We start from the raw sequence: 103,452 nt of genomic DNA on the forward strand, positions 1-103,452 counted from the left end.
AAAACAAAACTGAAGCAAGTCTTTGACTGTAGCAGGATTCATGAAATTAAATTAGTCCAATGTTGCTAGTAACCCCCAGTAGATAATTTAACACAATTTCACCGTTGTTTCCTACACCATTCAGTTCCTGTGAAGAAACAGATACAGTTTGTTACATGTTACAGAAGGGAAAAAAAAGAAAAAGAAACACCACCCAGTATCTTTCTTACAACTGAGTTTAGAATAAGGAATACCTCAGCGTGAACTGCCAATAAGCCTTGTGTTTCCCCTTTAGATCAGTGAATGAACATGTGACATTGGTTCCAACACCTGATGAAATTGTTTCCTTTCTTACAAAACCGGGTGCAGAGGAGCTGGCACAACCTCCTGAGGGCGATGTCTGAGGTTGGGGCGGGAGAGGCTGGCAGGACAGGAGCACATTGCCAAGGAAAGCAGCAGCACATCAGTTATGGAAGTTTCTTGGAATACTCACAAACATCGCAGAAGTCAGCCTGGTTTTATTAACAAAACTCCTGACCACAAACAAAGCAATCTGACTGAAACAGACAGAAATGCACCTTGGGAAAACACCACCCGAGGTGACCAGCAGCAGTGGGACCACTGCAGGGCCAGTGCCACCAGCTGGGGGAGAGCTCTGCCCGCAGCCTGCAGGCCCTGCAGCATTTCAGCGCCAGCATGTCCTGCATCGTGGCAGCGCCAGCAGGCGTAGTGGCACGGCCATGCCAACACCACCTGACTGCAGCTTGTGACAGGGTGATACGAGGCATCAGGAGCTGTACCTTGGATTTTTTATTTTATTCCTGTTGAGTTGATACAACATATTGTTGAGTATTTTCCCTAAAAGCATTTCCACTTTAAACAAATGGAAAAATGCAAGGTCTTGCAGGAACCGCTGAGTTCACCACAAGCGTGGCACTGCCTAAGCGCTTCCACGCTGTGGCTGTGCCACTGCCAACACACTCTCCATTTTTAAAAGTGAGTACCTCAATCATCCTGGGTAACGCGGGTGCTTGTGAGGCCACCACAGCTGCAGACACCACGTCCAGACAGCAAAGCACATCCACGCTGCTGTGGGTCGAAGCCCAAGCCTGGGTCTAACACTGCCCATGGCAGATGGCCCATAGCAAACACGGCACAGAGCTGTGCCACCCACACAGCACCCCAGCGCAGCTGAGCACCCACCCCAGCGGCACCAAGTTCCGTGAGCCCTGATCCAGCTCCCCTCAGGCAGGCAGCCACAGCCCCACCATGCCCAGGCCCCCGTGGCCCCAGTCTGCTGTCACACCAGATGGCCACACCGCACCACAGCCCCAGGGCAGCAGCGGTGGCTTCAGGCACTGCTCCCTGCAGGGCTCGCCTCACACTGCTGGCACCGGCCCCAGGGCACAGGGCCTCAGGCAGGGCAGCCCAGCAGCGCCTGCGCCCGCCGCGTCGCCACGGAGACCGCACAGAGACCAGAGGCCGCCATGGCTGGGGCCGAGCGGCTCAGCACAGGGTCAGCCTCACCCCACGCTGCTGGCTGAGGGCCAGCCCCGCAGCCCTGCTCGTGTGAGGGGCACACAAAGGAAGCCAGTATCGTCATCCGTGGGGAGCACTGAGATGAGCGACACCGGTGCTGTGACACGAGCAGACACTGAGCTGGGCACTTGGTGACACCCAGGCGAGACGGGGCGGTGGTGGTGAGGCGGCTGGGGGACGCCAGGGCAGCGAGAGCCCAGGCAGGGCATCCCAGGCACTGCGGGAGAGCGGGGTCGCGGGCACCGTGAGGCCATGTGCCAGCCTTCCACAGCCTAACTTGGGGCACATCCGTGGCCTTTAGACCAGACACGAGGTGTCCTTGACCACAACAGAAAAGCCAGGGAGAAGCCCCACTTCCTATGTCTAAACCGTTCTAATTTCTGGTTACATACATTTGGAGAAGTTTTATTTATTAGTTTATTCTTCAAAGGCAACTGCTTTGAAGTCATTGCATAGGACTAATACACAGGTTTCTGTCTTAAATTAAGGGAGATGGAAACGTCAGGTATTGCCAACCCCACCACTGTGCAGAAGCCTCCAGGAATTTCAGTGTCCGTGCAAACAGAAGCTAGCTGGCTTTATGAACATGCCTACAAAAAATCACGTAAGAAACAGCTTTGCTCAAAAAGCAGGTTGTTCACCTGCATTCTTTCACACAGGCTGCCTGGTGCCCAAATGCCTGCTGTAGGCACCCTGCCATTTCCCCAAGATCTTCCTGCACACCAGCACTAGCCCAGGGGCAGCCCCAGCAGTCCCCTCACGATCCGCTGCAGAACTGCTTCCAGATGAACCTCTGGGCCCCCGCAGCATGTGCAGGAATGCTGCACCAGCCAGTGGGTGTGGAAGTGCTCAGCAGATGGCAGGAATAGCTTATTGTATTCTTTTGAGAGGTACTTCAAAGCCTCTAAGGACAGCTGAAAATACATCAACCTTTTTTCTCCTCTTGCTCAGCTGAGTCATCCATACATGTGACTCAGGAGCCAGCCCCTTCACTTACTGGGTGAAGCAGGTTGTACTTTAGCAGGCAATATGTTAAGATTAGGCAGAAACTAAAACTATCCCTTTTGGGCACCCCATCAAGCATCCTTTGTGCCTCATTTTCAATGCCAGGCAGTCACAGAATGGATGAGGTTGGGAGGGACCTCTGAAGATCATGTAGTCCAAACCCTGCTGAGCAGGATCAGCTAGAGAACATTGTGCAGGATGGCATCCAGTCCTCCTCTGCAGGGGGACATCTGTGCCTCCAGGAGCAGGAATAGCAACCTGGGTCGTAAAACACAGCATCCCACATAGACGTAGTGGGGAAAGCTGTGTTCAGATCCATCCCAATAGAAAGGGGGCGTGCAGAGCCTACAACAGACCAAGAATGCTCTCTGCTAACCCTTGGCGAATGTTTGGAAAGTCACTGCAAACATCTTTGCAGGGGAAAAGCCTTACAGACTTTTTACTTTAGGTGGAGGTTCACATCTTCGCAGGATGACTGTCACTGTCATGGTTAAAGTACAGAAGAAAACCAAACTTGTGCCAGCGGTAAATCATCTACCTGTGTAGGAATATAGCAGTAGCAGATAGAGGTGATATAGAAGGCAGGTCAAGGAGGGGGAACGTCCCCCAGCATTGTAGCCAGGTACTGGGCTTCGTGGCAAGCCCTCAGTACTGCAGCACGCGCAGGGCTATGCCCAGGCTGCACAGTGCTGCTGCTGCGTTTTGCCCTCCTGAAGTCACTTCTTGGGTGGGGGTTGTGAGTGGTTACACTCTGTGACACAGCATGATTGCAGAGGATGATAACTACATATATCTTTGAACTGCAATTTAAAAAAAAAAAAAAAAAAAAAAAAAAAAAAAAGTCAAGCAACCCATCAGCCACATCATTCAGTCTTCTAAAAGTATAAGCAACTCCTGTAACATTGCTTTCTAAACTAGTGCATTCATGTCCAGACACGCTGCCAAGCAGCAGCTTCCATTGCAGGCCTGAGAATTGACCTGAGACTGCTGTGATTCTTACCCTGTCCTTTCCAACTACACACTTGGATTTTGTCATATTTTCAGAAGAGAAGGACTTAGAAAGGCATTTGGTATTTCAGCCTACCCAGGACTTCTTTATCTGGCTGAACATTTTCTGGAAAGCAGAATGAGCTTACTTAAATGGACAAGACAAATTGTGTGGCAGCAAAGGGAACTGAAATTCTTGATTAAAAGAACAAGGAAACTGCTTAGTATGCCTGGACAGAAAGCAATGGCAGCTCACACACTGACCGCATCAGTATTAAAACAGCAGGTGATGCACATGGAGCAGCAGTAAGATGAACACCTGGGGCAGCTGGGTGTTGGTAACACCACCTGCCTGGAGTGAATGTGGGGCTGCTGAGGACAGTGACAGAGACACAGTCATAAGAGATTTTTCCTGTCACCTCAGAGGCCAAAACTCTCTTCCTTGCACTTACACAGCATGGGCTGTACTTGGAGATGAGAAAAAACAATTGCCTCTCTGACTCATGCTTCTCAGAACCAGAGAGACCGGAAATGTTTTAGAGTGCAATGCAATATTAGACGAGTGCTACAAGTCATTGACTGTAAGCAATAAGCCATCTCCACGACTTCAGTGGGACTGCTTTTAAGGTCAAGCCCATTTCAGGTCCTTGTGGCATTTAGGAAGGGTCACCCTCAGCTCCCGGGCAGCCTTTCTGAAGTTGTAGGAAGGTGTGCATTGAGGAGGTCTCAGGCCACTGATGTAGCTGGTGAGAAAAGGGTGACATGCCAGAAGAGAGGAGATATGGGAGAATCTAGGAGATCTTTTTCCTGGGAACACAGCAATGCTGTTCAATAATTCTCATTATTGCTATCACTTGCAGCCCTGCCAGACAAGTTCAGCAGTTTAGATATTTTGTGCAACTTGGAGGTAAGTACTCACCAAGTTCTGTATTTTTTATACATGTATTTTATGCTTTGTGGTTTTACCTTTGAACAAAGATATGACTCCATACTGCTATTTCTTTTTCTTCTTCAAGTTCAAAGAAGATTTTGTGAAGCTGTTCAAGCAGTCGCTACACACGCTCCCCTCTGTTGGCCTGCCAACTATTCTGGCCTACAGACCTGAATCATCATGGGACAGCGTGCAGATCGAGGTGGGTCAGTAGCAGTTCCAGAAACCATGCTCCAGAGAAGCCAAGTGTTTAAAAAGTATATGGTCAGAAAAATATTTGAATCAGAAGTGCTAAACACATGATATAGTAAAGAAAGTATGGTTGCCAAACAGCCATAGCAAGTACCCCTTCACCCCTTACTGCTGGGGACAACTGCTGTCTCTCTGAGGAGTGCTGAGCTCAGGTGTGCTGCCTCTGTGAGCAGAGGTGTTAAACAGTGGATTTAGCAGGTGCTCTTGGCAGCTCCATGCACTATACGTCAGTTTCAAAACATGTTTTCAAAAAACTGATTAGTCTTTCAAAATATCTAGCACCAACCTTAAAGTGCATCAGTGCAGCAGCTATGACTTGCATCTAGCCGATTAAAAAAGCTGAACATATTTGACAAGTCTGTTGGTGATTCCTAATGAAATGACACAGATTCTTCTAGGATTAACAGAGCTGCAGTCAGGAAGCTTTTTCTCTGCAAAACCACAAGCAGTGTATTTGAAAGGGTTAATGCAGCAGAGTACTCAAGTGCAGCATTCTGCATGCTCCAGAGCTTTCTCTCTCTTTGGGATGGATGTGTCTCAAACACTACATTAATTCCATTTCTTTGAGCAGTAGCAAGATTTTTAATTACTACAGATCAGCTTTTCTTTTCAGTAGTTTCCTGAACTTAATGGCCTGATTTGAATTGTTCCAAGATATCACAGACACAGATACGTTTTAACTGTTCTTACACACGTGCTTTAAAACGTTGCATTCCAAGCAAAGCCTTATTTCTCCAATATAAAACAAGGATTTGTGTGCTGATGCTATACTTCTGTCATCCATACCTCCACTTTAGGTAGAGGAGGACTGCACTCCAAAGTGTGAGTTCTGTGGTAGCGTGCTGAAGCCATTTCCTTCCTTTGAGGACACTTGCCCACGGTCACAGGATTATGAATCAGTAAGCTGGTGGGAAAGGATCAGCCGATGTTTACTGTGAAAAGGCCTGCTGTAGTGACACTGCTCTTCTGCCTTCCAGAAGTTCTGCTGCGAGCAGAATCGAGACCTCTATGAGTTCATTGTAAAGGAGACAAAGAATCGCGAAAGTGCTTGGAATGTTCCCATTGATATCGATCCCCATGAGTCCCATGGCACCGAAGCTGAAAGACGCCTGTCAAAGGAGAGAGCGTACCAGAGGTACCATAAAGCGACTGTGGAGAGTGCTGAGGATTGCTTTTGTATAACAAAAAATAGGCTACTCTGGAGGGAAAAGAAGTGGCAAGAAAATAAAACTACAACAAGTGGGAATGAAAAGAGAGAAAAAAAAAAAATCAGGCAACAAGCGCTTATACATGTGTTCTGTCTAGACCCTCTTGGCTTTTCTTTTACTAATTTTATGAGAGGGTGGCAAAGCATGTGCTTTCTGTTCATAATAGGTACAACATACCCAGACACAGGTAGGGCCCAAAATGTAACTGCAGCTATGGCAGGGACAATATTTGGTTCTCACTTTTGCCCCATGTGCCAAAACAATGGTTGAATTTTTATTTCCCTATTTTGCTGCATAAACTGTGACACGCATCTGGATTACAATTTGCAGAAGCCTTAAGAACTCTGAGTTTGACTTCTGCTGCATTCTTTAGATATCTGTATAAACTTATGGCCTCCTGCTAAGCATAAGGCATAGGCTTAAAGAAAAGTAATGCAGCACACCTGGAAGTAAACTGCTAGTTTCCTTAAAGATCCTCTGCAGCCTGATGGTGTGACTACCTCATATTATACACAGAACACAAACCAAAGCCATTGTTAGGCATAGTCAAGTTTATAAGAAGCTAAGCAAGAAAAAAATAGTGAAAATATTCTTGTACATCACTTGTCTTGTTCATCTAGCAGACAGAACTCCTTATACTTAAAAATCCTCATATAAAATTCATTAACACGTTAAGCTTTGCTATCAGTAGAGTTGATACCATTGCAATCACAGAGTTCATTCACCAAAATCTCTGTATGGGAGAAATTTATCTTTGCTGAGATAATGTTAGACTGATAATATGCCATTGTTTCCAATAGTTATTTGCATTTTTAGTAGTGGAGAGAAAAACAAATACAAAAACTTGCATTCCTACTGCAACAATATCTAGCACTGCTAGCATTTAAAACAGAGTATATGAAGTGTGTGCCATGAACGCTTTCATTTTCCAGGCAGCAGGAGAGACAAATGGCCAGACAGTTAGCTTTGCTGGCAGCTGAGACAACAACTGTAGCCGAATGTGAGTTTACATTTATCTACGCATTTATTTATCTATTTCTCACAACAACGAATTTAGTGGAATTGCTAATCTCTAATGGTCTCTAATTGAATAGGAAGATTTATGCAGTGACATGCTAGTTCATTGTCCAGTGTGCAATCCCATTATTTAATATAGCTTCATCTAATTTAATCTCTCACACGAAAAAAGCAAGAACAGTTACATGGCCGTTGCACAGAGAGGACCTACCTTACTATGACTTTCAGTGCTTCTACCTGGACATTTCCACAGAGATACACAGAAATTGACATTAGAGAGCTATAGGCTTGTAAAGCCAACCCCATGGAAGGTAGGAAGGTTTAAGCTAATGAAGTGAGCACTCTGAACTCCCGGCTCAGACTACAGGTGACTAAGCAGCTTTTGGGATCTAGTGAGTAACAACAAAGCCCTTTTGACTAAGAACAGGTAAATTGGGTTTCAAATATGGGTGTATTTTCCACAGAATATGTCAAGACAATAATGTATGCTCTATCATCTAGGGTTGCTTATTCTCAGTCCTTTAGAGCACAGAGCCACAAGTGCTTCCTGAAAAATGTCATTACTTACACACATATCTATGTAGAAAACTGGACTCTGAAGTAGCTGAACAGCAAGGACAATCCTTGTTAGATAAAAAGCACCCCAAGACACTCCCAGGATGGAGCGTTTCAGACAGAGATTTGCATTCCACCAAATTACTGTCTCCCTGCAGAGACATCAGGCAGCCCTGACATCAGAGGCACCAGCCCTACCTGACGCACACAAACCTTTCCCTTTCCCTTTAGGTTCAAGACAACCTAGCATGATTTCTTACCTGCTTTCTCAGGAGCCACCATCTCCAACAGGCTGGACACTGGTACCTGGTGAAAGAGCAGAAAAGCTCAAAGAGGAGCCCATCTCCTACAGCATCAACTGCTGTGACTTCACTGTTGTGGGCGGAAGGGCAAGTAGCTGCTGCTTGATGGGACGAGCTGCAGCGGGACTGCACCCACACTGCAGAGCAACTGGAGCCCTGCACTGGTGCCTTTAATGGGGCAGCTGTGTGCAGGTTGTCTGTCATGCATTTTATTGTTTCTTTTCCAATTTTAGGTAGTGAAGAATGAACTGTTGGAAAAATACTACAAACATGGAGGAAAATTTCTTACCATGCTTCCAGATGGAACAGGGCAGATATTGTATCCTTACAGGACTTACCTGCCAGCACTAGTCCAGGGCTGGAAATGTAATGTTACGTGTGTTCTAGACTGCTTCATCACAGAATAACCTGGCCCACCACTTCCACTGTCAAACAAACAAACAAACAAACAAAAAAACAAAACAGTAGTGAAACAGCTTAAATTGCCCTTGGTGTAAAATATTTTCAGATCAGCCAGTAACTCTGATGAAGGAATGGCACTTGTGTGTTTAATACCCAGCTTAAACACGCCAGCTTGGTGTTCACACCCGCTCCCAAGCTGTGGTCCCATGGGGGAAGGCCTTGCTGCCAGTCCCAATGAAACAAAAAACACCTGCTGTTCAGATGTTCAGGCCATTTTTTCCCCTGGTTGTTCCTTTTTTTTTTTTTCTTTAAGCTCTATGAGACCTGCCCCTGCTTCCTCTGTCTTCATTCATGTTAAGTTGGTCATTTCACGTTGCAAGGCTTGTACTTTCAAAAATACTTGTTACTGGCTCCACAAATGTGTCATTAAGGCTTCTAAGCAATTCTGCCCAGGTTATTGGTTAAAAAACAACAAAAAAGTGTACTCTGACCACTTATTTTGTCAGTGTACAGAAAACTAATGTAGAAAAACAAACTTTGGCCCTTTCCCAAGTAGCACTGGCTGCACACCACCATTCTGCCTTTAACACAATAATCCAGGTAATACAGCAACTTCTATACTTTAAAGTAGTGCTCTGAAATATTTAGTATGTAAAAGCAGATCAAACACAAACAAAGGCATTGTGAACACCTTATCTGACAATAGCTATCCATCTGGAAATCTGGCAGTCATTGTTATACGAGAAAGAAAATGGTTTATTTGCATAGTACAGGAAGACAAGCACAATAACGCCGAAATACAAGCACTATTTAAGTCCAATGGCAGAAGTACTTGTTATTACCCACACGGATCCGTATGGTATGTTTGTGTCAATCATAGCATCTTTTCTGTCCACTGCACATTTTATATTTCAAAGGTCATAAAATGTATTTTTAGCAGCACTCAGAAATTAAAAGGCAGATATAGCATAGAGGAGATATGATCTGTAGGGAGAGCAAGTGTGTTTTACAGACTTGTTAATGCCATTGGGAAAAAGCAGTCTTTCAGATACACAGCAGTGTGTGCCAAGTTGATGCAGCATCCCCTTGTTCCGTGGAAATTCTTCCTATGAAGGGAGGAAGCCTTGGCTCAGAGGTGTTCCAGACAAAATTAAGATTAAACCTACCCGTTTCCTCTCCCCACAACAGAGAAATATTTGCCCACAGTAGTGTAGAAGTGCAAAACTCTGAAACTGGTTGTGAATTTTTTTGTTGTTTGTTTGTTGTTTGTTTTGTTTTGTTTTTGCAAACAGGTAAGGAGGAGAAAGGACTCAGTGTGCTACTGGCCTCTCATTTTTATGCTTTTATTTTTGTATCCTGGCTGCAGCTGGGTAGTTTCCAAGGGCTGAGTACCCCAGAAGCAGCTGAGCACCACTCCCATTGCGGTGCCAAGCTTGTGGCCTTGTGCTGGGAACCTCCCTGAAAAGAAGGGCTGTTCCCCATTGTGTTTGTGGGGGTTTAAACCGTAAACTGGCTGTGCCTTGGCTTGCAGAGCACTGACTTGAGATCCTGTCCCTGTGGGTTTGTCAGGGATATGGGCAGTGGAAGAGCAGGATGCACCACCTTGTTGTGGATTTTCCTCTCTTTTAGGATAAACATGAATGTTCAGGGAGGGCAGTATTTGGACAAGGCAGGCAGCAGGGTGAGAAGGTGGACGTGGCCAAACAGCTTAACATCATCAGGACCCTGCGTCCCGCTCAGACCCATCTTCATCTCCCTGAACCAGCACGTGGGGGTCAGGATTGTGGGGCAGGACAAGATCACTGTTTCCTTCCTCGCCATGGGACAACAAGCAAAATTCAACGTGGGAACCAAAGTGCAGGTATTTCTCAAGTGTGCGGGCAGCTCTACACGCAGCTGCTCCCCGCAGCAGGAGTGGGGCAGCCGGGGAAGCTCCTGCCCACAGATCACACTCACCCCATGGTGGGTGCCCCCTGCCTTGCCCCGCAGCCCCAGGGTCACCCAGCTCTGCAGGTTTCTCTCCCGGCGAGAGGCCTCACCCCAAACCCCATTCCTCGGTGCCAGCACGTGGCCACGGCTCTGCTGACACCGCTCGCCTCCGCTCCTGACAGGTCAGCCCTGCCAGCCGGCCGTGTCCACCCACCCTGCTGAGTGAAGATGACCTCCTGCTGCTGGCCCTCAGGGTGAGGATCCTGCGGCTCTTTGATAAACTGCGCGGATGCTTAAGCTTTCCATCCAATGAGCAGTGGGACAAAATCAAGCCTCCAGCATACCTTATGACTCAGACTTTAAAGATCTTACACCTTTGCACAACTTCTGACCTAAGTGAAGAGCTGCGCAGCTCAGTTAGGGCAATACTAAATGCTCAGGTCTGACCAGCGTGTGTGATGTGAAGGCAAAATGAGCCAAGCCTGGGAAGAGACAGAGATGCCCCTGAAGCTGTGGCACCTGTGTGCTCAGCAAGGTTCCACCTGCAGCTTTTCCCCGCTGTGGTGTGGAGCCAAGGACAGCCTGCAGCCCTTCTGCACAGCCACTCGCCTGTGGCCCTCCCACCTGACAGGTGCTCAGCATGAGGCTGAGGTGCAAGAAGCACCAGTTCACATTTTGGTGTGAGCTCAGGGCGAAATACATCTTGTCTGTCAGGCTTGAAGAGGGGCTTTGCCCAGGGTACAATAAATCCATTCTTGATGTTGGTGCATCGCTCCTGAGTGTCTTTTTTCCATCTCCCCAAAGAAACCGGCCCAGGCTGAGCAGCCATTTCAGCCCATAAATTTGGCACAAAGAGGAAAACAATCAGAGCACAGCTAAGGCACAGCCTGTGACAGGAAGGCAGGGAAGAGGTTTTCACTCAGAGGTCACCTGCACTGAGGACGTGGCACCCCCGGCATGTCCGGACTTCCCTGGAGGGAGCTGAGCACCCTACAGCAGTGTGGCCTGCTGCAGCCGTGAGACAGCGATTCTCCCATGCAGAGGGAGACAAAAGGCCACAGTGCACCCAAAGCGACCCCGAGGCACTGCCTCAGCAGTGCTGGGATGTGGGGACAGTGCAGTTAATGCAGATACCAGACGGCACAGCCCCTGGCAGCAGCTCCTGAGCAGCTGACGGACCAGGAGGGACCCACTTCACACCCGCATGGACCACGTGTCACCCTCTGCTAGGGGCCCGACAACCACAGGAGGAGTGCAGGCAGAGGCAGCGGGACATGGGCGCCTCACGACCCGGGTGCCTCAGGCCAGCCCCCGTCCCAGCTCCCCACGGTTCGGACGTTGGAAGCCAGGGGCTTCACTCGGCGCCTTGCCCTGCATTTGAGCAGCTTCGCGAGGTGGCTTCTGATGTCTTTGCTGTGCAGGGCATAGATGAGGGGGTTGATGAGGGAGTTAGTCTCACCCAGCAGGAATAAGGCGTCCTTGAGTGTGTCAGACAGGTTGCAGGAGCTGCAGGCAGCCTGCACGGTGCCCCCCACCAGGTACGGCCCCCAGGAGAGGCCGAAGCCGATGATGAGGATGAGCACGGTCCGCAGCGCCTTGAAGTGGCGCAGGCGGGAGCGGAGGCTCCCAGCCTGGGCGCAGGCATGCTGCAGCCGCTTGTGCTGCAGGTAGGCGATGCTGCCCACCGAGACGTGCAGGCAGACCAGCACCAGCAGGGACGGAGCAAAGATGCCAAAGCAGATCGTGTAGAGATACTCGCTCTTGGCTGCATAGAGGAGCCCGCAGTAACCTGTGTAGTTGCTTTGCTGGAGAGAGGGAAAGATCAGAGGCAAGTGTCCAAAAAGGAAGGAGAGCATCCAGAGGACAATGAGGGAAAGGACCACGGGCATTTTCTTTGGGAGGGTGGGGTAGGAGAGTGGCAGCCTCACTGCCAGGTACCTGTCCAGAGAGATGAGGAGCAGGGTCAGGATGGAGCCGATGCACGGCGTCATGCTCATGGCAATGCGCAGGAGGCAGAAGGACTTGCTGCGGTCGAAGTCCCCATCAAGGATGTCGTCCAGCGCCTCAAAAATGCACATCACACCCACCAGCAGGTCAGCGGTGGCCAGGTTGAGGATGTAGATGTAGCTGGTGCCTGGCTGCTTCCTCATCAGCTGGTAGACAGCCACAATCACCAGCAGGTTGGCCGGGGGAATGAGGCAGCTCAGGAGGGAGTGCAGCACCGTGTACAGGATGTTGACCATTGTCCCTGATGAGGAGGGTCGTGACAGATGCCCAGAAAAAACAGACCCCAGCACAAAGTAATCCTGCTGTGAGGAGAAGTGTGGCCAAGCTGGTGGGATGGGACAGAAGTGCTTCAGATCCTCCAGCTGCAGATTGAGGCCAGGAGCATCTAAGTCAGTCCTTTAAGAGGTGCTTAGTCCATCCCAGGAGACCTCTGGGACCATCCCAGTTGCCGCCAGTCGCCAGTGTTTTTTCCAGCACTTTCAGCCTCTCTTCTTCCCATCTGACTCTGTTCCACACCCGCAAGGATGCTCCAAGCGATGCAGAAGAGCTGCTGCTCTCATCCATGCTCGGTGTGAGTGGCTGCAGGGGGAACTCTCCGGGGAGGAGTGTGCTGCAGGGGCAGGGGCAGGGCTGGCCGGCTCCTGAGCACGCCCGTGACGCACAGCGATAAGGAGCAGCTTTCCAAGCAAAGCCGAGGGGGTGGATGGCAGCTGCTCCTGGGCACCCGCGGTTGGTGGGGATACGAACTTGGTGTGAGGCCGCTCTGCCCGCAGCAGAGGTCTGAGGAGGCCCCCGAGAGCTCTGTGCCATGCAGCCTCCTTCTCCTGGTGCCCGCAGACCAGCCCTGGCACTTTGCATAGGAGTATTTTAGACCCTAAGGAAATGCTTTTGTTAAGGTGTTTGCAGTCCAGAGTGTGGCAGATGTGACTGCTGGGGCTGCCTGTGCTGCAGCAACCCCTCTGCCTGTGCTGCGGGGTCTGGGCAGCACCACAGGTTTTGGAGGGTCTGCCTGAGACCATGAGAAACAAGGGAGCACTGGAGATACCAGGGGAGCGTGGCAATACCTGGACAGTTCTTCACTGTCCCACAGCTTGTCGGGTTCTCCTGGCAATGGGTCAGAAAAGATTCTTGTCTAACATTAGCTTTTATCATACGCAGCTGTAAACGCAGCACTAACTGGAAGTGGCATGGTAAACGAGTTCAAAAATATTAAATCCAATTTATGTCAGATTAGGCTTAGGATAAACATACTATATTCATTAAATTCACATTTATGGCAGATTTGGAATTTACGTTCACCAGTTCAAGACAGATATTGCTTGCAAGCTCGTTAATGAGTGGCGTGATGGCCCTGCTAATGGCACTGCAAACACTGCTGGAGGAGTGCGTGCCCTGCCGCAGCCAGGCAGTCACGCACAGCACCGCGAGGCCCTGCCCGCCCTGGGAAGCTGCCTCATGCGGGCGGAAAGGGAAGCAGAGCTCTCGGTCATGCTCGGTAACCTGCCCTTGTTCTCGTCTCATCACCACGGTGTAAACGCGTGCAGGACCTTTGAGAAAGGGCAGGTACTGGATGTTCAACACGATAACTGAGGTTTAAACCCATGCCAAAGGCTGTAGCACAGTCTGCTGGGCAAAACTGCGTCCTCAGAGCACTGGAGGCAACGGGGCATCAGCATGTGCCCTCCGGCTGAATACATGGAAAATGCAGAGGGTCCAGAAAGCCCTGCACTGAATGTTTTTGGAGACAGAGAGCTTGGAGAGGGTGAATGGGAAACCGTGTGTGCTCAGCCTGAGGTACGTCCTCTTGGCTGCTGCTGGAGGTGGGTTCCCAGGCTCGGGGCACCCAAGGTCCGAACCCATCCAGCTGTGCTGAAGCTAAATTCTGGGAAGCATTGGCTTCAGGCTGAACAAGTCCTCCTGGAGTGCCGCAAGTATTGAGTTGTCATCTGGTGTTTGGTAGCTGGTTTGTGGGGAGGCTGTCAGATGTTGCTGACTTCAGTGACAAGCAAGGCTCTTTTTTCCATTTTGTCGTGCGGTTTTTCAATTGGAAATGATCCGTGACTAACGTTCATGAGGCCTGGTCCAGCCCATAAGAACAATCTGCTCTGTGCACCCTACAACCCTACAATTACAGACATGAGCACAGCCAGCCTGTGCTCCCCTAGCAGAGCAGAGGGCTATGCTTCTGCTGGATTTAAAGAACACCAGCCCAGGTTCTCGTGTACCTTAATACAACGTGTTGTTACGCAATCTTGCAGAGATGAAAGAAGAGGAATATTGTGGGCAGCGAGCAGATCATGGGCAAATATCACCAGGGTGATACCACAAACAGCTCACGGAAAATCATAGCCTAGCAACACATCTGTGCACTTATTTGTTCTGTCTGATCTGCCTGAAGTTCGTATCTAATGAGAAACTAAAGCTCTATGCACACTAGACATTTTGGTTAATATATTTCAGAAGAGATTGCGTGGATTACCTGAAAAGATGATTTCATCATAGAATCGAGAGGCCACTGTATGTTTAATGGCTGTGATTAGCAACGCCTTTATAGCAATCTGTGTCAATTTTTCTTTCCTCTAGGTGGACAGAGCTTTGAAATTATCTGAAACATTACTTAAAGCATTCCTTAAAGTCTTGAGGTGGGTCAAAGTCTGCTCTTACAAACCATGGCAACTGCCCTCATGACAGCTCCGCAGATTCCCTTCTTGTCTGACTTACTACCCCAACAGAGAAAATCTCCCAGCCTCAGCTCCCCACCCAAAGGTAATTTTTGATAAGGATCTGGGAAGTACTTCCACTAGCTTTACAAGGGGGGCAAAACCCAGTAGCTCAGGGCAGGAACAAAAAGCAGAGCGGGAGATGAGATGTCTCTAGCTCAGCAGGGGCAAGGAGCTGAGGATCCCAGCTGTGCTGTGCAGCCTCGCTGGAAGCAGGTTTCTGCCTGTTCTGATGGCAGAAGGGGCTCAATACGAGCCAAAAGAGCAGGGCCAGAGCAGGACCTGCAGCTACCACAGCTCAGCCCCAGCAGAAACCTGAGCACGTTTATTCTCAGGGAGAGGACTTGGCCCTGGGCACAACTCCCTCCCAGGCAGGGCGAGGTGGGGCGATAGCGATGCCACCGCCCGGAGGACAGCCCCAGGACAACACCCCAACAATCAGAGCGCTGCAGCTTCCACAGACGCCTAATCCCACCCAGCACCTGCCGCAGCCACCCAGTGCGGGCTGCACAGCTCCCCAGCAGGAGCAACTTTCAGGAGCTTCCTTGCCACGGTGTGAAACTGCAGCCCTGGCCTTCACAGCCTCCCCCTGGTCCTTAGCACAGGAGCTCCCTTGAGCCCCCCTCAGAGGCGCTACCGTAGGAGGCTGACCCAACTCGTGCAAACCCCCATCCCCACACAAGCGTTGCAGTTCGTCACCCAGCCATGCACGGCGCTCACAGAAGACAATGAACACACTGCTGACTTTGGGAAGTGGACTCTTTATGTATTTTTCGGTTACAATTCTAAGAATATCATCACCATCAGTGACTCAAACAAGGTACTTCACACAGTCAATGAGAACTCTTTATTTAAATTAATTTCCTTAGCTTCTATTGAGGATAGTGAAAGGCCCAGCTTTTCAACTCTTCAGAATGGTCACAGGAAAACCTCTTGAGCTGGCCAACACAATTTAAAAAGCAGTTGACCTTAATTTTTACTGAATTCACAAAATGATGCAATTACTCTGCATATAATTTTGTTCATATAATTTAGTATATACGCACTGTTCAACTCTGCCATATATTTTGAAAAATATACAACCCTGCTTTAACCACATTAGAGATATTTGATAAGACAGCTGTCAATTACTTAACAGATTAGGACAATATCAGACACTCCTATAACTTCATTTCAAACTACAAAAAGAACATAAACCCATATAAAATACAACAGATTAAACAAACTTTTTCCAAGGGATAATTAGGTATCAACTCAATCTGCCATTGTGTGAAACATGAATATAAAATAAGTTACAATTAGTAATGCCTGCATCGTTGAGCTGTGAACTGGTCGAATGAAATCTTAAAAAAACTATACAGTATTATTGCACTCCATGAATGTGCAGTATCTGGAGACACACCAGCACTGAAAGATGTCTTCCATTAAGGTTTTTTCAGGAGGCACGACGTGACTGCAAGAGAAGCATCCAGTCTGTACCAACAGCAAGCTGTCTTCAGTACAGGCCTTCATTGGTCTGAGACACGTGGCCCTTGGAAATCACCACTTAACTCCTGAAAACAAAGACACAAGTGTTACAGCAGGCAATACTCCTGAGTTAAACGAGCAAGCCATCGAAAAAAAGCCGTGAGTTAAATGAGCAAGTTAAACGTAGTCAGCACTGCCCAAACAGAATGCATTTGCTGTAAACTAGGAAGAAAGGCAGGCTACGTGTGCTTCAGGTAATAAAAACTGAATTATAAGCAGTGTCTCTTGTGAGGTTCTAACTCCTGACAAGAGGGGATTATTATTATTTTCTTCTGAACAGTTGTCTACGAGGATACGATCAGAGTGATACTACATCAGTATGAATTAAATAAGGAGACACTAGAACACAGGCAGGGAGCCTCACTACCAAAGTCATCTGGATGTGTTGCGTTAATTTCCATGTGGATAGAAATACCACCGAAGGCTTTCTGTTTTATATTTTAACTTACATCCTCTTAGAGGGAACTCTACAAAAGAACAGTCTTAGCATGTGCTGTAAGCTTAAAAACGTTGAAATCTACTTTGCAACACAAAGAATGGTGTCTTGAGATTCTCCAAATCTGTACATACAGGATGTCAGGCTTCAGCATGCAGATCTAAGTACTGGAAATACCCAACTTTTAAATAATTACGTTTCTACAACACAAAACGACTTCACAATTAAGGTGACTTCTGCTATATTACCACCAGACAAACTGAACTTAACTAAATAAGGTATGTCTGCAAAAATCAGAAGTCAATGGCTTCTCATATTCCCTGCACTGCTACTTTGACATAACATCTCTGAATTGCTCTCCCTGTTTCATGAAGCTGCGCAAGTGCTTGTGGATGGAGAGCTCAACAGGTCAGAAGAGCTGGGCAGCACAGGTCTGTCACTTGAGAGTGGGGTGTCTGCTGGCAAGGTAATGCCAAGCAATTGGTCTCCAAATCCGAAGCATTCTTTTGCAAAAAGCTGTGCCCCAGTTTTTTCAATCAAGAATTCACGAGTGGTCCCTTAAACGGAGATTCTCCACTTTTGCACCAAGATAGTTTTTTCCTGGCACATCTCTGTTCCTGTGAAGAACCGTAAGCTAAATGTACTGAAAAGTCACAACTGAGGCCAGAACACAGAACTGGCTCAGCATAAAGCACAGAAGCATGGATATGACCACTCAACCCCTGCTTCTAACAGTCAAGGAAAGGCTAAAACGGTACAGTACACACATAAAGGCAAGAAAGAATGTTCTACTTTCTAGGGTCATGCAATTCAATTCAGTTACAAACTGCAGACAAATCCTTCGCACACAGACTATCATAAGGCACATAACAAAGCATGTTTTCTGATGTCTAATACAGCTCATTAACGCAAGGTTTTTTCTGGCCAAAGGAAAACCAGCTCCCAGTTTTGAAACAAACCCCAAAACAAAACCTCCTACTAGAACAGTACCTGTGAAATCATTTAACTGAAAGTCACTACAACTGTTTGGGGTTTTTCTTCAGTAAAACACTTTTAAATGAACAAATATCAAATACAACGTTCAATCTGCAACACACAGCTCTTTATGTCCAAGTGAACAGGCAGCTGGTGACTGGAAGAATACTTACAAGAAGTTTCAGTGCTGTTAGATGGGGCTATGATCGATGATGAGGCATTGACTCCATGTGCACGTTGAGCTTCATTTCATTATCAAGAATTTGTACAAGCTGCTGCATGGAAGGAAGGTGGCCGGACTCTAACTTAGACCACACCGGAACATCTACCACAAAACACATGGAGAAAACAGAGTTAACTTGACAAAGGAACATGTAGGGCTAGTTTATGCAAACTTTAAAAGATCCAGGAACCTACGCAGGTTGGTACTAATTTTTTATTGAGAGAAATGTCTGGATCAACACTGCTTCAGCTACTCTGATACGATGCAGTCAGCCTTTACAAAGGCTCTGGAGGATAAAACCCAATTTAGGAACTACTACACTGAAACACACCCTGCACAATTATAAATAGAAAAGCAAAGCACAGAACCAGATTATAGACCTGTACCTACAGCCTGAAAAAATTTGTACTCCGTGAGGCTTACATAATCTTTAAAACCACAGAATTATTTGAAGGCAGAAGGTCCACAGACTCTTAACCTGACACATCGGCACTGCTGTCTACCAGTACTGGAAATTCTGGGAATATCAAGAGACTTAACATGACTGCAAGTCCAAACCATATTTAAAAACGAAAGCATCTAACTGGAAACTGTTCCTCTAGTTGATCGTTCCTTCCTTAACGCGCATCACACGCAACGAAAACACAATACAGCTATTCCAAGTGATCAAACATTCCCCTAAGGTTTTTTTACACTGCAACTGTTAAATACATGTAAGTGACCGTACTGCAAGACATGCACAATTTTCATCATGCACTGTGACACATGACATCTGCAGTTTGAGGATGGAGGGCATTACACACACCATCACGTTCTGGAACCCGCCCATTTCACAGCACCAGCCCTCACGCTCCCAACCTGACAGCTGACCAACAGCTCTCACACATCTCTGTACACACGCACCACGACTCCCAGAAGAGAAAGTTTGTGCCTCACCATTCAAAGTTATCTCAAATGCACCTGTTGACATACACTGGTTCTCAATCATGTTGCTCAGGAAGAAAACCATCATACACGCATAAACCTGGAAGAGAACAGAGAGACTTTGGCCACGTAAAGCACGGCTTATTTTATTCACTCGGAAATGCTGAAGTTTACAGGCATCTTTGTATTCCCCTTTACAATAATTACGTAGTCTTGAAGTGGCATAGCCATCTTCCTTTCATCCTCTCTGAAAAAAAGATTTTGCACACTGTCTTTCAAAGACAGGTATTACAATTGTTCTGAAACCACCCAGCTCACAGTTCTGACTCAAAGAAGCAAAGTCGCACCTTCTTTCCCCCTCCCTCCACAGATCTCTGCACATCTCAACAGCCCGTCTGCAGAAGTACGTGGTTAAGATGGCACTTGTAGGAGGACAAGGGAACGCGGATGTTCCTACGCACTGCCTGTCATTTTCAGAGTAACACTCAGATTTAACACAGAAACTGAACAACGGCAGGTCTAGACACACAGCAATGTCAAACTGCCTCGTTTGCAGCAATTGCCAACCCTGGAACATTTCTTCAAACTAATAATTTAGCATTTTCTTCGTGCACTGGTGCCTCACGAAGAACTGATGCAATCTCCAGCAATGCAGCACCTCACTCCATGGCCACCACAGCTTTAATTCCCTCTTCATGCAGAAGGGCAGTCACACCAGGTGCTGCAATGCCCGTGGATTTGCATGGGAGATGTCAGCTGTTGAGGACACCAGGGGCGTAGCACAGCCAGCCCAGCTCCGTCCTGCATTTGGCCCGTTCAACTCCACGTGGTGTGTTACAGCCTCTGTACGCCCACCCTGACTGAAGACACAGCCAGAGCTGCTGCACTGGGTAGCTCTTGGAGATCCGTGCACCAGTGAAATACATGCAGGTTAACAGACTTACACGTTGCTTTTGCTTAATAGAACGCATCTGGAATAAGGTTATTATAAATCAGAGTACAATGCCATCAACCTGTTAGTATCAGCAGCACTGACTCACGGGGATATTCATCCCACAAGTCAGAGGCTGTCATGCCCAAATAAGTTCTGCAAAAAAAAAAAACGATCAGAATTTCAATTTGATTTTTCTAGCCACGATCACGTTGGATGCCTACTCTATTAAAATTGGACAAAAGCAACCACTGCAAAATAGCCCTGAGACAACAGAAAAAGGAAGCTGTAGTTTTAATAAAAATACCAGCTTGGCACTCTACCTGAGCCCTTAAAGAAAAATAAAAAAAGAAAAAACCACACCACAGTGCCTTCTTAATAACCGCGGCGTTTCTTTAGCAAACAGCGTTACATCTCTATCAGTAATGTTGACCACATCTGTCCCTCTACAGCACCATTAGCTTGGAAAGAGAAATACCAGGAATTAAACCAAAAGTTACAGGAGCCTGGAGGCTCTGTTAAGACTACACTGTGCTTAAGTCAGCAGCAACGTTCAGTCCTCCCACAGCACCCTCATGAAGCCATGCTAAAACTGCTTTTCAAAAATAAAAGATGAAAGCAACCAGTTTACCTTATTTTCTTGGCCCCACTGCCAGATGCTTGGAGCTTGCATGCCAAAGAAAGCAAATGGATCCTTGCCAACAATTATTAAGCCTATTAATACTAGTTTGAAGACGGACAGGAAGGATGCTATATGCCTATCAAAAGACAACAGATAAGAGTGACTTAGAACGTTCCCATTACAACTTCACTGCATGTTAGCTAAGATTTACCTCATTAGAATAATTTTCATAATGTACAATCCAGTGTTTCAGAGGAAATATACATTTTTTCAAGTAAATTTATCTGTCTTTAAAAATATTTGTTACCTGTAAAAGCAACACACATGAACAAGAGCACACATTCTCAGGATACCAGTGTTGTATGCCACACACACACATTTGTTCCTTTTTTCCCAACCAGACCTTACACAGAAATTTCAACTTACGCACATCTAAACTAGACAATGCATTTAGTTTCTTGAGGAAGTTGTTCTGTATAATAGAGACGTGTTCAATTGGCGTGCACTACTTCCTCTTAAAGCAGCTTTCCAGCAGGTGCAGAGAACTCCACAGTGCTCTGCAGGAATTACATCTACACCCAGAGAGCACTGAGGAACTCGAACTCGTACCAATCTTACCGGTGTGCTTATTAGGGGTAAGTAGGTCACGAAGTGGCTCAGAAGCCACCAGAGTAACTACGGCATCACTCTCTAGCGCGTACGCGATGGTTTAAGTACCAGCAGGAAACGCCGTTTTCATTTCTCCAGATTTCTTTGGGCTTTCCTGCCTTCCCCTGCGCTGTGGTTAAGGTCCCCCAACATCCTCTCCCCCTAAATTACATGTTAAAAACAAGTTTTTCCCTACCCTACAACCCTGACCTATTGCAAGAAACAGACACTAAGTGCATAAGCCTGAGCAACAAACAAGAACTTGTGTCCAGACAGATCACGATGAAAAGCTGCAAAGCTTCACTGCGAGCAACACGGACCACACAGGTTACTTTGGGTTCCCTCTGAGCACACCAGGCCCCGTACCACAGACAACCATCAGTTTCCCATACACGCGTTACCACACAGATATCTGGAGGGGAGACAACACCGTGCTTGCAAGCAATCACAGCAGCAAAAAAACCTTTCCTAAGTTTTCATTTTCAATTTTATTTAACTGCAAAGGCACACGCCCACCGCTCCCCGTGAGCACACAGACTGGGAAAAAGAAAAAAAACAAAGGGCGCTGCCCGTGGTTTGCTCACCTATAGATGGGTTGCGGGAGGTAGTTCTCCCCTTCGATGCGGATGTCTGGGTACCGCTGGCTGATGACCCGCATGTACTCCTCAAACACCCGCCTGTAGCCTCAGGAGACGCTGCACACAGACGGGACCGGTCACCGGCCCTGCGGCGAGCCCGGCACCGCCACAGCCCCGCAGCCGCCGGTACCGAGCGGGAAGCTCCAAGGCCTCCTGCCGGGGGGGGGGGGAGGCTGCCCGCAGCCGGCAGCGCCCCGAGCCCCGCTGCTTCCTGCCGCCCGGCCGCCGCAGCGCCGCCCCCGGCTCCCGGTGCAGACAGGCCCCGAGGCGCCCCCCGAGCCGCAGCCGCGCTCCCCGGCCCCCCCACGGCCCCCCTAGCCCCGCTAACGGCCCCGGCGCCCCCCGCCCGCCCAGCCCCCGAGGCCCGGTCCCGCCGCCTCCACGGGGCCCTGACGGAGGAAGGGTGGGGGTGGGGGTGATTCCGGTCCCGCCCGGCGCCGCCATCTTGCGGCCGCGCTGCCTCACCAGATCTGGAACTTGAGCAGCGGCCCGGTGGCGTAGGCCATGCGCAGCCGCTTGGCGGGCAGCGCTCCTTGCTCCGCCGAGCCGCCGCCCGGCGCCGCCGCCAGCGCCAGCAGCAGCAGCAGCCACGGCCCCGGCCCCGGCCCCGGCCCCGCCGCCCGCATCTCGCCCCAGCGCCGCCGCCGCCGCGCCAAGGTCACGCGAGCGCCGCCCCGCTCCGCGCAGGCGCCGCCCGGCACCGGCCCCGCCCCCGGCACCCGGCCCCGCCCCCGGGACCCGCGCGAGGCGGGGCCGCCGCCGCCCCCCGGGCACCGCGAGGGGGGCGCAGGGCCGGGGGCAGCACAAAGCCGGGCGGGGCCGTCAGGGCCGCGGTGTGGCGGGGCAGGGGCCTCGCTGAGGGGGCACGGCCCCGGCACTGCAGGAACTGCAGCCTCGTACCGGAAGAACAGAAGCGCCGGTGTTAGTAAATGCTCTTTATTTTTTATCTACAGCCCGTAGTTGCATAAAGATCGCGTCTCTTTAAATACAATAAAGCTATCAAGGTAAACCCCATCGCCTTCCCTCCTCACACCCAACACAATGCTTCTGGTTTTTATTTGTCTTGGATATGCTTTACGAACGTCAGCACGTTTCTGGTCTGAACAGCAACAGACGTGGCTGTTGTGCTGTTACTTGTTTACAATTTCACCTGCACAAATCCTTAAGAAAGCTTTTAAAAAGGCAAGTGTGCAGAAAATCTGTAAACCTTTGCATCATCGGCCATTTTCTACAACTTTTTATTATGTCCAAGTAAATATATATTAGATTTTGGATGAAGTTTTTGTTAACACCATATTGGAGTTCCATGACGTTTCAGAGACCCAGTTCTAAGTCCTCCAGTTCCTGAAGGAGAGCAGTTTCTTTCTGAATCTTCTCCAACTAGAACAAAAAAGCACAAGGTAAGAGATGGAGCTTCTTATACAGGAAATCAAAAAAGCGTTATTTATGAAGGTAACTTCTGAGTTAGCCAGTAAAGCCAGAGGTATAGCGACAAATGCACACCTGGTGCCTTATCCCACAGTATCACCCCTCACCCCTACAGTATTTAGTTCAAAGAACGCCTGACTCCGTGCTTGAGCCAAGGGGTACTGCAGGCTGAAGCGACCCCGTGTGCAAGAAGCACACAGGGTTATCAGAGGGGGCAGCACAGGAGAGTTCTCACACTTGTTTGGCCACTGTACATCGGCGTTATTTGGTCGGTGTTAGTACTCATTTCCACATAATGCACAGGAGTAGTGGTAACAGCAAACATGGCCCTATGATGAATCAAATGGATCATTTGATGGGGGTGCAGCAACAGAGGCGGGGACACCAACTAAACAAACATCAGGTTTGCTCTCTGCATTTTGTTGAATGCTTGCTGCTAGGAACTGTCTCTGATTTTGAAATTGAATTGATGCATCACATCAAAATCTTACAAAATCTAAACATAATCATCACAAAGCAACACACACCAAACAAAATGTTGGTAAAAATCCAACTCAAGCAAGCTACCCAAATCTTCACAGTACCTGATTCTTCTCTAGCTGCTTGCCAGCAGCTGCTTGTTCCTTCAGCTGCTCAATTGCCTTTAGTTTCTGTGAAAATAAATGTGTATAGGTGAACCAAGAACGGAAAAAACAGTCTTAGAAGTTCCTGCACTTGCAATTGCTAGATTTACCAGCAGGCAGTTCTCAACGTGGAAGGGACATTTCCTTTAAGCATCTGCAGATGCTCAATCCAGAATTCCCCACCAATAAAAGAGAGATTTTTTTTTTTCCCCAAGAACAAGACAACCTAGAGAACAGGAATGCTTAGTTTCTGAAACCAGAACACCGTACATTATCTGACTGAAGGGCGAAATCCATTTCAGAAGTGACTCCTACAGCATCGCTATCCCTCTTCACCACGGCTGCCTTTCTAAGCATAAAGGCATTTAAGCTATACTCAGTTGTGAGGAATTTGTTGCACATCCAGCAGTATTCGTAATTGCAGGCTGGAATGCACTTCCATGCACCTTTCAGTGGTTTCTATGCTGTCTAGACTGAGATGATCTTCAAGAGTCTTGACAAGTGAAGACTTCTACTATTCTACAAAATGAAAAAGCCAAGGAAGTTGGTTTACAAATTCAGGACATTACCATCTAAGTAAATGCTATCCTGTTGAGCTCGGGTCACCTTACAATGAGACTAGACTTTAAAAAACATCTCTTAGAAAAGTCTGTTGTTCATTTAAGAAATCCCCTTGCCTTTTTTAAGTTCTTTATCTTCTTGTCAGTTTCAGGATCTCCTGATGTCACAGCAGGCACAGCACTCCGTGGTGTGCTCTGAGACGCTGAGGACTGTGTAGATTCCTGGTTGCTATCAGCTTTGGCTTCCTGTAAGCAGATTTAAAAAATAATAAATAAATCACATTATCTACAGAAAATACCTTAGATTACAGAAGGCCTGAAAAATCTTTTTCGTCATTTGAACTGCTCCATTTTATATTTCTTCCTCCTCTGATTTGCTCATATTCTCTAAGATTTGTATGTGCCTTGCTACACTATTTTGTATTACCTATTATATAGGTAATGGCTTTCTTTGGAATGCCACTCATGTTGTTTCTTCTTCAATTTCTACTTCGTGAAGACACCAACCATACAAAGCATGGGAAAACACCAGTAAGGATGACATGACAGACATATACACAAATATTTTGTAAAGGAGACTGGTGGGTCATCACCTCTTCGAGACAAAGAAAAGGCTCAAAGACAGTGTAACAAATTCAGAAACATAAGCTCTTATTTTAAGAAATTATTACTTCAGAAGTCTGTAAAATTTGGAGTGCTAATACCAAAAGCTGATTTTTATCTGCTTAGGTGAAGAACAGCAAAGAAATGAAACAGAACTAGTTCTCTTTGGTCTGCCCTGGTAACACACCTCAGCCCTGACCTGCAGAGCAAGCCCATTCTCACTTCTTACCCAAGTCTGGAAAGAACCTTGCAGATTCACCTTGCAGGTGAAAAGGCATAATTGCGTATTGACATTCATTTCATCTAACACCTGCAGCAACCAGCCTCAGCTGTTATTTTTAAGTATGACTAAGGCAGATGCAAAAGGACAACTAACACATCTACCGCCCTCCCCAGAAGTGAGCACATGCAAAATCAGTGAATGGGTTTCAGGAAAACTAATGTCACTGCTCTGAGACTGATCACTGGCATTGTGAAAATTAGTTTAACATTATCCTTAAAAGAATTACTTTTGCAGTACCTGTTTAGCAGCTTTCTTTGCTTCGTGTTTCTTTTGATTTTTGAGAGCTGTTTTAGAGAGTGGCTTTTCACTGCTTCCTGACTGTGGTTTCATGTTCTGAGGTGGCTCATCCTCATGCTGCAGGATAGGCAAAATTAAGTTTTGAAACCTCTATTCCACGTTGGTACAAAAAAAAAAAAAACAAACAAACAAAACCAAACAAAAACCTTCCAAATTTACTTAAGACAACACCATGCACAAAGCTGAACTGTGATGGAAGAAGTACGTGCCCTTTCTCCTTCAGCTAGTGGAAGGCTAGTGGTGAAAAGGAGTTCAAACTCCTCCATTCTCAAGTTTTCCCTTTTAGGTGGTACTGTCTGATACTTCCTGAATATTTTACATATGTCCAGCAAAAGAGCAAAATCATCATGTTTTATGGAGGTGGGGGAGGAGTGGAAATCAAACAGGAATAGAACAGCTTGGCATTTTGCTTTTGCTGAGAACTTTTTAATCAAGCTCCCTGTGACAAGAAAGAAAAAACGGGTCACCGGGTTGTTTTATAGCTGTTGCTTTGGTTAGTGGAAAGAGGAAATTCTTTAGGCCCCCCCCCTCCCTAGCTCCTCAATTAACAGTTAACGCATATGGCAAGTTGGGAGCAGAGAGCAGGATGGTAAACTGGGACCTATCCTAACCCAAGTACCCAATTTCACTGTAAACTAAATTTACAGTTTATTGTTCTTGTGCGTGTTGCAGAGAATGGCTTTAAAAGTCTGCAAACAACCTCGTGAAAGAACAGTGTTTGGACAAAAGAAAATCCTGTTCCTAGCACAAATTCTTGCAAACAGTGAGCAAATAATTGGTCGAAGAGTACTGCTAAGAAAACCTCTCAAGAAAAATGTAATATTCCTGTCACTCGGGTTACTCTTCTAATGTTCCTTATAAAAAATATACACATATTTGAGACCAAGCTTCAAAGATAGGCAAAACAATGAAACAGAACAATTTAGTGCATATATGGCAGTCTACTTACAAGCTTGGAACTTGTCACAGGTTTGTTTCTCAAGGCCGGAGGTCTGTATGCCTGGGCAGGTTTTGGCTCAGCGCTCGGCAATTCACTTGGAACTGCTTGGTACTTCACTGCTTTCACTGGGAATACTCCATCCAAAAATGGCTGCCAGAAAACCTGCCACATTTCTTCATTTGCTGGAACTTCATAGTGGTGTAAAAGAGAGCCAGTGTAGTGCCATATCTTGTAGCCATTACTGACTCGTAGCCTGGGAGCACAGGTAGCAGTTACAATGTGCTCCCCGTCAGGACACCAAGCGAAGTATGTGGAATCCGAGGCTACTGGTTTGGAAACGAGTTTGTAGTTTTTAACGTCCCACACTTCCATCTGTCCCCTGAGATTTCCAAATCCTGCTAGTACTAGGATGTGTCCGTGGGGGCTGTAGTAAGCAGCATTGCGAGGACCGGTTCCAAAATCAAACACAGGGTCACATTTCAGATTAAAAACTGTTGCTTTGGCAGGCATAAAACCATACACAGCACAAAACTCGACTGAATTGGGGTTCCAAACAACATCATAAATAGGGCCATTTTTAGCTAAAGGAAAAGGAAAACATGCAGCCAGTGTTATGAGATTATACTGTTTCACTTGCACCGAAAAGATACCAATGATTCTTAACTCCACGCTTTGCTAAAATCCTATAATCTAATTATTGACTGAAAATGAATTCTGCTAACAATTACAGTAGAAACAAACAATAGTCTCATAATTTTAGTTAACGTTTGCAACAATAACTGCAGCCATTCCAAATTACCTCTCTGGAGTCAGCATCAGCACTTTAAGCATATGTTTTCATGTAAAAAAAAATCCTTTATCTGTTTTCCTCATTATTCAAGAATGGTATCTCAGGACCATCTCAAACTGTCCCACTGGAAACCTGCAAAAACAGGAATTTTATACCAGCTGGATAATAGTTCCTCTTCTACTCTATAGCATAGCTCAGCTTTGTAGAGCTAAAAGTGTTGACTCAAGTTACCTTTGCACCATGCTCCTGCATGGTATTTTTAAGGACAGATTTTGAAGTGGGAGAGGACAAAAAATGGCTTCACACATACTGACTAAAACTTGCTATTATTGGAAGCTATTCTGGGGGCTAGCGCATTAAGAGATACTGAAAAAATGGTGGATCAGTGATCTCAACTCATGTTAAGATACAGAAGGATGAATAAGACCCATAGGTCACTATAACACTCCATAATCTGATTACCTTTACGTATGTTTCAGGCAAGTGCCAAGTGCATTAATGCTAATTCTTAACCTCGAACACTGACTCAAAATATCCAACTGAATTGAACCGTTTGTTGTTATTCTAAATCCTCGGTATCTTCAGGAACCCCCGCATCTTTCAGCTGTGCATTCACACTGCATGCTTCCCCTCTTAAAGCTTTTTAGATAATGTTACCCCAATGCAATTGCAGAGGTAGAGGTCTGAAAGAAAATTGTGTTTCTACAAGTTTCATGGCAGTAAGCCGCTGGAGAGATTATGGCAGCTTTATATGGGCTTCAGCAGCTAAGGCAAAGGCTGTAGCACATACCAGTCAAAACTGAACACCCCACCCCCCACAATGCTTCTGTGAAAAAAGCTTCAAAACTGGACCTCAAAAGCCACCAGATGATACAAATCATAAGATCATTCAGGTTGAAAAAGACCTCTAAGATCCACAGGAAATGAGGCAGCACTCACTCCGAGTGCTCAGTATTTGCTTTCCTTAGGAAAGAAAAAAAAAAAAAGCTTTACCCTTTATCCCCCTTGAAAATTAATAGCTAAATTAAATTAGAATTAACGACAGACCTCTTGTTAAATAAAGATGCATTTGAAGTAAGTAACTTCAAAGGTCAAAGGTTTTAATAAGAACGGAATTTAAGAACTAGTGTTCTTAACGCAGTAAACTGCCCCCAGAGAGATTCTAGACACTGAATTGTAACTGATTACTTTTCCTCGCAGTCAAATTAGCAACAAAGAGAAACGGGGCATAGTACTTGCAAACACAAGTTTTGCTACAGAAGGCAAACTGGAGACGTTACCCTGATCAACGCTAGTATCGAAGGGAACATAGTCACAATCTGTCTTACAAAGTCACTTAGGTATTACTTCTTTACATCATCACATGCCCAGCGTTTTGAAATTTCACAACTAACACGCTTCTTTAAAATCCCAAACAAAAAAAGTATTTAACATAACAGCAAAAACTTAAGATAATGGAAAAAATACTACCCAGAGGAAATTTATGAAGACTTTCAGTACAAACAAGACACTGAAAATGAGTGCGTGCTCCTTCCAGATGGACATTACTGCCAGTATCAATCGCATGCCTAACATTGCCTGTAGGATTGTTCCATTTGGTAAAATACTTTCCTGCCTATTTCAGATCCTCAAACGTTGCACTGGCTCTGTTGTCCAGGTCCTTCCTCAGAAAGAAAACACAGTTCCCTTCCTGTGCACTCTCACAAGTAGATTATTTGTATATTTTAACTGAAAACGCGTGCTCTGTGCTGCTGCCACTAAGACAACGGGTATATCAAAGACAACAATTTAGCTACTGAAAACATACTGCAGGTTAAAAGAACACTTTTTAAATAATATTGCTTTTTAAAGAACGCTTCATTTTTGTAAAGAATACTTCATTACACTGACAAAAAACCACCATCAGACATTAAGGAAAAGCTGGTGAAGCAGCAATTCCCACTACTGAGAGCTCTAACGCAATGAAAAATTCCCAAGAGCGACTTACGTAGTTGTACGACCGCACTTTCTCCATTCGTTGCAATGTAGTGCAGAGTTTGCTCTCCATAGTACGAAGCACCTGTTTTATCAACTTCTGTACTAGCTATTACTAGCACAGCTGTGGCTAATAGAATAGACAGAGTTATTTCCATATAATTACTTAAAATAACAAGCTTTTTCACTAACTACCATGCACGAGGAAACATTAAGTTAATAATGAACTTTACAATTAGTTGCATGCATATCAGTGCTTTTATCATTCTATTCTTAGTTGAGCTTTTCATAAACCCAAACAAAGCTGGTGTTTTCCTTTCTCAAATTTAAGAGTACAAGCCAAGGTACTACTCGTTTACTATTGGATTATAAGAAAGTGAACAAACTTTTGCAGCCATAAAAAGATGTTCAGTAGCAGCAAGAGCATCTAATGCTTTTCATGTAAGGCAAAAAAATAGGCATCCCGATCAGTCCTTGAATAAAATGTATCATCAACAGCTTTTGTATGTACATCTATTTTATGCAATCACACAGAAACCACACGTGGGCTATGTAATACCTTCCCTGTATTCCAAACAACGTGGGTTGAACTAAAGAACTTTTTTTTTTTTTTAAATATTATTCAGCCTGTTGCTCTCAAAGAGCAAAGCATGCAGAGGACTGTGCAAGTCATCTCAATCATGATTACATCTGTTTATAAAATTTTACAGAACAGCTTACACTCTGAGATAACCTCACATTTACAGCTTAAATATGTTACCACAGAACACAAAATTAAATTTGAATTCATTATTCACTTGCAAAATTTTCCAACACGCGAAATAATTAAAAAAAATAATTAACAGTGCATTAGCATTAATGGATATCTTTGGTATTTATCTGCATATGCAAATAAATTGTAAAACCCACATAGTAAACAAAGTAATTAAATGACAAATGGACAGAATGTCAGGTTTAAATATAGAGCTGCTATACCTTTTTTGTTCCATAGCATTGTCACCTTGTCAGCTTTAAAGAAACTTTTATTGGCGAGTGCAGACTGAGGTCCACCGAAGTTGGGATACTGGTAGAGTCTAACAAACGACGGTGCACCTTTACTGCCTGGAACATACACTGCAACCTAAAACAAAGTCATGAGATTTTATTGCAGACTATATTCTTGGTAGCACATAGCCTTGGTCCATTTACTACTCATACACTGTACTAAAACTGCAGTATTTTTTTTTGAACAAAGAAAAAAAAAGTTGAAAAAACATCAGAAGTACCTTGGTTGGCTGTGCTCCTGGAGATAACACAAAATCATTAACCTTTTGCAAATGCAGCTTATTTGCAATAGTGTCTGCAAAAAAAGAAGTCACAGATGCGATGATATTAATGACAAAACGTCAGCCTAGATTACTCAGCTATACCTTCTCATGAGTCTGTATCATGGAAAACAAAGAGAAGCATATATAACAATAAAAGATTTATTCCACTAGGCAAGCAAACTTTAACTTCCCACTTCAACAAACTAGAGGTCTGACTAGACCTGTTTTCTTTATTGACGTCTCCCTCTACTGAATCCACATATTCCACCAATAGTAGTAAAAACTTCAAGGAAAAAAAAAAAAACACCTGTAGCTTCACAGCCTCAGTTTTGCCATCAGTATCAGTTTTCTATAGAGGCATTTTCAAATAGTTCATTGACAAAATACACACAACACAAAGAAGTAATCATCGATAACGTTCTCTACTGAGAATTTCCTCTCTATTTCCTACTCTCTATTTCCTGAATCTCATTAAATGTAAAAATACAAACCCAAGCCTTTTTATCTGAAAATGTGTTTCATAGCAAGTAAGTATTAAAAATATAAAGTAAACAAAAAAGAAAACATGCTTCATTAAAATGTAGCAATTTTGATTTTCCAGAATTAAAAGAGAATGCAGATAATACTTCAAATAAAAAACAAGCAACAGAAGAAATGAGAGGAAAAAGTGGAAAGTGAAAAAAAAAACAGAAGATGCCTACACAGATCGTAATTAAACTATCTTATAGAAACATTTGCTTACTGAAGTTGTTGTTCTCAAAGAAGTGCACTTCATTGTTTACATTCCTGGCACAAATGCTTTCATCGTCTGCCCAGCAGGGACACCTACATTTAAAGAAAAAAAAAATTAGAAACAATGAGCATTGCTCATCTTCAGCAGTCTAGCATTTTTTCCTCCTATTTTACATCTAAATATGCTCAATCACAATATATTTCAGATGGACAATTGACAGTTGCCATCTGAAAAAATATACAATTTACCTTGTATAAAATACATAACTGGACTTCCGATTATCACCTGCTCAGCTTTCTTTCTGATGCCAAATGATAGGGGATCTACACTAAGAAATACACAACTGTAACGGTGTAAGAAGTACTAACAAGCATAGTTAGTTGCTTTCAGCTAGTAGCAGGAAACATTTTGAAAGCTAACACCGCACCAAAAGCCCCACTTACCCGTATGAGATCTCGGAAGCCACATTTCTTTGCAAACATTAAGCACCTGGAAAAGTTACTTACCAGTTCTGCATCTTTTTCTGGATGAAAGACTTCAAACACTTCCCAGTTTTCACATCGTAAAGTTGTAGGTTGGGCACCCCTGCTGTGCCATCTTTAGCAGCTGCAACAGATACATGTATTAAAGTGGCGATCTCCTGGGATTAAATGTGCTTCACCACGATGACATTCCACCTCATGATTCTACAAGCATCTGAACGCGCATCAACTTCTTACAGGAAGCACCCCACTCCCTAACAGACGAGGCCCTAGGTTATTAATTGCTTTACGTGTTAACGTAAGTCTTCCTGCAGTCTGTCAGTGTTAGTTCTTTTGAACTAACATTTGGAAGTGTAGGGTTCCCACTGCCATTACAAGACTATGGCTACCAACCCTAGGACAGCTTTTTAAATGCATGTTTGTGTTGGTTTTTGCTTGTTAAGTTTTTAAATCAAGAATGCTCTCTTGGCAAAGAATGGAAGGAATATTCTGCACTATTACGCTGTGTTCTCAAAAGAATCCAACACATTTTGTCCAACACATTAACAGTCACAGCTGTATCTATAAGCCAAATAAAACAGCTCTGCTTGTTTTAAACTTTTTTTTTTTTTACTCATTTTGTACTCATTCTAGGTATTACTTCATAATTCGGTAAGACCGAGAATAGCTAAACTAGGCACATCAACTCCACACTGAGGCAGAGGAGAGAATAAAGCCCTCTGGATAAAGGAGAACACCTATGTTAGCTGTGCCCAGCAGAGGACATGACTCTTGAGACAGCTCATGATTTTCTTTGTCTATACACAAATACAAACTGCTTGAATGGCGTGTTGTCGAAACATACTCTGCACTAAGGTCAGTTAGCTTTTTTTGGAAACATGCAATTTACTTAACAGACAAAGAGTTGGTACATGTACTGATTTACTGTTGGCAAAAAATGGTCAATACCAGATGCTTTTAGAAGATGCCACCTCTCCCTCCCTCCTCCACTCTATATTTGATTAACCACATGCTTTTTCTGTACACTTTCCATGATGCTCTTTTAGGCAGTGAACATGCTACAATGGCAAACCACGTAAAAAAAGTCTGCAAACCAAATTAAAATGTGCATGTGCCCTGCATACTTCTATACTGGATAAAATACTCACTTGTATAGGCCTGCCACGTGGCTAGAACGTTATTCTTTGGTGAGAATTCAAGGCAAACTACTTTTGGAAGATCAAAGGAACGCAGTAATTCAGCACTGGTGACATTAAAAATATTCACTCTGGAACCAAAAAAATGATATTATCAATAAAACATGCTTACAACAGTTAATTAACTACTAAGGTAACTTTTCAAGTATTTGACTCTCCTAGATCTGTTCTAGATTTGGCTGGTGTTGAAGAGATGATTTTTCCTCTCGCTTTTACCAAATTTTTGAAAGAACACATTTTAAGACCAGATATCCAACCAGGACAGAAACTGGCTCCATGAAACGCTGGTCAAAACGTATCGCATATTTTGATCTGCAATGCTTTGACTCTGAGTCAGAGACAAGGTATGCTCCCTCCATGGAGAGTCCATCCATGCTTCCAGTGTTAAAGTCGAGAGAAGGCCAACACAAAGATCTAACTGAATTCAAACATGCATTTGGTCTACGTATTTTAAAGGTCTTTTTAAAGGTCTCAAGAGAGGTATCAGGAAATAGGAACAAAAACCCCAAATAAGTCATATGAAGATTCCACAGAAATGTGAGCATTATAAATATGAGTAAAAGAGTATTTTTTTCATCTGCTATTCAGAAAACAAAGCCGTTACTGCAAACGGCATAAAAATTAAACTGCACTTAAAGCACGTGCAAATGCTTTCATTAATAGCAATGGCCTTCACACACGTAAGGTAAATGTAACATGATTGACTCAATTTACTTTATACAAATTGAATGATTAGGATCATAAATGGAACTAACTTTTCTCCATTGCACCAGGCAAAGAGGGAACCGTCCTTGCTAAAAGTAACAGCTTTGCAATTTTTTCCAGAGTCCCTAGAGAAATAAGAAACACACATTAGTATTAAAACGCACTGCATAAGGTATCAAAAAAAAAAAGTAAAAGAAACTCAAGTTTCTTCCCGCACCCCTTTGTAACAGAAGCAGTGTGATCTGCTCAGCAACCCGACAGCTGGAGCAGGTGATCTCTGCAGGCCCCTTCCAATTCAGCTGTTCTGTTCCAACTGTTCGGTGATTACTATCTGAGCAATTACATGTCAGGCAAGGGTAAAGACTTCAAAGCCACTGGGGCTTACTGAACAACATGAAAAAACATTTTTTTCATACATTTTTCACTTTTAGTCGGCATTTACTTCTCAGAAGAAAATCTGAGGAACAGAATCCAGTCCAGATTTGGACTCACTGACCCCTGTGGGTCCCTTCCAGGTTAGGGCATTTCTTCTGTACACAAGGTCACAAACGGTCGGAATAGCAGTACCTCTGAAACGCCGTACTCTCTGTGAAAGCAGGCGGCCCGTTCACCATGTAAAGCCCTTCAGATCCTCTCACTGGAAAAGTAAACAGAAGCATACTCATTCCCACGTCAGAAAACTGCCCAAACAAAGACCGTAATTTGTGACCCCTGAAGCCCACGAGTATTTTTCCCTCTTCTTGCAGTTTAGAGTTAGCAAGAATGGAGGTTGTAAAGGGACGTGCGGAATATCGGAGGCTGACCTGGCTTCACCCCAAGGTAACTGCAGGATTAAAAAAAATAACAGGGACCAGACCGAAGTCAGATGCCCGCAGCACGACTGGTGCCAGAGCACAGAAGGGATCAGGCGCTCAGTGCCGGGCAGGGGGAGGCAAACCTGGGTGTCGGGTGGAGTTGGAGGCCGGGGCCCCGCACACCCCGCTGGGGCTGTGCCCGTTTGGGAGCTGGGGCTGTGCCGGGACGCAGTTCCACAGGCTCCGTGGGCAGCCGGTGCCCGCGTGCTGTCTCGCAGCAGTCGCTTTTCTCACGTTTCAGCACCACTCCCTGCGTTCCAGCCTGAGCTCACTGCCCACTGTCCTGTCAGCGGGTACCACGGCACAAAAACCTGCCTCACCTCGGAGGATGACCTCAAGCTACAAGAACTGCACCTGTACGAGGAAGGAGGTGGAAAAACACCTTGTCCTCACGCGGCTGGTGGTCCTCAAGGCTCAGCCTTTTTGCAAGAGGCACTTGCACAAAGCCAAACGTGCACAACTGCCACATCCTCCATCACTGCGAGGCTACACGATAGTCCTGCACAACGGAATCACAAAGAGCTGTCCAGATACTCCCCAGAGCAAGGATTAACTACCTAAACACAGGACGGGCATTGCCAAAGGAAGATTATGTCGGATTTTTTTTTTTTGCTGACATGAGTCTGGATGTGCCCTGCAGTTCATTTCAACATTAAAGTTCAACTTAAAAAACAGCAAGCACGGAAGAAATACTGATACAAAATGTGTTCCAAATTTCATCTTTTTACGAGAAATTGCCATTCTTATGGCACTAGAAAATAAGCACGAAAGCGTAACAGCCTGAAGTGTACCAGCCTGCCGCGAGGCGGGAAGGTGTAGCACACACCCAAAACCAGCACTCAGCCTCTGAGAGCCTTCAGAGGAAAGCAGAGAATACGTCCATGATGTTAGCCAAGCTGATCTGCAGTATGTCAAATCTCCTCACTGCATGTAAATAAAAACAGTCACAGGTACATTCTTACAAAGGGCTGTGCCAGAGATTCAAAAACCGTGTTTCCTTCTTGTTCTAAAATATAAGCACATATTATTACTCTTACATTACATATTACTCTTATATTCTGAGTATTCTTGCTGGCTTTTTTTTTTTGAACAGGCTATATAAGATTAATAATTAGAGTATAAATAGGTCAACACAAATTTCTCAAGTACATCAGAGGTCTCTGATACCATTCTGCAAATAAATCAGCTTCTGATGTAAACGGGCAGAAAGGCCCTACTCACTCTCGATATGGGACAGGACAATAAAGTACAAGCTTGTTCAAATGAAGAGGGATTAACAAAAATAACAAGTTCTTCACAAGTGTCTGAACTACTGTACACCAAATGCTCCTCACAAAAAGTCCAAACGTTGCAGGGACTCTGCAGGTAAGATCCTACTCATTTCAGTAAGAGTTCCTCATGTGGATGATTTACAGGTGAAGTCCTCAAGCTACAAGATCCAATCTCACGATGCTGATCAAAGCAACTGATCTCTGGCTTGCTTCATAATCAAGCTCAACTCCTGCCTTCCTACAGCAGCAGCATTTTTTAATGTAAGACTTCTAGATCGGAAACAATCAAAGCTAAAAAAAAGCTCTAAGTATACATCAAAAAGGTGCAGCACTTCTGTTTTAAAAGCTAAGGCTAACAGCCTGTGTAAAACGTTGACACTTGACCAATCTATGGATGAAAGCTGAGGTGAAAAACTGTTTCCTCACCAACAGTGCTCAAGATACCACGACTTGCAGCAGCTCCAGCACGGCTGCAGACGCTGCCGCTGGGTTGTCTCAGTGAGCAGCAGGTCTGGCAGCACACAGGGGGCTGCCCAGGACCCCGCAGGGCTCCTGCTCGGCCTCCTGATCACGGAGCCCTCGCACAGCCACAGCAGCGCAGGGCCGGGAGCCAGCCCTGCCTGCAGCCACCCTCACACCACTCCTCGGAGCTGCCTCTTTACTTGCTGCGTATCCCCCCTGCGCGTCTCTCCTGCACCTCAGGAACGATCAAGATGAGCGTGTTTTAATCCAGAGCGCATTCGTTTGGCCAAACCACTGCGTGCACAGATCGCTGCTCTCCGTGTGCCCCAGCAGCCGGGCAGGGCCGGCTGGAGCCAACTGCCCGGCACCGGGCTCCAGGGGTCAGGACCTGAACCTGCAGGAGGCCGCGGGCAGCAACGCGGGGCCAGGGCCAGCCTGGACAGCGGCACCCCCCGGTACCCCCGGAGCCCCAGCACGAAGAGCCCCGCTTCTGGAGCCGAGCAGCGGGGGCGGGCAGAGGCCGGCGCCCTCCCACCACCGGCGGCTTCACCGGGTTAAAGGAGAGGGGCGGGGAGGGCCCCGCAGGGACAGCGGCGGCACCGGGCCCCCCGCCCCACCCCCCCCGTCCCGTGCCCCCGCCGGGGGCGGCCGAGGCGAGAGAGCCCCGGGGTGGGGGGTGGGGGGCCGGGAGCACGGGGCGGGAGCACGAGGGCAGCTCCCAGCGGGCGGCCGCGGCGCAGGGTGGCACAGCGGGACCGGGACCCGGACCCGGACCCGGACCCGGACCCAGCCCTGCCCCCAGTCCCAGTCCCGGTCCCAGTCCCGGTCCCGGTTCCAGTTCCACCCCGCCCCGCCGGCCCGGTCCCGGCGCCCACCTGCCAGCAGCGGCGTGGGCGGCGCCATCTTGGCGCGGGGCCGGTCTCGCTTCCGCTTCCGGGTGAGCGGCGGCGCGGCAGCCGCAGGGAGCTCCACGTCGCGCGGCGCGGGGGGGGCGCCGCCGGGCGCGTGACGCCGAGGGAGCGCTTCCGCCCGCCGCGGCGCGCGCGACCCCGGAAGCGCCGGAGGCGGGCGCGCGGGTTGGCGGCGGGCGCCGGGCCCGCGTCACGTGGCGGGGCCGCGCTTCCGGCGGGCGGCGCCGCGCGGTGCTGACGCTGGCAGCGGGGCCGCAGCGGGCGCAGCGCAGCGCAGCGGAGCCGGCCCGGCCCGGCCCGGCCGCACCATGGTGGCCAAGCAGCGCATCCGCATGGCCAACGAGAAGCACAGCAAGAACATCACCCAGCGCGGGAACGTCGCCAAGACCTCGGTGCGCGGGGACGGGGCTGGGGGGACGGGACGGGGCTGGGGGGACGGGGCTGAGGGGACGGGGCTGAGGGACGGGATGGGGCTGAGGGCCGGGGCTGGGGCTGGGGCTGAGGGCCGGGGCTGGGGCCGGGCCGCCCGGTGCCGCCCGGTGCCCCCGGCCCGGCCCTGACGCTGCGCGGTGCCCGCAGAGGACGGCCCCGGAGGAGAAGGCGTCGGTGGGGCCGTGGCTGCTGGCGCTGTTCATCTTCGTGGTGTGCGGATCAGGTGAGCGCCCCGGCCCCGGCCCCGCCGCCGCCCCCCGCCGCCCCCCGCCGGCGGCCCCGCGGCCCGCTGAGCGCAGCCGCCCGCCCGTCTGCTCTCTTGCAGCCATCTTCCAGATCATCCAGAGCATCAGGATGGGCATGTGAGGGCTTCCCGAGCACCGCGACCGACTGCGCCCCGCGCCCGGCCGGCCCCGGCCCCGGACCCCCCGCAGGAGGACGCCCGGCGCCGGCCATGCCTCATTCCAGGTCCCCTCACGAGTCATTCCGAGTTTTCTAGTCCATGCCGCAGTGCCTTGAAAAGCACCACATGTATAAAGCAATAAAATTCTATTGTTGATCTACAATCGTGGACCTACTTATTCAGCAGAGCACGCCTCCGTGTTCTGCGCGCATCTGCTAACCTGTACGCAATGTAGAGACCTGGGACCCGGCCCCCGTACGCGCCGGTCTCGAGACCTGTGTAAGCCTCTGTATAGCTGGAAATGCTCTCGTTTAAAGTTGGAAGCCAGGATTTCTGTAGTACCGGAGTACAGATTTAAAGCATGTTCCTACTGAAGCAGTCGGGCCGCACGGCATTCTGTTGCTTATCTAAGTGAATCGTCATCTCTGTGTGTGTAGACCAGCACTGCAGCATGTGGCAGTGCGTTAGCGCTCAAATGCTTATCGTGACAGAAAACTCTATCCTATACCTCTTGTTCTAATAAATAGAAAATGCTTGTTTGTATAGCTCGTGGGAGTTACTTAACTAGCGACCAGCGTGACCGAGCAGCAGCTGTTTCTGACATAACCCGATGCTGAGGTCTCACAGACTGTTCATCAGCGAGGGCGAGAGCTACTGAACTTCTCCCGGCGGCAGGCTGTGACTTTGCTGTAAATACTTCTTGGACAACCTTCAATGAGTCGTGCTTTTAAATTTTAAAATGTTGTATGGGGATGTTTCGTGCAGGTACCGGGAACCCTGCCCCTCCTACCCACACTTCTGCTTTTATGCCTAACATCTGCGGAGCGTGGTGTGTCTCGCGATATATGCTCTAATCATGTGTAAGGTAAATCCTGCTTTCAGCTCTGTTTCCTCTAACGATGGACCCACCGCTAAACTGCTTCCCTATGGATGGTCACAATTCCTTCTTAGTAACGTTGAAATACCAAGCGAAACCCTCCCTGCCTGTATAGAAGAATGTAACTTAAAATCACAATAGAAATGCTGCTATTGATCATACGTTATTGCTGATGGCCTCGGCTCTGCGGCGGCCTCTCGATGTCTGTTGCGATAAATGAAGGCAGTCTTAAATCGGCCTGCTGTTGCATGCAGTTGCTAAAGGAAGATTATTTTTTTTTCAGGTTTCTTAGAAATTTAAAATCTGGTTACATTACTAGTAATAGAAAAAAGTTTCTATAGAGATGAACTACGTGTCTGTTAGCTGTGAAGGAGCAGACTTTTGCTGGTATGAGTTGTCATGTTTCCATTTGAAGTCATTGGAACTGGTGTAAGCCAGCACGGCCCAGGCCGTGCCCCAGAATCCAGCCATGTGGCGTAGCGTACGCTCCTTATTCCTGGAAGCTCATATTTTGTAACCGGCGGGGGAGGGGAACTCTGTATAATCTCTTATTTTAAATAAAGTTCTTCTCAAATGTGAGCTGTGTTGCTTCTGGGGTTGGCAAACTGGTGCCTTACTGGGTGGTGGGGCCGTGTCATGCCAGCCTTAGCTCAGTGACCGTCCCCCCTTGGCGAGGGGAGCCCCCCGCGGCAGGCACTGCGCACACCTCAGGCAGGCCTCGGGGGTCCTGCTTCTGCCCCAAGCCTCGCTCGGGAGGCCTCAGAATGGGCCGTGCTGCCCCCTCACCACCATGCCCAGAGTCTGATTAAATTTGTAGAGGACTGCTCGCTTTGGTGCAAATGTGGAACTCATCAGCGCTTGTGGTGCTTTGCCTAGCCAGGAGCTGAGCGTGCTCTTTCGGTTTCTAGCACCACCAGATTCAGAAAAACAGAAGCATGTTGTTAGTCATGTCTGAATGGAAGGACGTGCAGTAGCTGCTTTTGCTTGTAATTACAGTACGAGCAGCAAGCCCTGTCTGAGAGCCAGTGCCAGCAATGACCTCTGTCGGGTAATTACAGCTTGGCACATTGTGCCCTTTGGAAAGTGCTGCTGGATTTAAACCAGTGTGCTGGGTTCTCTACATTAAAAATGTCAGAGCTGAGAACAGACCCGGTTACGTAAGGGATGAGGAAGCTCCGTAGTTAATGGGTTCGTTAGCAATCAGCTGGCAAAACAAGAGCAAGGACATTTTGCAGGTGACGTGGTATTAGATATCAGCAAAGCACATGTACAGTTAAGGAGGGCTGCAGCACAGAAAGGCAAGGAAACCACACTGCCTTTTGCAGCAATTACTGCTTGTGAGTCCGGCCTCCGTTACGTGGGCAGTTACATTGGGGTGTCCTACACCCGGCGGTGCAGGGTAAGCCCCGTACGCCCCACATGCCTGCAAACGAACGCTCGGGGACGATGCTCGTTTGTCAGACCAGCTTTATCACAACGTATGGGCAGCTGTCGGAGGGTGGGGCTGCCAGCTTTGAGCGATTTGTCTTTAGAAAAAATACTGAGTGGTATTAGCGCTAAGGGAACAAGCAAGCAGCTGCCATACCCTGTTGTTCCTTCCAGGGAACAGGTCTTTATTTCAGAACAACTTTGTATTCAACTACAAAACTTGACTCCGTTCGTGCATGTAAAGCTGCTAAAAAACTTCCTTTGACCAGCAGACTCCACAGCCTGGGGGAGATCCCACAGCGCGTCCCACTGCGTGGCCCGAGAAGCCAAAGCAGCGCCCGGGCTGCCCGGCTGCGGGAGAGCCCAGCAAACGGGGCCGGGGCTGTGGGAGCCGGCGGTGCTCCCGGGGGGGGGCTCCCGAGGCCTGGGGGGAGCCATCGGCCCTCTCGTCTTCGACAGGGGCAAGGCGGAGGAGCCGGGGAGCCGCGGGCAGGAGCCCCGCTGCAGCACGGCCGGGCACGGAGCAGCGCTGCGGGGAGCGGGGCTCTGAGGGGCGCAGGGCCCAGCTCCCGCTGCTCGCCCGCAGCCTCCCAGGGCCGCGAGGCCGCCCCGCAGCGGGCCCGGCGCCTCCTGCCCGGCCGCGGCGGCCCCGCCGGTGCCGGTCCCGGAACCAGGCCCTGGCCCCGCCGCGCGGCGCCGCCCCGTGGCCGGCGGCTCCACAGCGCCCGCGGGCCCCGGGCCCAGCGCCCCGGGGCTTTCTCTCCCCTGCCCCCCCGCTCCTCCCGGGGGCAGCGCCGGGCGGGGAGGCCGCGGGCGCTCCGCTGCTCTGCAGAAAGGAAAGAGAAGCGCTGGGGCAGCGTTAGGGCAGCGCTGCCGCCGGCCGCACAGGAACACAAGTCAGAGCCGGTAACGAGCAGCAAAGCCCTGCGCGCTGACGGGCGGGTGGCGGTGCTGCGGCCGGGCCGGGGGAACCGCCCCAGCCCCGGGGGCGGCGGGGAGCAGGGAGGCAAAGAGAAGCGCGGTGAATTGCTGCTTTGACTGAAACCTGCAGATTGCTGCTTGACTGAAACCTTACCTTACCCCCAAAATGTGAGCGCGTTATTGACGAGAAAAACTTCTTCGGCCAAGACCGGCTCCCTACAAGCTACGCACCTGACCCGCAAGCCGCTGACAGTGCTGGGCGCAGGCAACTCCGGCAGCCTCTGCAGCTCCCCCCTGCTCCTTTCCCCACAGCCGCAGGTGCTGTGTAGGGGGGATGAAGGCGCATCCCTTTTCACCAACCTGCTATCCAAGACTTTGTCCGAGCTGTTTCAGAACATAGCACCTGCCCCCAACCATACCCTGCAGCGGCCAGTTCCAAAGTTCACTTTCTGCTACTTCAAAATAAAGGAAGACATGAATGAAAACTTGTTTTTTCTTTTAAGCCAGTCTCCTGCCAGTTTCACTGTGTGCTCCTCCTCCCCATCCATGAGCTGTCTGCACTCACCTCATTCAGCACCGCTGGAGATGCTCTGAACGTGTTGCGTTGCCTTACCTTCCCACCCAGCTCTCCTCAGCGTTTCCTCCACATCCTCCATTACTTTTACAGCTTCTCCTTGCATGTTCTCTCATACACTTTCTGAGATGCCAGCACTAATCCAGAACCAACAGAAAACTAAGGCTTGTCACTTTAAGACCTTTTTGCTCTAGCATGCTTTTTGATGCAGACACCATTCCTCCTCTCACCCACACCAGGCACACCCACAGCCACAGGGTCCACCTAATTTCCAAGCATCACAAGTCCAGCAGCTGAACTACTTCTCTACTCACTACGCTGAAGCGATGGAATAATGCCCAAGACAAGGAAGCGCAGCGGCACTGCTGCCTACCAAAGCACAGCATCACCTCCAACCGCCCAGCTGCACGCAGCTATTTCCCTTAACGCAGCCATTTTCCTGAGACCACCCGAAAGCCCCCAGCACTGGGCTTGGCCATGCGCAGCCGCCCCCATGCGATGCAGGCGCTGCCTGGCAGCGGGCTGCCTTGGCCGGCTGTGACACAAAGACAGCAAAGGCAGGCTGTGCAGCAGGAGGACGCCTGACAGCAAGACGATCACTGGTGGAGTCATTCCTCAAGGTCTCTGAAATCAAATGTTTAACAGCATCAGGACGAACACCGTGTGCTGAGCAGCTGTTACTCCTTTCTCTCTCCGGGCAGCAGCCTCAGACGTCCTCTCAAGAAGAGAAAGCAGCAATTCAAAGACCATCTTCCAAACTCAGTTCTGCCACTTTACAGTATTCTCAGTACAGCAAGCAGTGGTATTCAAAGCTAAATACAACTTAACACCAGGAGAAAAACTAAATACAAACAACAAAAACCCCTAACAGGAGCAAAAGCAAGCAAAGGATTAGAAACAGGATCAGCCTAACCTTGTCTCACCCCCCATTTCCAGCAACGTTTTTTTCTTTTCACCCGCACATACGTGGATCTACTTGTCCTTTCAAGGCAGAGCTTGCACAACGACAACTCCACGCAACAGGATTACAGAATTATGCAAGGAGAGATGTATAGAAACCAGGTCCATGGGAGTGCAGAAACAATTAGGACTTTTCTCAGTCCAACAGACTTGCTTTTCTACTTCTACCATCATCAGGACACCAACAATTCCAATGTTTCCAATGCCTCCTTACTACCTACAATCCTTAGGAATGGGAAACACTGTACCTGTATATATAGTTTGTTCCCCACACAAAAGTTTGAATCAATTACTCACCTGAAGGGAGGCTTCCTATACACATAATTCCTAAAATCTCTTTTACCAGCCAATCGTATCAGACAGGAGCTCAAGACACCCGTATCCTTGCTGTGCAGCCAGAGAGCTTTTGCTCACACTTGAGGGAAAATAAACTTAGCTACTGAAATAGTTCGTTTTCCAATTTGTATGCAAAACTCTTATTTCACTACATGCATGCTTATAGCAGGCCAAGAGCACCGATCTATAAGTGAAGATATTTTAGTGTATTACACCAGTGAGTGCTTTTACACACACCCCCACCCCCACCCCCACCATTTTCTGAACTGTCCTGTGAACAGACGCTTACCAGAAAGGGGTGGTGCTGTCAACTAGAAGAACACCGGAGATGAAGGGAAGGCACCAAAATTCAGTTTCCAGTGTTGTTTTTTCCTGTACCATATGAACATGACCAGAGCTGAGACAAACGCAGGGTGAGGACACCAAGGTAATGCTGGCACAACGACGGAACAGGTACAGGCCCAGGAGCAAACCAGAGCGCCTGCTCTGGAACAGCAGCTCGCAGTTGTGCCCCACGCCGTGCTTGGGGAAGGCGTGCTGTGCAGCGTGCTCTTCGGAGAACCTTCTCAAAAGTAAATGATTGGCTTTGTCACCACAATACCAAACCATTCCAATACCTCAGCACGTCGTGATTGGTACAAGAACAAACCAGTAGAGTCACCGACCACATTAGAAATATGCTGTTCCCAGAACACCCCTCAAAAGCCACACCAAAAAAAAAACAAACAAAAAACAGCAAGATTATTGCAAGAAAAGCAGTTATAACTCCAGCACTGCAGTTAGAATTTCAGCATTATTCCACTGGCTCCCTAGTTGTCTTTGTTTTGATTAAAAATACAGAATTTAAAAAAGCTACAGAATTTAGTTACATTGTAACAACATCTACAGCCATGAATTTTCAACAAAACTGCAATTTAATTTCAGAAAATGTGTTAAAATATATATTTATACATCAAGTTGACACACTGTGTTAGTTTACACAAATGATGGTCTCGCTTGAAACTGTATTTATGAAATGTACATTTTTAATTTAAATACTCAGTATACACTGCACTTAATCTGCATGTTGCATTTATTAAATACATTAAAATCTGCAATGTAACAAAACGTTTTCTGCATACGAAATTCAAAACACCATTTTAAATGAACAAAAGATGGCTCACTTCATTTTTTTTTAAACAACTAGTGCATAGCACACTAGCTCAGCTCCACCAACACCAGCTGTTCTTTCTTTTTTATTTGACATTGTTCACAGACTATTACATATTACAATAAGAGTGCTGGATAAAAACATGAGGTACGAAAGTGGTTCAAAGATTATAGGTCATGCAGATCATGCTAGACAGCAAAGAAAGTTGTGAATGAGAAAACACTAAATAAAAATACATAAAGAATGTGCATTATAAAATAAAAAAAACTCAATTACACAGCTTTGCTTCTTTGGTTACAAAGTAGGTTGAACAATTTCACAGCTTTTTATTCCCACCCAAAAAAAAAAATTATACGAAATGTCAAAAAGCAGAGGAATCGTGGCAATTTCTCTCTATTAGAAAGTAGAAACAGAAATGAGCAAAGTTTTCTTCATCAAAATAGCCCATCAATTATTTATTATATCACAATAACTGGTGACTACCTGTACAGATGCACTATGGTCTTCATACTTACACTCTATACAAAATTTACATTCAAGCTGGATCTTTACTACCGTAAATAAATACCAAAGGTAAATTGCCATTAGTGTTAGAAATATGCCAGGATTCTTTTGTTCAATTATTGCCTAAACATTTTGTCTATTAAACGCAATCCCATCTATCATTTTACTGATACATACATTTATTAAAAAATTAAAAAAGTTCTGTGACATTGTTCATGTACATTATGAAAATAGCAGCCCTGTAATAAATAAAACAAATAAATGAAACTAATGTAGGCAAATGTTACTTATATTGAAAGAACAGTGGCTCTTAAGATGAATTGTTACTTCTTACAAGATAGCAAGGCTCAAAGTAATCCACGGGCAATGGAAACCTCGGAGAGCCACCAAAGCTCTTAAAGACCTCACTCCGGCACACCAAGCAAATGCATTCTCTGCATTAACAACTCTGTCTACCACTCCCCTTGTGCACTGATGACATAATGGACACCAACTGCACTTCATAACACATCAGTGAGGGAAAGCTCTTGGAGAATGATTGTCTAATACTGAAAAGGCCAAACACACAACAGAAGCATGGCTACTTGCTTTCATATAAAGTGGAAAGAACATCAGTGGCACACAAGGACAGACTGCTCTCAGGTTTTTTGTTTTTAAACGAGGCAAGAAAGCTTTACGCTGAGGAGACATTCGGCTGCTGTGGAGGTTGTGTTGGCTGTGGAGGCTGTGCTATCACTGCTTGCGCTTGTGAAGTGCTACTAGGATTGGCCTGTTGGGTTGAAAGTTGGGATAACTGATCATTGTTTGAAAGAGATTTTAACAGTGCATTTTCTCGTTCAAGTAAAGAGTTTCTTTCAACTAATTCTTTTATTTGTTCCTTCAGGACTTCCACTTCTTCTCTTACTGCATACATCAAATGGCTTTTCACTAGATCCTGCAAAGAACAAGTTGACAGTTACTCCAACTGGAAGAACAGTGCCATTCCACCCCAAGCCCAGAATTCACTGCTTTACTATAAATAATAATTTATGATTAGCCTGAACAAATTAGCCTTCAAGAACAGTTAACCTAGTGCTTTAACTCACTGTAAAGTGGCCCATACATCCAAAGCTTTGCTTGCAGCATTCAGCAGTAACCACGTTCCAGCACACAGCCACCTAAGCATGTTTCTGTTATAACTGACTTCTATCCCACCTCACCCCCCACTGAAGAACAAGGAATACTGATGAAGTTACAGTAACCTGAGTAGATACAGAACTTCTGAAAGGGTCTTTTTGTTATGTTGCATGTAGGTATAATCCTACAGAATATTAGGACAACAGTAACCTTCAGGTACTACCCTATCCTTATGGCCTTCGAGGCCTGCGTTAGCTGCTAAAATGAAGCTTTCTCCCATGAACAGCTTCAATAGGCAGGACTGCAGTACACGTAAACCATCACCTGCCACTGCGTGAAGCCTTGTCACCCCAGTTATGCTGAAAACAAAGCCCGAAAATTATGCAGCTACTCAGAATGGAAGCATCAGCTCTGAAGTTTTGACCTGGTGGTAGGAATCCTGTGTTGAATCCCAAGCACTGAGGTATACAAAGGTCAAGAAATAAGAAAGCCCCTAAATCAGGGCAAAGAAAAATCAAATTGAATTTAACTGAAGCTGAACTAACTGTGAAGGATGGCACAGTAGAACGGACAATGAAGAAAACAGAAATGAACATCACTAAAATAAGAGACTCGTGCTATTTTCAGCACTACTTTAAATTCAGTCTCAGCTTGTTCACAGAAATTTATATAAAAAATCATTAAGAACATTTTTGGGCCAACAATGTAAGTGACAAGCATAAGCAAAATGTCACTAAGTTAAACGTTAAAAGAAATACCTTGTTTGTGGTCATCCCATAGTTTATATATAAAATCCCTTTTTCAAACAAATCCTTTTTTTCTCCATCTGACCCAACTGAAGGAAAGTTACTGACTTGTAGGACAAAACAGCTGGAAACTTATGCTCAATGACAAACTGCTGAACCTATTAGAAATAATAGCTTGTGTTTCTTTACTTACCATTGCCTGTTCTATTTTGTTGTCAATGGCAACAACACTTGCACCAGATGCACTGTAAATATAAACAGAAAACTTTGTGAGCATTACCGTATCATTGGGTTAAAGCTCGGCACCCATAGGATTCCCAGAACATGTTTTCTGAAAGGCTAGAGCTTCAGGGTCAAAGGTTCAATGCATAACCACGTATTGTTCCCCCGGCTGTATTGCCTAGGACAGACTTAGCATTTACGAGACACTGCTCCTTCAGCCTGCAATTCCTTGGACTACAGGTATAACACAGGAAAGCACATTTGAATAGACAGTAGAAGAACTGCTGTAATTCCCTGGCTCATTTTTCAGCTTTCTTTCATGGGGAAAATGGGCATGGGATATTCATGAGGTCCTTACCTCTAGTTTAATTTCTGCTAAATTGCTTTTATAAAGCAGTGAAAAAAAATGTGTAATATTTGTTCTCTGGCTTTACTTGAAGATTACTTCCCATTAGGAAATAATTGGATCTGCACTGCCTTCACTACTTTGCAACCAAGCAGCGGTAGTCAATAGGAGTATAAGACGTCCACAGACCTGTAATTCCACAAGAGCATTTACTCAGTTTCAGTGAATTCTCAGTGGATCATGTTTAATGATCTAGAAAATGCACTGCCCTTTGCCTGCTTGCAGCTATGAGTCAGCCTTGTTCCAAAAGACATACGAATGCAGAGCAGTCCGACAAAACATCTCAGTCGGTACAAGAAAGCAGGTGGCTTTTAGATTTACTGTGGGAAACAAGATGTTGGACTACATCTTTAAATATCAGATTACAGCAATTCAGGTCTTAATATTTGTAGGCTGGCTGTTTTCAAGTCACAACATAGAAACACAAATCTGGGGGTGTCCCCTGATCTCCTCCAGACTGATTCTCTAGGTGGAGAAGAGGTGTAGCCCACCCCAGGGCATAAGACAGGATTCAGCAGAGGAACACATCCACAGCAGCCACAGAATAAATTCAAGCCACGCGAATTTTCTGTCATCCCTTACTATCCTTGCCTGACCTCCTAATACTAGGTCCTGGTGATCCAACTTCAGCCCTCAGCTCCGTGCCAGACACAAGACTGCAGTTCTTGGACTACTTGCCGGGCCTGCTAGTGACACCTGCTGATACGCTCCACCAGAGGAGGAAGTTGCTATCAGTAGCGTGCAGCCACATTAAAAAAAAAGTTAATATACAGGAAAAACGGAAGGTTTGCAGTCAGGCTTGGAAACTTGCCCCTTTAAGAATACATAACACTCGCTGATACCAGACACTAACAAAAGATACTTAAAGCTTTTTACAGTGAGTATCAGCAAGGTGGTCATAAATACTAGTTACGTATGTGAGACAAAGGCTCACTGCTGAAAGAACACGTCACTTCAGGGAAGCCCATTTTACAGAGTCCCACAAAAACAGCCGGTACCCAGCACTGATCATTTACAAGTAAAGGGAATTAGCTTCTGAGACTCAGAAAGTAACAGCCTCTGTTGGTAAAGTAAACAAAGCCTGCCATCTGTAACTAAGCTGCTGAACACGCATTTACCAAGAAATGTGTTCCAGTTGCGCAGGGGCTCAACTTAAATGCCTCTACACAAACGTACATAGCAGGGGGAAAAAGAGCAGGGGGAACCAGCACTTTCAGCTCAGTCTCAGGGCTCTGATACCCTAGGCCTTGGAGATGGGTGGGATGGCTTGTGCAGCTGGAGCGCTGAGAGGGATGGCTGCAGGCTGCTCCAGAGCCAGGCAGGGAAGGAGAGGAGGTGGGGTAGCCCTCTGCATTAGGAGGGGTTGAGTATCCCTGGGTAAGTCAGGGGAAAGGGCTGTGAGGGAGGTACTGTGGCTGGAGCATGTTACAGAGCAGCCAACCAGGACGAGGAAGCAGAGAAGATTATCTACAAGCAGCTGTAAGCGTCATGATTGCTAGCGCTTGCTGTCAAGGGAGACTCAACTTCCCCGGTGTCTGCTGGAAATGCAACACTGCAGAGCAGCAGCAGACTGGGAGACCTGCAACATCTGGGGAAAGCTCCCTGCCCCGGGGTGAGGGAGCCGGCCAGGGGACGTCACCGCACCAAGGTGAGACTTGCAGCAATCTTCGTCAGCTTTCACAACTACAGTTTTGCTTTTTAACCACCTCTCTCTGGGGAAGGCCCTTCTACCATACACAGCAGATAGACAAAAAAAACTACTTAGTCTGAGAAATTCCTCATTTAGATTATTTCAAAAAATCCCAGTGCCTTAAATATAGTTTTCACGCTTTATTTTGAGAAGACCATGGGCAAAACTGGATTTGACTGATAACATTGCTTAGCTATAGCACACCATCAGGTATGCAGCTTTTGGAATAAAAGTGTTTTATCCAATACTTACAGCTTGCACCTCGTAATTCCTTACATAGGAAAAATATTCTTAATGTGTATATGCAACTCAAGAACAGCACTATTTTGTTTCAAATGCCTTGTAAACAGGGAAGAGAAGCCTCTTGGACCACCATTTACACACAAATGAAGAAAACAAGAAGAGAACTGGTAAGTCGAAGTGCACATCTGATTTCCAGTGTATGCTATATTTAATATAGAGCAATTGCACTTTCCAGAAGGCAGCGCATTGTTAAAACCTCAGTACAATTCTGACTTCACTGCTACAAAAATTTCTCCTGTGGAGATACGGTATCCCACAAGTATGGAAAGATGTTACTCAGAGGCTTCAGTATCATCATCAAGCTATAATAATGTGAAACAATTCTTTGGTAGGCCTGTGAGCACAACATATGCCAGTGTATAAATTACGGGAAGTATTGGTGTTGCACAGTGATCAGACAAGTGCTTTTTTGTAAAGTGTAATTCTATGGTTCAGGAAAACTTGCTTACTATAGACTATTCCAAAAAGTTGAATGACACTGTTCAAAGGAAAGTGAATAAAGTAACTGTAAAAATTGAGGATCAGTAGATCGGAAGACAGCAAAGAAAGTTAATGCCTTAACGTTGACTTCGTTAATGGTAGGAGGAAAATTTAACCTTCAGCACTACCTGAAGGATGGATGCATTATAATCCATTTTGATGGTGAATTCAACAGACACCACTGTGGTCAGTCAGTATTTTCACCATCAGTGACTTTAGATAGACCCATCATTCTTCCAAGAGATTTGTACTTAACTTCACAATTTGCTTTGAAAGCTAGGTAGAAAGACTAAGAATCGAAGTTTAAGAAGAAAGGCATTTACAACTTAACTCACTCCGTATGGTTCAAAAACCAACATTCATCTTTACAGATTCCAGTCCTCAGTAATGCACGTATTTTGTATCAGCATTACCTGCATTAGGAAGATGAGTTATACGCAGGCCCACCTTGGCACTGTCAAGAACTACACCAGGTAACAGCATTCCACATTTAAGTGAGACTGCGAGCCCTAGTGACAGGACGTTGCAAGCCAGTTTTGAAGCTTGTGTGTTTCCAGTTTAAGAGCATGTTCTGTGTTTAGCCACATTACTGATTATTGACATACTACCTTAGAGAAACTTGTTGCGGGGAAGTCATCCCCCAAAAACTCCCAGAATGCACAAGTTTCCTTGCATTTTCTTGCCTTTTGTTTAATTTAATATCAAGAGACACTGTACTTCCACCTCTCACCTTGAGATACATTACGCCTATCACTCAGCTTTGCTGACCCTGTGAGAGCAGGGAAGACTACCTGCAGAAGCAACAGCAAGAGGTACACTGGTGGCAAGCGACATCCCCCAGCTAACACACGGTAACTCCAGCACTAGATCTATCCTGCTTTAGTTGAAGGTGGAAAAGATGGCATCATAAACCACAACCTGAGACATCCCTGAACTAGGTGACCTCCCCTAGCTCCTTCCTTGTTGCCACTTTGAAACTTTGAAGTAACCTTTCTGAAAGGATCAGTAAGGTATTTCAGAGGTATTTGTTCTGTTTGTAAGTGAATTTCAAACTAAAACAATAAGCATGTTAACTTATTCTTTCCCCTCATTGGGGAGTTACCATGGTCAACTATGCACCTCTATGTCTTACCCCTAGCCAAACTATTTAGTCTCCCCATAGAAGCCTTATCTATTCTTTAAGGAGTTAAGGCATGTTTAACTGATCTCCTGCAACACTTGAAATTCATGGATGTTTAATGCTTCACATAAAAATGCAATGGAAACTTAATAATATTGCTTGGAATTAAAAGTTTACCAACAACAATGGCTGTTTTAGGCAAATCCATGTGAAGCTCCTATGCTACCACTACCACACAAAGGAAATCAGGCCCCACAGCCATCATCCAGACTCATATGGATATGCCAAAAAGCCCTCAATCCCCTTCTTAATCCTCTGAAGTAACAGTGCCAGTCAAAAAGACTGCTGAGACTCATGCCCTGAGCAACGCCTAGGCGAAAACTAAGAAGGGAAAATATTTGCAGGGCTCCTCATTTCACTACTATTTAACAGTTTGAATGTTATCATCACTCTTCCCTGCTGAGGGGTATTAGTGAGAAATACTTGCCTCTATTTCAGTCAAGAATTTTTAGCAATATGTATCTATTGTGATAGCACGTAGCTACTTCGCTGGCTTCCAACAGTCCCAGGAGATGGCTGCTCACAGGAGAACAATCCGTACTTGTTCACAACAATACTACAGTGACATAGGAAAGTTTTCTTCTATGTTTGCACTAAATTCTCCTAACAAGTAAATCCCTGAGGTTCATAGACTGTTTCTGAAGGAGCTGCAGAACACAGTTAAAAAGCCTACGACCAGGTTTAAGATCATTATGTTCTGTAGCACATGAACCCCTAAGTTTTGGGATGAGGAAACAAGGACTCTGAGGAACTCGGAAGGACTTTCATTTTTTTGCGGCAGAGACTTCTTTCACAAACCTGAGACCACAGAAGCCCCACACCACTTAACTTGCCATCAGACATCCCAGGCCTGAGAACAGGCTCCTGCTGGCACTGGAGGCTGCCCCTGCCTGCTGGCTCCATCCTGCTGGGGCTTCCCTCCACATGCCCATGGCCCAGAGAGGGAGCACGGACTGGGCTTCAGCTCCCCTGTCAGGTTTTCACTGGAAATGCTTGTACCACCCCTGATGAAGTTGCTTCAACACTTTTACAAATGCTTGCTTTCACTATGAAGTGTTCAACAAAGATACAAGACTATTTTTCAGAAGCCACTTATATTGCTTTTTTCCTCCTGTATTTCACATTTCCAGTGCCTGTTTTGGACATTATACATGAATCTAATATCTGTCTCAGTTGTAATCACTAGCAATTTTAGTTGTTTGGGTTTTTTCAATCCACTTCTGCATCTTAAGGATTATTTCAAGTTAGACAAAAATAAGAAACAGATAAATGATAGACCTTACAGTGCATTTTTGGTTTACGTACCAAACTTGTACTCAAGTCCCTGAAGTTTGCTTCAGTTAACTAAGTCCTCGAACATAAATACTAACACTGTCCCATAAATACATAGAAATGGCATCATCCAGAGCTTAACACAAAAATACTCATTTGTACAATAAAAGATGTGCTTTTGAAACTTGGCCTAAAGCTAGCACTTTAACAAAAAACAGCAGGATGCATTAGCATTACTTTTAAGCATCAGTGTTGTAAAATATACAAATTATTGCCAAGCAAACTTCAAAGGATTCAGTTAAGCTTTTGCAAGTTGAAGAGCCTCTCAAGTCAAATGCAGCCAGTAGTGATGAAATTGTTACCAATACTTAAAAAAAATAAATAAATAAAAATAAGATCTATACTCCACAGAGCTTGCTAAGCAGTATTGTGACAGGCCAGAGCATCGCAAAACATTAAGTCACATAGTCACTAGGACTTAATGCTGACAATAAAAAAAAAAACACCTTCAAAATCATTAAAGTGCAGGAAAGAAACCATTTGCAGCTACTGATGAATTAGTAATGCATCTCTGGCGAGTCATATCTGTAACAAATATGACTTTGTTGCACTTCATTGCAGTTTCTCGCCATGAATTCAATGCCAACTTAGTAAGCTTACTTTGTCTTCATACCTTGTCACAGTTTGTGTTTGTTACCCATCTAGTTTAACTTCAGCAGAATGAAACAAGCCACTAAGCTTCCTTTCCTGGCCTCAAGCCTGAAAGATTTTAACTTTATTAAAATTGTGTTTAAATACATTTTCACAACCTTTTTTTCTGACATAAGACTTAAGAGTCACAATGTCAAAGTAGTTGTTTTTTGTTTTTTGTTTTTTGTTTTTTTTTTTTTGTTTGTTTTTTTTTAAGGAAGCTGTAAAATGTTTTATTGAAGGCCAGCTATTAGCTGACCAGCATTAAACTCTTTCAGCTTATACTTTAAGTATTACGCATGCATAATAAAGGAAAAAGAAAAATAGCATTTCAGACTTCAATTATAAGTTTCGTTACAGTTATTTCAACTCCATGTCTGCTTTCAGACTTCCAGGCAACAGAGGTCCAACATGAAGTTCTGGACACAAGCAACAGTTCTGCGCAAATGAAATGACGAGAAACTTGCATAGAGCAAAGCCGTTCATGCATACCTCAGCATGTATGCATTCCATATTTAAGCATTCATACCTATCCCAGAAGGTCTTTGACTCACGTAACTTGTTGAAATGGAACGCTTGGTAGAATGCAGTTGACGGATTCCTATGAGATCCAAGAATCAAACAGAGATATTGAAAATGGATATATAATATAAATACTAACTCTTATTCTACCAAAATAATTTAGCTATCCAGACAGGTTAAGTTTTCGTCCACATGTTTAGACTTTAGAGAATCCCTAAAGAAAAGATTGATTGGCTGAAAGTCCTTACTGTTTCTATGAGTTTCCATTAAAGACACATTGATTCCATAATTCCTACTGATTTTCATGCTATTTTAGGTTGCTTCTGTAAAGGACTATACAGTAAAAGCTGTTAATGAAACATCTCATAGCATGCTGACAGTCTCCTATAGGTAATCTGCGTAGCACCCTAGTGCTGTACATACCTACATTCAAGGCATTTCACAAAATGGCTCTAGAACACTACCCAGTGCATCTGTTCTACCTTACACCCTACTTCATGTTAGAAACACAGGAGTTCTCTAACTGGACTCCCGAGTCAGAGCTAAATAGGCCACATTAAACCTACTAAAGATGAAAACTGAAGAACAGGTTAAGTTAAAATTGAAATACAGAATTGAAGATCTCGCTACCTTTGTAAGCGGTTGTCACAGCTGTCCTCACGCTTCCCCTGCTGTTGGGCCCCTTGCTGAGCCATAAAGCTGAGCACCAGCTGCTGCCCTGGGTCTCGCCAAGCTCCAGCAGACTGGTAACTTTTCTGAACACAGGACACGGTGGCACAAGTTCTGTCACCAATGCCAAACCCTTCAGACAGCCTGACCCTCCTTGTTCAGTGCGTATTTGCCCACAGATAGCAACTATACCAAGAGGGTAATTTGAAGACCATAATTATCCAAACACTCATCTGAAGACTTGTTGCTGATAAGATACCAGAGGAAGCACAAAGTCAAAACTCCCCACTGCTAGTAGCTGTATCAGCGTTACACCTAAGCTTAGAACTCATCAGTACTGCTGTCTATCCTGACACTGGTGTAGCTGTGCCAGCCCTGGAGAAGAATTTAACAACTTAACTGAACAATCTTCAGAAGAGCTAGAATTGGCTCAGCTTCTTTTTGAAGGCAGTTTTAAGATCAGAAGCTCATACCAACGTTAGAAGCACAGGTGTCCATCCCTTTTCTAAGTTTGCAGCAAGAATACTTCTTAAAAACAACTGTCTTCAAGGTAACTATTCCCATTTAAGCACAACTACTGTATGTATACTTGAAATCATAAGAAATCACAGAGGCAGCTCCATAAGACACTATTAACCTGCAGTACCTCGATTCCCATGACAGCTGTATACAAACAGCCTAGCAGGGTTAGTAGCTAGTAACGCGCGCGTCTCAGCACAGATCAGGAATCGCTTGTTTGTGGTGTCTGTCACTCCATCTCCTACCTTCAACTCTCTACCCTCCATGAATGTAGCTTAAAGCCTGCTGCAGATGTTGCTTGATCAAACTGACCAAATACCATGATTTCATGTTAGAACTTATGTTTTCCTAAGTATTGCACGCTTGAGTGACAATTAATTCAAGTAATTATAGGGAGGAGCAGTACGTAGCAGCACAATAGGTAAAGGATACAGCGACATAACATAGGAAGTAACTGGCATCTACAGACACAATAGCACTCCTTTGCTTAAAGGAAGGATGAGGCCCAACCTCTTCTTTCTAATTAAGATATCTCATGCATATGTAGAAGTCTCTTCCTCATAAATTGACTGTAAACAAAAAGTCATTTATCTCCCAGGATAAATTTACTTGCATCATGCAAAACCTATTGCTAGCTTTGAAAGGTTGTGGCTCACAACCACACAGCATATATTTCACACAATCTATTTTTGCACTGACACCCTATATGCAATATACTCTCACAATTCTTAAGCAAGTATCTGGAAAATATCTGAAAAAGCACGAGCAAGTTTTCTTGTTAAATTCTCATTTTTACAAAAAAAAAAAAAATCTCAGCAGCAGGGTATATTACCTTAGACAACTAACATTTCCTACTCTGCGGCTCTACCTCACTCAAGACATTAATGGGGGGTGGCTCAATACAAAGAGCAAATCCAGAGAAGTAACCGATGTCTGACATGCAGGTCTGAGCTGATGTTTGAGCTCCAGACTGCTGAGGCATCTGTTTTTAACCACACTAAACTGTGAAGGGTTGGAGAATTACCGAACTCCTTTCAGCTTGCTGAAACAAGCGAGAGAACTGCTTAGAGCAGCAGCGCAGCCTCCCCTGCAGCGCAGCCGCCGCACTCCAGAAGTCCCCACGGCACCCAGGGGCCGCCCGGACCAGGGAAGCCGATTCCCGAGGCTCCCTCCCCAGAAGCAGGCACCAAGGTTCAGTCCCAGCTGCTGGCAGACACACAGCAGGGCCCAACAGCCAGCTAGACGTGCGGCCCCCAGCACTTCACCGGAGGAGCCCCACCAGGCATTAGTCTCCATCTCTGGTTGGAGAAGAAGAGGTGTTCCCAAGGATGGCTTGATCCCAGATCCAGAGCCTATGACAGCTGACTAGCATAGCAAGGTTAGACATTTAAACTGCATCTCGCTTCGTACAAGAGTCCATTTCTCTGTGATGAAGTCCTACAGGAGATTTATTTTCCTCTAAACGCTCACAAACTCCAGTCTTCTCTACGCACTCCAGAACTGTCTCTAACAACAGTTTTAGCATGACAGAAATTTGATCTAAATTTAAAGGATGACATTTTTATCAGTTCTCTGCATACCTGAAACATCAAGTTGTCCCTTCAAAAGGGAAGTCTAAACAATGTCTGACCTCTCCCCCCACCTTTGGAAGGGTATCCTCCCTCCCACTGTTGTTAATCAGGGGACACATGTGCCAAATTGAAACTTTACTCGAGAGAGCTCTGCTTTGCTAGAAAGCATGCCCAGGAAAGCTGGCAAATATTCAAGTACACAGACAGATGCTTTTTCATTTGAATAAGGGTACTGGCTCTGGAAGTAGCAGTTACCAACACGACCCACAGCGGCCTTGTTTCCACCTCCCACCTCCGAAGGAGGCCTAGGAGCATTGCTGCTCATTACACAGCTGAGCATGCTTCAACTACTGGCCAACAGCAGCAGTTAAAGGCCACAAAAGGAAGAATACCTGAAGAATACCAAGAATTATTCAAGGTGTCGCAATAAATGTTCATACCACTCCACCTCAGACAGTTTTGTCTCAGTATCAGTGATTAACTGAGGATAGGGATGATGCAGAAGAGTAAAAATGCCAAAGTACCCACGAAGGTGAAGAACATGAAACTAACAGGTCAGACAACCCATGTTCAATACCTCAGATGAAAATCAAAGCAAAATAGAACCACCTATTATTACCTATACAGCAGCAAACTGGCATGGATTGCCATTTTAGAAGCTTATGTGAACCAAAAATTCTTTATGAAAAAATTAACAGGCCTCATATAGAAAGAATACAGAAGATCTAATTATTATTAAATTAGTAATGCTTTTAATGCCACCTTGCATGACATCTTTGTAATTAAGATCATGGCTTATTCAAAGTGGGTCCACAATTGATCAACTACTCTGTACACGTGGCTCTCCAAAAGTTCAGTGGAAGAAGGGAAGGATGCATCAGCCAGAGCTCTCCAGGGGTCTCCTCCGAGTCTGTTATAAGAAACTTTAATCCACGACTTGGGCAGTGGAGTACAGACTACCTTTATACCTGCAGATGATCTGCAAGCACTCTGGACAGCAGGAATAGAATTCAGGAAGATCTTGCCCAATTGGAGCAATGGTCTGAAATAAAAAGGATGCAATTCAATAAGGATAAGCACGAAGTATTATGCTCTGGTAGCAACAATCAGCAGCACAACTACAAAACATGGAATCAGTAGTTGAGTGCAATTCCACTGAAGAGAATCTAAGCAGAAGTATCGAAGTTGTGATATTTCAGTCTTACACAAGCTATGCATATACTAACTGAAGTCTTGTTTTATTTGGCCCCTAACCTAGATTTCTTACAGTTTCAGATGCAAACTGTCCAGAAGGATATAAACCTACCAAGGTTCAGGTAAGACCACTATAAGATGTTATTTTCCATTCCCTCCCTCTCCCCCAGTTAATCAGTACCAAAAGTAGAAAAATTAAGCACTGAAGAGAGATGGAAAACAGTTCTAGGCTTCATGTACTTTAAAATATCTGCAAAGGAACAGAAAAATCTCATTCCTGTTGGGTATAAGCACAATAAAATTACTATGGGTTTGGGGGTTTTAACTTGCAGAAGAAGTTTGTATTACACATCAGAATTGTTTTCCATGCAAACAGTAAGGAATAGAAAAGAATTCTTAAAGTAATGGCGGAATTCCCATCCTTGGTGATAGCTGTTGCTCCAAAAAAGATTCCAGGCCCTTACATCCCCAGATGAGCCCATCGGCCCATCTTTCACAATTCGTTGAGAATTCATGAGATCACTAGCAAGAACTTGGATTCTATTCAAAGGAAGAACTTTAATTTCTACAGGAACCAAATTTAACTATGAAACAGAATATAAAGTAGTAAAGAAAGACTAGTTTATACTCTGAAGCCAAGCTGCCTTTCATTTCAACCATATAGTTCATTTGCTTTTCTGGTGGAAAGTGAGTGATGATCACTAAAACCAAATTCTTTGTTGCACAGAAAGCTCATATTCTAGCATGTTAAGATGAGAAAGTATTAGTAAAGCACCCTATATTCTTGTGTTCCTGTTCTTAGAAGGTCATTAATTATAGAGTAATGCTCTTGCATCAGAAGGATAGGAAATTCAGCAGCAAGCTTCTCTTTCTTTATCCTCTGCACAGAAGTTTATAGGAACCTGACTATGCATCTGTAAAATAAAACCATTATTTAGCCATATTTATTAAAACACGGAAAAAACTTCTAAAATTTATACAAGATTATCTTGCCTAGAAGCATTTGAAACAGAAGTTAGTTTTCAGTTCCACGTTGTACTGATCACCAAAAGGCTGTTTCACTAGTAGCTTGCTATGTACCTAGGAGCTACAGCCTGCAAAGACTGACCACACTTGGTGTTCAGATGAAAACAGTTGGGGTGGTTCCTTTAGGAGTTGAACCAGGGGTTTTGTTGTCACTTAACAATAGCTTATCAGGAAACTCCCTGCAAAGTTTATTGCATTTTAAGATCATGTTTAGCCTAATAACAAAATTCCTTCTCCACTCCTCTTTTAAAAGCTGTTCCACTTCTTATTTATACTACTATAAATCAACTGTGGGATCTCCGGATATTCTACCTACAAAACACGGTAACCAGAGTACAGAGCTTACATGAGAGACTTGGCAAATATTAAACTTGGGGCAGTCAATGTGGAATTAAAGAAGGAGAAAAAAGATTAAAGCTATCAAGTTGTGTTTAATTACACAGTTCCTTCTTTAAAGCCATTATATCTGAAATACATATGCTGAGAACAACAGCAAGAATTAGTTTTAGATGCATTTTAACTATTGTGACAGGAAAGGCTGACTACATTAGTGGCCTGCATGACTGTTTTTGGGACAGTGGCTCCAAACCACCGTGGACTTTATGGTTCACGGTCTACTTGTGAATGAAAATATCATTAAGCGGAAACAAAGCATTCAGCACAGGTCTGACCTCCACCAGAAAAATCAAGAGAAACAAATTTAACTGCTAAAAAAATCACTTCACATAGGACATGCTTAACAGGAGTTTTGCAACATAACTCAAGATGAAGGAGATAGAACAGCCGGATGTACTGCACAGCAGCAATCAGGATACTGTCTGCAGCACCAACAATGCCTCAGATGCTTTACAAACAAGCTGTACACTCCCTCTCAATGCTTCCAGAAATGATGAAACTGCAGCTAATGAGCTAAAGTACGTATCACCTGAAATGCAACATCAGTCTGACGTTAACAGCTTGCTTTCAACTAAGCTGCACCTCAAACTCCTGATGTTTGGATTTAAGGTATGAGAAAAAAAACTCCAGTTTCCTACCAGAGTTGCCTATTCCTTTCCACAGGAAAGATCAGAGCAGTAGCCTGAATCTTCTCCACCAAGAGGATTTTGGAAAATATTTCTTTTTGTACAAACTAGAGCTCTCTAAGCAGAAAGCAAATGAGATGACTGTCAAGTGGTCAGAGTAAGCAAGTCTGACAGAGCCATTTCGCTGCCATCCGCTTGGTCTGTTGAAATGATGGCATTAGCTTGCCCTTGCTCTGGGGGCCTGGACTCTGAAATACGCTTGTAACATTCTTCAGTCCTGACATTCGCCAGGGAAAAGAGTAAAAACACTTAAAAGAACTGAAGGTGAGAATACAGCATGGACTGAGCAGGTGAGATCGACATTAATAATGGTCACAGCAGAGGGATACAGCAAATAATCCGAGCACTTGCACGCAGCTCTGAACAAAGCAGTCTCTGGTACCTCCACCGTGCCCTCCCAGGCAGGATCACCATTTTCCTGAGTTACGCAGAAGGGATGCCAACATTCTCTACTTGTTACAGCAATGCATAGTTGCAGAAAACACTTTTCCACTTGACTCACCATTACATTTTAAAACATACTTGAAGTCCTTGATAGTCCTGTTCCAACGTAGATCAGACACCATTTCATAGCATTAGGGAACAGACACACCTGAGGTGAGAGTGCTTTGTGAGACAACAGGTGACCCAGCCTCACTTCCACACTGAATTAGGGTCTAATAGCAAGTTTTCTTCCCCATGTGCACTTGGTTGCTTGGTTGATTTTCTCATGCTTTTTTTTTTTTTTTTGTTATGATGATGTTTCTTTTGTTTGTGAGGCTTTATTTATTTATAGAATTTGACTATCAACTTTGGAAAATCTTGTCTGAAGTACCAGAACCTTTTGAGGCAACATTAAATTCAAACAAATTTCTGAAGTAGTTTAATATCTACAAGTCACACCGTACATTTGCTTTAGAGAAGCTAACCAGATGAGATGTCTTAGGTGCAACTATACCTAAGTATTCACTCAGGTCTACCGAGTTTTGCCACCAGTAAATTCAAGGCTTTTTCTGATTAATGTCACTTTGTATATACAAAAAATCTGGCAGGCAAAAGCTACCAAGTCAGTAGAACACAGGACTGTGAAAAGCGCAACTTCTCTCTTGGTTTTATTACAGTTTTTGAAAGCATGAGTGAACGTCTCTGTGAAGGAAGAGTTACAGCTCAATTACATTGGCAAGAATTAATGAGGACAGTGGGACAGCACACTTCTGTGCACAGAGCTGTGAACTGATAAAAGGGAGGCACCTCATCGTAAGACGTAACTAAATAACAGAGGTCTGTAACTGCACTAGGTTAACAATCATTCTTGGAGGGAACTTTGCCTAAGAATTCAAGTAGTGCTCATCTTTTACATTTACATTTAAGAAAAATACTCCGAAATTCAACTATTCCTTTCATACTCAGTTCTCAAAATAAGAGAATTACCTTGACTTCTACTCTCAGCTTGGCTGCTGAAGAAGAAAGCATTTAGCAATACATATGAACTTATCACTACAGAGGATTAGGCTCCTACTGCTTGCTCTGCCCACAAACTAGACTTCATCAAACCTATTGATGAAAGGAAGAACAGTTTGATTATTGATGAAAGAGGCGCTGCAGAGGGAACAGTTTGCTTGAGAACATTAATTTTCATAGAAAACAGCCCAGAATTGAAATCCCCCCAACTACATTGCACATGAAGTTACAGTACAGCAATTTAAGATATTTTAGCTACCAATAAATACTAGTAGTTCCTGTTCTTTGACAACAATATTTATTTCAAGATCTGTGAGAAAGAAAAAAAGTAAAGGGAAACAGATTCAAGGAGACTCAGCAAAATCCTTCCTGTCCTTATTTATGTGACATGGGTCAAGAAAGCATCTCTTAGCAAACAGGTTTAAGTACTTCGCTTTTTAAGCGGATATTAGAATCTAGACTATGGATGGCACAGTTTGCACGTTCACTTCTTTGCCTTTCTATACCATTTACAAGTTCTTTACAACCTGTTTCATGCATGCATGCACTCAGCTGTAATTATAACAAACACACACTCAGCATAAGAGCTACCACTTGGCTTCAAGACGTTATTTAAAGAGGCACTGTAGGGTTGGTCAAGGCGTTCAAGGACCTTGCAACCTCCAAACCAGCACCAGGGGCAGGGGCTCTGGGCACAAACTGGCTCCCTGTGGCCCCTAGGCAATGCTTCTGTGCCGGGTGGGTGCCACAGGGTGCTGGGGTCTCCTTGGGGACCTTCAGAAGCTGCCAGGACATGGCCCTCAGCAGCCCTGCTGGGGCAGAAGAACCTGCAGGTGCCTCCAAACCCAGCCTGTCCCATTCTGTAGGTGTCTTCTGCTATTGACACAGATCTCTCTTGGTTTGTGAACTCCAAGGAGCACCACACCAACAGGCCAGCTGTCATTGTGCTAGACAGCTGACAGCGCTGTTATACTGATCAGTATTTCCACCTTCTCACTGCACTGAGAAAAGAATTCAATCAAGCTGTCATGATACAAATATTATTCCTAGCTTCAGAGGGTGAACATATATACAAAAAACCTCTTGGAATAATTTTTTTCAGGCAAAGTAAGAAGACAAGCATCTAGCTGTCCTTCATGTGGCAGAATAGGCAACTCACCTGCCTTACGTGAGTAAAAATAGATTATCCTGTAACACAAAGCATTTACTAGCACTTAATACATGTTTGAATTTATAACTTTAAAAATAAAGGGATTTTTAAGAAGAATAATGAAGACACTACACTTCAAGCAACCTTTTATGCCTGGAGAACCTTCTTACTATAAATAATTTTATCTTTACAGTTTGTCAAATACATGACTAAAAGTAAACACCTGAGGCTGACAATCTAGATTTCTCTACCAGAACTGAAATACTCATTACTTTGGCAGTAAAATTTTCACAGAATTTTAAAGAATCTTTGCTAACACACAAAATGCATATATGAAGGTTGTTTGTTTTTTCCCCCATGAGCAGCAGAAGCTATTAATCATCAACTTTATAACTGAAAAAACATAACCTCAAAATGCAACAGGGTGATACTCAATAACCAGTACAGTCACAAGGAACAGTTCCTTTTCTCTTAATGGACCCTTTACTGTAAGGGAATATCAGGAACTTGGGAGGACGCGCATGTCCGAGAGCAATTTCAGTTCCGGTAGCTTGGCAGTAGCTCAGTAGTCCTGCCTAGCTCAACAAACCTACAGGCCTGAACGTTCAGCTTTTAATGAGAGCTTTCAAAAAAGCTCCCATGAAACATATGCTGTTATTTCTATCATACAAAACAGCATTGAGAAAGAGGCTGACTATGGAAAACTTGCACTCTGCTGTAGTGAGTAGAAAAAAAAACAAACCTACAGCAGCTGAGCAAAATACTTGGGAGTATAAGGTACAGAGAACCATTTATTTCAGAGCCGGTATACTGCAGTCTTCAGAACAAGCCAAGTTGTTTAAGTTCATGAAATTCTTTCAAGTATTTCCCCCCTTTCTTCCTTTTAATAACCATCTCCTCTGAAACAATTATACCTCATTAGGTTTCAGACGGTGTGGATTTGCCCTCAACAAAGGCATTTAACAGTGTACACTGGAAAACAGCACTGCCAAACAAGCAATCACAATTTTCTGTTTAAACTCCTTTGAACACTCAAGAACATACATGTTAAGCTTTCCATAATCTAGAAAACACTGTGACAGAGTCACTTTACGGAACTTTTTGCTATAGGAAGTACAAGACATGAACGCAACCAACTGCAGCTTTATTTGCGTTAACTGTCCGTGGATACCTCCCCCTGTACCGTCCACCTCGGAGGTCCCGTCTCAGCTGTGTTCCAAGTGCTGCAGCTCTGGCCACTGAACTGCGAGAGCACGCCTGCATCTCATTCTCACCTGCCTCTGCAAACCCTCTTACTCAGAGCCCTTTAGGGGAGATGAAAACACATTCAGATCCCTAGCTGCAGTGGAGTTCGGAGTTTTAATAAGTTTACAAACACAGTGAAGGAAGAGACAGAATTCACTAACAATGCAGTTCAAGTACTGCTTGCTGGTATGCACGCGCAGAACGCTCATTCTTCAGGAGTACAACAAAATATGCATCCAGGGCAATACATAAAAAAATGACACCAAAGTTACATCCATTCCTATGCCGTTTCTTTCTTCCTTACATTATGAATAGGGTCTCAAGAGCTCAGTTTCAACAATTATACTTTGTCAGCAACAATTAGTACACTACACAAAAAAGTGATTTAACTGAGCAGAGATGTATGCTGTGAAGAGGTCTGTACAGCCAGGTTTTCAACAGTTTAGCTGCTGCAGCTGACAGTCCACAATTGCAGCCATTCATTAGCATTCCTGGAATACAGCCGGCACAGTTCAAGCTGGTCAGCTATCTCTGGAAAGTGATCTATACTCTGCTCCTTTTCCAACATGCCTAGTAATATTTTGCCCCCAAAGTCTGCCAAACATGCAGGAGGTTTGAACAAGCTTTCTCAGTAACATTCTTTTAACAGAGGCAACACATTTCTCTTCCCCCAAGAGCCAAAATAAAATATTAAAGCAGCTACAACATTATGCCTGTCAGCTACAAATTTGGGTACACATGGATGTGAAGGTGAATGAAGAACTGACATATGCTGATCCTGAAACAAGCTGCTGTTAAAGGCTAGTTGATGTGAACATGAAATCCAGTTCTAGCTGTTTTCATAGCATTTGGCAGACATTAAACTTAAAGTGGCTTGCAACGTCCACATCTAGCTCAGTAAGAGTAGCATTTCCTCAATCCTTGCATACTGCTGCACTTTATTCTACTTGTAGACACACTGAGAGGAAAGAAACGTTATGCAGTAGACCTTTCATAACTTGTACAGAATTTATTTCTCTTTTTAACATCTTAGTGATTTTGATACCTAAGCTGAGTTACAGAGCTTTGCTTTTTAAAGGAAGGCTGCGATGTGTCAAAGGCTTTTTTATTCCGGACCCCCTTCCCCGGTAAGATTTCATGGTTACTCAATTCATCATTATTCAGCAGGTCAACAGAAGGAACTGCAGTTTCATTTATATTACCGTGAAAGTGTAATGGACTATCAAGGCAGGAAATTGAAGGTTTTTAGGCAACACATCTTGCAAAAAAAAAAAAAAAAAAAAAAAATCAGTTCTACATCTACAGATAAATAGTTCTATACATGTATCATCTCCTCACACCTCAATGTGCGTATGCATCACTTCCTCCACTCCAATTTTAGATGTGGGACAATTTAAAACAGTAGACCGTAAGACAGGAATACAAAGAACTTTTTCTCAACATTGGAGCCGACCAGCATCTTATAATAGGCCTCTGTCTCTTACTATAGCTCTCGGACTGTTTTGAAAGAGGTCTCTCCCTAAACTATTTTACCAAATAGATCCTCTTCATATTCGAAGTGGTGAAGGACTTACTAGATGAACTCAGGATATTTAGAGCTATACAGTATTCCCTGATGAATCATTATTTTAGAACAGTACTATAAGAATAATCTGTACAAGTTTGTGAAGTTTCAAGCATGTAGAAGTGCTTAAACATAGTCAAAGGTGTCAGAAGAAATGCAGACACCTGCCTACAACCTTAATGTCACACACTATGGTTGAAAAGAAAAATGCTTTCCACAGAGTTTCTAGCTCTTGCAATCACAAACTAAATTCTCTACACAAAACCAAGCGTTAACTTCCTGAACCCGCAGGCAGCCTGAAGCAGTGACTCACCATGTGCAAGCTCCCTTTGCGCCCTATTAGTTTTATCGCAGTGTCAACCCTCAGCCTATTAATGACACTTGAAGGTCTTCATTAACTATTTCACCACTGATTTCAGACCATTAAGCAGCTGGGAATAAGCCCAGGGGAGTAATGGTGTAATTTAAATGGCTGGAAAGGAAAAAAGCAGGAGAAGGAGGAAAACAGTGAACAAGCAGTCATTTTATAACAAAGCCTTCTCAGCGAGTAAAGCAAATATAAATTAAGCGGTAAAACAGTGCTTAACAAGCTGTTAGGCTTTTCTCCTTTGTCTGAAAACAGTGGAAGTAAAAAAACTTAGATCTCTGTCTCCTACGTTGTGCAATGCGTGGGCCTGTTTAGGGTAAGCTTTCATTACTTACCAGCACTGCTACTAAATCAAGCTATTCCAAGCTGGCAGAGACACACACCACAGAGCTCCTGCTCAGTGCACCACTTCAGCAAATGACTAGGTTTTATCACCCAGCGCAGAAGCAGACAACTGAGAAGTACGCATTTCTTTCAAGATAACCACAAGTTAGTTTCCCTACTGCACGTCGTAGGGCAGCACGTACAAAGAACACTGCACTCCGATCCGTTCCTGTTTCTCACTCGCGGCTCTCGTGGCCACGTTTCGGAGAAAGCTTCGGAAGCTAGCAATGCACAAAGCAGTGCTGCAAGGTGGCTCAACCTCAAATAAAACAAAACAAAAATAACTTTTAAAAATCACTGTTCAGGGCATGGCTACCAAGACCTGTCTCACTAGTAGCCAACACAGAGTTTGCAACTTAGAGCTCTAAGTCACACAAGTCTTCCCCTCACCATGAGGTAAGGGATTCACTTGTCACCGTCACGTCTGTTTCCACACTTTATATAAACATTACATATTACAAGCTATGCAAAATGAAAATCATTAACATGATTAAAAACAAGCTTTTTTTTTTTTTTTTAAAAATATTCAGAGCTATTAAAAATACCAGGCTGAAATCAAACGTGATTTGCACTATGAAGAGTTTGTCAGGAACCCACTTAAAGTAGGCACAACCACCAGAAAAATTTAACTGCAGAACTAAGCCTTCTATGACTTTAATGAAAACTCAGCTGCCTTCAAGCCAGCTCTTGCTTGCATAAAGGTATCCGGAAGGTTACCACCTGAAATGAAGCTAGGCAAAGCTATAGTGAGCACAAGGCTGTTGTTACTGCAGAACTAACTCTTAAAAGACTAATTTGTCTTTGGGGTACCTTCTCCACCCAAGACACCCTGACCCCACACGTGCAGCAGCTTTACTAAAAAGCACTTGAAGCAACACTGACAGCATTATCATACAGTCTGGTGTTCTTCTGAGGGAAGGGAAGGCCTAAGGATAATTTAGGCATATCAGACCTTTTCATAAAGGTGTTACTCCTATTTTTAAAGATACAAACAAGTATAACACATATACATGTGTTTCATTCCCCCAAAATGCAGTAATCCCAGCAATAAACATTAATGACATGAACTCAATGCTTAAACTCTGCTTTCCTTGGAAGTCCTCTCAAAGGAGCAGTCGGTAAGCACAGCTTTAGTCATCATGCTACCCTCCAGAACAGTCTGACAAGTCTATGAGAATCAAAGAAATCCATGGTCCCTCTCTCAGGCCCTTCAGCATGCCTTCTCACATTACACGCTACACTACATAACTAAAATTGACAGTTCTTAATTATTTTTCGATTACAACCTCAAAATACATTTTCTTGCTTTCCATTGTGTCTACAACTTCACTCAAGTAAGCAGTGTAAGTGGTATCCTTTTCATTCAAAGAGCTATCATCTGTAGAGCTTCCACTACGTCAGCACCTAACACGCACGTCCAGATGCAAGTACTTGCCTCACTGACTGGTAATGTAAAATGCAGGATAATTTAAAAAACGGAATCAGTGCTAGAAGCTTGTAAGTTTTCCAAGATACCTCAACTGGTTGGCCCTCAGACAGCAAGGCACAGTGCAATACAGCAGTGGATCGTTACTCTAACCCAGCTGTCATTTGGCTATTTTACACGAAGTTCAGGGGAAAGGAGAGGAGCGAACAGACTTCTTCACGCACTGAGCAATTATGTGTAGGAGGGCAGACAGTTTTCAGTCACTTTGATTCAGAAGACGAATTATTTGTGCATTAAGCAGCTTTCTTGCCCTTTTCTGCCCTGCTTTGAGAGAAAAGTAATCATAATTGCAGCCTGAGAAAGATTACAGTTCGCTACTTGCCTAAACACTCTGCTGTTTTGTACAATTCGATAAAAGCAAAATTTCAGTTAAGACTTTTTGAAAAATATGAACTGATAGAAAACTTGAGAGTAAGTTGAAGGATTCTTTTAACCCTTACTAAAAGGTATTTTTATGGTGTTAAAAAATAACTCATACCTGTCTTCATCACCATCAACGGGAATAGATATGCCAAACACTGAGCTGGCAAGACTGTTCATAGGAGTACTCGCAGGTAACTGAAGAGGGTTTGCTAGAGCATCTGGAATGGGAGGCTTCACAAGAGGTTTATTTTCAGCTGTAAGAGAAAGTGGTGGCTGAGGTAGGGGTTCCGATTTTCTTCTAGTATCATCGATCTGGCCTACTATGGGTTGAGCTTGAGTCTGAAACTGTCCAAGGTTTGACTGTGGCAGATTCGTAGGTACGTTAGGGGCGCCTTGTATTAGGGAGTGTCCGACATGCTGCTGCTGGACAACACCGGTACTTCTACTGACAGAAGTGTGGCTAGTCAGCTGCGACTGGACCAGCGTAACAGGGACATTTGGCATAGTAACAGAAGTGGTAGACACACTAGGCACGCTTGTACCGGGCACAACTGCAGGCACGTTCTGAACTCCAGAAACCACGGCATGGGGAGCACCAGGCATTCCAGACACTTGACTGCTTCCACCCATTTGATGCTGAGTCACAGATTTCTGTTGCACAACTCCCGCGTGTCCAATCCCTTGCTGCACCACACCTCCTGGTTGCGGAACGGCAGTCTGACCAGCTTGTGTCTGGCCACTCTGCATTACTGCCGATCCCTGTCCGACCGCTTCACCCGGCTGCGCCGACACCCCCATCACAGCTGCTCCCACAGGTGAGGGGTTCTGGCCAGCCACCTGGCCCACAGGCAGGCTGGAAGCCACAGTACTTGGAACAGAGCCTGCAGCAGCTTGTTGAATAGCTCCTTGAGGCTGCATAATTGTCATGTGTTGCATGTATTCAGACTGACCAGAAGGTTGCGTCGGCAATAGATGTACGGGTGGTGGAATCTGGGACTGAGAATAAGCAAATTGTTGAGGCTGAGTCACTGGTATGCTCGCTTGCTGCACCTGCTGCTGTGCCACAGGCATGCTGGGCTGGCCTATTGTTACACTTGGAGGTGCCATGCCTTTCCCATTGGGTCCAGCCTGTGCAACACTCTGCGTATTCACTTGTGGCTGCGATTGCTGCGGCACCATCATTTGCTGATTTGCTACTGAAGCCCCTGAAAACATAGGCTGAGCAGTACTTTGAGGCATGGCCCCACCTATGGGTTGCTGTGGCTGTTGTTGTTGCCCAATGACAAAACTAGGTTGCTGTAGGCTCATCTTCTCTGTCTGGAGCAGCTGCGACACAGCAGTAAGGGAACTGTCAGCTATGGAATCAGGGCCATGTGCCGATGCTGGCACAGCGGAGACCACGACGGAACCTCCTGTGGCACCAAGACCGCTGTCCCTCTCTTGAGCGGCCTGCTCGAAGGTGCTACTGTGCCTAATGCAATCTCCAGTCCTGCCCAGGACACCACCACCATCAGAGTCCCGGTCATAGTACTCCATACACGTCCATCGTCCTCGCCTGTAGGGCTCGCCTGTGCCATGGTCCAGCTTGATCACCCTGAAGCGGGAGCTGCACGCAGCAGCCACTGTCTGAGACATTGTCCCAGGGGCGGCAGCTGCAGAAGGCCCTGTGGAGGGCAAGGCAGTTTGAGCGCCGCTGCCTCCTGCCACGGCAGCGCCAGGGGCGGCAGCTGGCAGGGGCACGGCAGAGCTCTTGGGCACAGCCCCCCCGCTGGGGGCCACGGCTGGCGGAGCGGCGGCTCCCCCGCCAGCAGCCGCGGCCAGCTGCCCGTCCAGGAGGAGGTTGGGAGAGACGCTGCCGGGAGTTTCGGCCTCGCCCACGTTGTTGAGAGTCTCTTCAGAGGAGCTCCGCTCGCAGACGTCCTCGGGGCCGTAGTCGGTGGCTCGGGAAACGTCGAAGATTTCTGAAGACACGTCCTCGGTGCGGGACTCGTCGGGGTCGTCCAGGCTCTCCGTGTCCTCGGTGATGCTGCTGGCCACCTGCGCCGTGGTCACGCTGGTGATCTGGAAGCAGCTCTTCTTCTTGGCCGGCATCTTGGACATGTTTCCGCCGCGGGGAGGGGCTCCGGCAGCCGGGGCGCGGCGAGCGCGGCGCCGGCCGGGGGCGGCGCGGGCTGTCACGGCGTGCCGGCCGGGCCCCCGGCGCTGCCGCGCATCCTCCGGCGCCTTCCTGCCCTGCGGCGGGCCCGGCCGCGGCGCTCCCGCTCGGGGGCCGCGCGGGGGGCGGTGGCGCCGCTCCTCCTCTTCCTCCCCGGCCGCAGCCCTCCTCCCGCGCCGGGCCGCGGGGCCTCCTCGGCCTCCTCCTGCTGCTGCTGCTGCTGCTGCCGCTCCCCGGCCCCGCTCCGCGCTTCCTGCCGCTCGGCCCGGCCCGGCCCGCCGGGTGGGGGGCGCAGGGCGCGGCCCGGGCGCGGGCAGGGGGCGGCGGCAGAAGCGCCCCGCGGCCCGGCCCGCCCGAGGGCCCCGCGCTGGCCGGGCGAGGCCCAGGCGGCCCCGCGTCCCCCCGCCCCGCTCCGCGCTCTACCTGGACACCAGCGCCAGGCGCATCCTGCTCGGAACCGGCCGCGGGCGGGTGCCGCGGGCGGAGGAGGCGGGCGGCGGCCCCTGTGCGGCGAGGACGGCGGCCGGGCTGGAGGCCGGGCTGGAGGCCGGGCGGGCGGCGGCCCCTGCGCTGCGCTGCGCCGGCCCCGGGCGCGCGGGCTCCGACTGCGGCTCCCTCGCCCAAGATGGGGCTCAAGTCCTGCCGCGCGGCATGCCGGGAGCGGGGCCGCCCCGCCCCCCGACGCCGCGGCGCGGTGACGTCACGGCCCGCCGGGCGTTCGTCACGGGGCGGGGCCGCGCGGCCTGGCCCTGCGCAACGCGGCCCCGGCCCCGCCCCGCCCCGCCGGCAGGGGGCGCGCTGCCAGGGCCGGGGGCCGGGGGCGGGGCCGGGGGCGGGGCTGCAGCGCCCGCCTCGGAGCCGCCCCGGAGCCCCGCGCTGCCCCCCCCCGCCCCGCCCCCTCCCGCCCGCCCAGCGCGGGCCGCTCCCCGCCTCGCGGCCTCCTGCCCGGCCGGGCCTCGCAGCGAGCTTGGGCTTTCTCCTCGCTGCTTTGCACCGCGTCCTCTGCCCCCCCCTTTTACGCCGCTACGAGCCGCCTCTCAGCCCTGTTTCTCTTTGCACTAACTCGTCCCTCGTTATTTGCTGTCCCCGTATTCTTCAAAGCCCGCCTTGCAGAGGTCCTTTGTTCTGCACGTGTTCGGAGGCGGTGAGCTGCGAGCGCAGCATCCTTCTGCCTTTGTGCTCCTTAATGAGTTTGAATTCCCCTCTGAACTGCATCTCCACTGCCTGGATCTCCTTCTGGCAGACAGGAGTTTTCCCTCTCAGCGTGAGATGAGTTCCACCAGGCAGCTCGTTCTGGAATAGCTCCTACCTGGTATCCACTGGAGGATGACACACATTCTTTATCTTCTGCTTGCTGCCATCTGTTTTACTTCCTCTGGCCCTGCGATTGAACCTGCATTCTTAGAATTTGTCTTTTATATTCAGCCCTGACTTTGGAGAGGAAAGAAGACAATTCCCCAAACTTCCTCCCAAACAAAGCCCCCCCGACACACATTCCTTTGTTTCCTGTGCTCTCTACACAGTATGATTTCAGATATACAAATGTTAGAAAGGAAATGTAATGCAGACAGTGCAAGATCTTTTAAAATGCATAATATCATCTCAATACTGAATTGCAATGTTAAACTTTTGTATTTCAGTCTAAGAAATGTCTCGTGTCCGTGAGAATGTCTATTTTTGGCATAGGATGTAAGGTGTTAGGCCTTAAACCTTCCTTTAGCCCCTAAACTATTACTCCCTATTCTGCAAGTTAATCGAGTATAATTTGACAAAAGAAAGGAAATCTATATTAGAGAAGAGAGAATAACGCTTATTTGACAAGTTTCGTTTTAACAGGCAGCATTTGGATGTGTCTGGGAGTTTTTGAATTACTTACAACAATGGTGGATTAATTAGGAAAGATAAAAGTCATGCGGCTGACAGTATATAACAGTGCAATATACTATATGGTAACAACATTTATATCACAGGTACCAATGGGGTCAGCAGGAGTTCTGTTCTGGTTTTTTCAGGTCACCATGAAAGCTGTAGGGATGCAAAGCATCTGGGGTTGTATGGGACGTGAATCATCTATAAATGGTGCTAATCTTTGGGGAGGATTTCCTAAGGGCACATAATGGCTAGATACAGGAAACAGTCAAGACTTGAGATAATTTTTGTATATAGATTTTTTAGCTTTTTAGTTTTTAAATCAGAAGCATTTGGACATATTAATACAATACATTCAGGACAGCATATAATACATCATTTTTTGGATAGCAATAAATTTTAAAACATTGTCCTGACGCAGATGAATAATACGCATAGCAGTGGAAGGATGCAGGATGCCAGAACATAATAGGGAGCCAACCCAACAAATACTTTTTAATCAATAAGTATTTGGAGGACTGTTTATTGTGGACAAAAGTGTCACAACCTTTACCTCTCCAAAACATTAACATTTTCTTCACTTTGAAGTGGTACGTCTTAAATATACAAAGAAAAAAGGTAGTTGTGAAGGTTCTTACTGGCCAACTATTGGATTTGTATGTGGTTATTTCATTGCAGTAACAAGTGAAACTGATGAAGCCTCTCTTAGGAAGTGATATTTTAAAAACCTGCAAGGAAGCCTTAAAAACAGAAGCAAGAGTTATTCTACTAGGTCTACCCCTACGTGTGATCTTTCAAACGATGAGAGGAAGGATATGTAATTAGTGGGATGAAGTTCATTCCCACCACATAGGTGTATAGACCCATGACAGATAGACATCAGTGTTTTACTTAAATAAGATATGTCAAAATTTAACGTGAACATTTGTACAAATTAATGGACAGGTCTTTAGTGTGACGTTCTCTTCTTCACAAGGGATACATTTACTTTTTCTGTACTATTTTGTGCTGCACATGATTGTGCTGTTTGACTGGGACAGGTGGTCTGGGGCAGGACTTTTCCTCTGTTCAGCCTACTGTGTCAAAGAGCATTGTGCACACCTAGAGCATTATGTAAATAATTTAGGCAAATTACAGCATAGTATGGAACTGTTGCCTGAAGAGCTCTGTTTCACCAGGGGAATCTGAGGTTGTCTGTTAGTAAGCTAGTTATTTTCAACTACTCCTGGGCTGTATAAGTGCCTGCGTGGTTTTTATCTGTTTGATTTGGCTATTCACATTTCCATAGTTGTTCTCAACCTTGCTCTTAGCTGTATTTTGAATCATTTGTGGTTTTGAGGTAGAAGAGAAGTATAAGTCAAATCTGATCAGTAAATCCAACTTGGAATTGCATTATGTTCTTGATGCTAAAAAGTAATAAATCTATTTTGAAGTGATTATGAGCCAGCTCCCATGTGCTGGTTCCAACAATGAATTATTGCTGCAGGAACAACACTTTCAAGGAAGGCAACATCTGTAATTCCTGTAATGCTGTATTCTTGGGTTCACTGATATCTAAGACAAAATTTTATCCTTCAGAATCTTTGGTAAGGAGCAACTATAAATATGTGATAATAGCTGTACAAGAAAAAAATTATTTCAGCACATCTCTGTCATATACAACATGCTCAAAGTCCAGAATTAAGCCAAAATTGCTCACTCTTCCACAATTCTATTCAAAGAAAATTATGGTATTACACCCACTCAGCATGTTGAGATGAGTAGAATATGCCCATCACTCTCAGTATCCAGTTGTGACCTTCAAAGTCTAGGGAGGTATTCTTATGACCAGCTGGGAGTGTAATCATTTATCTTTTTTTCGTTGTTATATGAACTGATAATGGTATCAAAATGTCTTTTCAAGTTTTCAAGACTGATTTTGCTTGTTATGCATAGAGCAGACCTGGTTTCAGTGTTTAGTTTAAAAGTCAAGAAATAAATCCTGGCTTTATGATAAATACGTCAGGCTGGTCTGTCTTTTCTTTCTGAGTATGAACATGAAACATTTTGTAAATTATGGATATTTGCTTAACATACCGTCATGCAATGACATTTAAAGATACTTAAAATGTCTTCAATTTGATGTATAAATAGATTATGGCATTTTCAGCATTCTAGTCTTGTGATCAAATGGAATCTAGATCAGGTTTCATTTAACCTAGTTAAAAGTGCAATGTGAATGGTTTCAGATATCATACATGGAATTCAGCACCATACTCTCATACATTTCACACTCCTATCGAGTAAAGACTACAAAACATTTGGAACACAAATTCCAAATAGCTAGTCAGATACTCAAATAACCCATGGCATGACTTGAACTATAGTTATAGACCAGTCTGCAGTTCGAGTTCCTAAAGTGAGGGCCTTTATGTAATACTTGTAGCACAAGAGTAAGGAAGTGTGGAGTAGATCCTCTCTAAGGTGAGAGAACAGTCATAGAGAAGGCATTAAAGCAATTGTAACTCAATAATAATAATAATAATAATAATAAATATTTAAATTGACTTTCCAGGGAGCCCCAGTTGTTCAGTGTGGTGTCTGCTCTGTAACTCTAGTCGAGACAACATTCATTTGGCTGAAATACGTGAGATATGCAGGTTCAAAGGTGGACCTGTATCTCTGCCCCTCACATTTCACTTAAATGCAGCAATGCCTTTTCTTCCCCCTTTTCCTTGGTAAGCATGCATTCAAGAGCAAAGATTAGAGCTAGATAAATAAAGGTGTGTGAGAACTTCTGCATATTTAGGTTCTGAGTAATTTTTGACAGATGTATTGCTACCATGTCATGGGATACTGATTAGCAAAAACAGGTTCCCTGGCTTTTTTTTTTTTTTTTTTTTTTTTTCTCTTACAAACATGCTACACAAAACTTACATTCTGCAATAGCTGCAATTTTTCTACAAAAGCATGAGCATTGTTTTTTTTCTGGATAATGGATTGATGGACTTTCTGACTTCAAGTGGAAGCTGTATCCAAAACACAAGACCTCCATAATATTTATGTGGCTAGTTCCTGCTTTTCTAATCAAACTGTACAGATACTGTAAAAGCCTGTGACTTCACACTTTCTGAAACACTCATGCTGTTAGGCACTAAAATGACATGATGAATATAAAACTAAATTCTGGTCACATAAGTCTCAGTTTTTATGCTTTTTACGTTAAAGCTTGCATAAGTAGTTCCACTGAAATCTGCTGAAATAGAATTGTTAGTGAAATTGAGGGATTCCTCAGCAAAAACAAAAATGCTAGATGTAGAGAAGCTAGTTGTTTATGATGATCTAAATTTTGTATTGTAATTACTATTTTATAATGGAACACTTGCATTATAAACATGATTGAAAGAACAGACACAAGTTTTTGTCCATCATTAGGGTGGCAGAAGTGATCTGTCTGTATATCTGCGTGTGCAGATCAAAACGGTCTCAGAATTCTGTCTTGGGAGCCTGAGAAATATGGGAGAACAGAATATTTGTGGAAGTGAGCATTCCAAAGCCTGTCAGGGTGAACCAAGGAAAGTGTTACAAATTTACTTCTGGATTAAATGAAAAATATCACAATACTTTAAAAAACTCACTGCCAGCATTTTCGTTTGGAAGAGGATATTTCTTCCCAGTTGCGCTATAAATATGTAATGTAATTCCCAATTATAAATAATTGGGAAAGTATAAATAATGTAATTCCCAATGTAAAAGAATTAGGTTGTAAATTTTGCAAGCTAAGACCATCAGTCATCGCTCTTCATGGACTTTGTATTCTGCTAAAGCATCAGGCACCTGAGAATCATTGAGGATTGTAGGTATGGAGGGGTCACCAAGAGGAGCTGTGGTCTCTGTGGAGAGTCGTTGGGACTTCCTCCCTCCTACAGAAAGAGAGGGGTGGCGGTTGTTTTTTTCCAGCCACAGCCACATTCTCTGATGCTAGAATGAGTATGCCAGCATCTAAAGCCAAGTAGCAGATGACTGCACAAAGTTAGCATTGCTTTGTAGCAAACGTGACATCACAGCAGTCAAGTGTAATTGTGGAAGGATGTGCACAATATATGCTGTAGATACTGGGCAGGTACAGACATAGCAGAGTGGCACCTTTGGCTTCACCCCAAAGGAAACCCTATGCTAGCACTATCATCAGAGAGCCTGAGCCATGCAGCTCATGTCCCGTCTCCCTGTGCTGAGCTGGCTGAGCGTCCTTGCCACAGCAGAAGCCAGAAAGGAAAGAACAGTAGTGGCGTCAGAAACATGGGATTCGTGCATCTGGGATGCACCCAGCGCTACACGTGCAGCGCCAGGTGACTGGCCAGGTTCTCGAGGTGCCGCCTGTGGTGCCAGGGGCAGTCTTCCCTTCCTTGAGCCCTGCTCTTAGCGGCCCTACTATCATCCCTGGCCCTTCCCCTTTTTGTGTACAACAAAGTAAAAAATAAAAATAAAGAAATCTGTTATCTGTTGCCATTCCCAAAATAGTAAGTGTGGATCTCAGAAGCTCAGCTGGAAAGCCACAGAGAGATCTTGGGGCAGGCTTTGTACCAGGACCAGATTCAAGGGAAAGGCAGAACTCTGTCAGTACAGTGTTGTCCAGAAGTCTCCAATAGGAAAGCAACATTTCTCCTTTGCACTACCAGAAGCAGTCCCCGAATCTAGTACTGTCTCATTTCCTGATCCGTTGCCATTTACTGTAGTCACTGAAACACAGTAATTCTAACACAAATTTATGTATAAATTGCTGGTTGGAAAAGTGGTAATTGGCTTTCTTTTGTAGCTGGTGTCAGCAAGCACATGAGTCCATTTTCCCATTTTTTTATGATCATCAACAAGTATTGTATCAGGGGACAGAGGAAAATACTTAGAAAGAAACATTCGTTTCCCACTCATGAGTGTAGTCCTAATAGGAAAAACATGTATTCACATCCAGAGCTTGTTGATGTCAGACCACATTACTCTATTACAAAAAGGGAGACATTTTGTTTTAGGTTACTCTAATAAGCAGCTATGCTTTCCCCTTTTGATTATCAAAGGTTTATTTAATCATGCAGTGGATTTCAGGTACAGATGTTAATTTTTTATTCTATTTGTATGAATTAAATTTACTTACATTAATGGTTGCAAAAGTAAATAGTAATGTGCTGAAAACATGAAGAAACAAAATATAGTTCCTGGTTTGCCAAATCTTTGTGACTGAGAATATTTTTCCTTCCTGGTTGTTTTCCTCTAGTAAACAAAAATAAGGGCTAGACCATTTTACTACTAATAATTCTATATTGGTGCATAAAATGCTAATTGTTATCCTTCCATTTCAAAAGAGGAAGCTACCGTTTTGCTGTAACATGACACACAAAGCCATTAAAAATAAGCAAAAAATTTTGGCAAGGGAAAACAGATACACTTGTATAAAATATGCCAAAAAAAAAAAAAAAAGTAGTTCTGTAACATCAAAAATGTGGTTCTTATGTGGTTGTTTAGTGATAGAAATGGAAGCAAAGATATGACTTTCTTATTTGAAAAAAATACTGAATAGTGCAAATATCTTGTGGAGTCTTAAAGTTGTATTGCTCTCCACTAAAAATTTAGTGTGGGGTAACTGAAATTAGAACTAACAGGTGTACATGAAATACTGGAATTAAGCTTGAAATCCTTGTTCAAGCAGTATTCCAATCAAAATCCAGTTTGGAAATGGATGTCAGCAAGCACTTAGCAAATTTTATGGATGTCTCTTAGTGTAAGGAACAGTTTGTAGACACTCTACACTGTGCAATATATAAATTCATGTGTGTTTTTTTTCTTTCATTAAAATGCTAGTCAAGTGCAGGCACTGCTGATGATGTAACTTAAACCTGAATTGCTGACAAAGCCTGATTAAAGCTTGTGGAATTCTCAAGAAGTTTTTAATTGGATCTGAAATTAAGATGAATACACACCCAGAGTGTTCAAACGTAACATATGTAATAGCAGTTGTTGGAACTGCAGTGAGCACAATGGATTCTTATTGACTTTCCCATACTACGACATTGTGCTATTGTGTTTTGGTTTTGGCAGGAGATGACACAGAGATTAAATATCAGTCTGAAAGTTGTCTCAAGTTACAGGCATCAAACTGTTGTGACTGGTTTTTTAATATTCTTCCAAATACTAGAAAACATATCAGATGCATTTATATTAAAACCAAACATGGCTTAGGGAAGCAAAAAAAATATAGAGGTGATTCCCCTTCTAACTGAAGTGAATTGCAAAATTTCTTTTTACTTCAACATTGTGGTCATAAACCTGTAAAGACAATATACATTCATTTGAGAATGAGCCACCCTCATAAAATGAGACACTGGGCAATTATTATGCCATGCATTATCTATTATTAAGTAAACCTGCCCTCTGAAAAAAAAAAAAAAGTGGACTATTTCTCTCTGAATTAATAAATCTTACACGTCTATTCACTTCTATTTTTTTATCTTTTTTTCCCTTCCTCTTTGTAGACAATAACAATTTTGACTCACTTAAACGTAGTTCCCTTGAGAATAGCTCTGAAATGCTTTTGCAGTTACTCTACCACTTGCGTAACCCTATTATAGTTCAGCACAAATTTGGCCCATATTTTCCATTTGTTTCCTTTTCCAGTTTTTATAAAATAATTGAAAAAAAAATCATCTGTGCTACGTAGGTAGTAGACAGGCAGGGTTTGATCACTGAATATTATGAGTGATTTAGATTTCCCTTCTCAGACAATAGTACTTGTTTGTACTGGCTGATACTCACACTCTACAGATAACTCACTTCAACAGCTGGTAACTAATTCATCTTGCAAGCAGTTTATTTGTGTTCTCTCCATTATAGTGGTTTGGGGCTTCTTTTCAGCATTGTCATACACAATTTTTGGATAGTCAGATAAAGAGCAAATTGGTTGAAGGAAAAGGGAAAAGCTTCTTTCTGAATCCCTTAGTCTTTCAGCATTGGTGCTTTCCATTTGCATAGTAACAACTGTATAAAAGCTATTCAGTTTCTCATTTTTTTCCCCTCAGATCAAAGCCCCTGTTTTCTTTTTTTGTTTGTTTTGTTTTGTTGGTTTTTCTGTTTGTTTGTTTGTTTGTTTTCTTTTTGTTTTAAGTACTGGGACGTTTCTCCATGTATTTCAGAGCCTTTATTTATTTATTTATTTATATTCATTACTTTGTGCCAATAACAAAGGGCAGAGATGAGAAGTGAAATCAAAAGCATTCCCCAGAAGGAGGAAATTTGCCAGGTTTGCGGTGTAGGGTTCTCCCCTGGTGGTCAGTGCTACCGGCTTCCATGGGGCTGCAGTGGCTTCCCAGAGCTGGTTGCCTGGTGCTTGGTCATCCAAGCTCTCATACAGAGTGTTTTGAGGACTGCAAGCCAAACTCCTGCTGCCCCAAAGGATTGCTAGAGATTTTACACGAGATTCTATGTTTAGGTCATGTGAGCATAATTGCAAACAGTAGTTAGATCTGGAATTTTAGTCTGTCCAGTATACATATAGCTAAGCTGTCGCACATGGAAAAAGTCATTAACAGGAAACTGGCAGGGACTTGGGTTATGTGCTGAGAAACCCCAAGCAACAAGTTCAAATGACTTTACCTTGTAGAATGTGTGATGTGTGTTGCTTCCTTCCGTGACTCATAAACAGTCACACGTAGATAGGAACCCTGTAACCCTGTGTCCTCTTTTGCAAATGGTTACAATACCTTTCAACCTCATCTTGCAAAAATAGTAAAATGAAAAACTGCATCCTCATGGTCCCCACTGATCCTCACCCAGTCTGGGTGAACTCCACCGTGCATCAGCTATGGGCACTTGCCCACTCATCTGTGACAGAAAAAGCTTTATGACAGTGCTGGTGGTAGGATCATGACTGCAAGACAATCCTTCCTCATTAATTTTTGAAGTTAGGTTTATATGGAATATCATATAGCAACTCTTATCATATAGCAAAGCCATTCAGGAGTTTACAAATCCAGATCAGAAAACGATGGGAATATACAGCATAGTTCTGGTCTATAATGAGCCTACGTAGATACTATGCTAAGTCAAATAATAATGGCAAGTTTTAACAATTAAAGAGATCAGAATCTGATACAACATCTGGGTGGGTGCAAGGGGCAGAGATGAGCATTCTACGATTTTTCCCACAGATGACACAGAACCTGAATTACAAGCTCACATCAGAGCTCTGATAATGAGTAAACTTGAAAGCACTTGTCCTCAAACTCTTCCATGCTATGTTGCAAAGAAAAAGTATCAGAATATCTTGGAAGTTTTGGAAGTGAAAGATATGTTAGGGTTTTATAAGCTTATTTTCACATGTTCTAAAATGAGAAGAGTAATTTAGCAGTGTTTTTCTTCATATATTTTATGAGTTTAATTTAAATGTATAATAATTCATTGTATAGATGCTTAAAAGAAAACACCAGATGCAGAGAATTTTGATGTCAAGTCTACTTCCAAATTCTCTAAATATAGAGCAAGTCATACTTTGATTTCTACTCTGCTGATGCCTATGTGGAACAACTGTGTTATCAAATGGAAGTAATAGAGAAACTATGCACGTTTTAACTTGGTAAAATTTGACTTCTTGTAAAACCAAGGACCTGAGAAGTTCCCAGTGTGTACCTAAGAAAATATAACTGTAACTTCATTTTGCCTACAGATATATGTCTCCAAAATTGTCAAGTTCTGCCTAAGAAAAATATAAAACCCATCAGAATGATACTCATTTCAGGGACATCTACTTATACCTTGGACCAGAGAGAATTTATAAGCCTTCGGGGTATGTAGTGTAGCTTCCATCCAAAACCTAATCTTATTTTCAATTCAGTTGATGAATTTACCATACTGGTTTCAAAGTCATAGGGCATGTTAGCTGGAAAGATAAAATTTCTTCAGAAAGGGGGTTGTGTATTTATAAGGATAACAGTAATATTCAGAGTGACATCATGAAGGGTTATAAAAATAATCAAAAGAGTTTAGTGAAGGAATTAATACATTACCACACAGAATAACAAATGGGAGTAGGAAAATATGATTATGTGGAGGTTTTTATAACTGCCTTCCACTATTCTGCTTTCATCTCCCTCTGTGATCATCAGGGCTGACCACCAGATTGCACACATCACTTTGAAGTGGTAGACCACTGTTCCCAAATAGGCAGCCAACACCAAATAAATGTGGTCACGGAGCTCTTGCAGACCCTGATAAATAAGGTATTGTTTTGTTAAGGAGCATGAACAAGTATGGTATAAACATAGTGAAGACCAGGTATTTAAGGATTTTGGGGAGGTATATGCCATGAGCTTGGCTGATTCATGCTGTGGGAAAACCAGAGCTTGTTCTCTGCTGCATTCTTGCCTACAGACTGCTTGTGCACGTTTGTTCATCGCAGCTGGTTTCACCAAGCAGTGGAGACAAGCCCACAGATCCATCCCCCCCGGTGCAGGAACAACGTGTTGTCACGTCTTGTGGTAACCCTGTAATGCAGAGAAACTGGCATGAGGATGAGATCAGGCTGGCTCTGTTTTCTGATCTGAAGGAATGTAGCCTCACTGACCTCATATATATGCAGACGTTGGCAGACGCTCTTATTCACACCACTCTGTAATTGAGCATTGTGCTTAGCCCTCATGCTGCATCATGCAGTGCAGCAGCTGGCAGCGAGTGGCCTTATGAGATGACAACATTGCATCAAGAATAAAAGCAAGCTCCTCAGCTAAGCTGACCCTTACCCAAGGGATGGCCTAAGGTGGACCACGGCCTCTCATTCCTGGTGAAGGCCCATGAGAAGGGACCCAGAACAGAAAACCTGGCTACCCAATTACTTATGCAGAGGACACTGCAGAGGAAAAAGTGTGATGGGCAATAGAGTCTCTAGAGATGAACACCTGAATACAGGTGAGCTGGTGGGAAAACCCTCATGAATGTCTGAGACTCCAGTTACCTGCCTACAGAGCTTCCTCTGCTGTGGAAGCCCCTGTGGAAGCCACCATAGGAATTCCTTTAGAAAAGCATTCGTTCTTGGTGTTACTTCCACATGGAAATCTATCAGCAACAAATGTCATGAGTGTATAAACTGCATGTACAGTCTTACCTGAAACCAGCTTTGTCCACCCCCTCTATCACAGCTCAGGTTGGCCCCAGAGGCAAATCTCTGGTATCCAAGTTGAACAGACATTATTTCTGAAGAAGAAGACTTGTCCTTTTGTTCTGTTTGGACAGGAAATTAGTTTCTGAAGAGTATCCATCTATTAATGAGCAGTATCTGGTTGAACAAGCTGTCCATACGCAATAATTGCTATTGCAATCTAGGACAGTGAGAAGATGGTTATTAACATCTAATCATCAATCTTTGTTTTCTGCTATAAAATTGGGTGCTTGGGAAGCATCAACTGGCCTTGAAAGGTAGAAATGATTTGACTCAGCTCGCTTAACTCCAGTTTTCTACAGTGTAGGTAGTTCAGAGCAAGGTGCCGAGGTTCCTTGTATGCTCAAAGGCCATCTTCAACAGCATTTAGGCGTAGACTCTTTGATGGTAGTCACAGATATTATGTAAGAATATTACAACCCCTGAGTAATCCTATTAATTAATATAATTAGTTCTATCAATTATAATATTTAAGGTTCCACCAGGAATGTGCCAGAGAGAGCTCCCTGGTGCTGGAGCGCAAAGGGTGTTCCAGGAGGGGATAAAGAGAGGGTGGCGCGTGGGAAGGTCAGTGCAGTTGCACCACCTTCTGCGTGAGTGAGCAATGGCAAAATGCCACTCGTCTGAGCTGATCTTGCCGAGGGGCTGTGTGCCTGAGGGCAGAGGGGCAGGGACCCCGTGCCACTCCCAGCTGGCTCCAAGCTTGGGGGGAATGGTCTGTCTCTGCATGGGCCATTACAGCTTGATGACGGTTTGCTTCCCAAATGCTTTTGCCAGTTTAAACAATATCTTATTCTGGATTTTCTTTAGATCAGTTTCCTTCTCTGGTGAGATAGAGTAAAAACCTCTACAGGGCAACAATCAAGCAGATCATGTTTAAATAGGAATCTGTTATTGGTTTTATTTCAGCTACAATAAATAAAATAATCTTTTACAGAAAAAAAAAAAAATATATATATATATATATATAAAAATTTGTTAGGGTTCAGCTACAGGGACAAAAATGTTGTTTCTGCTCCAGCAACTGCTTTTGTGTTCCATAAGAACTCATTTACTAACCCAGTTCAGTCTCCACTTACTGGAGAAGTCTGGGGAGCAGACCAGAGATAATTAGACATTTAAGGAAAAGCTCTGATGAGGATAATTCAGAAAATAAACAGTATAGTAAAAGACCCGTGCACAATGACTACAGGTTATTATCTCACCCTAAACCAGTATCTCAAACCCAAACTTTTTTTTTTTTTTTTTAATTCATTTGAAACACAAGGAAGCATGTACTGAAAATGCAATGAGAAAACATCATAAGGCCAGTTCATTTGCATGGCATGGGTTCATGAAAGATACCTCTATCTCTACAGGATATGTCTGTGCTATGCTATAAATTATTTAACTTTACTTTGATTTCAGGAGCTGTAACAAGGTGGCTTGTGGTTCAAATCTGTATTAGGCTGTAGTAGTGTGAAAAAATGAACGGTTCTCTGTTCTTGTGTTTGATCTTTTAAGTGCTTTTTAGCAATATTGAATATCCAGACAAACCAATGTTCAAAAGCTACTGTGGAAAGTGATCAGTGGTAATATAGGCAGAGATGATTAAAACATGTAAAATAAACAAAACCTTGGCATCTTCTAAACATGCCTGTAAGGTCCAATCATTTTCTCTTCATCACATGTATTTCAAATGATTCATTGATACATTATGAAGAGAAAATTTGTATATATAGCAAAATTCAAAAATAGGTCATAGTTATTTTTAAGAATAACACTTCTCCTTTAAGAACGAATAGCTGAGAGTTATTATACCACATCATATGTTCACATGAGCAATGCTATTGACCCCAGTGAGGATAGCTGTGGGAGCAGAGGGATGCAAAATCAGGTCCAATTTTTATTTGCTTATTCTAGCACAGATCCTTCTCTGAAAAACACAAAAAAGACCCTGTATTCCTGCAAAACTTGTGGCATTATCCTTTGTAACCTTGATGAGGGTGGGGAGTTTAATACCTGACCACTCCCACCAGCACTTTTGCACAGCTGCTCCCAGCCTCACACTGCCCGAGGCTGCTCTCCCGAGGAGTCTGCGCAAGCCAAGCTCCTTAATGTAGCACTGCAACACACTGACCCCAGGAGAGTGCTGGGGCTACTGCTGTGAGAAACGTGAGAATACATCCTCCTTCTCATAAAGAGAGGCAAAGAATTTAGGGGCCAACTGGAAAGGTTTGGTCAAGTTCCCACTGAAGATACTTGAAATGAATGAAACTGAATGAACTAGGAAAGATGACAAAAGACTGACAAAAATGACAGTTTAATTAATAGGCTCTGTTCAGCTGTCAGAATCCCATGCATCTGGTGACAAGGCATAGAAATGATACATCAGCCTCTACTAAAGTCCTGTTTACTATCTTTAAGGTAGTAAAATATGTTTAAAAACATATACTCGGTTGTCTGCATGCAGCTGGAAGTCTTTCACACATGCCCTGATGCACAGAGATTTGTATTTCAATCACAGATTTCCTTGGACACTCAATTTAACTCCCTAAAACAAGTCAAGACTGACACAAAAATGATTCCATATTGCACAAAGGTATCATACCTATCTGTGAATAAAGAGAAGGGGAGGGATTTCAACTTTGGAAATACAAAATTCACAGTTGTAAGTTCTAGTGAGTTGTGGTGGTTCTTTTTTTTAATTACCCAGGTTAATAATTTATTTTACAAGTGCTAAAAATAACAGCTTAACATGGTGTTGGGTGCTGTTGGTTTGTTTTGGAATGACAGAGATTTCCATAAGAGAAGAATATGGAATCACAGCCTAAAATCTCACATTGCAGAGGTAATGTCTTCATTCTCGCACTATACTAGAACTGGCCAGCTCCTAGGGAATGTCATCAAAATGATTGCAGCCACCAGTGAAAGCACATCAGTCCCTTTCACTAACTGCAGGTATAGCAACAGAGATTTTGCCACAGTCATTTCTTATAGTGAGTACTCAGCTATTCAACAGAGTTCCCCTTTAATGAGAAACCACACCATTTCTCATGAGGCACATGCAGTGGCACGTACAGGATATTGATTACATCTGACCACATCAACACTAAACCTCCTGGCATTAGTACCAACTCAAAGCTAGTGATTGAGTTACCACGGGTATGTTCGGGTATGTTCCTGCTTCATAATGGAGCCGGCACACCTGAGAGCAGTAAGAGGTCTCAGGGGGATCTCTGAACCGTTGGTACCCCTCCAAGCATCCTTACTGCAGCTGCCTTCTTGCTAAGGGGGAGGTTCTCCTCCAGAGAAGGTTCTGCCTAGTTTGAAGCCCCTGAAGGAGCTTTTCTTTGTGGAAGAAAGATCTGTGAAAATCTCTCAGGTGCAGTCTAGGGATCGCTCATTTCAGGAAGAAGCTGTAGAGCTTTTGGAAATGGCCTGTGCGTGTCTTCTGACTGTGTATTGCATGGCGCTCATGGGCTGTGTTTGTGGGTAAACACAGCAGAAAAAGTGCTTCCAGCTCGAAGGAGGTCAACAGGGACAGGCTGAAGGAACAGAGCTGAGTTCCAGTTCAGCTGAAAGTGTCTTGTCCTGATTGCTCAAAACAAGGACAGTCAACATGCGTTACTTGAATCAGAGCTGAGTATCTAGTCAGTGGTAAGCACAGTCTTAGCAGCAAAAAGAGAGCAAGAAAGTGAAAAGTGACAGAAATAGTCAGTATTTTGTTAGTTATTTTGATCTCCAAGATAGTATTTTGATCTGCATGTCTTCTCTGCCTGTGAATTCACATACCCTCAGCTGATCAATTTTCTTTCAACTGCATAGCTGTGCTGAGAATCAAAAGGGTCTAATACAGCTAGTACAGGATCTCCCTGTACACACACCTTCCCTGAGTGAACTACTCTTGTGTGGCTGCTGGGAGATTTTTCAGGCTGTGAACCTGTAGAAAAAATAGGTGGGTCTGTTTTCCCTAGTCATCATATTTAGTATTACACATGCCATGATGATGAAGCATTGTAAATCATGAGTCTGCTTGCATTCACGGACAAACCGGTCATGCAAAAGGCTCTTTGGAGTAGGAATTCAGCAGAAGGCATTTTTACATCTGTCAGGGTGTGGAGTGACTCACTGGGAACTGTATGAATAGTCAAGACTTCATTTTCAGTAAGACAAAGTTATGAACTTTTGTCTGGCACATCAGTGGGGAACACATTCCCAGTGCTGGGGACTTCGTTCTGGGGGCTGATGCTATTAAATAGCAGACGGATGGATTATTTTTTTTTTTTTCAATGAAAATGTACTGGACACAGTGCATTTTTGTGTGTGTCAATATAGCATGGACATAAGGCTGCAAAGCTCAGTGTAGAAAATAAAACTGAGAAAGCAAGAAAGGCATGCAGTGGTATGTAATCAGAGGAGCTTCTACTGTAATCAGAGATATGATATATCACAAGGTGTGTCAGTTTCCTAAGTCAAAACAGTATTGCAGTAAATCAACAAGAGAAATGCACAGCCTCAAAGCAGGCATGGATTGGGATCTGTCCCAGAGATCCTAATCTGTCCCCTTTCCCACCACTAGCTCATTCCCTAAATCCTTCCCTGCCCTCAGGAAGGCTTGCAGATTACCTACAGTGCAGCAGGACTGCAAACTCTCACGTAGACAACAACACATCCTTTACTGCCAGAGCAGCCAGCCTCTGATTTTGCCATGCACCTTAATTCCTCCTCCCATGCATCTCTCCTAAATGTAGTGCTTGTGCAAAGGGTCTGCGAAGAATCTCTCAGCAACATCCTTACCTCTTGGTGTGGCTCATGTTAAACCACAGCATTTTACCAGTGTTCATTCAGTGTCACCATACCTTAGCTCCTCTGACTACCCTAGACAACTTTGTCACATTATGAATTGTAATGTATTTATTATAATCAGGTTCTCAAATTATATGCCTTAATCTGTCATGATTCTCATCTCTGATGGCCAGCAGAACCTGCATGTGCAGGAAGGTGACTGGAAGGAAACGAGGGTGATCAGTGACAAATCCTTCCCACCCAGAGCTCAGGGACACCTTCTTTACCATACAAATCTAACAAATGCTTTTTGGAAGATTACTTCATAGATTTTTTTCCAGAACAGATTTTTTTTTTTTTTTAATTATAATCAGGTAACATGTTCAGTTATCAGTTAATTAGTCTATTTAATGGACATAAACTGTGTTAAGAAAAAATTGATGTCAGGTAAACCTTAAATGTAAAGGATTAAACTAAAAAGCAAGCCATAAAATTTGAGATTAGAACAGAAAAATGGGAAATTAAATCAGCCTAAGCAATCACAGAAGCAAACAGATTTGTGTTTCAAAGTAGTGATAGATTAACTATTTCCTTTGCCCTTGGCCAAGGCTAGACAATTGCCAGCCAGTACTGGTTCCCACTTGCTTTATGGAAATAAGGAGCTTGATTTTTTTTTTTCCCCTCCAGACCGCAAATTAAGCAACGATGGGGGTTTTGCAGCTTTGAGGTTTTGATTTGCCCTGCTGCATGATGAGAATGAAGAGAAGGGGGGGAGAACCATTTTTTGGCTGCTCTCTGCTCGAGTCCAGGCTCAAAGTCCCTTCCAAGGTGAGATGCTGTGGCCTCAGGCTTTGTTCCATCCAATCTGCATCACCTGGAAGACAGAGTTGTCTGCCAGAGAAACTTTGAGAGTCTGAAATCTGAACAGCACTTGGGAACTGGAGATGGTAAACATAAAAGATGGTAGGAAAAGCTTTATAAACTGAGAAAAGGCTAGGAGAAAGGTTGCATATGCTGGTCACAGATCAAACCAAAATGCATTAAGTGAAGAACTTCTGTTACATGCATAGTAAGCTCCAGAGGTCATCACTGCAGATCAGACATTTCTAGCATTTATTTAATTTAAGTAAGTTGTAAAATACTTCAAGAAAGTACTGGTTAGGTGGCAGGATAATGTATCCTTAATCTGTTCTCGCAAGGACAGGATCACTTGGCTTTTGAGTCTATGGTCTAAATTCATTGTTTCTGTAATGGAGCAGCACTTTGTAGGACTACTTGGTGCCACTTGAAAAAGAAAGACAGCAAATGTGAGCTCCAAGAGTGCAAGTACATGAACAGGGCATGTCTTGGAACAGGGTGAGGAATGCAGATGAGAGTGCTAGAAGGTGTGGCAGATATGTGTGAGCTGTCAATGACTGTGTAGCAGAAATCCTGATGACACTGAGGTGAAGGAGTCCAAGAACTGGAGCAAACCCTTGCTTTGGTATGAAATGAAGGACTGATCTGCAGCTGTAGCAGCTAGTGCACGTTATTAGGATGAAAATGCTGTTCAGCAGCAATTCTGACTCTCACATACAAATTTGGACATGCCTGGTTGCTATCTTAATTTTCAAAGACTTCATAATGCTTTGCACAGCCATCACGTCTTTCATTTGAGACTTCACCAGACGGGGCACTTCACAGCTGCTTCCAACATTATCATCACATCACCTCTCCAAAGCTGACCTTGACATCCACTTACAAGTGAGGAAAGGCAGCAAATTAGGGGCTTATTTTTTCCTGATGGAAACTGAATATAACTGAGAATGTATCATCTGATGAATATATCATCTGATAGATGAAATATGATGGATGAAATGTGATAGATGAAAACCACTCTCTAGCATTCATAAACTGAAATACGAAAAGTTGCAGTTCTGCACCTTGAAATGTATGCAGTCTGTCAGATTGCATGTCAAAGTTATGGCTGGATCCAGCCCCCTGCCCTTTTCAGACTTGTGACTTAGTTGTGAGTCTTTATTTCCTCATTTTATGTACTTCTGCTATGGAACGCCAAAGGGACCTACACAATACATACGTGAACACTTGCTCTATGTGCCTACACTGCCTCGCTGCAAAGAATGACTCTGAAATACAGGTGGTCAACATTGTACCAAATTGCTTCCCCTAAAAAGTTCAGTGACAGTCATCTTATGTGCTTCATTGGCTCTTTGACTTCCCGTTGGCAGTCCCCACGTTGTGTGAAGCACTGTAGCACACTCCTGAGAAGACAATTGCAACACCACAGTGAACACTGGGTGCAATTAGTGCTTCCTACCTGGCCATAAAGTACTCCCTGGCCATGAAATGAACCATGCACCTAAGTGATTTTCCTTCTTGCCTGGCAGTTGTCCTACCAAGACATCCCTGCTCCTCCTGTGGCTGGAAGGAGCAAAAGAGATCCTGCGACTGGCAGGCGAGCAGCTGTGGGTTTGGCCCATGTCCAACCAGCAGCACACAACTGTGTGCTACCAGCAAACGCACTGAGCTATGCCAGGCGAGAGTCATGCTGCTTCTACCTCATTTACACTTTCAAGACTCTACATCCCAATTAATTGGCTAGGAGATTGTAGGACATTGTTGCTTTTTTTCTTCTTCTTTCCTTTCTTTTCTGCATAGTAACTCAAGATATTAACTACACAGACAGGATTTTTGATTCCTTAAAAAAAAAAAAGCCAGACTGAGCTACTGAAAGTAGACATTTGTTGATTGCACTCAAGGTCTGCAGATTTGGGGCCTTATTAATTTATCTGTGTTGTCACGAACCCTGACGTGCTGATACAGAGGGCTTGAATATACAGTGCCAACAGCCACTTGGGAATGCATTCCTAGCCAGCACTACACAAAGCCACTGCAAGCAACTGGCATGCACTGTAAAGCAGGTGAGAAATGGGCAAGCTAGGAGGGAAGGGAAGCACAGGCTGTACTCTGGTATAAAGTAATGAGTGCTTCTTTTGTTGGAAACTTAATGTATGTGCCAAATATAATCACTGCCACCCAAAAAAAAAAAGGAGGGGGGAGGGCTGCTCTGGTATAGTCATCTATGTTTTAATGGCTGTTCATTGTGAAAGCTAAGAAATGCCATCCTGTCCACAATAAGAGGCCATCTCTGAATCATATCCTTCATTAAATATGCCAGGAAGCAATGCAATGGAGTTTATTGTCACTGTATACAAGTTATAAAGTTTCCTGGGACTAAGCAAGGGATCTAGAGACATTCTAGAGGCTTGTTATCTGCCCCATGAATTCTCTTGTTCGAATGGGTTAATCCTTGGAAAGCTGCTTTAACACACCAGGAGAACGTTAGTCATTCCTTAACAACAGCTTTGCCCATCCCTATCAAAGAGGAAAACAAATCTTGTCCTAGTGATTATCTTCTGAGTCCCCAGCTTTTCTGAGCCAAACGGATTTGCACCACCTGAGAAGAGTGAAGTTGATCTTGTATGTGGACAGTACCATAATACCACAATTAAACTATAATTTTTTTAATGCATACACTTTGGCATATTCCTTCAGTGAAAGCTAGTGCAGCCTGTGCTACTGATTTCTTCCAGGTTGACTCATATGTATATCCAATTGTTACAAGAAAAGAAGAGTGAACTTACTCAGCTAAAATGATTACAGGAGGAAGAGAGAAATCAATTTAGGAAATACGAATCACTTGAACTTCACAAAATTCCTGGATGGGGAAGCTGGGGCTCAACGATAATATAAAAAGTCTGTTTGGTACCAGAAACAAGCCAAGTCCTGTGGCTCCTATGTGGGCGTTTAACCACAAGACGTCCTATCTTCATCTAAATCAAGATGCTCATCAGTTTTTTAAAAGGTGATAGTCTAATCCTTTTTCTTCACATGTAACAGACAGTGCACAAAGAAACTTATCTTTGTATGTTATGTGTCAGAGCAGTCTGTGATGTGAGAATGAAGCAAACCAACAACCCCATCAGGGATACTAGCAGAGCCCAAAGTAAGTTTTCTGTTGCAGCTAAAGTTATAGGAGAATGATTTCCTCGTGTGATCTAACATATGCAGTTGTTACAAAATCAGTTGTGCTACTTTAGTGGAAAAGGGGATTGTAGCGACTGGTTATGTGGCCTGACCAAACAGCTTTATACACTGTGGAGATCATAAAGATTTTTTATTACAATATATGGGAATAAAGTAGAGATTTACATCTGACAGTAAATTAAACTAAGATGACTAACACTGTAGCCATCCTGCCTTGACTCTCTTGGATGTTACTTACCCTGGAGTGAAAATGCTGGAGAGAAAACTTCTAGCACCTCATGACCCAGGGAAGCCCAGCATGTTAAAAGCAACTAGCACTTACTGCAATATATTGCAGCAGTAAGAGTTGACTATGAAGAAATGCATAAGTACCTAGAAAAACTGACTAAGAGGGAAATACAGCAGAATTAGAACTGGAAAAGATGCAGAGAAAGGCAAGAAAGATCCTGGAAGCCACCAAACTGCTTCTGTGTGGAGGATGAGTGTGCTGGCCAGGACTCCTCAGCCTGGCAAACGAGGGGTGGGGAGAGGATTGCATGGGGCTGCAAAACAATAAGCAGTGTGGAGAGGGTAGATAATAGTGCCTAGAAAGAGCCAAGGGTCATAAGAGCCAAGTTCAAAGCAAGGTTGCCCAGAGAGTTTATGAAATCTCCTCTGCATATATTCAAAACCCACCTGGATGCCATCCTGCGCAAGGTGCTCTAGGTGATCCTGCTTGGCAGTGGGGTTGGACTAGATGATCTCTAGAGGTCCTTTCCAACTTCAACCATTCTATGATTTTGTGATTCTGAGTCATTCCTCAAACAGCTGTCCTAGCTCTGCAAAATGCTTTGCAAAGAATATTTACAAAACCATGCAAAAATTTCCCAAGACTCAATGGAGAAAAGGGTAAGTACACAGAATAGAGCTGTAAGGAATTACTAAAAAGACTACAATTAGCTCATAAAAATACCCTGGACTGAAAATATCAAAGGCAGGGAGATTATTGGGGGAAAATGGCAGATATGTGTGCCCTTCTCGTACTGTTCTATAGGTCTCTGCTTACAGCTTGGCTAAGAACAGTGGACTCACAGCAGCTTGGTCTGATGCAGCATGGTCCATGTTATGTCATACAACTGACCATCAAGTGTGGCTTTTCAGAGACTGATGTGTGTCCTACTCATCTGTGCTTGCTTTAGGTCCATCAGCCTCCAAGATAGCAATGTGGAAGGCAGTTTCTGGTCATAAGAACTTTGGGCACGCAGTTCACCCCACAGCTGCACATTTGGGCATGCAGTTCACCCCACAGCTGCACCTGAGTCACATCCAACTGCACTGTGATAAATTAACTGAGGAGCTGAATGCATCCTCTGCCCTGCAAGAGCTGGTATGCGCAGCCCTGCCCCTGCCTGCACATCTCCAGCACAGGGAATTGGCCAGCAGTGATCCTGTGTGCCACTTACTGGCTTCACACTCTGCAATTACAGAGAAGCCAGGAAAGAAAAACAAGACTGATCTCTAGCAGGGACCCAGGAACAGGCAGCATAAAATGACTCTGGGTTGGGTTCAAAGAATGCATGAAGCAGCATATTAGAGCAATCCAGCTTGGCACCACATGAGCCTGTCACTGTTGAGACAGCTACAATTGCTACCCCAAGACTAAACTTACAAGAAATACAAAGCCATTAAAATACAACCAGTCTCTCATCCTTCTGCCTGTAGAAATCTTACTGAGAATCTGTTAAGAGCAAAGCAAATCTGACATGGAGCTGAAGATTCATCTAGTTTACTCTTTTCACCATGGGTGTGGTTTTTTTTTTTCTAGTTTTGTGTTGCTATTTCCCTTCTGATAATTGTTGCTCCTTGCTGAAAAGTCTGGACAAGTGTCTCATAAACACTTCTGCAAGAGGGATGTGGTGTTGGTTGTGGATATTTAGAGCCACTGCTCTGAGTGATCACTAACACTCATGGATGTGAGAGTCTCTGTAAACAAGAAAAGAGACAGATCTGCTTTCATATGCTGACTGCAATGACATGGGTCTCTAGTCTCAGGAATAGCATCAAAAAAGATGTCCTGCTAAACAGTATACTTATTTATATCACGACTGTGCTAGTACATTGGGTTCACTTCTGCATGTTCACTGAATATGACTGTGTTCTGGTGTCCTACATGTTTTTCAGTATAGTTTCATGAAAATATAATTGGAGATTCAACTGGCCTTTAATAGCACAGATTTTAGTAGATGACAGAATTACACAGTTCTCCTGTGTGGTGCAATGCTACACAAATGCTCTGCTGAAAGCTTCTGCACTGTGCAAAGAAAACAACAAATATTTTGATTAATATGAATAATTGTCTCTTTACTTATTATCTAGAAAATCAACTGATTGGTATTCAGACATAAAATTAGCAATTATTTAGAAGTTGTCAGGAAAACCCTTACATTTCAGGCATGGGACTTCTTTCTAGATTTTGTCTAGTGAAGAGGCAATTGATTTCATGGACTCTTTCTCCCTATAGCCCGAGCGATACTGGCTTCTCTTCAAGTCATAAGCAGCAAGATAACAGGGTTGCGAAAGCCTCAGAGCTATGAGCTGTAACCTTCATAATTCAGACCAGTACAGCTCTGCAGTGATCTGAATCCATCCCAGAACTGTTGCAACAGCCTATAGTTTCTCCAGACGCAAGGGCTGCACTGAGTAAAGACCCTCATAAACTCTGATAATTCAGATAACTTATGCCCACCTTTCACCTCTCAGGTTTGTATTCCTCATCTCCCTAAAACTCACTTCTACTCCCATAGTTTTATCTTGCATACTTCTTAATATTTGAACTTCTTAATACTTGAACTTCTTAATATTTTTATGTATGTAATGCTTTTTTCCTATCCATTCCCTTTCTTTCCTAAGTTACTTCCACAGTAATTCCGTAATTGCTTTTAAAACTTTTCCTACTAGAAAGTTTTGTCTACATTGTATTTTGAACTGTGGTTCTAAGATTGCCTTTTACAAGCGAAGGAAGGAAGGAAGGAAGGAAGGAAGGAGAGAGAGAGAGAGAGAGAGAGAGAGAGAGAAAGAAAGAAAGAAAGAAAGAAAGAAAAAGAAAGAAAGAAAGAAAGAAAGAAAGAAAGAAAGAAAGAAAGAAAGAAAGAAAGAAAGAAAGAAAGAAAGAAAGAAAGAAAGAAAGAAAGAAAGAAAGAAAAAGAGAAAGAAAGAAAAAGAGAGAGAGAGAGAAAGAACTTAAAGCTGACAGAATTCTGCATTTTTTGTCCAAGGCAATAAACTGGTATAGGATAAATTTTGGGCAAGTCCAGACTTCACTCTGAATAGCATAGCTAGTCCTAATTTCTGAGAGCAAAACCTTTTATTTCCCTCTGAGCATGCAGTCAGGGGGTAAAAACCATACTTGATTGCTGGCCAAACAGCAAACAGCAGAATCTAAATAATCCTTTCATTAGCAAAAATGAATCCTTAGCAAGATAGCCCACAAGTGAAGTGATTCTCTTTGGCCTGGTTTTCAGAGATCCCAGGTAACTGTAGTTCAGAATATCTAAAAATATAGATGCTTGACCTTTCCGTTGCCAAAAAACAGAGCAAGGAGTTCCTATAGGAACTTCCTATAGGAGTTCCTATATTTTACATGTATTTTGGGGGCGTGAAGTACGTTACAGGCATTCACACGTGGGCTCTGGTCCCAAGGTATTCATGACCAGAATATGTTGTTCATCAGTATTCAGAATGTTTCTCCCTTCCTCGTGCTTATCTCATGTCCTTGCTGTCTGCTCCTCCATGTGCGGGGTCTCACAAAACTGCTGTGGTGTTCCCCATCCAGCAGACTGGCAAAATCCAAGTGCTGTTGTCCGTGACGTAGGCGGTGTCACCAGCTTGCTGGGCCCACATTGTCCCTGGGCTTCGCTGGGCACCAGTTTGACAGAAATATTCAGCTGAACGTTTTACTCAAAACTGGCTGTCACTAATTTCATTGGAAATTGTCTTTAAATTGACTGGTCTATGACAGATTCTAGAGGTGACCCAGGTACAGTCCCCTGCCCTCTGCTGTTCTCTAGAACAGTTCATTGCTATCTGCAAACCAAGGCTGAAATTCAGAGATAACTCTAGAGTGATACCAGAGGGAAGCAATGAGGAGAAATAACCAGATAAGAGGAGTTTGATGGGGAAGCTGGGTCTGTGTGGAGGCTGAGAAAGGCTTTGGCACTGGTACAACCTCTTGGGGAGGAAGAAGCAGCAAGACGCAGTGTCTGCCTATAGGGCTGGGGGTCGCAAGCAGCTGCGGCCACCCAGCTGGCAGGCCTGGGCATGGGGCAAGGCTGTCAGTGCCAAACCAGCAGCCGCTGCACACGGGCAAACCTGTACTGTACTGGGCAGCCCAGAGAGCACTGGGAGCACTGCCGGCCCTGCTGAGCACAGGAACCTTGGGGGTGATCCTTGTTCTTGGCAGACAGGAGGGCAGCACAGGGTGATGACTGCCACCAATATTCAGAAATTTGTCTGCATGTTCAAAAAGCCACAAGGTTAATTCAGAAAAGCACAAGGCATATTTCTAGACCTTCTCTACTTCCTTGTCATAATAAACAATAATTATGTACTGACTTTACACAGAGATGTTAATTTTAAGTCAGGCTCAAGCTATACACGCTCAGTGGTGGGGCAAGGCTGTGGGGCGTTCGCACGGTGAGGCTAGGAGTGCGGGCAGGGCAGGGCGTGGAGCCTGGCTGGCTTTATCTCAGCTGTCACCGTGAACTTTTCAACTCTCACAGATGCTGAACAGCTTCAGCGTTGTCCCCTCTGTCACAGGCTGTTTCAAAAACTTCAGCAGCCTAGTGCAAAAGGTACATTGTGTAAGCTGAAAAGTATGGGCTGAGCCCACTACCCCCTCCTTGCCCATCAGCAGCAAGGAAGGCCTGGGCATTGGTGGCTTCTTCCTGCATCCCATCTGTGGGGCTGGCCCTCTGGGTCCTGCCAGAGCTCATAGAGGGGAGCACATGGTTCAGCGGGTTCCTGAAAGGTGCCTCGGGTGGCGAGAGAGCCTGACCGGAGAGAGAAAGCACATTTTGGGTGCCCCATGCCTCGTGCAGCCTCTCTACCCTACTGCATGCTGGTGATCCCCGAGGGCTGAGCAGCCAGCCTGGGTCTGAGGGGGGAAGCAGGATGGTGCCGTCCCTTCATGTGTTCACCTGGCACACGGAGCAGGACCATGCTCCTACAAGTATGAGCTGCCGAGCAGACGTTCACTGTGTTTGCAAAAACATTAAATAACATAAGCTGGATAAACTGGATTTCTCCATCCCTCTCTTCACAGGGCCTCACCACTTTTTCATCTTTGTGTCAATGTGGTATTTAATGCCTATTTTTAAAGCCCACCAGTCTCCCCAGGAGTGCTTTATGGACTGACTGAATGTTATGTGGTCAGTCTGCAATGCCACAGGAACCCCAGCCGCGTGCTCTGCCACTACAAAGCCCCTGTACAATGCTGCTTTTTATATCTTGCATTAAGTTAAGTGTTGGAGCAGGCACAGTTATTGGCGTCTGGTGTCTGCTCAGATTATTTTGAGGTATTTAAACTTAGTAAACTGGCTTTTTTTAGGCCCATATGCACAGATCAGGTGGTCACCTGTGGCAACATGTTTATTCACAGATTCTAGCCACTTTCAGGGAACAGCCTTCTCCAAATATAATCAGGGCTATTTAAGTAGCTGCTCACAGTTACCCCTCAGTTCACACAAAACACCACATACTCCCTCATTGAGCAACAGCTCCCGGAGACAGAAAGGGCAAAAAGCCATAGGCAACCTTGCTCTTGAGTTCCCCAAAGATTTTTATGATCCTGCTGTAAATGAATGTTTACTTTTGAAGAGCTGCATGCCCTAGTAGAGTTTGCAATTCTATTAGTTCTGAAACTAGCAGATTTACCTAGCAGTTTGACAGTTGCTAGCATCCCTTAGCCTCCCTTGCTTATTGACTGCATTGTGGACAGGCAAATAAAAGCCTGGCTCGTGGATGGATGTGCATTTAGCTGGTGGCACAACAGGTCCTGTTAGCTCTGGTGAGTGTGCTCAGGAGGAGGACTAGGCTCAGCTTCATAGAGAGGATGAAGGGGAAAGCCTTGGCACAAATGAGTGGTGAAGCTTAAAAGTCTGGAATGCATCAAAAGAGAGGACATACATGTATATCTGATGACCATGTTTCCTTTCTTGGCACCTCTCCTCACCCCAAGACTACAGTGCTCCTTCTGCCTCTCCTCCTTACCCTCTGCTTCACCTTTGTCCTCCATTGTGCTGTTTCTTGCCTTCCTTCCTTGCTCCTTGATGTTAATGCAGGCCTCACAGATGCTGTCTGCAGTGACTGCTGCTCCTGCCTCCACACTTAGTGGCTCCTCATTCATCATGCTGGCTGCCCTCCACCTGCCTGGCTTGTCCCTTGCTGCCGGGCAGGCCTGTGTGTGAGAGGATGAAGGATGGGGGACACTTCTTCATCTTTCTGTCAATGCGGTATTTAATGGTTATTAGATGCCTATTAATGCCAAAGACAGCTCCTCAGCACTGAGAGGATCATGAGTGGATACAAATTCACCTCTCCAAGGAAAACTGCTTGCTTTGAATGAAGAATAAGAACAGCCTGAGCTCTGGGGGATTTGCTTGGTGCTTTCCTGTCACCAGACCACTTTGTTTTGATGACAAGAACATGCCACTATTTGGGAATGCTGACTTTGTATCTTTCACAGAGAAAATTTCATCCAGAAAGGTTTCTGTTGGTACAGAGGGAATGTGTGATTCATCAACACACATAATAACACATATAAGAACTTTCTCATGAAACTCTGTAATACTAGTGTAGAATATTACCTTTCTGGAGATCTAAAACAAAACAAGTCATTGGGTGACTAAAGTGATAAAGCACTGACACATCATTTAAAAAAAAAAAAAAAAAAAAAAAAAAAAAAGAGGTGAATTTGTTTCATTTGAAGCAAAGAGGAGAAAAATGTGATCCAAGGTGATTATACCTCAGAGGGGGAAGAGTTATTTAAAATCATGACAGGTGGATTTTACAAGGAGGAGAGCCCTGAAACTAACTCAAGGAAAATTAGTTTACATATTAGAAAATAATTTCAGGAGAAAATTGATGAAATAACAGCATTTTTGATTCCTGGAAGTAATGTACACAGCCTCAGCAGCAATATTCAGCCCAGACCACAGAACGGCCTCGTAAGCTCAGCCACCAGCTGAAGCAATTTATACTGTCCAGGCAGTTTAACATGAAGGACCACGAACATGAGTGTCAAACTGCAGCCACACTGCTCAGTGAGCAACTGAGAGGAAATCAGTGCTTCTGTGCATCAGCAAACACATGAGCATTATGCTGGGAAGAAGCAAGAAAGAGAAGAGTAACTCCAGCTCCAGGACCTTACATTCTGACTATCAAACTTGTAAGGATGCTGCACCATCATCCCCATTGGGAAGATTACACATCCATGTAATTCAGTCCATCTGGGCTGCACAGACACAGCCTTCTGGTGGTGCCTGCAAGCACAGGACATCGTGTTTGGTCAGGGCAATGGGAAGGAGCCCGTGCATCCGAGCCATCTGCTGCAACATGTGGGGGAAAGAGAACACCCAAGGAGTGCTGTGGTCACAGCACTACTCCCACATGGGTTTCCTCCACAGAACCAAGTTGGCACTTGGTGAGGAGGTTGCATGATTTTTTATTGTATCTCAGCACACATGCTGATGTCTGCATTGCTGCGTAAGAGTCGGTCATGCATTTATCTAAGAGCCAGATCCTTACACTTACAAAACTGTAGCCATGAAAGCTACAATGACGGTGAAGCAGAGTTATTACCTGTGAATAAGGAAATAAAAACCTGTCCCCAGGTATCTGTGAGATCTGTGGAAATGTGGCAGGTTTGAGTGATGCAAGAACCAGAAGATTGCACATCTTTGGTAGAAACATTGCATTCTCTGCACGTACGTAATCTGCCTGGCTCGCCCAGAATTCGGTGCCAGCGTGTCAGATCACAGTGGATGCCTGCAGTAACTGCATTGTTCCGGCTAGCTTTGTGCTTGCATTCATCCAGGACTGTCACAAATACAATTGCTCTAATTTACAAACAGGGAAATAAGAAACCTGAAAGAAGCAAAGGCTATTTAAAAAGAGCTCACCCTCCCTTCCTAAAAATGTTATCAACTACTTCATAATGTAATATCAAGCAGGAAACTTGGTGCCAGTTTCCAGCATTACACATACCACTGAAAAAGAAAGGAAGCTTTCCAAGCAGAAAGAGGGACCTCAAAATAGTGTGGGCCATGCAGAAACCCTCTTATTTCATGCCTCCTCCTGCTCCATCAGTAATGGTGCAAATATACACTCCAGTCTGCTAAGGCATAAATTTCCCTCTGTTCTGCCTTTGAGAGGACTGTCAGAGCGATCAGGTAGTGCTTGTACCAGCTCCACATTGAAACTTAAACACCTCTGAGATCTACCAATAACATTCTTCTGAAACATCAGAGTCTGGATCCTGGAGGAGGATGAAGCTCAGCTGACTGCAGGCAGTTACAGAGAGCACTACTCACAGAGAGATGGTTGTGGACCAGGGTCTTTTCTAATAGCTTGTAGCAAAGAAAGGAAGAAAAAAAAATCTACAGTCATTTGTATGTATTTTTTCCACGTTACTTACTTGTTTAGCCTGACTTACAAATTTATGTTTCACGATTTTCTTCCTCATAACCAGTCCCATTTGTTACCCAGCACACAACAGAGGGCCTTGAAGTGCTGTTCTGAGCAAAATTTCTCTTTTTTTTTGACTTTACCATGCCAGCCATATGGAAAGGAGAGAGATTGGGTTACAGCTCAAAAGTCACATTTGTAAGTCTTGGTTTTCATGCTCACCCCCTGGGGATTTCACCTGTGTCCCTGCTCCTGAGCAGCAGGAGGGAGCCAGCCACACACCGCCTGCCAGGGGCTTACACTTTGAGAACAGGGTGTCTCAGTCCCATCACCCTTGTTGCAGTGTTAAAGACTGATGGGTATCACACAATTAAGGCTTATCCCCCCCACACACACACACCTCGACACACATACAGATTTCATTTCTGAGATTCCAACAAGGACATCATACTAAACTGATTATAAAACTTACATGTACTTGCTCATTAGGCTCAGCAGGAACAGCTTTGCCTCTGTAAGGTCCCTCACTGGTTTCAGTGACATTATCCTGGCTTTATGCAAGTGTCAGGCAAACAGGACCTGGCCCCAACCTTGGCCCCAACAGGCAGGGAACTATCAAATTATCTGTAGCACGAGTCTCATTTTTGGAGCAGTGCAATTTTCTCCATAATGATGTTGTCTTTGTTCCTCGGTTTCTGGCAGCAGAGTGGCTCACACATGCTATTAGCAGATGGTGTGAGATGTACATGGAATTTGTGCCCAGAACATTTCTTCCATTCTTCCTTCCAGACTGAAGAAGTGCAGATTCAAGCTAAAAGCATGTACTAACTACAACCCTTCTCCAAAGAGGGCTACAGATAGTTAAAAGCAGGATCCTGTATAAGCCTCTCAAATATTTCAGTTTCTCTGTCGTAGTTTAACTACTCAGCACACATTCTTTCAGTCAGAAATGCAGGGAGTGCATGTCTGTAAAACCATACTCCTTGATGCCCTTATGTCAGCTCCTTTTCAGGATCAGCTGTTAACAAGCAGTATGCATTACAGGAAGACAGAAAACTTCCATGAATCTCTCCAGTAAGTTGAGGCATCCATCTGTGGCCCGTAAGTAACTGTTGTAGGCTTGGCAGACCTTGGTGAACTTTGCATAGACCAAGATAAGTGCATAGGCTTAAGTATCAGGCAGACAAAATGCCAGAACGGGCGTGAATTCAGGAGCATGGACCTGTGCGCATTGCTCAGCCTCCTAAAACAGGAGGCACTGGCCTGATGAATTCCACCTCTTCCCTATTGATGCTGCTATGAGCTTAGACTAAACTAGTCTTCCAGTGTGGCTGCTGCCAGAGAAAGTCTGGGAGCTGGTGTTCTAACCATGTGCTTCACTCTTTTCCTGAATAACTATTCACTTTGATCTGAAAATCTTACCTAGGGTAAGAAATGGCTTTCTGAAAAATCTTCTTATGCAGGGTTCTCTTTTACTTCTAACATATTATTTTCCTTTCTGTATCCCTGAACTGAGGTGAGTCTCACTCAGAGTTGTTCCTGAGCTTGAAAACAAACACTGACGAAAGATTACTGCTTTCAGGGCACCTCAGCCTCCATCAGGTTGGACCCGATGATCTTTCAAGGTCCCTTCCAACCCCTACAGTTCTGTGATTCTGTGATTCAGAGTTTATGTGAGAACCTATTTTTAAGATGTTCTGCTTTTGTCCCAAAGGACAGTTTTATTCCCACTTCATGAGCTTGTGTGGAAAAACAGCAGATCCAAAGACACAAAAGTGTGTGGAAACTTGATGCTAACACTTAGGATCCAAATTTAAACTCTGCATGTTGATCCCACATATCAGTAAGGGGAACAGTCCCATGACATGTCAACAAAAAAAGTGCAATCAGTCCATGCTTTGGGACCCACTGCTCCATGGTGAGCCAGGTCACTGCCTGCCTACCACCACTGTCCCTCTTCCTGTGGAGGCACCATTCATAGTCACAAGCCGCCTCCTGGAGGTGGGTGCCCCAGCCTGCACAGAGCCTCCGTCACTGAGTAACCCACTGCTTAGGCAGGGCTCCCACCAGGAGCAGGGATCTAACTGAGGTTAGATAAGGACTCAGCCCCATCCTGTTCACTTGGGTAGTGCCTGGATCCTGAGGTAAAGCATGCAGCCTCTGGTGGAAGTTACTCCACCTCATGCTGGGTGTCACAGCCGTGCTTGGAGCAACACCAGTACCGGCTTCACAACCAAATCCACCAAAAGCCTCACTGCAGAGCTGGGTTCTAGCACCTGGCCCCACGCAAGGCTCGGTATCATGTGCAAAGTGGAGCCAGCCGGCGCAGCACTACCCTCCTGCTGAGGGACTGGCAGGCCAGCCCTGCCTGAAGCCCTCACACCTCCAGGCAGAGCAGAAATGTGGTCCTGGGGTTTCCTGTGCCACAGACAACTGCCATGACTGCTGGGATGGCAGCTGAAAGCACATCCTGCACCTGCAAGGACCAGGACAGCTTCCTCAGGAGGCCAAGGTCATAGGTCCCAGTGGGGCTGAGGCTGGGCTCCGTGGTATGCGCCCCACAGCTGCGCTGGCAGCTACAAGGCTCACGAGCACCTTAGTGTTTGATTTCAGTTTTAGGCACCTGTGTGCAATTCCAGGTGTTGATGCCATGCCTTGGAGTATGGGAGCACTCACCATTAGGAAATCATGGTTAAAGTCCCTAGAGAAGAGGACTTCAGTCATAAACCAGATGCATGCTGTAGACCACAGTGGGCACAATCAAACCTTGTACCCCGTGAAACTTTCTGTCATCAAAGGACTTCTCAGGCAGAACAGACTATGATTCTCCATGGACTCAGGAGGTTACTGCTGTTTTATACAGTAAGATTAAAAGACTGGAGTAATCAAAATTTTTGATTTGTCTCTGTGTAGATTTAGAGTTTACACGTAGAAGCTACTATCTCAAATGTAAATTCTGAAATGTCTTTTATTGGAAAGATATTACACCAAATATTTAGAAACTGCTTCATTGCTACAGTTCCATGATGATGTTCTTCTCTTTCTAGCCAGTCTCAGAGAATTTGTTCCTTTTGCTCAATAACACAGGCAGAAGGGGCACTGACTACTTGCTTTTATTTGTGGAAGTCCTTCTATTCCAAAAGTATTCAAAATAATTTTCTTTTGTGCAAACGTACGTCCTTTTGCATACTGTGCTCTCTCTCATCAAAGACAGAAATCCATCTCCCTAGTTTTAAGCAGTTTTCAAGTTTTCAGATATTACAGTTCTCACGAAGTACGAAGGTCCGTCTCCCTGCATTCCTCTCTAGTGCTGCTGGCAGTTCAGAGCAGAGGGGACAGCAGGCAAAAACACCACTTTGCGTCTCTGCCAATACAAAGCTATCAAAGTCATACTTTTATGTACACCTGCTTACACCTTCCACTGATGAAAAAAAAAAAAAAAAAAAAAAAAAAGAATGCATAGTAGAGGCACACTTGTGCCAACCATGGAATTTATTTCCTTAGAAAGATATTTTCCCTAAAGCCTAATAGAGATTGCAGCGCCAGATAACTCACATACTTTGTTCCAGTGTCAAGGAACATGCAATAGAAAGGGCTGCAGAAACACCATGGCAAGCCCCTGGAGTGAACACAGGTGATGGGATAGCCAAGTTATCCCATGTGCAGTGAAAGCAAAGGCAGAAGGAAGGAAAAGCTGAAAGTGAAAAATGTCATTTTTGTTAGATTTTTATCATACTTGGGGGGGGAAAAAAAAAAAAAAAAGAAGAAAAAAAAAAACAACAGAATTGGTCATGTGGCTAAAAAAGCTAAGTTTGATGTAGTCTGCAATGCCTGCCTAATGCAATGAAACAGTTTATACTAAAAGCTACTGATACCTCAGATCTTTCCTCTGTTACTTCCTTTTGAAGTTCAAATCCAAAAAGCTTCTTTGACTTGAGTGAGTACCTTTACTTGCCCTTTCTTTCCCTTGAAGCAAACTTAAGTTGTAAAATTCCCTGGCGGATTTCTTGCTCCTTCATGAAGTTTATTCTCTCCTTTGCCCTCCTCCATATAACCAGACCCCTCTTCACAGTTGGGTGAACCTAGAAAATCACTCAGAGTGGGAACCACGTGAACCAGTTCAGTGAACATCAGGTAATTGCACTGTGCCTTAGAGGTCTTTCCAAAGGTCAGATATTTCTGGGTAATTTTCCAGCTACTTTATTTGTTAAACGAAAACACACTGAAATTGGGGGAAAAATGAGGTAGCTTTGTAGAAGTCTGTAATTGTACAAACAGCTGGGCTGGCACCTCTTGAGAAATCCCAGCCTGTGGATGAGAATGCCTGG

The 103,452-nt window shown here is 44.6% G+C and overlaps 6 protein-coding genes across 16 annotated transcripts; 2 read left to right on the forward strand and 4 right to left on the reverse strand.

Annotated features, from left to right (window-relative positions):
* Nucleotides 1-1,452: 1,452 nt before the first annotated feature.
* ERICH6 (glutamate rich 6) lies at nt 1,453-10,901 on the forward strand. Of its 2 annotated transcripts, none has more exons than XM_082767055.1 (12): nt 1,453-1,660; nt 2,007-2,122; nt 4,371-4,417; nt 4,527-4,643; nt 5,491-5,592; nt 5,671-5,828; nt 6,834-6,901; nt 7,705-7,866; nt 8,013-8,094; nt 8,884-9,036; nt 9,807-10,038; nt 10,289-10,901. In XM_082767055.1, exons 2-12 carry the CDS (start codon nt 2,011-2,013, stop codon nt 10,550-10,552), a joined length of 1,497 nt encoding a protein of 498 aa, XP_082623181.1. In that variant the 5' UTR covers nt 1,453-1,660; nt 2,007-2,010; the 3' UTR covers nt 10,553-10,901. The 2 variants fall into 2 exon arrangements, with proteins under 2 accessions (XP_082623181.1, XP_082623182.1); XM_082767056.1 differs by having other exon boundaries at nt 5,674-5,828.
* A 488-nt stretch (nt 10,902-11,389) lies between these two features.
* Nucleotides 11,390-12,349, reverse strand: LOC309881621 (glucose-dependent insulinotropic receptor-like; the record flags this gene model as incomplete). Its single annotated transcript, XM_082767777.1, has 1 exon — nt 11,390-12,349. The coding sequence occupies one exon, from the start codon at nt 12,347-12,349 to the stop codon at nt 11,390-11,392; it is 960 nt and encodes a 319-aa protein (XP_082623903.1).
* Nucleotides 12,350-15,578: 3,229 nt separating this feature from the next.
* SELENOT (selenoprotein T) lies at nt 15,579-22,419 on the reverse strand. Its single transcript, XM_082767208.1, has 6 exons — nt 22,223-22,419; nt 21,704-21,814; nt 20,481-20,607; nt 18,931-19,018; nt 17,945-18,096; nt 15,579-16,386 (listed from the first exon to the last, which is right to left on the reverse strand). Exons 1-5 carry the CDS (start codon nt 22,381-22,383, stop codon nt 17,972-17,974), a joined length of 612 nt encoding a protein of 203 aa, XP_082623334.1. The 5' UTR covers nt 22,384-22,419; the 3' UTR covers nt 15,579-16,386; nt 17,945-17,971.
* A 268-nt stretch (nt 22,420-22,687) lies between these two features.
* EIF2A (eukaryotic translation initiation factor 2A) lies at nt 22,688-37,266 on the reverse strand. 3 transcript variants are annotated; one of them, XM_082766781.1, is made up of 14 exons: nt 37,141-37,266; nt 34,246-34,315; nt 33,729-33,803; nt 32,926-33,044; nt 31,802-31,901; nt 31,305-31,387; nt 30,521-30,594; nt 30,231-30,375; nt 29,269-29,385; nt 26,501-27,072; nt 25,492-25,608; nt 24,486-24,614; nt 23,770-23,835; nt 22,688-23,137 (listed from the first exon to the last, which is right to left on the reverse strand). In XM_082766781.1, exons 1-14 carry the CDS (start codon nt 37,166-37,168, stop codon nt 23,072-23,074), a joined length of 1,761 nt encoding a protein of 586 aa, XP_082622907.1. In that variant the 5' UTR covers nt 37,169-37,266; the 3' UTR covers nt 22,688-23,071. The 3 variants fall into 3 exon arrangements, with proteins under 3 accessions (XP_082622907.1, XP_082622909.1, XP_082622908.1); XM_082766783.1 differs by lacking the exon at nt 37,141-37,266 and adding an exon at nt 34,915-36,953; XM_082766782.1 differs by lacking the exon at nt 37,141-37,266 and adding an exon at nt 34,616-36,953.
* Nucleotides 37,267-37,430: 164 nt separating this feature from the next.
* Nucleotides 37,431-39,467, forward strand: SERP1 (stress associated endoplasmic reticulum protein 1). Its single transcript, XM_082766784.1, has 3 exons — nt 37,431-37,568; nt 37,756-37,831; nt 37,934-39,467. The coding sequence occupies exons 1-3, from the start codon at nt 37,485-37,487 to the stop codon at nt 37,972-37,974; spliced, it is 201 nt and encodes a 66-aa protein (XP_082622910.1). The 5' UTR covers nt 37,431-37,484; the 3' UTR covers nt 37,975-39,467.
* Nucleotides 39,468-43,558: 4,091 nt separating this feature from the next.
* TSC22D2 (TSC22 domain family member 2) lies at nt 43,559-70,241 on the reverse strand. 8 transcript variants are annotated; one of them, XM_082766776.1, is made up of 5 exons: nt 67,564-70,241; nt 57,116-57,189; nt 53,396-53,467; nt 46,817-46,868; nt 45,557-45,695 (listed from the first exon to the last, which is right to left on the reverse strand). In XM_082766776.1, the coding sequence occupies exons 1-4, from the start codon at nt 69,546-69,548 to the stop codon at nt 46,828-46,830; spliced, it is 2,172 nt and encodes a 723-aa protein (XP_082622902.1). In that variant the 5' UTR covers nt 69,549-70,241; the 3' UTR covers nt 45,557-45,695; nt 46,817-46,827. The 8 variants fall into 8 exon arrangements, 7 of the variants coding, with proteins under 7 accessions (XP_082622900.1, XP_082622901.1, XP_082622902.1 ...); XR_014318088.1 differs by having other exon boundaries at nt 45,610-45,695; nt 57,108-57,189; XM_082766774.1 differs by lacking the exon at nt 57,116-57,189 and having other exon boundaries at nt 43,559-45,695.
* Nucleotides 70,242-103,452: the final 33,211 nt, after the last annotated feature.

Source organism: Aythya marila (assembly GCF_965140915.1).
Source record: "Aythya marila genome assembly, chromosome: 9".
Lineage (NCBI taxonomy): Eukaryota > Metazoa > Chordata > Aves > Anseriformes > Anatidae > Aythya > Aythya marila.

Coding starts and splice junctions, on each gene's coding strand:
- ERICH6 (XM_082767055.1), top strand. CDS start 2,011: ATGGAAACGTCAGGTATTGCCAACCCCACCACTGTGCAGAAGCCTCCA. Junction 4,644..5,490: donor GGGACAGCGTGCAGATCGAG/GTGGGTCAGTAG, acceptor CCTCCACTTTAG/GTAGAGGAGGACTGCACTCC. Junction 5,829..6,833: donor AAGGAGAGAGCGTACCAGAG/GTACCATAAAGC, acceptor TTCATTTTCCAG/GCAGCAGGAGAGACAAATGG.
- EIF2A (XM_082766781.1), bottom strand. CDS start 37,168: ATGGCGCCGCCCACGCCGCTGCTGGCAG. Junction 34,316..37,140: donor GCCCACGCCGCTGCTGGCAG/GTGGGCGCCGGG, acceptor TTACTTTTCCAG/TGAGAGGATCTGAAGGGCTT. Junction 31,388..31,801: donor CAGAAAAAGATGCAGAACTG/GTAAGTAACTTT, acceptor CTTTAAATGTAG/GTGTCCCTGCTGGGCAGACG.
- SERP1 (XM_082766784.1), top strand. CDS start 37,485: ATGGTGGCCAAGCAGCGCATCCGCATGGCCAACGAGAAGCACAGCAAG. Junction 37,569..37,755: donor GGAACGTCGCCAAGACCTCG/GTGCGCGGGGAC, acceptor CGGTGCCCGCAG/AGGACGGCCCCGGAGGAGAA. Junction 37,832..37,933: donor CTTCGTGGTGTGCGGATCAG/GTGAGCGCCCCG, acceptor GCTCTCTTGCAG/CCATCTTCCAGATCATCCAG.
- TSC22D2 (XM_082766774.1), bottom strand. CDS start 69,548: ATGTCCAAGATGCCGGCCAAGAAGAAGAGCTGCTTCCAGATCACCAGC. Junction 46,869..53,395: donor TCAAAGACCTTCTGGGATAG/GTATGAATGCTT, acceptor TTATATTTACAG/TGCATCTGGTGCAAGTGTTG. Junction 45,696..46,816: donor ACAAAATAGAACAGGCAATG/GTAAGTAAAGAA, acceptor TGTTCTTTGCAG/GATCTAGTGAAAAGCCATTT.